At 39.0% G+C, this 144,179-nt stretch overlaps 3 protein-coding genes across 4 annotated transcripts; 1 reads left to right on the top strand and 2 right to left on the bottom strand.

Annotated features, from left to right (window-relative positions):
• Positions 1-47,999: 47,999 nt before the first annotated feature.
• kcnj3a (potassium inwardly rectifying channel subfamily J member 3a) lies at positions 48,000-72,234 on the bottom strand. The gene is made up of 3 exons (XM_068703663.1): positions 70,717-72,234; positions 69,558-69,774; positions 48,000-52,436 (listed from the first exon to the last, which is right to left on the bottom strand). The coding sequence occupies exons 1-3, from the start codon at positions 71,392-71,394 to the stop codon at positions 51,841-51,843; spliced, it is 1,491 nt and encodes a 496-aa protein (XP_068559764.1). The 5' UTR covers positions 71,395-72,234; the 3' UTR covers positions 48,000-51,840.
• A 7,848-nt stretch (positions 72,235-80,082) lies between these two features.
• galnt13 (polypeptide N-acetylgalactosaminyltransferase 13) lies at positions 80,083-116,287 on the bottom strand. 2 transcript variants are annotated; one of them, XM_068703651.1, is made up of 14 exons: positions 115,850-116,287; positions 111,115-111,401; positions 102,503-102,671; positions 100,224-100,390; positions 99,558-99,765; positions 97,526-97,696; positions 96,689-96,806; positions 95,270-95,450; positions 93,377-93,516; positions 91,201-91,299; positions 90,351-90,485; positions 90,021-90,050; positions 87,445-87,645; positions 82,710-82,783 (listed from the first exon to the last, which is right to left on the bottom strand). In XM_068703651.1, exons 2-13 carry the CDS (start codon positions 111,254-111,256, stop codon positions 87,460-87,462), a joined length of 1,746 nt encoding a protein of 581 aa, XP_068559752.1. In that variant the 5' UTR covers positions 111,257-111,401; positions 115,850-116,287; the 3' UTR covers positions 82,710-82,783; positions 87,445-87,459. The 2 variants fall into 2 exon arrangements, with proteins under 2 accessions (XP_068559743.1, XP_068559752.1); XM_068703642.1 differs by lacking the exons at positions 87,445-87,645; positions 90,021-90,050 and having other exon boundaries at positions 80,083-82,783.
• A 1,886-nt stretch (positions 116,288-118,173) lies between these two features.
• rprma (reprimo, TP53 dependent G2 arrest mediator candidate a) lies at positions 118,174-118,482 on the top strand. The gene has a single exon (XM_068734047.1). It carries the CDS (start codon positions 118,174-118,176, stop codon positions 118,480-118,482), a length of 309 nt encoding a protein of 102 aa, XP_068590148.1.
• Positions 118,483-144,179: the final 25,697 nt, after the last annotated feature.

Genomic DNA, 144,179 nt, shown 5'->3' with positions numbered 1-144,179 from the left:
TATCACAATTCACTGGTGCAGACACAGCCTATTTTTGCTCACTATGCAAGTATTGCATTAGAGGGAAACGTGGAAATTGGATGCTGAAATTGAAAAGTCTTTTTTGAAGAGCTAGCTCCACAGAAGAATGAACCATTTCTCTTGTTCTCTTTCAACAGTCCAAAAACAAAAACTGATTTATTGATTATCTTATGGGGTGGTTAATCATTTGTCAAGAAGTTTGTAGAAAAACTCAGGAGAAAACAATGTACGTTTCTCGTAAGTGTTTAATTTGAATATTTCAGTTCTGAAAGCAAGCCTGAATGCTTTGAGCTGAGAGGTCATCAATTTAGAGTTGTACTTGACTGCAGTTATTAAGCTGAAAAAGGAATTACAAAAAAAACAGTTTTAACCATTTTAACTTCAGGCACATGTCATGATTTCAGCAGAAATCTCTGAGAGTGTGTAGAGATATAGACAGATACTGTAGACAGAGAAAGGTGACACATAGACAGACAGGCAGATACATAGACAGTATATATGTAATTCATATCTCCACTGCAACACCTCGTTTATTATTTTGTTTTTAACCAGTGAGACATGGGATACTCTACCTCTGCATAACCTCTGACCAAACCTCTTTGGTGTCACAACTGAATGCATGAGTGATCAGGGTAATGTTCACACTCTGCATTGGATACACATTGCATGTACCATGAAAGTGACTATGGGCTTCTTTCCAGATTGTGCCCAATTTCATGGTGCTATACACACACAGCATCAGTTGATCAGTTGTGGATAGTAACAGCAGCAATATAATGGAGCATTTTGCATTTTAAGTTATGCAGTGAGTTCCGTAAGTAGGACTTGTGCACCAATATTTTTAAATAAAGACAGTAAAGCATCACAGATATCTTCTGTGTTTTAAAGATGGGACGGTCTATGTACACATCTATTGGGAACCTGAGAACCTACTGAGATCATCTCTCTCTGTGATGCAGAAAAAAAAATGGATATTCTCTCTCTCGCTCTCCTGCTCTTGGCCTTTGTGGCGAGAATAATAAACTGAATGCAAGTGATGTGTGTGGTTGTGGTTTGATTAACCTCTGCTCCAAGCTGTTGCTCCACACAACATCATTGCCTATTGACCCGCAGGTGCTCAGAGGTAGGGCTGGTGTAAAGGTCTGGAGATGTGGGACTAGCAGTGGTAACAGGCCCCGGCCTAATTGTCTATTCTTTGGAAGCTGAAGTTATTGGCAGCTGCCACTGTCTCAACCGTCTTAGCTCTAGCAAAACGAACCAGGGCCTGCTAATTGCAATGGCCTTTTCATCATCTCAAATCAAACACTTTCATAGAAGCCAGGAGAGGCAGCATCCTCTCAGACCATTAGTGAAGTACTGTAAGTATAGCGCTGAGCTGGACAGGCGCATCACCTACACCACTCCCAGGATGTTACGCACTTTCCCTCACCAGCTGTGGGAGTATTTAGCACACAGACCCATTGACCTCCTCTCTCTCTCTCCTTACCTGAAAGCCATAACCCGATTTTACCAGTCATTTAAAAGGGTGGTTGGCAGGAGGGCGGATAGCAGCTCGGATGGCGGGTGTAAGTGAGGGGTGTGGTGGCGGTGTTCAGCAGTGCTGGATTGTAAGGGAGGGCAACTGGTCCTCCTGACAAGAGATCAATACTGTCCTCAGAGTGGCTGGAGTCAAGCTGCTGGGTCTGACAGGGGGCCGTGTGGCGTAATTGGATCAGGGGGCGCAGCAAGTCGCCGGCCCACCCCCCCTTCAGTACTGTCACAGCTGTCACATGTCATCCCCCTGCACTGCTGTCACCCCAGGAGGCTAGTGGTTCTCTCCCTCTCCCCTTCCCCTCGCACCCATGCAAATGTCCACTTAGCAGATGAATGCCGCCAATATTAGGCACATTCTTCATGCTTTTATGCAAAAGTAAAATCTATGTCATTTGAGAATTTCATGGAAATAAAGTCACCATTTATTCAGAGCCGAAAGGGTGAATCCGCCTGTAAAAAGTGAAAATGGCTTGGTTCAGCTTATTAATAATGGAAAGAAAATAAGGCTTTGGAAAAACAAACAATGAGGGAGTTGAGGATTAGAGGGGGGAAAAAAAAGAAAAGCGAAAGAAAAAACTTTATAGACAGTATACAGTAATGAAAAATCACTCACCTGTAAATTACCTCATATAACTCACCAGTAACACTTAATCCAAAACTATTGATTGACTGATGTGTAAACCCAGCCGAATGTCTGTAAATTGAACCGTGCATTGTGAGGTGTTGGTTGTTTTCCAATAAATATTGTAGCACCATTGTCAGATAGGACTTAAGTCGATAGATCCTCAAACAGAAATGTACAAAAAAAAATGTCCAGTATCTTAATTATCTTTATAAAAAAAATGAACTGCATGATCACTTTAATCTGTCATTTTTTTCTGCACAGCACAAGGGAGATGATGATCGATTTCAATTGGGAAGACTGTGTTCTGTAAAAAGACAATAATGGAGATAATGATTGTCTGCTGTTAATCTAGCCAGTGTGGATGTCCAAAGTCCTTTAAAAGCAGTGCTCTATTAAATTCCTGAAGGATACTGAGCATGTTTTGTCCACCATGACTAAAACAGTTCTTAAATCTGTTTGAAAGCTTCAATAATTGTTACCATTTCATCAAAAGCAGCCTGAGCGTATTTGGGATAATCACGCATCATGTGACAGACGCTGATATTTCCGACTGCAGACATCACAGAGCTAGGTGGATTAAAGACTAGTTAAACATTAAACAGGAATCCATATGTAAATTTACAGCACTAATTAGGAGATGCTGTCTGTGATGTTATCCTCCAAGAGACTCTCTGCCCTCAATTTTCACACACTTAATCAAATTAAAAGCTTAGGAGCAGCATGATTATCGGATTATCACTGATACATGTACATTTCCTTTTAGTTTGGGCAAATAATGGGAGGATTCTCGCACAATCTATCCGGTGGCTTAACTCATTGTTTGTTTTAGATGTCTATATGGTTTGTGTCCTACTGAATTCATCCCATTTTACATCCTATTTTCTAGAAACAAATCTAGCTTTTCTTTTTAAACATATATTTACACAGTGGCTTGATTTTGACAACAGATGCTCTAAATGTACAGTTAAGTCCCATTTTTGTACATTTCTGTCTCTCATGAGGGGATTTGATGTATACATTGGTTATGGTACAGTTCAGATGGCACTGCTTTGATCATGAGGCCTGAAGACTTATGGACCTAAAGGCTGGAGAGGCTTTTCACACAGGCAGAACACATTTCATACATGTACACGCACACGCTGTGAGGTTAATACACTAAAGGAACATGCACAAGTGAACTCACATAAACACACGGGCGAAGCTGAATCACTGTTTCACTGATCTATGACAGCAAAGCCTCCTTCTGGGACTGCACGTTCACCTTGGCAGTCTCACCGGTTCAGCGGCCCCAAGGATGTGGTTAACAAATAGGGAGAACGATTTCCAACTTCAGGGCGGTCGCGGACTTGTGCTAAGTGATCTGTATTCCCTGTGAATCTGCTGTTCCTTAACCCTGTGAAATTAAGAACACTTCCTGAAACTCGCCCCCAGACCTCTCACATAATACAAAATTCAAAAAGCACTATGCATCAGTGTCCTTGTGTAATGTAATATGGAAAAAAATGGCCAGAGCAGAGCAAGGAATTTTCTTACCAAACATTTCTTATGACTATCTACATTATATATGCAGTAACACCCTCTTACTGTGCCACAATATGCCAAATAAGATGGCGGTTTAATTTATGTTTTTTTATTCTTCTGTCTCTCAATTTTGGAGGCTTTTTTCACCACAGTAGGAATTCCACAAGGCTATACCCAAGTTTTGTCAAAGTGTTTTGTAGATATAATTTACCAGATACCACCTGCTGTAAGACAGTTAACAGTAAAAAGAACAAGGCTCTCAGAGTATCGAGGAAAGTAAAGATTGGCAGGTGAAAGTGAGGCTTACAGGCTGACCTACACACAAGACCTCTTCATCCGTGACTCATAATCACTACTCTGGGGGAGTCACATGGTCTGCTAAAAGGCAGCCAAAGCCATTATGGGGGTGCTTAAAACTCCACTTAAAGATCACTTTATAGCCTATTACTTTAACTGTGGTTAGGTATTTACATGACACCTCCAGCAGCTTTTTGGTTTGGTAATACATTTGCTTGTGGGTAGAGCATCTTATGTGACTGTCTGCTGTGACAAAAGTAGTCAACATCTAGGCAACAGCTATATAAAGGTGCAGTGTATTTCTGATCGTCTGCTGAAGATCCCAATGCTGTATTAAAGGATAAGATGATAAAAGGCCAACGATTCACAGATGCGTGGGACAAATATATTTCAATTTCATTTCATATATTCTTAGAAACAAAACATTTTTTTATAACGCACTATCACCAAAGCCTGAAATGCTCCATATTTCTTAATTTCTTAGAGGACGTTTGTATGGTGGCATGAAACGGTGCTGCTGTTACACTGTGTATTACATGACCTGGGCCTGGTCCCCCAGCAGGGTAAGCTTGGATCAGTGGAGACAGCCCCTACCCTGGGGTCAGCTGCGACCGCACGACTACACCACTGCGACATGACGTGGAGCCGGGGCGATGGTGTGTAAATAAAGGGAGAGAATTGCGAATCATGGCTGCAGCGAGCGGAGCAGCTCAAGCAAAGATGGTTGCCCGCAAACCTGACTGGGAGGTGGTTTGTATGTCTGTGTGGAGGTGGCTGGCTTTCCGGATGGGGAGGAGAATGACTACCATCACCACGTCCCTCTCACAGCTTCCCTCTGGCCTGACAGCTCAGGCACAATTCACCCGGCTGCTCACTGCTGACATGTGGCTTAATCAACCACATGTGCATTAATGAATGTCCATATGAAAACAATTAAAGCTATCAGACTGGCCATGGCAGGTATTCAGCTGTTAACGATTCAAGTTTTTTCTCAGCTGTTTAAACATATCTGAGAAAGTATGATTTCATATACTTACAGTAGTTGACTCTGGACACTTCCAATTACAACTTTCATTTTTCCCTGCCATTTTAAATGTATGGTAGATAATCACGCTAATTAGAAGGCCATTATCAACCATTTTCTGACAATTAAGCTACAGATGGATCAAAATTATTATTTTACTTCAATATTTCAATGGCCTGCTCTGTTTGAACCCCATGCATTCTGCAAATGTCTCCTCAACAAAGGATTACAATCAATTAAACATTTATGGAAATGGCATCGCTTCCTGTAATGCCGGGCTATTTCCCTTGACATTTTGCACCTATTATATTTTCAGACATTTGATGATGTTCCTGACTCATACTTGGACTTTTTGATAAACACTGACATGTACAAGACTGAGACAAGGTAACTGAGTGTATGTCTCTATTTGAGACAATATCTCGATTTCTCCACAGTTGGAGGATTACAATGAGCCAATCCTGAAGTTTGTCAGAATCTGTGAGAAATGTCAATAATTAACAAATCATGGGCTACTCAGAGAATAATTACAATCATTACCTATTTAAGTTTCTTTAGAAAGGTGAGCATTGTTTATTACTTTGAAGCTTTGTGTCAAAAGTGGAATGGAAGCAAAGAGAAATACTATATACTACTACTGTCTTTTGCTTTAAAATGCTTAGGTAGGATTATTAGTGGGGTTTTTTTTCTTACATTTCCATTCTTTTGTGAGCCATTCTTTCAACCTGCAGCTTGAAATATGCAAACAGTCTAAAGAAGAAATTTGAATTTGTGTAGGGAAAGAGCTCATGGGTTGAACTGGCAAACACCTTTATGACTGAAAAGATTCATATCCTCTGTTTATCATTCATATCTGCGTTTATGCATAATACCACTTCACATTATATGACTCAGTTTAATCAACAGGACTTATGTGAAGCAGACTCCTTTTCTGACAGAGTTTGTCTAATATGAGTGAGGCCATGGGGAGAGGTTGTCAATGTTTGCCAGTGGGTTTGCTCATGGATGAGAATGTGATGAACATCTCACCTCTCTATATGCAGCTGTTTTAATTCCCAGTAAAAAGCAACTCACTTTGCCACTCAAAACATATTTTTCACAAAAAGTTGTTTTTGATGGATTTAACATACAATATTAGTAAGCTTTCAAACTCTAAATTTGAATAGCATTTGAATAGCATATCATCTTTTTGCTTATGATCTAGCAGCGGCCGTATCCTATCTTAAAGAGAGATGATCAAACAGTGCTGAATACCTTCTACATCTCCCTTCAGTAATGCATTATTTCAAGAGTAAGTCTTGAAGTCTTGCTTGCCTTTGTGCATGTACATTGACAAAATGTTTATAATTCATGCCATTACTCAGAAAAAAGAAGATTTTGGATAAACAGCATGGTTCATTCAATCATAATTCTTTATTGAACTGGCATATCATGGAAATTTCAACAGTCATAGCAGATTAACCTTGTGTGTGCTTTCTAAGGGCCCCTCTTTGATACATTTACATGCATCCTGATCAGAACCCTATTTGGTGAATTATTTCATTTCCATTTTTTTCTCACCAGCTTGACCTTCCTCTTGCAAAAATAATCACAACTGTAATTTTGGAATATTTAGTCATAGTAATTATATAAATAATGAATCCCCTGAGGTTGGAATATTGTGGAATATAGTGGACCATGTGCACAGAGCATGTCCTAGCCACCTCTCTAGTAACACAGTGTATGTATAGTGCAGGCTTCATATCCAGAGTGTTTAGAAGAATCACAACTGGAAGGTCATATTAGGTAACATGAAATAAGGAAAATGGGTTTTTTCACCTCCCACTGTAATGGAACGTGAAATGTTTGTTGCACTGGTGTGGTTCGAAAATGTCACAACTTCAGTTCAGGTGAAGCTCACAAGTCCACCTTAAAATAAAATGGATGTGTTGTACAGATTGTTGAACTGGATTACATTTAAAAGTCATGGTAACAAATAATAGTTACGATAATACACTGTAAGTCATATGTTATGTTTTACAGCTTAGTCTATTCAGCCAGTAAACTGGACAGCATACAGATGATTAATGTCTACAGATAATGTTTAATCTGATAATCTACAGAGAAATCATACGAGTGAATAAGAGGAACATATAGAAAAATATTTGATCAATAATCAGATTTTTCCAGAAAAGCAGAACATTCACAAAACAAATAACATTTGGAGAAATGTAATTGCAATTTTGACTTCTATATGACTCTGCAAGTTTTATTATTTAAGAAGAGATAATCTGTTTGTATTTCCTTTTCAGTTTGAGATGAGTAATAATGACATGTACTGTATGTCTTTGAGGTTTGTTATACTGTTGAATATGCAGTTGGGCCATTTCTCTTTTGCTTCCCTTACAAAGAGCTATGATATCCTCTATGTATCCCTGACGGTAACAGTAGTAGTAGTAGTAGTAGTAGTAGTACCACTTTACATGACGTGGTTTGTCCTCTAAAGGGAAGTTACTGACATTGTTGAGGGATAAGTGAACACATAACAGAGCAGTGCTTGTGATACTGCTTCACATTGGACTCTGTTCACACCACTTAAAAAATTTGGAATGGTATCTCCAGGTGTAGCGCACAATATACAACTGTGTGATTACAATATCCATATGCACTGTGGTAACCACGGTATGTAGAGGAAGATAGGAATCCTCCATACAAATATGAAAATCAACAGTGTTCCCCTATTCCACATATAATCAGTCAGCCCACTGCTGGAAGAGATATCAGCCTAGCTTTCCATTTGCTGATAGTGGCATGCAGCGGCATTAAGAAATCACCCTGAATGTGCCGGGGTAGATAACTGAACATGTTGGGTGTCTACAGCAGATATATTTACACAAAACAGGGAGCAGACAGGGTAGATCTAATTGACTAGGTAGCAGTTTGCTGAGGTTGGTACGGCAGGTCTCGGAGTTGAGTGGATGAGGGGCTTACAGAGAGGCCGTCAGAGAGCAAAAGATTAGTGCTGACGTCTCTGCCACATCAATTACAACCCGCTGCTTGGCTGGGGAAAATCCCCACCACTGTCTCTTCAAGGCCAACATGCACAAACTGGGTGTGTCAGAGGTCATCCAAGGGAGGAAGCGCAAGGCCTCGGCCCTCCCAGTGGGAGTCACTCCTGTGGGCTGGTGGTTCAGAGTCCCCTGTGGAGGCAGGTGCCACAGAGAGTTTCACAGCAAACACCAGACCTGTCATTCACCACAGCAACACAGTACAGCACAGTAGGAGGGGAGTGGCAAGGATGAAGAATATAGCTCGGGCACCGCTCTACTCATTCTGTTTTCATGGTGTTGCATAGACGTGTGACAATGGCATTATATCATCATACTTTGCTTTTGTATTCACTTGTAGCTAACTCATCCTTGTTATGTTTTCGCTAATTTAATAGTTCTAAAAAATGTTGTCAGTCCAAAATAGTCACTTCAGCTGTACACCTGGTATACGGTTAATACAAATAGTAGAAAGATCATGAAAGTTCAGTTGCTCAATATGCAAAATACTATTAAATTCATGGGGCAGAAAATTGAGTTATGTAAAAAGCGGATGAGAGATTTTAAAAGTTTTTCCAAAACACCCCCCCTTCTTAAGAACAATGCAAATAGCATAGAAAGTCCTCTGTCATTGCCAGGCCACACAATTGTAGTAAAATGTTTAAGCTATGGTGCTGTTAAACCCAAACAACCTCTAATTCCAAACACTGCTGACTCCAAAACATATACGAGTGTCAGCTAACACAAACACAATGTGTTGGTGTGCTGGCCACCAGGCCAGAACTGCATGAGGCCATCACACAGAGTTAGCCTGCCTTCTCTGTCTGCCTTTTGTTGTTGTTGGACCAGTCAGAACCCCCACCCCAATACATCTAGATCTGCATCTCTGTCAGTGGGGGGCTGACACCAGGCATTACCCAGCGGGGCCTCTGATAGCACCAACACTTCACCTTCGGCTCGAACCCCTACCAACCTTCACCAACAAGCGCAGAAGCACTACGACTGGGGTGGCCCAAATCTTTACAGACCACTAAACTCTGTTTCTTGATATCAGCGTTATTTTAGCTGCGGTGTCAAGAGAGGATTATTCTTACTAGAAATAAATAAACTCTTAAAAACAGACCAATATGCCACTGCTCTGCTATTTACTACTGTGGTATTACATCAATTTAATTTTCTGCCGTAACCAGTCTCAGAGTCAAGGGAATTATCTAATTCTATTATATGTAGGCCTACAAATACTGTCATTCAGTAATATATATATATATAATCAAGCATATAAGCAAGACATAGTGATGAGGCACTAAGAACAACAATCCTTTAGTTCCCTAAAACAACTATATAACAGGACTTCAGAGGCTCAGAGAATGGGATCATAATCCCATTAACTTTAATTAGATCTATGTGATGCTCACCTTTCTTCTGTGACAACAAATTAATGATAAGCCAAAGAGAATTAAAACAGTGGTAAGTGAAACCCTTTTCTTCCCCCCAAGGCTCTCTACTGGGTCCCAGCCTCACCTAAAAGCTCATGAGAATTTAGATCAAACCCCTCCTGCGTAGAGCTGAGTGAGACCAGCCATAAATTGCTAATAGACTAAATGAAACGAGGTAGGAGGCTCCTGCTCTTCAGCAATTACCCCTTAGATGTAGTCATTCATATCCCTGCATGTCTCGTTTCATCAGGATAGCGCCAGCATTTTGTCAGGCTGTCTTTGTTGCACAGCTCTGGGTTGGTTAGAGGGCTGACCATGGTACCGATATGCAGGGGAGCATTTGAAACAACAAAGTGCCGTTTGACTGGCTGGTCGCTCACAAGAATGGCACCTCTTCCTGCCTTTCATGTAGGATGGGTTCATATAATCAATTATTAATCAAAGTCAGGTTTTGAAACTTAAACTCAAAGTCACGTCTGCCAGACTTAAGTATCTCCATGTGTTTTTTATTTGCTTGAGCACCTTTTCATGTCTTTATTTATGATGCTCTTACAGTATGTGTGTTTGATGAGCTGCTATTAAGGTACATCTTCATGCAGCGGTGGGTTCATTTTTTTCGGGGGGAGATTTATACTAGACAAAGGACACATATTATGACCATGAATTACTACAGCTTAAATCAATCGGTACAGCACATCCAATCAGATTATTTGATTACAAATGAAGGGTTGTTCTTTTTATTAATCAAGCTATGTCTGCAGTATACCATACAATGTTACATTGTCTATTTGGTCAGAAATATTTACCTCTGCAAATGGAAAATACCGTCACTTTAGCTCATTTTTTTAAACTCTATGCTTGATCATTGCAATTATAAATATACATAAAATCTAAATACTCTAAATTTAAAAGAATATAAAAGAGATTTTTTTAGAGAATTTTTTTTAATTTACGTACAGCAAAAAAAAACTCAAATAAGTTTAAAGAATCAATTAATTATACAACATCTTAAATTAAACAATATAATAAGATTAAAGACTATGAACTGCTTTTCAGAACTGCTTTTAATGTGTGACGAATGTTGTGTGTTCTATGTTTTTAGTGAATAGATTTTTATGATGATTTCAATGTTTGTAAAGTGTCTTTGAGTATTTTGAAAAGCGCTCTATAAATAAAATGTATTATTATTATTATTATTATTATTATCATTATTATTATTATGAAAAAAAGACAAGCAAATGCTAGAGTATACAATGTATTGCTCCATCAATTACATTGTATTAATGTAGAGCTGCCGCCTCTGCACTGTGCGTTGCTGGCCTTCACATTGTGTCTTTACAAAGATTATAACAGGATTAACCCAACTTTATTTAGTGCCTCTATCTTTTATTGCTCCAAGTGTAAAGATATACTAAGCTCACCTTGTACAAACAGTGATAATACGGAAAATCTGACATGTAAATCATGATTTATTTATCTTGTTTACTCACAACTAGCACAGGATAAGGAACATCTAGCTCCTATAAACCTCTACACTTGTTGTATCGTTCACTTTTCAATAGAATATCTCTGGATAAAGACCTATGAATAAATAGTGTGCCACTTGCAACTCAATTCAACCATTTGATAAAAAATTCATCCATTGTTTGGGAAACTCCAACTTTTCTGTCCACCTTTTATTGTCAGACAAATTGAAGTGTGCACTGGGAGGAAGACCAGCAGTAAACACAGAGAATCTATTTAGCCATCCCATTCCAGGGCTGAGAGGAGAGCTGGGCCCTTCAAAGGCGGAGGCAACAATGTGAGTGACATCAGGTCATCCTGCCCCCTCACAGTCACCTGGCTGATAGAATTGTTCTGGGGGGAGATAGGAGGGACCTGTGAAGCACAGCTTTTTTGTCATTGCCATATCTTGTGATTGATGGCTCCATGGCCGCAGTGAATCTGCCCTTTTTAAATAATTTATGTTGCCCATCGCTATGGACAAGTAGCTTATAACCGGGTTATTTTTCCATTGACTGGAGAGATCAATACTTTAAAGACATGACATAGCCACTAATGAACTACTTAAATGGCTCTCTGGAGTGCAAAACAATTGCAGTGTTTACTCAAAGCAAAGAGTGAAAACTGTTTTTTTAAGCTGCATTGTGCTACTTTCATGGATACAGTGTGAGCAAAAAGAAAGGTGCAGGCTAGAATTGAGTCCAATCACTTTGAATTCAACATGTAAGTAGATACTGCAATCCAAATAAAAACAATAGCCCCTCCATTGCCACATTCTCAATCATTTTAAACAAAACATTATAATATAATATTTGGTATTGAATCGTGATAGGAATCCACATCTTGATGGGACAAAACGGTATGATTAATTGCAAGGCATCTCTGGTATATTGAATTAGACCGTTGTACCCAATAAACTGATAACTCAGTTTATATTCCAAGAATTAGGCCGTGTAATTCCCTAAAAAATTGTTCAGTAGAGTTATGTGTTGTAAATCAAGAGGCCCTTGTTCATTCTCCCTCTAACAAAGTGACAAATTAGCCAAACAATAGTGTTTGAATTCTTATTAAAGTTGATTAATTCATATCATTAGTTGATCACACAACAGCTCATAAAATATACTAAATTAATTTCTTTACTGTGATTAATACATGAAACACTTGAATTAACATCAATAAATCAATGTGTGAATCAATTACATTATCATGTTTAAATACAGAGCTAATAGTGTACATTAACTAGCGGTGTAGAAGTGATCATATATCATTTGGCATTCCAAAGAGGAAGAGCAGAGGAGCATCCTTAAATGATCAACGATGAAAGAGATCCAACTCTGACCTCAATAGGTCCCCATACATTTTGCATGCTGTTGTAACTCTGAAACAAGGGTAAGTTATCTACCACCAGGATTCAATGCACACCATGCTTCCTTTAATCCAAGATTTATAACATAGGACCGATTACACTGTTGCTATCAAATAAGTAGCAATGAGCTGCTGGAATATGGAAAAGATGTGAAAATGACATACATTAAATGCAAATACTGCAAGTACGGCAGGACTTTGTAGGATGGCTCAAAGTTCATTCCCTAATTTGCGCATAACCAGTTTTCCTATATACTACATTACACTGTAAGTTTAACTTTCTTTTTTTTTTTACATATATGGTAAGTGTACTGAAAGTAAAGTAGAGACCCTTCAGACAAGAGTCGTCATCCAATTTAGCACTTGGAAAGTGCCTTGTATAAGTGACTGTCTGCTGCAAAATGAACAAGCCAGCTATGAAAAGCATGTCAAGGCCTCTTTGTGGTTGCACTGCGGAGAGCTACAGACATCGCTGCTCCATTACAGGACTGCTGCAGATGTGAGAGGTCCTCTCAACCAGGTGTTGTGTGGATCAGTCAACAGAGTTAACGTGACACACTTTGTAGAGAATTACACCTCTACCACAGCGAGCTTTGGGCCTATATGGTCTTGCTAATAAACCTGGACCTTGTAATGGCTGTCTGATCACTCAAACGTAGGAGCAGCAGCAACGGGAGGACAAGGAAATGTCAGCCAACACGGATGGAAAATGTACCTCCACCTTTGTTTAAGGTTCATGTGGGCTGAGTTTGATTGCTCTCTGTGTTTGTGCCAAGGATTGGCTTGTTACACGTTATATGGGCACAAGACTTGACTGTTTTTTGTAACCACTCAGCCTGCTTAGGAACCTGGCTCTCCAATATTGAGTTTATGAATGAAGCTATACTATATCTTGAAGCAGCCCAGCACCTGAGCTGAGGGAAGGAATAGTGCATGGAGTTGTATATAACTAATCATAATGACTGAAAAGCAATAGCTGGCAAGAACATTGCTCTTTTGCAAAAAATGCAGACAAGGACAAGACAAGTTTAACCTAAAGGATAAGGCTGGCAATGTTCTATATTTTGGTTATTGTCAACAAATCTCATGAAAGACCAATAGTGTGTTAGTCCATCTCCAGTGTTTCCCACACATAGACTTTACTTAAGCAGGCAGCCCAGGTATATTAATGGGAAGCAAAGTATATTTTTGGCGACCCATTTTAGCATTTTTTATTATTTATCCTTCCAAGTGAACAATGCTATCAGAGATCGATTAACTAGTGGACAATCTCCCCTCGCTCAACCTCTCCTGCGCTGAATTCCTGAATCGAATAAATTCAAAGTTCACAAATGGTTAGTAGCCTATCATGAACACCTCTGCACAAATAAACCTAGTCCAAAACTGATGCATTCAAGTTAACTCTGATTTACGTTATCTATGTTCTTAACACAAGGCTGTCAATCTCACAGACCCAACTTATAAGCAAGCATGTAAAGAGTCTAGCTCGTAAGGATAGCTCTAAGTAAATGTTAAAATAAACTCTCCAACTTCCAAAGCCATGAATTCTGAAAAAAAAAAATCAACAAACGTTAAAACAGATGGGCACTGTAGTTTACTTAAAATGGATTGAAATGTGCATTTTTTGGGGGGGAATATTTTCAACTTTGGACAACAATGAGTCTATTGCAGACACTATATCCGGCTTTGGCTACACAGTCAATAATTTTTTATTACGGTCAATATATTGTTGGTTTGGGCCTTTTCATAGGATTTGTTTGACAATAAGAAAATTATTGAATATCACCAGATTTAACCTTTAAATGTCCTCATGGATAGTCTGTGGTTATCTATTGTGACATGATATCATGTGGCATGACATCTATCTTTGACATTGAGAGGCACCATGATGACATATGATCAATAATATAACAGTCTATTATTTGCATATTACTAGAATAAGTTCCCTGTGTCGATTCATTTTAATTTGAGGCATTGATGTGTCTAAATGTTCCTTTTTGTGAAGGCGGACTCTTAAGATCATCTGATAAAAGGCATCTTAAAATCTCCAGGGCCAATTCAAACGCCACTTGACAAAAGAACCGTCTTTGCTACGGATGTAACAGCCAGTGGTCTCTTCTAATCTTCTTCCATAGCTGCTCCCATTGACTCAACTGATGCAGTCTATCTTTTGATATCATAAAAGACATACTTACAAATGCATAACTGAATCCAAATGCTTACCAACTTGAAACAATCCATTATTATAGAGGGGATGGCATTAATTCCTTCTCTTGCTCTGAGAATTGCTTGATGCCTCAAGATAATTTGCCATGTAATTCTTTTCACCTACACAGATGCACTGACATACAGTACATGCTTTTTTTAAAACCCTGATAACAGCCGTTAATTCATCAAGAGTAAATAAAATGTTTAGTTGGGAAGGGACATTAATTATCACATTCATCTGCTTGCTGCTTCCAAACTGGGTTATAATGAAATGTGCTGTAATAGAGATTGCTCTTGGGGAGGCAAGCCGTTTATGAATCGCTAGAGGTGCAGCAGCTGCCTTCCCCCTTGAGAGATAGAAATTTATGCCGTACACCCTGCTGATTGTTGAGAAGGTAAAGAACCAATAGCAGCATGTTCAGAGGTTTAATTTAAAGTGTGTTTCTCACTAGGCTGCTCACAACACTTAATTAAACTCTGCTGTTTTGGCAATGACAAATGCTGTGGTGCAGGAGGAAGCTGGGCTGCTGTGACTGAGAGGCTTTTGTAATTTCTTTCATGTGCAGCGATGGCCAGATCCAGGTCAGAAACTGTAGAATTAGAGAACTAAACAAGATTTAGACATGGGGAATGGGAGGGCAAGGGGGTGGGTGGTTACAGTCATTTCTTTCTCAGGAATACATCTATTTTTCTCTCTCTTTTTTTGTGTCCTCTTACTCATTTTTGGAAAGTTTTGTCATAGATTTATGAGGGTTGAGCTTCTGAGCCTGGTTTTCTGCGCTTATTGCCTTTCACACTGATGTTTCCTAAGGCATGTGTCTGCTTGATGGAGACTTCAACATTTTACTGAAAGGTATGATGAATAAAATGAATAGTAGGTTCCTGCACAGCATATTGTTCCTTTTGTTTCATAACAGTCTGATCTTTCTATTAAGTCTCTTGGCATGATTTTTGATTTGCCAAACCATATTTTCACCAAAGGAAGCATTACGTTTAAAATAAGCAAGTGTGAAATTTAACTTCAGAGGTCTTGCACACAAAAACATCAAACTGGAAGCAGTCAACAAACTGACAGGGAGTGACTAATAGCTTTCTTTCTGGGTAGAAATCCAATTCATGCCAAACAAAAACCTTATTTTGTTTCTGTAATGGTATGACTGTATTACTGTGCATTTCATGAGATCCATTTAAAAGGTGGAGCCAGTCTAGCACATAGAGACTGCAAAGCCTTGCCTGCTGCTGTGTTATGAAGTCGAGGAACTCTGGCTACACTACCAGGAAATAACCACATAGATGCCTGCGAGGCACAAACAGGAGCTGAAGCATTTCATTCAATAATGTAATCCATACTTTTAAGTAAAAGACCTCAATCCTTATGTCCTTTTTTATTACTTGAGCGAATGGTACCACACATTATGTTTTCTGTCACATGCCAATCTTTTTGCACACCACTTTATCACAACAGTATAAATAAGTCGTGGTTTTACAGGCTGTGTAATCGAGAAAATACAAAGTTGCAATTATTCAGCTTGAAAATGTATTCCCAACAACACAATCATTGACAACATTCAAACATATCAGAAAGTTTAGATTTGATTTTATGTCATCTTTTGTCACATTTAAACATACTCTTGGTATAACATAATAAATACAACTAACATTAAACGTTCATAAGCTACACTTCATCAAATCTGTTTCTTATTAACAAATCTACTCCCTGTCATAGGATTGTGCTATTTATAAAAAAAAATTGTATTATTATTATTATTATTATTATTAATAAAGGGAGCACAATTGGTCATTTACATTGTACTAAACAAAATTGTGAACACTGACTAGTGCAATACATTAATATACATGGACAGGCAATTATAACGGTCTTCATTATCATGTAAAAAAATACATCTATCAGTTCACTTTGAAATGAAGTAATTTCACTAAAGGTGAAAATGTGTGCTAATCCAGAGCATTAAATAATGAAAATAACAGCATATGCATATAGGAAAAAAAAACATTGTATTTACCATGTTTTATATAGGGGATGCAAACAGCTCCATATGTATTTTGGTGTTCTGTAAATGCCAGGGAGACACAGCAGCATCCGTTGGAGTTAACGGTGCAGCACTTTTGTGTTCAGTAGCACAAATCATTAATCATGAGGCCGGCCATATTCTTGTAGTGCCTGTGCTTTCATTACTGGGCCTAATTAAACAGTTCTGTGAACTGGAATCTCAGATTCCTCTGTTACAGATTATCATTAATTATGGTGAAAGTGCTCAGAGATGTTGGACTCAATTATATTCTGCTCAACCCTGGCAGCGGGGTGATTCATTGTTCTGAGCACTCCACAGCCGTACTGTCTCTGCTTATCACCAACCTCCACTTTTGTAAATTGGGCTCTGCCAGCCAACAAACTAAGAATTATGTGCTGCTTTTTTCATTACAAACATGTTGGAGGAGCACAGACCAATTAAGGGTGGGATATTTTGTGTGGAGTGATGAGGCAGGCATTGGTGCAGGGAGATGGGGGTTGGAAGGGGGGGTACTATGGGAATGAGCTCACCATGCTGAAGTTGTGGCTTTATTACCATGCGTGGTGCAGCCCTCCACCAAGTGTATTGACTGATTATGCTCAGCATACTACCTCAATATCTCAAAGCTCTCCGTACTGTAACGGTAAAATTAGAATTTGGACTGAATATTACATTGATATTTCTATGCAAGTGCTGTACACACAGATTTCCATTGTCCTGTAGGAGGGTTTAAATGGAGATTTCTATTATACTGGCAGCTATGAGTGCCTATAGCTTGGAGGAGAGCGTTAGCTTTTCATAACATCTGTGTATGACATGCAACTTTTTTTTGCAGCTGAACAATGTCAATATTACTTCTATGGTCTTATGTAGGGTACGTAGAGTCTGTGTGTGAATGAGATTATTGGCCACCTCTTTTTAGGGTCAGAGAATTGAGAGGGAAATCTGAATTAAAGAGAAGCAGAAGTTCCAATGGTAAGCTTAGGCTTTAGCGGTTTGCACAATTTCATATGCCACAGTAGGTAGTGATTTTAATATATATGAAAATCAGCCGGAGCAGTGTGCATGTGTTTCTTATAAATCACCGGTCGGAGATGTTCACATGCTATACAAAGCAGGACTGTATTTGTTTCCCCTTACTACAGTGTAGTCTCAGTATGGCTCACAATAAAAGATTCGTCTCAGTTCCATTGCTTTCATGAATTGAGAAAATAATGTTAAATTTAACAGTATTTTTGTTTAGTTTTTTAAACTATGGTTGGTCTAATCCCATAATTCCCCTGGCAGAGGAGCAAGACATGGGATTGTTTCTTCTAGTGACATAGCTGCAGCTCATTGAAAATGTAATACACTACTTCCAAGTCACAGGTCAGCTGGCAATCTGAATTTTAAAAGGACTGTGAATAATATTCTATTTTATTTTGAAAATGAACTTTGTGGCCTCCATCATGAATCCAATATATGTCTTAATCTTCTGGGCTCTTGAAGCTTGAAGCTCTGGAAGAAGGCCTTTGACATCTGAACCTAATAAGGAAATCACTTGTTTTCTCATCCATCTTCACATTTTTACAGGGGCTGACACGTAACAGTCCTTTATTTTAAAAGTAACTGATGAAGCATAAAATATGTTAAATATTTAGGCTTTTCCTCACCTTTTCTACATACGTGAAACGATTGTGTTATGCAAGAGGTATGAAAAATGAATACAACAGAAATATACACAAAAATCATTATTATTATTAATATCATTATTTCTATGCAGTTGTACAGTACAGGCTAGTGTGCACAGTGTATCCTTAAAATGAAAAGATTAACATCCGAGCTTCTATTGTTATTCTGAACTGAACATGGCTGGCAGTGGCAGTGAATTTAAGCGTTAATTACACACTAACCTTTTCAGAATGGATATTTAGACACGCTGTGTCCTGCAACTCTGAATGTTCAGGAAATGAAAACATCCAACGACCAATCAGTATCTACTCACATTAGCATAGCCTTTTAAAGCCCCAATGCCCCAAAACATGCCACAGAAATCCTCTCCTATTTATCTTAAAATAGCCACTTAACTTTGACTGACACTAATTCTTACTACATGCAACTGTAGAAACCCCTTCATTTCCCCCTTCTGTCTCTGTCAGAAAATTACAAAAGACAGAGTTTGTGATGTCCCCAGTGTGAAAATCCCTTTATTCTGTCAGATTACAGCATTTGATATGACGTAGTGCGGCATTCTGGCATCACATGCCTGCCAGAGAGAAGGGACCTGTCAGCAGCAGAGGAGAGCAGTGCAGATCATCACTCTGACTGATCCAAAGGCCCAGAGACTGTCATCTCCTCCGACTGTACAAGTCAACACAAATAAAAGTGAGGAAGCAAAAGCCATAATGGCTGGGAGAGATCCAGGCTCATTGTGGCCATTACTTTTATTCAAACCTTACAGATGACATGATGTGAAAAATGAGCCTATGTCTAGTCGGGTGCCCATTAGTGAGTGAGCACATTATCTCCCCTTTTTCACATTGAATCTCCTCCCTGCATGCAGTGGCAGATGCTCCAGAGGAGTCACTCACTTTTATGGGCTTTTGACTGCCGTACTCTTTTAAATACAGGGGCCTGCACCAGGCAGAGATGACGTATGGCTGTCAGCGCTCTTTACCTCACTGACATATGCCTTCAGTGGATCCCTCCTTAAACCTTCTGTCTAAAACTAAGGGGGACAGCTAACCTCTTCCCTCACAGAGCAGACAAGCATGCATCAAATTGATTATTACAGCAAAAGGACGGGATTTCTCAAATTCTCTATTACTAGATAATTATAGTGCAATTTACTTAAGTACAGTCTAAAGGCAATCATGAAATACAATTCCCCAAAGCCTTTAAGAGTTACACTACACAGGGACACTTCAGAAGTACTGAACTTATGATGATTTTTGGGGACAATAATTGTAGATTTGATAGAGTTGACAAATATACATACTGCAGTAAACATTATATAACATTTTTTTTTTTTAAAGTTTTAATGTTAACAAACTCCTTTTCCTCACACCTCTAATAGTCGTTAAAACACCTCCCCCAGCTGATGAAGGAAAATCAATTACTTTGTCAAATCACTGTGTTCCTGTCACATTATTGTGGCTGTAATTGACATGACGAACAAGTGCTTCATCTGTGCTTCGTCCATCTACACTGTGAGAACTTCACATCACATAAAAATAAAAAAAATCAACTTGCAGAGACATTTGAACTAATATTTTAACACCCAGACTTAAGTCTTTGACTCAATCAAATTAAGCTAAACAAATGTGCAACCACTTTAGTTTAAGTTTGTCGTCATAAAGTGAGACTTCCATTTACTCCATTGCCACCGACATAAAGCTGATCCTTACACTGCTCGTTGGGACCATGGTTTAAAATCCCCAAGCAGACTAATTGGGAATGTGTGAAGTAATACAAATATGGAAAAACATGTATGTAAAGCCTTTTCTCCATTCTGAATGGCCAGAAATGCACCAGTGTACAGTGTGCCACAGTCAACAAATATTCAACAGCATGGAAACCCCCCCAGGAAGGTTGAACCTATTTGAAAATAACTGTATTTTATTCTACAACGGCAAATAAATCTGGATGCAGTAATACAGAACAAAGCTCAGAGGTTGTGGTCAGTGACAGAGAATCCTGGCTTCTCTCAGGCATGAGTATGAACCAGACCCACTTGGTTCAATCTAATCTCTGACAAGAAACAACAAACCTTTGGGACACCCCCGCGGTCCACCTCTATACCGCACAACATCATAAGCAGCTCGACGCAGGGGGTTAGATCTACTGTAGCTGTCAGGGGAGAAATATGTTTCCATTTTACAACTTCAGTGGCAGAGAAGACCATACAAATGCTCCTCTATTTCCCTCACTATTGCTCACTCGTTTGAATCTCTCTCCTCTCTCTTCTGCTCCTGTCAGTTTTCCCTCAGTACACACACTCAAGGGGTTCCCTGGTGACTGCGTCCTATTACTATCCTGAGAATGCTGCACAACAGAGCTGCACCGCCAATGTCCCCAGTGATACCACTCAAATTCCCACATTGCCAAGTCAAGCACTGTGCAGGGCAAACTGGATTTGTTAGCCACCACAGTTTTAACTCATCACTTCTGTCATATTAAACTTCAAGATGTAAAAGGGATATGTGTGCACCATAAGTGACTGACTACTGGAAGATTTGACTCTATTTCAGATCACAAATTAGAAAAGCTATTTCAGCAACCAGGTTCAACACTGGTCCCAGGCAAACATAAAGACACTAATTCAATTAGAAATTATTTTTATTCTTTAGTGATGCAAATTACTGGGTGCAAAACATCCTCAAAATTTTGATTAGAAAAGTAACATAACAGTCAAATTTCATTTCAGCAGTTATTTCGGAGTAATCTTGAAGAGCAAAGCTTACTGAAATGCTAAGTCAGTTTTTTTCATAAACCCAACTCACAGGTTTGATATATTAAGCTAAATTATTTGCTTCTAGCATTGCGTTTGAGCATTTTTTGTTTTTCTCAGTTCATCATACCTGAAAATATAGGCCTGTTTAAATTCAGATGACGATAAAAAATGACATCACAGATAGATACATGTTGGCCAATAAGATATTGTAGTACAAAAATGACAAATTCATATTTGAGGGAATTAACAAACAGTATCCCCATTATATAGTTTGCACACCAGAGAGCAATAAAATGTTTATTTGTAACTGTTACAAAGGGCACACATGTCTTATCTTGGTCACATTTCTTTAGAAAATCAAAGTTAATTATTTAATACCTTTACTGTTGGTATCATCAAGGCCATGCTTGGCAATGCCCAGTTAAGTGCTGTAAAATGGTTTTAAGGAGTTTTAGATACAGATACAGCAGAAGATCGTTCACATGGTTCCAGCTATCGGTACAATCTGTGTTTATCCAAGTTACTATGATTCCACGAGGATCTCAGGCATGATTGTGCTAATCACCTGACACACCTGATTTCCCGATTCATTTTCTCCATTCATCTTGAGCAAATGTAGCGACAGCTTGCAAACTGTTTGTTTTGAGTTGTCAAAAAGGAACCAAAGGCATGTATCAACATGGAATAAATGCTACTGCAAGATGTCACCAGCTGCACATGATATGATGAATTACAATCATATGTTAATCAGCCGGAGTAGCAGTAATGGGTTGTTTACACGGCGCTCCATCACAAACCTTCTTGGACTGTTTTCTCATATACAGATATGGATGCTTGAAGAGACAGGAGGACACTACCGCTTTGCAATACTAATGTACAGATTTAAGTTGTATTGTTTGTTTTCCAGCAGCATAGGAACAACTAAAAATGCATTTATGAAATAAAATGTCTTTAATTCAAAATTAACTGAGTTTGTTGATGCGTTTATAATTACTTTGTTTAAATCCGCCTGCCTGTTTTTGTTGTTGTTACACAATATATAAGACATTTGCAGCCAAGACAAAAAAAAATGTCACCCTTCATCACTCACTGTATTTCTCTCTGACATGCATGCAAAGCCATTTAATGCATGTGTGGGTGGGGGTTTGTTGTGGACGGTTGGCCACAGAGCAAACAGCAGTAGGTCCAGCAACAAGGTCAATACTAGCGTAAATACCTTTGTATTTCCCCAGCCACCAACAGTGTTGGATCCTGCAGTTTGTCCAGCAAACTTACTAATGACTGGAATAGCCTCACTGCTTCACTATTGTTTTCCTTAGTTGGGTGAATGAAGACGATATAGCAGGTATATCAACAGTTATTATTGATGCTGTTATTAAAATACATACATGATCTGGAGCCTATTCAGTAAGATAATCTTTGTTTAAAGAGTCTTAGAAACAGGAATATCTTCCTATTCCAGGCCTGGTCTTCTACATAAATGTAAATAGATGTCTGTTAATTCTATTTATCGCCAAAATAGGTAACACAATAGTGATTGAGCCTATAGCCCAATGATGAAAGTATTGCTATATTTATACATTTGCGATTTTTCAAACTGGGTGTCTGTAGCAACATTCACTCAAATAGATATTCTAAATCAACCAGGAATGAAATCTTACCACTTTAAATTATTTAAATACAAAAAAATTATCAGATATTGATATTAATAGATATTACAATATGCCGTCTTCTGTGTTTTTTTGTTTATTTTACAGTCACAGTTCTACAGTTTGTCAGAAGTCAGTCTGGACAACAGAATTTAGTAAAAGAGTACCATGATGTGATCAAACCATCATGACATATTTCCAGTGATACAATAATAGAGCAACGGCAAATGTCTTTGTAACCTAAACAAAAAGCATTATCCATCTGTTCATATCCCAGTTAGCAGTGAAGTGGATTCAGAGTTGTCCACAGAAGAAACAACTCATCACCTGACACTTTTGGTGGTGCTATCTAACCTGCATCTTCTCTGACTGGTACAACATCTCAAGTATAAATTGCATTGAACATGAAGTTTAATGGTAAAGGCACATGACGTTTGCGAGTCTTAGCTGACCTCAGGACATTTAAGATTTCATCAGTGCTTCTTAATAAAAATCGACATATTCTCTTAGGAATGTATTAAATAAGTGAAATTGCAAACAAAGTCATATTTTCAGGAAATTAGAAAACAACACTATAACTAAAGTAATCATTGCAATTTATGAAAGATGTAGAGGGAAGCTCATGCTACTGTGTGTAAATAAATGAGAATGAAGAGTAAATAGAAACATCACAAGCACAGACAACCTTATAAACTATACTACAACTAAATTGCTTCCACACTCCATGGACTCAATATGCGATTTAAAAGAGCCTGGCGGTGGCAATATTCCTCTGATATGGTGTTTAGTTTTAATAGGAACCCTCAGCTCAAATATGAGCTGACAAACACAGCAAGACAAACACAGTCTCTCTCCGGCAATGAAATATACACTATCAAATAGACCTGTACCTTTTTGAATCCGCTGTGTGGGTGAAACTAAAGCGCAGAACAAACAGCATTCTGATATGGCTTTGAGGGTGATAACAGCGTCTGACAGGGTGGAGAGAGCAGGCTTTGGGCTCGGTGCGAAAACACAACCTGTGATTGACATGATTCCCTGGCCTTAGAGAAGTTTACCTTTTAATAAGAGCTCAGAGAGGCCCTCTCAACAACCTGGACCAGGCGCTCACCGACAGCAGGCGACGGCTTGGGAGGTGTACGTGCATGTATTTATGTGCGTGTGGGGGTTGCTTTTGTGCGTGCATGCATGCACATGTGTGTGTATCGACGCACACATGTGTCTGTGCCCACTTGTAGCAGATTTCAATCAAGGATTTCAGCCATGCCCAAATATCCCTTCTCTTTTGGGCCAAGTTGTTTGAAGAAAATGAGTGGATTCAGGATCAAGAGCCTTTCTGGAGGAATTTAAGTCTGTTTGAGGATTATGACTTCTTCATCCTGTACAAAGCCTGCAGAGAGAGCTATATGCTAGCCCTTGGAGGCCAGGCTTACCAATGCATTCCAGACGGTGATATAGAAGTGATAAAATCCAGGACAGATATCACAGTTTTGGGCACAGATCTTCAAAATAAATAGGGGAGTTGGAAACTTTCCAGTTTAACTCTATAAGAGTTATACAGTGCAAGACTATGCATGATGAAAACGTGGCCCTTAAACATAATTGCAAGTCAGCGTACTGCCTTTGTGAAATTATGGGGACATATCTCTGTACTTCTAACTTTAAGTTTCTTGTTTCTCTGAATTCAACAAACTGCAGCAAAAGCCACACCTCTTTCATCTGACTTATGAATTATAATTGGCAAACTAAGACATTCCCTGTAAACCTTGATGTTCAGGTTTCCGTTGGACTTTCTGAGGCATCGACAATGATGTCACCACTGACCTGTCCTTCAACGAAAAGCTGAAATGACTGTAGGATTGACACTCTACAGAAGCTTCATTAGTTATACAGCTGATGAGTGAAATATGGTATGTCGGCAGCACAGCCAGCTGGGTGTGGATCATCTCTGAAGGGAGCTCTGATCAAATCTGTCATTATTTACCCTGTTTACAGCGTAACCTCAAAGCAAAACAAGAAATCAATAGAAAATGGGGACAAATTACTGTAAGTGTCAATATTTAAGACAGCTGAGATAAAGGGCTCTCAGCCTGTAATAGATTCTTTCCATTTACCTTAAGCTTATCGAGCAGAGGGTTCGTCAATTGCTGATAAGACCATTAGTTAGTTGTTGATAAAACAATTTGGAATCATTATAATGTTAAATATAATAAATGGAGGTTGTTCAAAGGATTAAATCAACACCTACACTGCCTGTTCTTTTACAGTGTATTCATTTTCCTTTGCTTTAACATAAACTTATTATAATTTCTGTAGCCTCCGAAAGATTTAAGCATAGATATGTATGATATACAGCAACGTCCACCGTGTAATGTAAGTGGGTCTAAAAGTGTATTGAAATAAACAATAAACCTTCAGACACCAAGTTACCTTTCTTGGCATAATAGACTAGCCCACGTCTTTGTGAAAAGGGACAGCCAGCACAGCGGAATGGGTGGGACATTTTGATGATGTGTTATTATCACCAACAACATTATTATATTGTTAAGCCCATGAAAGTTTAAATGACCAAATGCCTGGAAATATTCTGGGCTTAAAGGTTGTTATGCAACATGCTACACAACTCACATACTTACTTAATTCAACACTTTTAAACAAAGATGAAGACACACTCATCTCAGCTATCTCCCAACAGTACGGGTCTCAAGAGAGTCGGCTTTGTTGAGAAGGTTACAGGACTTTGTTTGACCCCAGAGCAGTGTGACTCTTGGAACTGTGGCTCTGCTGTACTTCACACTTATATCTTTTGTTCTTGATCAATTGCACCCACCCCCATACAAAATACAGCCAAACAGACCCGAGTGAGGTGATCATCCCGGGCAAAGGAAGCCATGAACAGGCGGGAGAGAGGAAGTAGCATCTCCTACAGACAGTCGCAGCAGGGGATGGACTAACTATAGCCACATCAATGACTAACTCTCACAGCAAGGACACCTCCCTTCACTTTGAAAATAAAATAAATTAAACAACAAAGGGGGACACTGACATTCACTGCCTTTCAGTTTATTGCACCAAATAACTGCTCGTCGTACGTCCAGCACAGGATCATCGTCGAGTTCAGCTGCCAGTAAGACAGCAATGAAATGAAAAAAAGCATTTCCTTCCCAGCAGGACTGATGATTTTTATATGGATTGTAGATGAGGCAGAAAAAGTTCCTTCACCTACTGGCCTAATATGGTCATTCCAACACAGGAGGAGACCCATCTTTGTACTTCTTCAAGCATCACATACACAATCAATAATGGAAAAATATACACTGCGAAAGGCCTTAGTCGCACTGCCTACAAGCAGCATTGATAAATGATTTTGTGCCAGTTATGACAGCAAGGTGCATGCAGTGAAGAGAGTAGAAGGCCTTTTTAATAGTGCAAGGAGAGAATTAAATCAAACCCAGGAGGGCCTCCACTGGAAAGGAGAGATGCTGCATCTCTCTGCTCTAAATCACAGCTCTACTTAAGCTCAGCCCTCTCTTTCCCCATTTTTCTACATTATCAGAGGAAACCTGTCACTGCTGTCTATTGGAAAGTTTACAAATCATGATTTATCAGAGAGAGGATCTCTAAACACCTGTGTGAGAAAATAAGCATCCCATGCATTATTATTTATTGGCCAAAAAGTTTTTTTAGTCTTTCTTTAAGTTAAGAAAGTATATAAGAAATATTGTAGATATATTTTTTACAATATTTTAAATTTGTACCCAGTGCTTAGAAGAGCTGTATTTAACATTCTGAAAATCAAATCAGCAGCAAACAACTATTAACTATGTAAAGATATAGTGGAGTAGTGTCTAACTGAGCAGAGCGTGAAGTTACTCTCCCTCTTGGTGTGTTGTTATCCGAGTTTCTACACAGCAGTTGCAACTGATAATGCTGTCCCGACCGACAGCGTCACTGCAAAAGTGTAGCACCAGCCCTCCGGTTCCCTGTCATGTAAAAAGTTAGCTCTGTCAGCACTTGCACCGTAGTTTGCACTGTTATTGCTGTTAGCATCATTAGGTGCTACATGTTGAGAGGCAATCAAAATGCTCCCAATCTCAGATCTTGCCCCTTTAAACGTTTGATGAATACCTTAAAATATAAAAATATAGAAAAAAAGCTGATGATATACAATACAATTGTCATTTTCACTACGGCCTCTGAGTACCTGTAATTTCATGTACAAACAATGTGCTCCTTTAAAGTCCTCAGTGTAAAACCCTGTAGATCACAGCTCCTTATTATCCCAGGTTGGGAAAAATAAAAACGGGGGCTTAAGAAGGAGTGAAAAGTTTCCAAAGGTCAAAAATTAATCAAACTCATTACCTGTGGAAGAGAAGGATCCTGGTAGCTGCTAACTCGTTTAGCAGATTTTAACCTCTATTTTCTTTTCAAAAGGGTGGAGATTCCCAAAGGAGCAGACGTCCATGACTTCTCATTTACGACAGCATCATAATGATCCTCCGAGGCCTGATTTTGGAGACACAAACATGACAGTTTTTGAAAACAGAAGCAAAAAAAACAAGCATACAGCAAAGTCTATATATATATATATATATATATATATATATATAAATAATAATGCCATATTTAACCGAGTACTGTATGATGTATGGACAAATGTCATTATATCATACAGTACTCGGTTAAATACGGCATTATTATTTTTAAACCTGAAACTTTATGCATTGACAACCTAAACTACATCCCAGTTTTAGGCCACTTTGTGCAATGCAAAACAGGCAAAGCTACACCAGCTGGGGAGAGAAAATCCTCCTTACTGGCCACCAAGGCCAGTTGCTACTGCAGAAGAAAGCCACCAAGCACAAGCCGTATAAGGGAAAGAAGTGAACCTAGGGTATTGGGCACTCAGTCCACTGTCTTGTCTCTTTTCCTAATGCAGAACTTTCTCTACGCAGGGCTTCTGTTTGAGGAAACACATTGATGACAGACAGATGAAATTGGTTGGATATCTAAGCCTGAATAAGCACTAAGCTTTCTATGTGTAGGAAATATATTAGAAAATGACTACTGCAAATGTCTAAAAAATACTAGCTGTCAAAGGTATGTAAAGTATGTAAATATATGTTGCTAAGATGGCCCTTGACAAATAATTAAAAACAAGTATATAATTAATATTACATATTAAGTGTGAAAATATAAAATGGTAATGAAAAAGTGTACACTGTATGTGTATATTGAATATTAACATTTTACATGTTAACATAATTTGCAGGAAAAGGCTCAATATCAATATATTTTTATTATTTTTACCCTTAACATTTCAGTTCAACACTTTACAATTATATACAAAACTTATCTGAAATAGGAAGTTGAAATTAATCTATTCTAAAATCAAGATCATTGCAAATTGTTTTCTCACAGGGAAAAATATACGTGACCCCATTTAGAGTAATTTCTCACGCATGAATAGCTATGAGCTTAATTTGAGCTGATTTGGGTTGCCAGGTTTATGGGCTAAACATGCCGAATGTTTGACGGTAAAATTTTGACTGGCCACAGAAAAGTAAAGATACCATTCAGTTGGTAAAAGCCCCCATATGGTAACACTGTGAACTGGTCTTTAAAACCTGGTTAAACCTACATACACAATTAACCTCTTACCCCATCCCCTTACTATTTAGAAGAGGGAGTTTAATTTGAATATTATTATTCAACAATTAAAAACAACCTATTGTGCAAAACAAGCACAGTAAACTGCCTTTTATGTAATGTCTTGTAGGCCATTACATTAAAAACAAAATTATAATTTGTATTAATTTTAGTAGTATTAAAAAAAATAGTTAAACTTGAGTCTTATTTTCTCCACAAGAAAAAGAAAATCATAAAAAAACAGGAAAACCATTAATGCTCTAAGGGAAGTCCAGGCTGTAAATGTGCACAATATTCCACATTATATACATGTCATTTCAGAGTGCACTCCAAGAGACGCAGTGTCAAATCTGTGTGACAGATTTAGGTGAACGCTGGTGAAAGGAGCCCTGCGTGGGGAGAGCGGCTTAGGGCTGACTCAAGCAGCCAGTACAAGATCTCCAGCAGGCAGAAAGGAGCCCTGCTTACCGCAGAGCCACGTCCAGCCCACCGCCACTGACAGCCAAGCAATAACCTGACACCATTGCCATCTTCTGACTGCAGTCACGCATGACTCTTTGTGTCAGAATCACACCCTTGAACTTTATACTAAGTTTGGAGGCATTGCATTTGCTAAAAGATTGACAAAAACACAAAGCAAAGGCAATAATCATTTTAGAATTCGACAATGGCCATGGTCAGCAAAATAAAACAAATTATATAAACATATCTAATTATATGCAGACTGATTTGGTCTATAAACTAAATGGAATACAGAACTTGGAGTGAGAATTGAGCCACTGCATGAGACATATTAAGTATGTGGAGGTTTCATATGTGGCGCTAATGTTTTTCTTTATTTCTAGTGGAATGTCTCCCTCTTTTGGGGACTGCTGCAGAAAGAAAGCAGAAGACAGCAATTCCTGCAATTAACAATCATCTTCACCTCGACAGGACTCAAAATAGGAAGATCATAACGGCTTTTTAATTGCGTTTTAATTGAAATCCCTAGATTTGAGTTTTTGTAACCGAGTTGTCGACTGTATGTTTTTATGCTGTAGGTGTAAGCAGTAAAGACTGAATTTAAATATTCTTTTGCTATCTAAAATCACTGGGGTATGTTGGATATTTTTATTTAAGATGTGGTGAGATGTCATAGTTTTCGTTAGTTTGAGCATAGTTGATTAGACTAGTTAATTAAAGGTATGATGTCACTGAGCACTGGATGAGGTACATTCATTTTCAAATCTGGGAGCTCCCTGACATCTAGTGGACAAAATCTAGACCTTCTCTGCTGCAGCAAAGGCCAGCTGCACCTCAAGTGCAAAGTTTTGAAAAAGGCCATATATACACTACATGCATGGCTCAAACATTCCCAAATATACCACTTATAGTAAGTGGATTATACAGTGCAATGACTTAAAGTATCCAAAAAGTTTCATTCATCTTCCAAGATTATGGATCTATGAATTAATACAGCTCTAGATTTTGCAGGATTAGGGGTTCTTATGAAAAAAAAAAGAACAATTTATTATATTGTCATATACATTTACACATACACAAAATGTAGCTTCTGCTTTTAACCCACCGGACTAGAGCCAGTGTTGCTAACTTGTGCTTGCAGAGCTACACTCATAGGCCTACTTGTTTGTTTAGGTTCTGTGGTACCAGGAACTGACAAAGTTACCATTGCACATAATAATTCTAATATTAATTTACTGTGTTCGTTTGTTGGTATTACAATGTCGCCCAGTCACCTGCACTCCTACATCTTTGCTATGTTTATATTAACAACCACAGGAAATAAGTCCTGACTTTGTGTGGCATCCCTGAGATTTTCTAGTTGTAATGCCCAATAAAGCAACCTAATAGATATTACAATTTCACACTACAGGCTTTACACTGGTAGTACTCACTGCAGAGATATTTATCTGAATTGGATCATATTTATATTGTTATGCATATGTTCACATAATTAGCTGATGTAATCAACTTAAGAAGTAATACTTAACTTAAAGACAGGGGCAGAAAGTTTTCCAATTACTCTAGCACTATTCTCAGCTGACAATATTGAACACAACACTTAAGCTAGTACACAAAGAACTGAATGCTTGCTATGATCAATACTCAGACGCAGTTATATGGGGTGAAATTCAAGATTAGAAATTGTGAAAGTAATTGAGGCCAAGAAGTTGATAAATAGAGGTTAGTTTATACAGTATAGGCCAATATTTGTTAATTAACAAGACATCCTGGTCATAGGCAAATATCCTGAGAAAAGGGAGCAGAGCCGTTTGCTGCCGAGCAATTAAAACATATTTATAAAAAGCTCAAGGGCACAGTATCAAGGCAGCAGGTGAAGGTCTTGGATACAGTACAGAGTCTGAGTATAGAGTCTTGTAGGCAGTGGAATTAAAGTGTCATATTTACCTAACCAGTTCAAGTTCTCAATATTTCGGTAAAAGGCTTTTTTATTCAACATGGAAATGTGGATGGATTGTAAATGTTGTCTGCAATTTATGACTTAACATTACAAAGCATGCATGGGCTACTGCCACATAAAAGTGGCAAATAATGTGTCAATTATTAGTTTTTTCTTAAAAGGATAGGATCTATTTTAACACATTACTCACATTCCCATATGAACATTGAAAGAGTTATTGATCGTCATTACTCTTGTTCATACAAGATGTAAATGGAGAAATATTGACTCATAAAGCTGGACTGGATATTGGTGACAATGGGGCCAATCTAATCTATTCAATTCTATGTTTCTATAAAACATTATATACTGGAATTTTAATTTGTTGATCTTTAAACCAATTTGTTGCTGCATTAAAAAGTTTTACAATTGAATTGTAAACCTTTTATTAGATTTATTATCAAATTGCTGGTGTATGAGCTATTGTTATTATAATAAGTAACAATTAAGGAAATTTACATCTATGTGTTCTTTTGATACATTTTGTTTTACAAAGTTAATTAAGAAGGTAATGTAAACGTCATGCCTTGTGTTGCCTTACACATAAAAGATTGGTCCCGTTCACTTCTACACAGTGAAACAGCTTATTTATAAAACACTGATCGGTACTTGGTATCGGCTCATACCCAAAGTCCAGGTATCTGTATAGGTATCTGGACTGAAGAAGCTGGATCTGTGCATCCAGATGTAAAGAGGTGCTTTAGAGTGACTCAAGTGTAAGAAACAGGGTAACAAAATGCACAGGCCATGTAACTTAGAGAACATACCCACTTGATCCAGGAACATCTTCAGGTGCAGTATGGGAAGGAGGAATGATTACAGCAGGATTACAGTGACAACATCTGTTTCAATACATAGCCCATGTGCATGTGAGTATTGTGTCTAACTTGAAAACATCTGAACCTATCCTTTCATGATAAAGGAGGACAAAATATTGTTCTTAGAATATCTTGACAAAGGACTACAGCGTAAAATTATCCGTCTGGCTAACACTGGTACATTTAAAGAAATGTACCAAATGTATGTTCTGTCATTATAAAAAATAAAGATGATTATTGATCTGCCAAGAAAGATTTTGTATAATGACTGAAGGCTCCACAAGATCTACTATGAGGACCTTGTGGTGGGATTATTAAAATAATGTTTTCAATTTCAAGGAAGTAATATTAATCTCAGTATGTCTCGGTGAATCTGGAGAAATTTTGCCATTTGTTCTTAGCTCCTTACTGTAAAATAGTCCTTTAAATTGTACCAGTGTAGCATAGCATTTCTCCATGGTGGTTGCCATACCAGGAATTATATTTCAACCTTATCATGAGGGCTGTGTATTGCCAAGCACCCTCAAGATACGATACACGAGCCACAATACACCGCGATATATTGTGATACAATACGATGCATATTGCAATATACTATTATTTTTTTAATGAAACTGTAAAAATAAAGCTGAAAATACAAATTGCTGTGTACCACCTGGATAGTCAAATTAACCACTCTTAACTTACATGTAGATAGCATGAACATAAAGTGCATTAATTAAGTAACGTTGTCTGTCACTATGGCTGGGTCCTTCCCATGTATGTCCCATTCCTCCTGGTTCAGTTTTCAGTACCTCCGCAATGTTACTTCCTGTACGGCTCTCGTGCTGTGGTGTCGTGATGTGGTGTGATGTAATCGTAACATTCCACTTGGTGGTCTAGTCGTCCAACATCGCACGTCAGGGCTACTCTCTCTGCAGAGCGGAGCGATGTTTTGACACGTTTCATCACCTCTTCGTAAATCCTGGGCACTAAACTGCTACATCCATCCTGTGTCGGCAGCAATGATTCGGGATCACACAGCGCCACTCTACAGTATACGGCCGCTTGCTTGTGAGATGCCATGTTGTGATTTTGGCCGGATCATGTGACAGGTCGGGAGGTCACCGGCCTTAGCTTAGAAGGAAACAGGCAGCAACGTCTAGCGTTAGGGGCGGAGCAGGAGGTTGTTTGACACACACACAGGGATCTGAGGCAATATAAAGGACGTTTTAAAACAGGAGTATTTATTTTTTTAATTTTTCGATAGTAGTCGCGGACATACACTATTACATACACTATTGTTTAAAAAATCAGCGCTATAAGCTATATCGATATTTTTGTACAGCCCTATTTATCATTAGTTAGTTTAAACTGCCAACATTTTTCACATTGAAGTAAATAAAATACAATCCTTGCTGATAGACATTTTTTAGCCTATGTGATCAAACAAGGTCAGTAAGCCACCACACTTTACTTTAGATTGGACGCCCATGCACAGAGACAATTGTCAAGAGAGACGCCATTCAGTCGGGTCACAGCAGACGACAAATGAAAGACGCACATACTAACACATATTCCAAGAGGACATTGGTTTAGCTCAGGGGCACACACAGCCACTTTTATTTAATTAATGAACTAGGCCTAGTTGTTTCAGAAATGCTTTAAAGCAAAATGTAAATAAATGTCTGGTTCCAGCTTTTTGGTGAAATAGGCCTACAGTATGACAACACATTGAGTATTAATAGGATTTCGACTATTGGTCAGACGAAACAAGTGAACTGATTTTGCTAACTTTGAAGACAGCTGAAGCCTCACATTATTTTCAGCTGAACTTTTTGGAATGTGGATTTTGCATCCTCATTACTCCTCCTTGATTTCAATTGACAAAAGAAACATCTTCAGGGGCAGTATGGACAGGAGGAATGATTGCAGTGACTAAAATATGTCTCAATACATGTGGGTATTGTCTGGTTCCAGCTTTTCAGATTTTCAGATTTGGTCATAAAGGATAACTCTGTGACTATAAATTGAGTATATTCATGGATTTGAACTGTTGGTCGGACAAACAAGAAAATTTAAAGCATCTGTGGTATTAAAGCCATTGTTTAATCCTTGTGTCACTATACATTTAGGTAAATAGACTAAACTATGGATCTCCTCTATCAGAGACATTTTTAGTCGATTAACACTCATACGATTTTGTTGACTAATCAATTAGTTGATTTTATCCACCCATCTGTAAACTCTCAACAAAGAATCACACAAAAGCACTATTTTAATCTTGTGTTTACCAGAGATACGCTCATTTGTTTCTTGAAAATGAGTCATTCAGCATGAAAAAGCATCAAAATGACAAATCAATTAAAGAAATATTAGCCAACTAAAACCAAAATGACTGACTAATAGACTAATCGACTAAGAGGGGTCATCAATTAATCATGACTGCATGATTAATTGAGAAAAAAGCGAGAAAAACTTTTTTTGCAGTCTTACACTCAAAGACTTTGAACGAGGTTCAAATGTAAGTACAGTATAGTTTGAACCCTCCACTTTAGTTCCTTTCACCAAAACCTTTTTGATACCTACTAAGGAGTCAAACCAAGTCTTCTGTTATAAGTTAGACGTTAATTATAAGCTATTGCATTACTCACCCCAACACACAACGTTATAAAACAAGGCACACAGCCACAAAACTCACATAGAAAACATTAAAAAGCTTCCGACTGACCTGAAAGGACTAAGCCTAAGTTTCCTGAGGAAAACTGTAACAGCTACCGTTACCACAAAACCACGTCATTAATATTTAAAAACCAGTTCAATATGATTCAGATTCACAGAAAAATCCTAAATGAGGCCTATCTACAATGGAATATAAATAAATAAATCCTTTAAACCTTGTAAAAAGTTGGTCTCCACAGTTAGGCCTTCCAGTTATACCTCGCTTGGTGTCATGGCGGCATCCATCGACTTCGCCATCAAGTTAACACTTACATTTAAGCTAACTTAAATTACCTAAATGTACTGCTTCAAGAGACAGCATTAGATACAAAAAAAATGACCTGCAAAGTTTACCAGACCTCAGCACCTCATGCAGGTCCTGTCTATGTTATGATATTATAGCCTTTATCCATCTTGGTTTTACTTATTTTTATTATTTTATGTATCGTTATCATCTTGGTTTGCTTGTCTGTCTGCTTTGCTTTGCCTCAGCCACGTCATACCTTTGTGGTGAAACACTTGTTGTTTTTACAATTGAACAAGTTTGCATAATGCAATCCCCTAATGCTTCACAACTAGCATCTCACTTGTAAAGTAAACTACCTCACCTCTGGAGTCTCCTTTTCTCCCCACAGGCGGAGGTTTGAGTCCTGCCATAACTGTTCTTGCATGTTTCTCTCCTACAGTACTTGCTCGGCTCAATTTTATACTAAAAACTGAAGTTGTTGTGAAAATTTAACACAACATAATTTCCAGCTGGCTGACTCCCATGGTAACAAACCAGTTCCTGTGGTGCCAAAACCTTCTGGACAAGGTATTGTATCAGACACTACAGTGTAGTGATGTAAGGTCCTTACTTACGACAGCAGGACAGAGGCAGAGAGAGAGGTGACCAAAGGGACAGTTAATACCTTTTACCCAAACAAGGACAGGGGCGTGGCAAACACATGATCTGTGAAAACAGGAAATATAGGTCCAAAGTAAAACAAGATATAAGAGGATGTGCCTAAAATGTATTGACTTAATTTATTGAAATGATTATGCTGTAACACGTGGCTGATGTGTGCGGTGTGAGGCTTCTTTATTTTAGAAAGGTAATACTTTCTTAAATATTCAACAAGATAAGAATTTGAAGATTAAGTCATGATCATACCTGCTGCCTGTGTCTTTAATCTTTGCTAATGTTTAGTATCCTGTAATGTAATGTCTACTGTATCTGAGGTTCTGTACTTCTCTATACAGAGAACCTGGCGACCTTTATGTGGACAGGAGAGTGCCGTCAGTCATAATACCTGTCTGGATAGATGGAGGCAGATATAGAACAGTGACACATGGTTTGAAGTAAACACATCCAGGAGACTACACCAGCCTGCTTCTTCTTCAACATGAAAGTGCCTGGGGAGAGTGAGATTTGAGGAGATTCTCTGGAGAACTGCAGGGGACATTGGTCTGAGGGGGCCAGCTGAGTATCTTCAACTGAAGTGGTAATTCTGCAGAGAGCAGAAGATACCACCTGCTTACTTTCACCCATCGACTGCACCACTTTGTAGGCTTTTGTTTGTTGTAGAGAAAGACAACAAAAGATGAACTGCTGCTGCCAGAAATGTTTCTTATCATTAATGCTTCTTGGATGAAAATGAAAAGAATAATATTACAACACAGTTCTTTAGTTGGAATTTACGGACATGTTGTCAGTTCTCCCTCTGTGCACTAGATGGCCCTATTGTCCTTATAATATGATTGTTAAATCCACTATCAAATCTGAATGTTCTCAAATCAGCATTACTGAAACAAGCACTCCGCATATCTGATATAAACAAGTTAAAGATGGTTTCTATTTTGATTCCATTTACGTAGGTTTTTATGATTATTCTGGTATTAATAGTTCCAGGTTTGGTGTCATTAATGCAAGTTTCAGTAGCAATGGATGATGAAATAATGACTCGAATGCAGAGCAAGAGAGAAAGGCTGTCGACACCATAATGAACCATTGAACACAGCTGGTTTGGAACATGGTTGTCACAGATTGTTGCAGCAAATTATCATATGGATATTTCTATAATTAAAACAGTGACACCTCCTGAGAAGATTACGAAAACCGATATCAGTAGATTACATTTTTCATGTTTGTAATTTACTCAAATACAGAACCAATCAAGGCAACAAACAACATACTGTATAGAATTTGACGTCTTATACAGCACATGTACTTCTTTTCTTGTGATACCTCCTGACACTGTCAAAGTGGTTTGCTTCATGTACCTGGAGTTAATATCGCGTGTTGTCATTTTAAATGAAGATGCATGGTGCTAACAGGCATTCATCCTGCAGCCACTTTGCCTTCATATGTTCTTGTCTTGCTGAAGGATTACCTTGCATTCTCTTGCATTATCAGACATGCTATAGGTTCTCAGTCTTATGCAGAACAACAATTGTAAACATGCACAGTGCTTGATTGTGCTTGTGAATTATTTGGTATTATCTGATCACAGAGGAATAGATTTTCAAAAGACAGAACATGGTAATCCAATCTGTTTAGAAATATTTGTGAAAAAGTGATTGAAAGTGTCAAGACAACCTCATTATAAACGATTCAGAAAGCAGTAGATGTATTTTGTACAGAGTGCCATAGCAATATGGTGTACAACACACACACACACACACACACACACACACACACACACACACACACACACACACACACACACACAAGCACATAGAAACATTGACTACTGAGAGTTTGCTTCTGTTGCTTGGCTGCTTTTTAAGGGCTAGGAAGGCCCTCGTTACCTAGACTCTCATTTGCATTTAAAAAGTGATTGTATTCTATGCAATAAGTAACGTTTTTGACCCAACGCTACATGAAGTCTATGCCAGACACATTGCATTAGGTGTATACAGCATGTCCAAAATGACAAAAACACATGTTGTTTATAAAGAATGTATAATTGCAGTGCCTTCCCTGCTAAGGTTTTTTCTACAAGATGGATTTCCTCTTGGCCCAATGTAATCTGAATTATTTCTCCACAAATTTGATATCAGTCTAGGTGTATAGTGTGAACAGCATGGGGCAATGTGCAGGAGGGAGAGAAACACTTTCTCACTACCTCTACGGAGCAAGGTGGTCCGTGCTCCACATCAAAATGGAAAATCTTCTACATCTGACAGAACACGTCTGACAGTAGAACTCATTATACTGTAGGCAACTCATTATCTGCTCTACCTGGTGTGTGTGTGTGTGTGTGTGTGTGTGTGTGTGTGTGTGTGTGTGTGTGTGTGTGTCTGTGTGTGTCTGTGTGTGTGAGTGTGTTTGCCTCTGCCTTAGCATGTGTGTGAAATGACATTCTCCCTTTGAGCATACATGACAAGGCATTGCGAAGGCATCGTGTTTTATCCAGACACAATGCGACCATCGAAGGACAGGCAAGTTTTATAAATTGCCCACAGCGACAACAGGGAGAATGGAGCTCAGTGTTCTACTAAATGTGACAATTCTCTGACCTTTACAGCATGTCCGTTGTTGTAACTCACACACATCCTCACATTTTCACTAAATTGTGACAACCTCTCTCTTTCTCTGTGCTTGAACTTTCCCCCTCTGTATGTTCACAGGCATAACTCCATCAGCTCTTGCTGTGACTCTGACACCTGCTCCCAGTTTTCTGATTTAAATAGGTGGCATGGGTATGCTAGCAATATACCACGTTTTGCATTGGAGTGGATGTAAGGATGATATTAATTAGCATAATTGCAATGACCATGTGGACTGAGATTATTGTGTGGTTGCTCGGCTGTCTGTTCTATTGTAGCCCCTCTTAGAGCCTGTGGATTGCTCATTGACTCACCCAGCAGTAGCGTTTCCTAGCAACGCCTCTTGAATGTACTGTACAGTACTTCCCCATCTCATGGGCGCCTTCAATAATCTGCTTTGCTATTTCCATGTAAGCTTTGTTAAAAGATGTACGGTGCATTTCAAACCGTGCTTTTTTTCTGCTGTTTGTTCAGTGTGTGGCAGTTTCACAGTGTGTATTCATCTGATAATATGTAGTTGTACTGTAATATGTACAGCAGGGCTTTTTAATGCGTGTTTTTCTACGACAAGATAATTAAAATGATGCAAGAATGTAATATTCTGTACAATGAGGAGAAAAAATGCTGACCAGCATTCAAAGCGTTGAATGAATTGCCCCAGAATGATATCAGTGTTCTCTTAAACAAGGGCTTTGACCTAGGCAATATGATTTACTGTACCGCACTCTTGATAGACAGTTTTAATAAGTGAGGATAATTTCACTGAGCGACCTCGTTGTCATGACGAAGCTGGCTGAATGCATACATCATGGTGTTACACAATTCAGTGTGCTGGCCTCAATCAGGTAGAGAAATGCTGCACATCTCAGCTAATGATTAAATGCAATAGTCTGGGATCGCAGGTTCACAATAGCAGTCTGTATAAAGCAGGAGTGCATTAGAACGCTGTGAACTGAGGGCAGTGGGAATCGAGAAAGGTTATCTGTTTGCAAGTGATGAATCATGACATAACATGTATTGTTTTTGCCTGGCCATGAAATTTATGGCCCATATAAAGGCTCCTCATCATGTGGCTGACAGACAGTATATATTCTCCAGGACAGGAGATCATGACTTCTGTTGCCTCGTGAAATTGCGACTGAGATCTCTCTGAATCACCATGCAGGGAATCTGTCTGCATGTGGGTTGGTGTGTAAACCTCAAAGAGCAGTTCTTGGCATGGAATTGCAATTTATTTACCTGTTTCCGAACCCTCACCTAAATCACCTTACCTTAATCCTGGGTGATATGTTTGGATTCCCACTTCAGTTACTCAAAATAACCTGACCAATCCCTCTGTACACAGTCTGCAGGGTTTTGCCACATCAGCTGCTACAATCTCGAACTAATTCGACATGTATACACATTAGGGTCTACAGCATCTCAGCATGCAGCAGGAAGCCTCCCGGGAGTGCAACATGTTTCCTTGCATCACGTTGACCTTCCTCGTCGACCTCTTCCATTGTTTTATTCATGTCTCATATTGAACTTCCTCTCCCATCATCCAGAGCTAACCAAGACCCACGATTGCTGCTTGACTGCAGCATCCAACATCCTTGTGTCAGACCCAGAGTAAGCTCTTCTAATTCTGTTTAAATTCTTGCTGTTTCTCTCTCTCTCTCTCTCTCTCTCTCTCTCTCTCTCTCTCTCTCTCTCTCTCTCTCTCTCTCTCTCTCTCTCTATCTCTCTCTCTCTTTCTCTCTCTTTTATTCACCTGTTTCTGCCAGTGCTTTTCCCTGAGGTGAAGAAGATGTTGTCTCCCATCTGGCTGACTTCACAGCAGACTGACAGTCTGTTGCAGTCCTCTTGTGACTCCCAGGTGCATAGTGTTCAGCCCACTGCCAGAAGCCCCACTGAATTAATCCAGCCTATATTTCTTTTATTGCAACCACTGACACGACACCTTGTAGAATTTGGAAAAAAAAAACACTACTTTGCTGTATTAGAAAAAAAAGATCCACTTCTTTATCCTGGTATAACACAGCACATTGCTCGCTGACTGTATCCGAATAGACCATTTATTAAGTGTCTGGGATAACAAAAGATGTTAACTGAGTGTGCAGTGCAGTTTTTCCCCTTTGAATCGACAGTCATCTTGCAGGCTTAATCGCTCTTTAGCGTCAGTGACAGCGGGGAAGAAATGTGACACTGATATTACCCCACTGAGATAAGATTCTCTTCAAATCTGTGCCTATATTTAATTTGATTGCCCCCCTTTAACATAACATTTGGAGCCACAGTTTTACAAGGGTTCCTAAAATCCTGTGACTAATGGCTGAGCATATGGCTTCCAGCGTTAGTAAATGTTGTCCCTCATATATTCTCAAAACCCATTTTTTTTTAATACACGTTTATGGTGCTGAAAACTAGATGTTGTGTGTTGTGTTGTTGCCATGCTCTGATTAAGAGAATTGTAAAATTAGATATGTTTAGTTTGAGCGTAGATTATGTCATATATCAACAATTTCAGGTCAAAATATTACAGTAGATGTGCTGGATAATTCTTTGCAGTGTAACCCTGCAGTATGTCTTTATAAAGCCAGTAGGAGGCACATTTCCTGGACCCGGATGCCTGGTGTTAATGAGCCACCTCAGCTGTCCACTGTGGTTACTTTCAAGGCCATGTGGCTCTCTTTGGGCGAGGATAAAATGAAATGAGGAAGCATGAGTCAGCAGTGAGAATTCGCAGAGAGGTGATTAAAGGTAGTATTGAAGGCACTTTCTGGGGGCAAAAGATTAAGACGATGCTACTCTCTCATCTTCCTCAAAGCCAGAGCCATTTGATGTGGCCCCTACAGGCTGCTTGTCCACTGCCAGCTTTTCTCGGCAGCAGATCACAAATGAAAACACACATATTCAAACTTGTTTTGATGAGAGTGGCTATCATTAGACGATAAATTGAAAGATTGGCTTGGCACATCACAGAGTGCATTTGAAATTCCTCCTGCTGAGGATCTGGCGACAGAGAAGATTTTATGTGTCCGGAGCCAAACATTTGCAAATATATAAACTATCATAGTTCTTCTGACATATCAGCCATTACTATAAACTGTGCATGTCCAATAACAGTGAAATGAGAAATGATGAGTTGATACAACAATCAGTAGATATACATACAATCACTAGGCAACAATTTTGAAAATAATTTAAGTCAAGTAAGTGAACCTTTTTCTGTTTTAAAGAATTGTCAGATTGTCATAAAGATGATTCCTACATCCCTAAGACATGGCCACTCTCTAACCATTAACATACAGCAATGTTAAATTGCTAAAAACTTACTTTTCATTGAATTTATCCTAGAATTGACTCGAACTATTACGCAAATTGACTCTGCAATTAAATGGAATGCCTCTTAACCACTTGGCCAATGGGACGTTTTCTGTTTTATATCATTGTAAATAGAATATCTTTGTTTTGGCCCTTTATTTGGCTCTTCCCTCTTTGCTTGGTTTCTCCTTAAAACAATGCTATGTATGTGACAATTGAAATAAAGTTTAAAAGTTTTTTTTCTTGCATGACAGGCCTTAAGGACATTATCAAAATGTCTGTACAAAAGCCTTTTCCTTAAATAGTGATACTTTGTACCTTATCAGAGGAAGGTCAGAGCCTGTTAAGAAACTTACACAAGCTGCTTCTTGAGACAGCTTGTTTGTGAAATGCTGTTCCATGTTGGACGTGTGATCATAAAATGTGAACATGTACATTGTGTGGACAGTACAGTATATGCGTGGGTGTATGTGTTGATGTGCATGTTTTATACTGAATGAGTGTATGTATGAGCAAAAGTGCCTTAAAGGCCTATTACATATTCCACTTCTATACGTCTCAGGGGGATAATCATATTAGAGTGAGTCACACTTGACCTCCATTGCAGAGGATTTAAATAAATCATAAATATTGCTGCAGTGTGGTCAAATTACTGATATGTTGATAACATGTATGTTTGATAATATGCCATTTGGACGGCAAAGTGTTCGTAATGGCCTTTCATTTATGTAATATAATGTAGAAGGACAATTATTCATGGTCATTGTTAAAGTTTAAAGCTATAGAGCAAAATCATTTTATCATATAAAAGGTTGTTTTGAAGGCATTCATACAGCTACGGTTGCTTTAACTGATTTCCTGATGTAGAGATGGCTATTGTACTGTACGTAGATGATGCCACTAGCACAGATACATTAAACATGAGCCATGAGCCGGCACTGGAATAAAGTGGAACAGATGGTAAGCATATTTTGAGCTGAGCCAGAATGAATAATTCCCCCAACTGATGACACAGCAACGCCAGCAACAGCTTTGAAAACTCCAAACTTGTTGTGAGCAAAGTTTAGGTTGTATACTCAAGTCATCTTTTTTTGTCTTTATGTCACAGACCTTGGAATAACACATCTTAAGACAAGTTCTTTGACAGCTCCAAAAATCAAAAACATGAAAAACTGTGAATATTATAAAAGTAAACACTGTAAAAGGAAAACACAACATCCACAAACTTGTCTTTAACTGTGATCCCTTTAGTCTGCACTCCCCTCGCTGTGATGATCTTTGGTTTACCTTTGTAAACAAGCTGTTGCTGTGTGTGACATTCTGCTTTTACAGCAGCTTAGCTTTCCAGGTTCAGATGCTGGATGTTTGTCCTTGAGGGGACAGCTGCCCTCAGACCTACCTGTCAGTTTAAATAAGAGGTGGCAGAGCATTTTTCTGTACATTTCCTGGAAGCACTCGGGGAATAATCCATTTCAAAAAGGTAATATGCCTTAACAGAATCTTTTTTGCAAAGTGACGTTAATGTTTCCATCAAATTATCAGGTTAAAGCCTTTTTTATTTTTAACTAATGCTTTGACGAATGACTTTTTCATGGAGTCAGCAAAGAGTGACATGTCAAGCATGATATTATATTATCTGCTCCCATGTTCAGGAAAGGCCACGTTTTTACTGCACTGGTCACTGACAAATACGGTTGTGACGTTGTACTTTCAACCAGTTGCTGTCCATAAATTACGCTCAACATTAACTCCAGCTAACAGCCTTTTCATGTCTTATTTTGTTGACGTTTAGCTCAGTCTTTGTTGTTCTTTCCCAATGACGATGGGCTTTGACATTTGATGCTAAGGAACCCCACCAAACCACAATGGTCATTATTTCTCCAGTGTGGGAATATATTTTGCACCAAAGTTTTGTTTGACTGCATTATGCATTACAGTTGCTGAATGATTTATTCCGTCTGACAAGTAGCCCATAATTGAATGTAGCTTTCAAACGCAATGCTGTGAAAGCTATCACACTCACCCACGTTCAACTTCATTGCCTCCAGGAAGCCTATTGCCCATTCTACCCCAATTAAGATTGTTTCTCTGTGTTATTACTTTCAGCATAACTCTCTCATAATGGAATATGGGGAACAGGAAGGGTCAAATGCAAATTTGAGCAAACCAATTAGGCAGTGTTTTTACACAGCAACACTTCTCATAAGAGTTCTGTTTTTAATAGATGGCCATGCCAGTCATTCAGTTATCTGGACTTAAACAGATGGAGTGTTTGTTCCAGTTCTGTGTGTATGGAGAGGCTCTACTCATTCTGACTGTGGAATAGAAACAATTCCGCTATTCATATTCCTAATCTCTTATTTAATCAAGAAACTATTGATGTGTTAAAGTGATACAGATTAAAACACTTTGGTGAATTATCTGAGGCAATTTTCCTTTTGATACTCATCATACGTACAGGAACCTTGTGTCAAAAGTGACCTTACTTCCCTCCGCTTATCTCCATCTTCATTGTCCTCGGCCCTGTCACCTATTGATCTCACCAGTCCTTCAAAATAACAGCAGGGGGAGGATATTAAGCTCCTCTGTGCTTATGTGACCCCGACGGAAAAGTAAGACAGAGAGGGAAGGAAAACACTGCTTCATTCTGCAACATTTAGTCCAATCAGCTCCCTCAGGCTGAACGCCGACGGGAGGCTGGGCTCCTGTGGTGAAGGAAAGTGGAGGCTGCAAGGCTGCTCTATTTTTCTATAGAATCAAAAATGCATGTGGGTGAAGTATGAATTACATACAGGACTATGTCTAACAAATCCATATAACCTATAAGCACATGGCTGTTCAGCATCACAGGTTACTGACTAACTGGTATATTCATCGTGAAGCATCCAGCGTGGAAGATTAATGGTCTGTTCAAAAATGTAATCGAGAAGACACACAATTCTCACTTTTATTGTTGATGCCTGACAACAATTTATGACCAAATAGTACAGATTATTTAATGGTGATTTTACAGTGTTTGTGATTCCTATATCTGAGATTCACATGTTTTAGCATTGTGAATATTAACTCAGTAAAAAAATGTTGTCGTGTTGTAAGTGCATAGTAGCTTACAGCCAAGTGTTTGTGAACAGTGAACAGCGTCTTTTGGCAGCATGTTAACACCTGACTACTGTACCTGGGGAAGAGAACGACACTGTTTACAACCAATGGAACGAATGGAACACAATGTAGACTCCTGAAATATTCATCCCACTGCCACAGCAGGCACTCAAATGGCAGCGAAAAGACAATGATGAAGTGAATGACCAACAGCGGGACGGAGGCTTTGTCCAGCCAAGTGAAACCACCTTTGAAAACTGTGGTTTTACTCCTGCTGTTAAAAATATAGAGAGTAGTTATGAATCAGAAAAACCTCACTCCTATAGCAAACCTACAGTGCACAAACTAAATCTACATTTAAATTAAAACATGTTAAGTCCTCGCATCATGCGGATGCAACGTATTCTGGTTGCAGTTGCTAGGTAACAAGTGCTTCGGGGGGAAACCCTCATTATGAAGTATTTAAAACGCGTCATTGATTGCTAATTTGCAGATAGAAGTATTTGAATACTTATCTTAAATACTAATACCCACATCAGTAACAGCTTGTGTGCATTTAATTAGATTTCTTCACATAATTCTGATCTTTTTCTAAAGCAAAGCATTGCTCTGGAATTGCCTCTGAACATTTGATTTGTTTCTACATGTAGGAGAATGCGTATGAATTGTAGATGAAAAGCTTGTGTACTGTATGTCACGCTTGCAGAGGAAGAGAGGCACACAGTTACGTACTATCTCTTTCTCATAGCTTCACTCTTATCAAACAGTTGCCTCCACAGCCAGAGCTGGGGATGCAGCCGAGAATCCGCCACCCTCGTCTGAACAGGCTTATTTTTAGCAGGCATGGATTGTGAGAGAGCACTTGTTTTATTTCAGTCCTACTGGCTCTGCCTGAAGCACCACAATTATTTGGTGCCCTTCGAGTATGCAGAGTCATTTTCCTGGTGGTAGGAGTTATGAAGGTTCACTGCAGCTCACAGAAACATTCCTCGTGGCCACGGATGAGCCTGGTTTTTGCTCATTCTTTAATGTCACATCAGTGAGTTAATGATGGGGAAATGTGTTATCACTAGAGTTGAATTATTTCACAAATGTCCATACATTTATCTTTAAAACAAAATGTGTTTAAATGCACAAAGAAGCAATAGGTACAAAATGATTACACACGCACAAGAAACAAGATCAAACCATACATTGTTTTGCTGTGTATCACATTCTTAACTGGATGACATGCAGTGGCTCTCTATGGCTGGACAAATACAAAGATCGCCCGTGCTCTCAAATAAATATTTACTGGCAAAGGAGGGCGACAGTTGCATCTTAATGCAAACACTAAATGGAAGGGAGCAGATAAAGCGAGATCATCAGGCAGGCAGGCTCAGTTCTACTGAGAGAGTGGGCTCCTCCTCAGCTCCTGTTCCCTGCGCTGTTGGCGACTAAAGCAGAGATAGAATTTGACTCAGGTGCAAACTGAGCTGTTTTGTTGACTCCCACACCAGCCCGTTATCTTACAAACACAATACACCAGAGACAAGGCATCTGTTGTGGCTGTGTGTGTGTGTGTGTGTGTGTGTGTGTGTGTGTAGGGATATGTTTTATTGTCTGTAATTCTACGTGGATGTTTAAAACAACAGAAGACAAACAGATGACGGATTTTTAGCATCCCTGTCTGTTACCAAATATGATGGAAACTTCTAACAATACACTGTAAATAATACATATTATATATAACATCAAAAGCACTGCAGCGTGCTATCTTGATGGCCGTTGCATTATGCTGTGGCAGCTGTTTCCACACTGAATTGTCCAGCCTAGAGGGAAAGGTGTAAATGTGAAACAAGTCATGACAGTATGTGACAAGAGACAGGAATGTCCTCTCTTCCCCTACGGTATTCTCTTTTACACTCTCTCAGCCATTTTAATCTCCCCCTTAATACCATCCCTTCCAGACTCAACTTTGATCACTGTCATTTTGCAAACTTACAGGATTGGAAGGATTGAGACAAATGCATTATTCATCTCACACACCAATTTGGGTCTCCTCTGTCTGTAATGCACTTCTCTCATCTCCCTGTCACTTTTGTCTTTGGCTCAGTTTGCTCTGTTGGAGGACGGCACTGATCTTTGGGGATCTGTAATGGACTGCAAAGTTTAAACCAAAGGAAACTATAACTGAATCACTCTAGTTAAAAGAATATGAATAAACATTACAATTCTAATTAATATTATATATAATATTGTATTTAAATGTATCAGCTAGTTGATCTTACAGAACACAGTGGTTGCATATTACTAAAGTAAATCCTTAATTCACCAAATATATTGCTGAATATTGCCCCACTAGTTATGTGGCTTCAGTTTATGTTGAAACAACAAACAGCAATACCACCCTTGTATTTGTTTCATGGTGCAGATATTGTCTAACCATGCACCATCATGATCACCTTGAGCTGGAATGAGCGCTAAGCTTTCCAAGCCAACCTTCACTTCAGTAAATCACACCCAGAGCTCATGAGTCTGGAGCTGTTGCAATAAAAATGAATTGGAAATCACTGCAGAGGCCTTGAAAAGTTGATTTGCTCACCAGTCAGATGGACTAAAGACTAATTTAAAGTATGTGGCAGTGACAAATTCAGTCCGTCCAACAAGGTTACACTTGTACCCAAACAGCAGGGCTCATATTGACAGATGACTGAATGATATAGATCTTCTGGATTTCCAATATGTATGATAAAAACATAAAAGAATGACTGTTGCTGTTGAGGTTTTTGTTCTGACATGGCATGTAGTTAATAATGATAATGGAAGCAGATTTACCTCTCGAACTCTCAGTCATTTTTCAAACAAAGGGACCTTTATTTCAGAAGGAGGTAGACAAAAGAAGGCTTTCTATTTCTAGCAAGCAACTATCGATTTTGTTAGCAGAAATGTTGCCAGCAGAAGAAGGTAAATAAGATAACATCAAGCTAACATAAAGCTTTTTAATGTTGCCTATCCTGATTCTTTTTAAAACAAGAACATTGTACCAGGGTGTTAAATATGCTCTTAATGGCTAATAGCATATATTGTGCTAAAAGACTGAGGTTAAAGGGGCAAGTATAGGGAAACAGAAGGGCTTGTCAGCTGGTCGAAGAGCGCCTGAACCTAGAGGAATAAGAGAGGCTGCAATCCAAAATTTCTGTGACATGTCAATCCGATACACACACACACACACACACTTCATACAGTGCTGGGCGGAGGTGAGAAAGTTAGATTTTTTTGACGTTTCTACTTTTCATGTGTGAAACTATGTGCAATACAAACGCCTTCCAGGAAAAACTGTCCGAAAGTGTGAATGGTTATCCCCATATTAAAAGGAGTATTGCATGCATCTCCCACGGCCGACTTTTCTTTACAAGTGAGACAGTTTGAAAAACACTTTGGCTTTCCAACATGTTGGACGTCGTCCTAACCAGCTCTTTTTGAGAGTAAACCAACATTAAAGAATTTTATGCCTCAGAAGTCAGTATCCTTACCACTTGATGATCCATATGGAAGACATAGAAATAAGAAGTAACTGTTCTTGTTTTGCAGAGAGTCTTAGTATTACAGTACATACATACACGCATACAGTACCAACCCACACAGACATACAGTACATTCTGTATATTGTCATTTTATTCTGACATAAGCCTTGTTGTCTGACTCCTTAGGACTTTGACAAGAAATAGCGATGACAAATTTATGCTTTACTGTTTGTATTTTTGATATGTTTCACTTTTAACATTACAGGAGACAAGCCTTTTAGGATAAGTTGCAGAGGGCCGAGTGTGAACTTCCAGGACAGAGCTGCAAACGTCAGTTGGTTATAGAGAGGACAAACAAAGATAAACACCATCCAAAGCTTAATAGGCATCCAGTACCTCATTATGCTCACTGTTGATTGATGATTGGAAAATCACTGTTCATGCGGAGGGGCTCAGCAAACTGTCAATTGGATGGTTAAAAACTAAAAAAACTTTTAATAAACATGGGCTAATACATATAACATTTTTCCTTTTTTTAAATGATATGATGACAGACATGTTGCATCTGAAATGGTCAACCAGGCTGCAAGGGAAATATAGCAAACCATTGTAACTATGGGAAGCAATTTGTCTTGTTTTGCAGTGTGTTGTACAGTGCAAAGTCACCAACAGTTCAGTCTTATGTTGCACCATTCTTCATATGCGATGCGTCATAACCATCTTGACGCTGACACATAGTGATGTGGTGAGAGAAGTGTTCAAACAGCCAGTCAACATGCCATATGTAATTTTGAATGTTCAATGAAGTTTCTCTCTTATTGTCCTTTATAACAACAAAGTAGAGTTTTATTTAGATAAAATGTCTACCTTGGAAAACTTTTTCCAAAGTAAATAGATTTGATTGTGTGAATCAATTGGATTCCGTAGAAGTTGTGAAGGGAAATAGAAAATGCTGATCTTTCAGTGTAAATTGTGTTTCATTTGTCCTGTAATCTGCAAGCAACACCAGCTGTTTCTTTGCTGCAGGCTGAGTCTGTGTCAGATAATATTTGTCAAGAAACCTGATTATGGAAATTATCAAGATATCCCTCAAAGAATTAAATTTTTTTATGGAATTTTAACAAGATTTTAAACTCTGAATAACCCTTTTCTTGCCTCCTACTACAATCCTCCCACATTTTCAAATACACTTCAGTTAATAATTTTAGTATTTAAATGCTATTTCTGTGGAGAGGCATTAATGGCCCTGCTGAAGAGACCTCACATCACAGAGGACAAAAACAGAACAACAAAAAAACTAAACAAAGTGACATCTAGAGCAAAGCTCTCCTTAGTGGTAAAGGGCAAGGGTTTTCTGGCAGAGCAAGTGCTGATTTAACGTGGCTTTAAGAGATTTGCACCCAATCTCCAAGGAGTCAGAGGATAATGCCATCAGCAGTTTTGCTATTTTGATCCATGGAGTTTATTTGAGAGATTCAGAAGAAGAGGTTTTCTTAAGATAAAAACAGCATTAACCCATCTGCCCGTGATACCTACAGTCATGGCACTGACTTATCTCCACAAGTCCTTTAAGGTACCTCCTGAACCACAGTTTATTATTTACATTGCGTATTTGACAGCAACAAAGGGTGTACTGTGAAATATGACCAGCAGCAGTGATTACACAGGCACAATAATAAAAGACTTCTCGCAGTGACACTGGCTCTGTTTCGATGTGGAATCCTTTATCTGGCACAGTTTTGCTCCAGATTTAGAAATAGATCACATCAATTTGCAGTCCTGCATGTGTTGTCAATAAGGCAAGATAAACGTACAAAAATAGCAAGAGCAATCCATTATTAATGTTGTATCTTTTGTGTTTTTGAAAAAAGGTCTGCAGACTTTACCACTGATTCTAAAAAGATACAATCGCCTGCATCTCTGCTCCTGAGATTTTTGATAGGGTTTTGGTCCAGTTATCTACTAGAACACATGTTCAGTATCAGTCGGCATAGAAAGTCATCATCCATTGTATATCATTTTTTACTGGGGCTTTTTGTCTCATCTTACTAAATGCATATAATACATGCACATGTCCTCGGAGACATTTACAAAGAAAACATTTACTAAAAAAATAATAGATGCTATTGAAATTATGGTGTGGATTAATGCCTTGTTGCTTTCCAAGAAATAATTGAAAACATTTTGAAATTAGAAGGAGATTGATACCACTCTCACATCTGTACAATAAAATTTAAGCTACAGCCAGCAGCCGGTTAGCTTAGCTTAGCATAACCACAGGGGAAACCGCTAGTTTGACTCCGTCCAAAGGTTACAAAATCTGCCTATCAGCATCTCTAAAGCTCACTGATTAACATGTTATATCAAGAAAAATTACAACAACAAAAAAAACCAATAGTAAACAATTTGCCATTTCACAAGGAGTTATGTGTTGTTTTAAAACTTTAGTTTTTGTACAGATTAAAATACATGAATTGAACATGACATCTTAAACAAACAAGATGTAACATGTCAAAAAGTGGGCTGTAGAGTGAATGGTAGATGGACTTTTTTCACCCTTGGATAGAGCCAAGCTAGCTGATGTAAAGTCTGTAGTCTAGGTTAAGCTTTAAATCAAAGTTGTTATGTGCATAGTGATTTGAATATGCGTAGGTTTTGGCTAATATCAGATTTATGTATCAGGTAGATTCACTCGCACTGCCAATGCCGGATCTTTACAGTGAGGTAAGCATGTTGTTGGTCTGTCATCATTTTGACCGCCCCCTGTAATAAGTAATACATTTTACGGGTAAAGCATGCACTACATCTAGTCAAAGTAGCAAGATGCTAAACAGTTAGGTTAGATCTTTATTCCTGAAGAGATTGGGTATCATACAATGTATATGATGCACTTAGAGAAAACCAGATTTTATGGCATGGATTCAGTAAACAGAATGAATATGGGGCTGTGGTAGACCCTGTGGCTATATAAAGATTATAGTCATTATAATATTATTGCTTTCATCACAAAGGAGGCAGATTATGGGCCCTTAAGACAAAGGTTATGATTTCCTCACAGGGCCCACCTCTAAATCTAACAAGTAACACCTAAGTTGAAATTCTAATTGAGTGTCTTTTATGAATGACCACACAGCCCTACTATATATTTAGGTTGATTTTGTTATATGATGAAACAAATAAATTGCACACAGAACTACTGTCCTAAGCAGTTGATTTATGAGAAAAATGCCCATAAATGCTGTCTAATATCACAGGGTGTTATATAATGATTGCTTTGTGCTTATCAAGTAAAAGTATTGACTCTTTCAACTTAAGTGTTACTTTAATAAGCAAGTGAAAATTTTGTGGGATTGTGCCCACTTCAGACAGGTCATATGATGCCAATAATACATTTTCAAATGCAAAATGCATCATCCAGCAACATATTCTGTATTTGATCAACTCATAAAGTCATAAAATTGCACATGATAAAATAGTCTATATTATGAAATACCAAAAATCCAGCTGTGAACAAACATGAAAATGGAAACAAGGTAATATAATTAAGGCTAAACATCTTTGTCTATTACCTTTGTATAGCTAAGTCAATAAGAGGAGCATGCAATCAACGTAACATTGCCACAATTTTACATTAAACAACAAAAGCAATCAACTCAAAACAAATGTATGTGCCTTTCGTCACCACAAATTAGAACCATGTAATGTAAGTTTTCCACGTTGTAAATCATATGGCTTTGTGCAATTTTTCACTGTCTGTAAAATCACAGATGGAATTGTTTTTGTAAAATGATATATCAATAAATGTCATGCCAAAAATTATTGAGATTCTGCTCTACATGCGCTGTTTCTTACATGCCAGATTGTGCTAATTGTACATCATCCTAAAAAAAATATCAGAGGTCTTTCATAGCATGTACACTTACATCCAGGGAAAAATGTGCTCAATTCCATCACCCTACTTTATATAAGGTATATGTGCACATTTTCTACATTTCTTTTCATATAAGAATATTGTCCATTAATAAATTAGGGATAGTACAAGGACTTCAGGTAGGGAAACAAAGGTGGATGGCATAAGTTAAAATATGTTGCCTGCTCTATGTAAAGCGATCTGAATTCATCTTTCTGAGTTTGGGCGGCAGGTGTCCGTCCATCCTGCCCCCTCCTCCCCCAGCCAGTCGCTGCAGTTTGGGAGGTAAGTCCGCCACGGACTTACTCATGGGCTCCGTGTTGATCTTGGAGCTCTTACCCATCAGCTTATCATCAGAGACGCCTGGAACAGAGCTGATTCGCTGCAGCTTCATGGGCAGGTCTCCAAAGCTGTAAGTCATCTCCGAGGTGGTGGAACTCATCCTTAGTAGCTTCTTGGGCAGGCCTTCCCGCCCTGTGATCTTCTGGAGCTTGGTGGGCAGCTTGGTGGTGCTGTCATTGTCCTCCAGGGTCTCCAGGCAGTCCAGAGAGCTGTTCTTCTCCCCGCTGTTGCACAGGGAAGGAGCCATGAGGGGCGAGGAGAGGAGCAGAGCCTCTTCCTGCTCCTTCACACTGTATGGAGGGGTGGGCACCTCGAATGTAGCGTGGAACTGAGAGTAGTCCACCTTGAAGAAGCCTTCCTCCAAGGAGATAACCGGGAAGAAGCGGTGTCCCCACAGAACCTCATCCTCGGTGTAAGACGTCCTCGCTTGGCAGGTCATCCCTGTTAAAAAGAAGAAAGAAAAAAACATAAAAAAGACCATTAAGTGGATGAATTGTCAGATTTATTTCTACAAGTTCATTTTGAGGCCTCAAAAACGATGGCAAATTATGTGTCACTCTTGGCACAGATCAACCCAATAAAGACGAAGAAGAAATGTTTCATGACTCTAGTCAACAACAGAGGCCTGATTTAATTATATGATTGGCATTGTTCCATAAGAATCAACAAAACGCTATTTACCAGGATTCTTGCCATTTCACATCACAAAGCAAACAATATTGCAAACGAAAGTGCCTCAATGAATAAGTACTTAATGCATTACAGAGCCAGCTGCCTAAATAAAGCTTAATGGATTATTTTTTTAAAATAATTTCCTGCCTAACTTGAAAGATAATTAAAAATGATTTGTTGTATGTGTTTTATAAGAATGCCTATTTATTCATTCATAAAAGACCCAATTCATTCTGAAATTACCGTTCATAAGGAACTGGCAATGCAATTAAAAATGTGATATTAACATATTCCTTCTGTTTTGTTTACCTGAGCTTCCACATTAGTGCATAAAAAGACAACCCTGAACACAAACACACACCTGGGCTTTGTGTATCGGCTGACACCGTGTTTCATTTATAACTTAACTGTGTAGAAGAGACTGAGATCATTCTCACGTGTAAGGCAACATCAGGCATGACTTTAACAATGCTTTCCTAACTTTGTAAAACAAAACGTAACAAATAAATACATAGATACAATTTTACTGAATTGTTATTTCTTACTAAAAGAATAAATCATATATTAGCAATTTGTTAAAGAAATCTTCAGACTTAACAGGAATTACATTTACAGTGTAAACAGCTTTAATGTAGCAACAAGTGGGTCAAGTTGGACTAATATAATGTATATAAAAATGTAATTGAATTGAATAGATCGACCCCGTCATTCATGATATCCGATCCAGCTATTTGAGTCGGTATATCTTTAACTGACCGACCCACTGACAAAGTGATGCTACAGTTCAAAACTGCTTCACCACATCACCTCTTATATTACTTAACAGTTCAGTCCACACCTTTAGCTTGGCTGGTAACCACAAAAGATAGAGGATTAAGATAATCAAACTGCAAGAGTAACAGCTGCAGGCAAAGGCTTCAGGAGGTCTAGCTCATACTAAATTTTCTTTTGAGCTTTCTGACACAAGAAAGGAAACCCAATTAAATCCAAAACATAAAAAAGCTACATGAAGTATCTGTTACATAACATTGTTCAGCTGGAGAAAAGCCAAAGTGAGTCTTACAATTTAGTAAAAGCGTTAATTTCTCTCATTTGCCGACTACAAATTAAAACGAGATATCGTATTAAGCATTTTCTGGGTTTGTGTGTATACCCGTTAAGTATGCTTTGAAAATTCGGCACAAGATAGAAGAGATTGATACACTTCAAGCAAATGTTCCCTCACACAAGACTCTGAATTAAATCCCTTCTTAAAAACTCCCCTCATGTCTTTGGAAGCAAATTAATGCAATTAGCAAAATCATGAATGATTAACAAAAAAAGTTATTGGATGCTTATTAGTGATTACTCATCACCACTATTCATTAGCTGCTAGCTGCCTGTGCATTATATCATGCTACATTGCTCACAGCAAAGCCCCATTCCTCTTGGCATAGTTAATATTCTGATGAAAACACAACTTTCTTACCGAAAGTGAGCAAAGAAAAATCTATAATTAGGTTCACATCTTAAACAAAACCCTAAATTGGTTATATCAGTCCCAAAAGCCCTTATTTTAGCAAAGAGGAATGGCTGGGGGCACTCATGTTAAGACTTGTTGAAATCCATTAGGAAATCAATGACGGCAGCTTATTATCAAATGTTTTAATTACCAGCTTAATATTGTTCTGGCAGCGACAGTTGGGTCAAAACGGGGATGAAGCGCTCGCTCACAGTCAGACACCGCTGATGATTGTGAGGATGTCATCATCGAAACTGGAGGCATCTGTGATTCCACCCTATTCCCAAGGTCATAAAATAATTCACTGATAACAGCTCGGCACACAATCGCAGATGTGCAAGAGACTGAACATCAAGTGCGTTCTGGGTATTCACAGTATTACTTCTGCACTATTGCTTTGCAGTCCCGGAGCCTTTAGGCATATGGAAGTGTGTTGCAGCGAATAAAGCGGGCAAAGCTAATGAGAGCTTTAGGGCCAAAGTGCTTTGAGAGTTAAGTGTGAATGGAAATCTTATTGCATTGTGAGCCTTTTTAAACGGCCTCCTGCCGAAACATAGTCACCTTTGATCATCAACAGGTTACATTTAGTGATTCTGGTGTAAAGTGCTCTCTGTTTTGGTTTTAAAACAGCTACTTAACCACCACCAGAAGTCAGCTGTACCTGCTTTATTGAATAGTACAGTCGATGCTGCAATATTAACTGGACATCCGTACAGTAAACACAAGGCTAGAATGTCAATAGTTATACTTTGATGGTGCATGATAAGGAAAAACGTTGGAACAAGTGAAATGAAATTGTGCCTGAGGCAAAAGGTTGCTACAGTAATACACAAGACCCAAATAGATTCATCTTACATCTATTAATAATGCTCTATTGTTCCTGCAGATGGTGTAGGAGTTACTGTAAGACGTCAGTCTCTGGAAAGACATGAACCCTGCTGGCCTGGGGCTCAATCCCCCTTCTCCAGAGCCACTCAACCCCACAAAAAAGAGGAAGAAATCTCACTGATGTGGATGGTCTAATTAACTGTACCCTTCTTCAAAAACTAACAATGGCACTAGACTTAATCATGGTCGTTAATATGCATTTACTTTCAATACATTATTCAAGAGCTGATGCCTGAGCCGTTGCATAATTGCAGACATAGTTGCATCACATATGTACAATTGTGTTGATAAAGACCAGCTGCTCTGCTAACACCCACATTCATATGGCACGCAGTATAACAGACACAGCAACAACAGTGAACAGCGTGCCTCCACTTTCAGGCCATGACACAGTTTGAAACGTGATGGAAATGTACTCATTATGTGGAGAAACATGATCGACAAAGACCTTGAGATCAAATAGAGTACAATTTACCAGCTAAAAATAGCACAAAACATTAAAACCAGTTATATTTTCTCCAGTTGCTGAATGTAATTCCTAAAATAGGAATCCAGTCAAAAGAGAATACCCATATCGGTGTGTATTTCGTATTACTGGCAAAGGCTTATGTAACTCAAAAATACACGCCTGCCCAGGACTCAGTGTTTCTATGGAAACAAAACTGTAGGAATGTGTGCATGCGACAGCCATAAACCTCTTCACTGCTGAGTTTGGTCAAAAGTAACAGTGGCAACACAAAACAAAAGTCTCTCTCTCAGATCACGACATCCAAACTCAACTCAAAATGGATTTTCCATTCAGGGAAGGGTGAACTCATCCTTATGGCTCCAGAGTCAGATCAAAATGTTTTTACTGTCTCTGAAACGTGACCTTTTATGACACAAGAGGTAAATCACAGACTGACTTCTCATCAGTGAAGCACAAAACGATTTTCTCCCTTGTCATCTATCATATTGTTTTACATCTGTGTCATCTTCATGGCACCACATTCGATATCATGTGAGCCATGCGTCATAAACAACATTCCTGTCCTATCTCTGCTGCTGTTTGCTGCTGGCAACATGTAACTGAAGGACATTACACCAGTGAAGTAGAAGTACCTTAGATGTGTGGTGTGCAGTGTTTTCACAGCCAGTTAGAGGTGTTGGTAACATCAGTTAACATACAGTATGTCAAAAATGTAAAAACCAAACAAGCACACACAGCTTCAGTTATTTTTTATACACACTTTTTATACTCTGGAGGTACACTTGGCTATATATATATATTTAGATCTTTTATAATGTTTTTGCCTTTCCCAAATCGTACAAGGAGCGCTGCGGTAACAATGTATTCAACCACTCGACCATCAGGACACTCCACACTTGGCTATATTCAGTATAATAGCAAATTAGAATATTAATATACTGGCCTGAAATTACATCATTACATTCATCAAGTTCTAAAGAAAAACAGTTCAAAAACAAGAAGCTTTTTTCCAAAATTACAAAATTAATCAGCAATAATTTTGACAATCAGATGATCTATGATTTTGTAACCAAAATGCAAAACAAATGCCAGTTTCAGCTGGATATTCTGCTTCTATTTTCTTATATTATATTAAGTTATATTTTGGGGTATTGCTTGTTGGAGACAAAACAATTTGAAGGTGTTAACTTGGATGTTTGTTGTGGGATTTAAAAAAAAAATATTCTGATGATATTTTACAAACCAAAAAAAATTATATGAATCTGGAGGTAATTGTACACAATTATTAAGATACATTTTTGCTGCAGCTCTAACCAGAATCAAAAAACAAGCAAAAAACAATCAACACACATGGAGATTGATTAATTTTTCTACTCATTAACAACAACAACAACAACAACAACAAATACTCCACAAGCTCTATTCAGGCCAAGAGAAATGCTGAAGAAACCAGGAGGGAATAACATCATTGGAATCGATGAAGAGGCAATTCCTCATTCAACCCATTAGGACAGAAATGTGAAAGTCTGTGGATCCAGTACACTTCTCAGTAAATGGTTATCTGTTCCCCTTTGTGATAAGCCAATACCAATACATTTCAAATCGATGGAGTGGTCCTTCTCAATAAAGTGATGCACAATAAGAGATTCTGTACCACCTTGAGTAAACAGTAATGTTTTGGTTGTGGTTTACCAAACACATATGTTCCAGGGTCAAACAAACACATTTGTGAGTTAAAAGAAATCCTTGTGCAGATAATGATTCCGTAAGAGACAGATTACCACACAGTCTTTCCTGCTAGAAGTTTTATCAATATGTGAGGGTATTTGAAGGCTCGGTTGTGTGTTACACAATAATCAAATTACATAAGTAGTAGAAAAAGTCCCAGAAAAAGAAAAAATGATTATAGTACTTTCAGGTGAAAATCCTGCATTCAAAAATTACTTCAAAGTGCACTAATCAATAATTGTACATTAAAAGTTCATAAAAATGTGTAATGTGAAAGGGGTCACTTGTTGTATCAAACCACAGAAAAAGTGTTTTTTCAGTATCTTTACTGTTTTGATTCATTCTCATCTTTCTCAGTCATTTCCAGCAGCACCAGCAGGAGTGAAACAGCTCTGAGAACCCTCTGTACTGTACACTACCTGCACCAAACAGCTGACAGACACAGTTAGCGACTAGCTAGGGAACATATTGGAGCATTTAGCAGCTAAAGGGCCATATAGATTTCTCTGTCTCCTCAAGAGTTGCTGGAGACCTTTAGACCTTAACAGACTTAAAGGAAAGTAAATAGTGGACTTCCTTTTCCCAGGTGGCCAGAATCACAACTATGATAGAATGCTAATGTTGCTCTAAGCCTGCTGTAGATACAATTAGCCACCTGTTTGCTCACATATTTACTATAACAACGTTGTAAGGAGTAGATATGTCAATGTTGTGATTACAGCTTGCAAGCAAAGCTCAAAAACATAAATCAATACCGCCATAAGTAACAGAAACAAATATTAGAGTAAAATGTACTTAAATAAAAAAACATTTATAAATGGATCGCTTAAACATCTGTAATGGTCAACCTGTCACATACTGCAGTTCTTATTTTTACATTTTACTGTTGAGATTAAACGTGTATTGTTGCTGTTAGGTAAAAACCGTGTCTCTCCAATTTGGGGCTTTTCCAACTTTCAGATGGATTAGTGTTTCTCTCATGATCATTTATTATTTTTTTCACATCTACTACAAAATAACAAAAACCTAAAAGGGAAGTAAGAATTACAATCAAATTATGAACAAATAACTTTTTCGATATGTTGTCCAATTTTTTTTTTATAAAGCACAAAAAGAAAAAAAGAAAATAATACAAAACATCTCGTAGATCAAAAATTAATAAAGTAGAAAGGATATGTAACGGCAACACAATTAGATAATAAATACTGAAAATGAAAATTGCAAAATTGCTAATAATGTGATATATCCAGAGCTGCTCCATGAATTCTCCGTCCATTTTTTTTCATAAAACTATATCTTCAGTATAATGGATGGGATGATCTGACTGACTAGCCAATGCAAATCTTAATCCTACACAAGTGTGAAATCCCATCAGAAGTCCCTCATCGCTGAAGTTCACCAGGCAGTTTACTGCTTTCATACTGTATGCAATAACCATGTGACAGCATGAGCGGCATTAGAATAATCCTCTGCTGAATCCACGAATTCAAGACAGATGTAAAAAAAAAAAGAAAAAGAAGCATCTCATTGAAGGTAACTTCAGAGAGGAAATAGCAAAATAATAAAATATATAAAAAATAAAAAATCATAGAATAAACATGTTCTGTATCAATGTGTGACATTTTTCTGCCATCTTACTTACAATCATGTTTTTAAATGAGGCATAACTCAAACTCAAATGTTGTTGTTTTTTTTAAGTGAATGAAGTGGACTTTGGGAATGACTACACAGCACTGAGATGGGATGTCTGTCTGGAGATTACAGGTGCTCTATCTGCACTGTACAGTGTTATGCAATATTTCACAGACTCCGATCTGATTCCATTATAGACTGAAAAAAAAAGCCAAAGAGGCAGGAAGTGTCAAGAATAAAACTTTGAGATTAAGATGCCCAGAAGCCATCTCAGCTTGAGACTCTAAATAAATGCACTTTCCTTTGATAACACAGAGCTGTTTGCTTCTCAGGTCCAACAAAGTGAAGCAGCCGTGCAGTCAGGAGAGTGACAGCGGAGATAAAATGGGTTCTTTGGGGGTTGGAAAAGCACTGTAAACTCTAAGGCAGCCTGCCAGTGTTTCTTGATAGTAGCTAAAAAAAAACTATAGCCTAAGTGGTATTCACTGACTCTTGTCTAAAAGAAGCTCATCCAGGTTGTAGAAGGATCATATCCGTTTGGTGCCTGGCTCAATCAAATTCTCAGCTGCAGATCTGTACTTGACACAGTGAGAACAGAGAAAAGTCAGAGGCCAGACCTGAGAGCAGAGATCTATTTATTTCTGCTCTGTCACACCATCTAGGCAGAGTCTCAAGCTAGATGTTCTTTTCCTTGTTTTTCTTAAATTGGTGCTATTATATGATTCAACTGCTGAAGGCACCAAGCAAGTGATGCTCAAAATTGACGGTGAAAATTAAGGGTTAGTCAAATGACTTCTCTAGATGAACTCCTAAAAAGAGAATCACTGAAAAAGGAAGGTGGGCATCAAAGCGTTCTTTGCAACCTCTTATTTTGTGACATAATCACAAATAACCTCCATCTTTCTGTCTTTCTGTCTGCCTCTTATTCTTTCACCAATCACCCAAATGGTCACACACACACACACACACACACACACACACACACACGCACACACACGCACTCATCATTGCAGTGCTGTCAGCAAAGTCCCCTGACTGTCTATCACACTGTGGAATCAGCTGAAGTGTTGTGTGTGAGAAAAATGCGTGCAAAAATAAGCATGTAAATCTGGATACAGAGCACCGCCACACACCACCGTCCAAGATTCATCCAGCTCTCATTGTCGGGCACTCGCTGCGGCCAAGGGTGTCCACAAAATGCCTTTGCTGCATCGCTGGATTGTGAGGCGCAGCAATTAATTCCAGGCAATTATCCTGTTCTTCACATTGCAAAACAGGAAGCAGAATTCCCCTTTGTCTTGTTTCGGGATCTGCGTAACAACATATTAAGCTGCTGCGCTGAATGCGGTACTGTAAAGCTGAAGGAGAGTTGAATACGAGGATGCTGGATGGTGCGTTTAAGCTTACTGAAGAGAGGAACGTTCAATTCACAGGTCTGAATAACGTGCTTCTTAGTAGTTTGGCTTTTTACAACTGACTCGTTACTCTGTTCAATGTAATGTTACAAAGGATAATACAATACCTACGTATAATAATGTAAAACAAAATAATTTTCATACAGATACTGTTATTGTGGCCACAATCCTGTCTGATCATCTGTTTCTATGGTGACCAGTGGTAAAGTGTAGAGAAATCCACAAGCCTTCAGTGACCTGTTTTTCACAGTTTTACTTTTTCAAAGATGGAAATAAGTCCCCTCCCTCTGTTAAATACTGTATTCCAATGTGATCCATTTGCAGCTCTGGTGTTTATTCCACATACAGCACTGGCTGAGCAATGAGAGCAAGGAGGAAGCTGATGGAGGGAAAAGGCAGGGGAAGTGCACTGCTGTGGGGGAGGGGAGAGCCTGGATGCTGAAGCAATTGCTTGAGTGTGGAGGCTGTTGGAAAGGGAAGGGAATCGGAGCAGGGGCTGCCAACCATCTCCACACAAGGTGGGATGTCAGGCGGGCTAGAGGAACATATGGCAGTAGGCCATTAACTCAGCCAGGAGAGCACATATTACCAAGTGAAGGCAATCTCAATACTGCTGTAAAGGGAACCAGTTGAGCATAAAAGCACTTGATGGATTTCCTTTAGGCCAAACGACCACTATTGGTCATACAGGAAAAAAACCATGATATCCAAACCAAATGGAGCTATGACTGACTTTCTCCTCATTTTGTATTGAGTGCAGAAATGATCAGAAAAACATTTTCTCTCCATAAAACAGGCTGAGTGAGTGAGAGCTCTAATCTCATATTGATCTTGAGTATTAAATCTACTTAAGTCATGAAGAGGAGTTACAGCTGAAAGCGGGGACACAAAAGAGGGAATTTTTAAGCCTTAAGAGATCTCAGACTTAGGTGGTGCTAAAGAGAAGTAACTCGCTGATAAGAAAGCATCCCTCTTGTTTTATCAAGTTTGTCACTTGAGTGTGAGAGCAGATTATTCTAGTAAATTCCAGCATGTCTGAGTGACAAAAACAGAAAGAGAGGAGTCCCTAAGGAGGGACTTGCTAGAAGAAAGGTCTTAAGAATAACGTGTTCATGTGGCTCTGTGTTTAGGCCGCAGGATTGATTCACCCGCACTTAAGAGACGGTCGCAGCCCAACCAATCAATGCTGCCATTGACCAACACTGCAAGTGCATCACCTTCCTCATGACCTCTTAGGCAAGTGGAGCCACAATTTTATCTCAATTATGGCCATGTAACACTTTGCCCTAAGTGTCCATCCTCCATGTAGACAGGGGTTAATAGCGAGGTCTACAGTTTGTGTTATTAATTACCAAAAACAGCACGGGGCACACGTCTTCTAAGATAAAGACAACCAGAACCTAGTCAATTATTTCTAACTCTTCTCAGCGTGACATGAAGACTGAGGCGTTATTGGTGTATGCATTTCTGGTGTTTTGGTCACAACAGTTCATCCCAGGTCTGCCACCACACCTCACCTCTGCCGGTGATTTATTGCCATCCAACACTGACTTGACAAATCCCTAAAGACACAATTACCTTGCTCCCCCTTGGGAAGCCAGCACAGTTCATCTAAAAGGGATAATGAATCCAGGATGTCATCGCCGGTTCGTTGTAATGCCCATTTTGTGGAGTTCATCCCCAGTGCAATTATTGTATGTACAGTAGACATAATAGGTAAATCTCACAGATGCGTTCCTAGAATACCCCTGTTTGTTTATCTAAAATTAGTAAAGTTAATTTCAGCCTTACTCAAAGCAGCATGCAAGCTCCAGCAAACAGGGCTGCCCTTGCGTAATGAGTGTAATGAGTTGTTCAGCAGATGCCAGTATACAGTGGGTGGACAAAATATCATGAACACTTTCATAATGTAATCATATCCAACAGTTTTGCAACAAATCTTTTGTGAAGCTAAGGTTCAGTTAATTTGGAGACTTTATGAGGTGTTGACTCGTCTCTGTGGTGATTTTGAGAGTGTATTTTTTCTGGTTGTTGCAATGAACTGAATTACATTGTAAATATAGCTATATATAATAGTATATATATATATATATATATATATATATATATAAAATAATATATAATATACAGTATATGTAGTATACGGTCTACTACAATCCAGTATAGCAACACTATAATAAAGACTCATAAAATGGAACATACTATTCTTTTTAGGACTATTATAATATATTTAATTTGATTATATAGATTTTCATAATTTGATATCCATTCCATAATAATATAATGTACTATAGCATTTTAAATATATTACTTAAGCAAACCTCTGAAATCATTTCAAATGTCATTTCAAAGTAAAGGAAAGTGTATTAGTATATCATTGCATTCAAGTCCAACGATGAAAAATGTGTTGTTGATTAAGTCAAATGAACCAAACGTACGAAACACATTTTAAGTGAGCTGTAAGGTATCCAACATGGGGCTTAACGCTAGACAGGTGGAGCTCAACTGGGACAGACACTCTCTTCTGAGTTCTCACCCTGAGCACATTAGATTTAATTGGAAACTCATGCTCTCACCTGATCTGCAGCCTAAGCTTCCCCACTGAACCCTCTTTAACTCTTTGACCCTCATGGCTGCAACAGGGACAGCCGCACCAGGAAGGGAGGACACACTCACGGTGTAATGACTCAGAATGAATTACGCTCAGTTTCTCCAGAGGACGGCACGGTCTTGGCTCATATCCGGGGTTCACTTGCACCACTGTTTACTTAAGCTCTGGAGCTCCTGATGTCAGGCGACCCCAGACCTCCGGGGTTAGGACCTCTTACTGATATGATTGAAACTATTAGGCCTCCGGCACAATAGAAAGTTCTCCATTTTCATTTCAATTACTGCTACTGATGATAAAACACAGATCGGGCCATGACATAGACTGCTCTGCTAATCAGTGGCAATAGGCGTTTCAAATGAATTATGCTGACTGGCTGGACGGAGCAATTATTATTCTTAATAACATCTAAATATACACGTTATGTGTATTTGTTGCACAACAGTTACTTAATTGAAGCTGTGATGATTATCATATAACAACATTATAATTAGGTCAGGTAATTACTTTTTTATTTACCTAAACTGAGTGACAAGAATCTCTTTAATGCCTTTTTTAAATAAAGAATTAATATATTTGATCGTATATTATTCTAGATCTTAGATCTAAATATTTTAAGCTTTTTTTCCCCTAACACTTTAATACTACACAGGTCTCAGGTCTAAACACAGATTTCATTTAAAAGATAGAGTGGCACAGTTTCAAATACTAAGCATACAGGTAGGCGATTCATTATTCAGATACTGCATTTATGCACACATGAATAAACATTACCAGTTGATCCAGTCTATATGCAACTAACCCCCTGCCACCCACACTCATTTGAAAATGAGCAGATAGCTGGGATATTCTATTTTTTATTCCATAACACTGCCTTGTAGCAGTATGAAAAAGAGTGGGCTGACAGAAATCTTTCAAAATAATCAAAATCAACGCGAGACGTTATCGAACAGAAGATACTTTTTTTATCGTCTTTCCATAATTTGCCTCATAACCAAATCATGAGATGAAGTGGGACGCTGTGTTTCGTGTACATCACACATTCAGCAGAAAATCATTTAGAAACATGGGGATTATTAGTTAGTTCGGTAAGCAGTGAATGTTTGCCTGCGGTACAAATGTGCTGTGTCACCAAAAGAGTGAAATAAAGTCTATCTGAAAATTCTCTGAGCAAACTAATTCAAACGTTTAAATAAACGACAAGACAGCAGACTTTATCATGAAGTTCACTTCCTAAAAAACCTTGTAAAAAAACATGTCTAAATATGACTTATTTGCAGCGTTTTATGCATTTCACGGCAAGTGTAATGATCACACTGCACACATTTGCATGAAAGTCACATCTCTCTGAAAAGAAAAGAGGTTTGTGTTGATGATAGAGTTTATCCTCATGAATTATTGCTTTTCGAAGCTGATGAGTAAATTTAAAAACACTTTGCAGAGCTGGTGAAGATCTGCGACTATGTGAGACCCCAAACACTATACAAAATTTCAGGGATAGACTGATGTGCTGACAAACCTCTTTCTGTTGAATGAGTGAGTGAGTTCCTCGCAAAATAAATCATCAGCTTGTTTATGCTTGTTGGTTATTATTTCCTGGTCTTAAATTATATAATACACATTAGATTAGATCTTCAGCATACGGGATCTGCAGCGTTCAGATAGGAGTGTTGTGGTGTAACTGCATCATGTACAAATCCGACACTGAAAATCATTACACTGATTAGTTTCATGGATGGAGGAACCTAAACGTCTGTTGCTGGCAGCTACAGTTTATTTTGGGTTCCCAAGAATCAGCTCCACTAATGAACAGATTGCCTCTGGCTTGGTTTTTAAGCCTTTGCAGAGTTGAACAGCATTACTGGTGTTAATGGGACACTTGTCTAAACTTCTGATGTATTTTAAGTTGGTAGTAGTTCAGAATCAGCTGGTGAGTCAAAGTCAGGTCAAGCTCTGTAGTGGTGCATTGTAAAAGACCCTATATGTCTATCAATATGTTACCATATCAAAATGTGTTCATGATAAACTTGATATATTTAGAAGAGGCCCTTTGGTTGGTAGAAACAATTCAATAAATGATATCTGGATTACTTTTAGCTGCTCCTGGTATTGTGCATGCTGGCTCACTGTGACATTAAGTGCATTTCATTCCACCTGCTTTTATGCACATTTTAAAAAAACTAAAAGTGTAACCCTCCCCCAACAAAAGAATTCTAAATATTACTCTTGGCTGACTGGGATAAGTTGGAGTATCGATAAAAAAAGGATAGCTCCAAAGTATAATTGGAAACAGACTTAGCATAAATAAATGATATATGAGTATATGGAACAAACATAAATACCATATTTCCATCATGTTTTCTACATTGTTAACCACCGTTTGAGGTTTGACTGGCGTTCTTTTTATTACGTCACCCTCTTCTTCTGCAATGGTCTGTTAGCAACAGGCTGGAGAATTAACGCCACAAGCTGATTCTCTTCATGCACTGACTCCTAATATTTGCACAACAGTGATGGATGGAAACACAAATTAATTTTCTTTTGCAGATTTCCTGAAAATTTCCTGAAAAATGCATTTGCTGTGAGTTCCAATACCCATACTATTTAGTATGCCAGAAAAATTTGCAGTAAAAAGAAAAAGTATGCTATTCGTAATGCAGAGTCAGATGGGAACTTAGCTACTGTCACGGCTTCCTGAGACGCTATAGAACTGAGTCATGGTTAATGTCATTAGCTGACCCAGTATGCGGTGCGGGAAGAGCCGCCCCTACTCTGCCTTTGATTGGCTACAGGCTACTAAACATTACTGTTAGCCTAACCGTGATGCTAACCGACCCTTCGAAGAACTAGACAGGCCACGGGAACTCACGTTTTGTTCCATTAGTCCGTTAGGCTACCCGGTTACCAGCAAACAATGGTAATATTTCTTTATTATTTACAATTTCCATATATTATTTCATGAATAAATTCACTTCTGATCATTGTTGAGGTGAGAAATAAACTTTGTAGATTTTGAATATTGTCAGTTTTAATAAAATGTAAAATTGATATTATTGATAATATGAATTTATTATTATTATGGTAGTCTCTGATAAGCCCCACTGTGCTCTGCTCCTCAACAATAGAACCACACAGCAGGGTCTGTGGGCCTGACAATAGGACATTTTAAAAAAGCATACAATAATTGTAAAAATTAATAAAATAAAACACTTCATTCAGACAAAGTCAACCTTCGAACTACAGGAACAATAACGTGTGCTGCTGTAGCAGAGTTAGGACAAAGTTAGCAGCTAGTAGTCAATCAGAGGTAGAGTGGGGGCAGGTCTTCCAGCAAAGCACACCGAGTAGAACGGAACATACGCAGAACAGATCAAGCAGCTGAGACGGATCGGATACTGACACTGACCTGTTCTTTTGATTCTCCAAAGAAAAAACAGTCTGTGAAAAAAAAAAGCCTGTGAGCACTTATTACAGAGTTACACAGTGTTTTTCTATGGTATGAGTGATACATTTATGTAATGTTACTGGGGTGATAAGCGTGGATTGTGAACGTACAATGCGCAGGACTTTGACACTATAGGCCAGATTGTTGATTTTGCTGACACGCTCAGAGTGAACATTTGTGATTTTCCAATTTTTCATTATGTTGATAAAAAGCATAGTTTGGTTGCTGTTGCAAGTAAGCAGAATATTAACAGAATTTATTGTGCACAATATCATGTTATAAAAAAAAAGAATATTGCATTTGTTCAGCAGACTCCACCATACTACAAGTGAGCAGAAGTTACTGCACTGCGGACTCTGTGAGAATGTAGAAGCGTATTGTCCAACCATAAAATCTAGTAGCTATTTATTTTTGTCACAAAATTTTAATTTATTTTATTAATTGTATTGATCATCATTTTTTACCAGGCTGCAGTCATTACTTGTTATTCACTCTGGCCGTGTTCAATTCCTCTTTTGTTATCCAACCAAAAATCAATGCCTGCAATGCACAAATAATGCAGGAGTAACTGAGCTTGGTGTTATTGTGCTGAGATTCACATTAACAAAGCAACAAGGGGATGACGCGCTCACACATAGAGCCTTACATGTATATTTGCTCTGTAGCCAATGACACTGTAGTAACTCTATACTTGTTGGGGAGTGATGTGGTTTGTGTTGCTTTTATTGATTGTTATTGTGTCAGACATTATCCCTGTTATTGCTGTTAACTCAATCAAAACGTGTTACTACAGGCTTCTTGTTTGTGCTTTTCTTTCTTACAGCTATCGTGTTTCGCAGGGCAAGCATTCAGATGGCATGTACAGTACAGAGCAGTACAGTACATTAATTGCAACGTGATGTAAAGCCAATTCATCCACAGCAGCTCAACGATACCACAAAGCCACAACTGGCATTAGTCCAGAAGAAAATCTGCTGCTACCAGACATACATGTCTCATTTGGATGGTGTGTCTTACTCAGGTGGTGATCAAAAACACATCGGGCTCCTCTTCAAAAGGAATAAGAAATAGCTCATGTCTTTTTATACAATGTAGAGGCCACAGCAAAATGGACCCATTCTATATCTGCGCTGTTCCAAGATACACACATTTTTCTCTTTTCTTGTGTATAAAGAAAACTTCAGTCAGTCCAAAATATTAGATATAATAAATGCAGAACAAAAGGTTACTGTGTCAAAAAGGGTACACTGTTGTTTGTTATTATCTAGTAGGAAGGACACCGAGACAATGATTGTGTAGCTTTAATCTGTAGTGGAAAGTACTTTAACTTGTGTTCCAGACAACGGTTTTCCACACATAACAAAAACAACAACAACCTAGATCTGGGGAGTTGGGCAGGTTCTTCACTAGTAAACACCAAGCCTCATAAATATTTCATCTTATTCTTTCTCTGCTGTAACACCTGTTCTGGCAAGCACTTCTTGGTACAGTAACGCCTCCGTGTGCTTTTCATATTTCAGAAGAGATCCTCCTTAATACCGCGCCATGTTGTCAACAAAGAAATTTCATTTATTGTTTGGCATTGCATGTTTGCCTGTTTTATTACTGAAATTGTGTTATGATTCCTATACTATAGGAATAAATACAACCTAAGTTTAGGTGCAGTGCTGCAATCCTGAATACTCAAGGAGAGGTTGCCATGGAAACAGAGTTACATTGGCCAGGAATGAAAGCGTCTGAGGATTTAGACTTTCACTGTACATACATTTTTAACCATAGATTGTATTTACATCAGCCTTTTCCACCGATTTCACATAACCACAACTGCTCCGCCGTGCAGACATTTCTGTGACGTAAAAACGTGAGCAGAACATTCCCAAAGCAACCAGTTCAATCAAAACTGAGATTGTGACTATAATAATTGATACGAGGACACGTGCTTCTGTGGCAGTCACTGTCGTACTAAAAATATACTAATATACCAACAATAATTCAGTCACATCGCCACAATGAATATTTCCATGCCTTAAAACCAAAGCAACCTGTACACAACAGCAATTTTACAATTACTCTCATCAAAAAAACTACAGGAAACTACATGTTTACTGGTAATTAATTGGATTAATAGATAATCAACTGAGAGAAAGAAGAAACAAAGAAAGAAACATCAGGTGTTTAAACAGCAGATCAATTTATGTTGGACATATCCAACACTTAACCCAAACTCATACTCCACATTGTAATACATTAACATCTATATGCACCATGCTTGAGAATATGTCAAATCTCATCAAATTGACATAAATGCTTCAGTAATAGACTGAAGAATCTTTACCTGAATTACATCTCAACTGCAGAATTACTTAAATGAAAGTGCATTAAATGATTAAAACTATCTATTAGGAACTGAAGATCTTTGCTAATTGCTGTCTGCTGTGTCAGTCTTCCTGTCACATCTCCACATGCTGTTTTCTCTGAACCAACCTATTACAACTGCTCCTCTGTTCACTCCGTAATCCTAAAGGAGCTCTCCCTACACTATTTCAGCTGTGTCAAATAAACGGTTGAATTCAAAATGACCACAGTGGAGAATTTTACTCGGGGCATTACTCATCTTGTGGAAATGGAATTCCCTAATTCCAAAGGGACCTTAGAAAGCAAATTATTATCCCCTCAGAGAAAAGCAGCCACGAGGTAAGTGCTGCACGGCCACAAAGGCGGAGGAATGGAATTTGTTTCAGATGAGAAAAAGAAAATGTATATAGCCTAACATTGACCCTGCTGAAGTTTGAAATAGTTCCACAGCTCTCATGTGGCTAAAATCTTGGCTCAACTTCCCCCAAAACCCAGAAGGTGTTTTAATGTATGGATTAAAAACTGGTTCACTCAATGCCTGCAACACAAAATGGATCATCTACGATGTATAATGTTCACCACTGCTATTACTTGCGTCTATGTGTGCCGCATAAGCAAAAATCAATAAAATGCAATAAAAGGGTCAATAGTGTGTCCATTTGGATGTGTTAACACCTATGATAGAGGTCAAATTTATCCATGAGATTTGTTGCAGAAATCGATATTGCAGCACCTCAAAACATTGTAAAGACAACACATCGTCAGCTAGCCTGCAGCCACAACATGCAGCAAAACAAGCTCTCAATGTTTAACAGCAGGCCTATATAATGCATGTTTGCTTTTACTCACCTGTGGTCTCTACTATTCCTTCCAGTATCACCACAATTTCAAACTGCTCTGTTTGCATGGACCTCTGGGAGAGGTCGTAGAAGGGGCTTTTGGTGTCAATCACATGGCAGATCGTGAGTGGTGAGACGAGGAAGAGCTGGTCTGCCCCAGTACTGAAACCCACGTCCAGCTCCAACTGATCCAGCGGAAGAAACTCGCCCTCGGGTGTCTGGCGAGACTAAGGAAGCGTACAGGATGAGACAGAGACAGAGATGTTGAGTGGGGGAAGGAAGGGGGAAGACAGACTCATCTACAGCATATCAGAGCCTTTGTTGGAGCTTTTCACATGTATATGTAATCAGAGCAACCAATCAGCATATCAGAAAAAAATTATATAATTTTCTTAATTGACATTGTCAAGAATATCCAAATTAGAATGTGATTTGATGTACCACTGGGACTTAAAATGTGTCATATTTGACAGAACTGAATCAAATCCACTGCTTTAAATGTATTGTTTTCTCTGGATTTGTCTGCCTTATAAATTACCTGCTGTGTCAGCACATGGAAATTAGAATTTACAAAACTGTTTTAATAATTTAGATGGAGATGTTACAGTGGGCATTGGCGGAAACTGAGTTTATACTTACCTTAAACTTTTTGGAAGCCTGCATTTAATTCCCTACATTATTACTCTATTCCTATACATTACATAATAATTGGTGCATATTTGTATTGTAGAGCATTTCAAAGTTTGTATACATTTACTAAGGACTTTTGTGAAGCCAGGAGGTGGACAGCAAGGCAATCCATAGATGATGTTCTCCTAATAAGGGACAACAGCACATTTATAGAAGTTGTAACACATTACCATTTTAAAACAGTTGGCATATGAACAACGTGTTCTTCTCGAGTTCTGATGTAGGGACAGGAAAACCTCTTGGCAAACTTGACAGATTTCCCCCATCAGTTTTGGAAAATATGTCTTGGTGACTTATGGTCTATTTGTATTTATTTGCAACATTGTAGTCATGGCTTAGTGTTAAGAGTGGGCTTGAATGTCAGTGTGTAGGCCTTTCAGCATCCTAAAAAAAAAAAGAGGCATGGACTGAGCCATGATAAACAAAGGGAATAGAACTAAAACAGTCAATGCATCCCGACTAAAAGTAGCATCACTTACTTTCAGCAATTTGCAGCGGATCTGTGCAGAGACCATATGGCTGTTACGCAGGTTGCCGACCCTGAACATGAGAGTTAGTTTTCCATCTCGCATAGAAATCACCGCGTGTTCACTGAACATTAACGTCTCGGCCCTTTTCTTGGGCTGAGACATCTTGATGAACATGCAGCCGATCAAGAAGGCATCGACAATTGATCCGAGGATCGACTGGAAAAGAAAGAGAATGATCCCCTCGGGACATTTGTCTGTGATGTATCTGTAACCATATCCTATAGTGGCCTCGGTCTCTATGAAGAAGAGAAAGGCTGAGGGAAAGTTATAGACATTGGCCACACATGGAGTGTACTTGTCATTGTGGGCTCTGTTGAGGTCTCCTCTGATGTATGCGATGCACCACCACATAGAGGCCATGAAGAGCCAAGCGACTGTGTAGGTGAGGATGAAAATAAATAGATTCCAGCGCCATTTCAAATCTACTAGTGTTGTGAATAAGTCTGAGAGGTATCTACTGGTTTCACCACCCAGGTTCCCATGCTGGACGTTACATCGCCCGTTCTTGTCCACGAACCGCTGCCTCTTCCTCTTTTTCTCTGGGGGAGGCTGGTTGAATCCAGACCCGCTAGATGAGGTGGTCACTACCTGATAATCGTCCCCAAATTTCTTTCGAAGTGCAGACATACTACGATGGCAGCAGCGAAAGAAATAACAAAGGATTCAGTGAAATAAAAAAAAGTCTGGGTTGTAGTTGCTGCAGTCGTTAATGCCCGTGCGCAATGTCTCCTCTTTGGAAATAAGGCAATAAAAGTGTACTGTCTTCGCCCCAGTTAGTCTTGCACCGTCCTCTTTCGCCACACGCTACTGTTGCTACACTCTACAGCCATGAAATGTCAATAATGGAAGAGTAGATTACAAACCCCGAAGATGGAAGCCATATGAAATAAATAAGCGACCCACAGGATAAGGTATCCAAACGCGCCAGTCACAGTCCAGGTTTATCAGTTGCTGCGTCGTGGATTACTCATCGCCCCCGAAGGTTGGGGCTATATCGACCTGTTCAGAACTGTACTCACAGAGTAAGTTTTCATACGAAAGTTAAAAATCCTTCCACGGTCCAAAAAACACCAATATCTCCGCGTAATTAGTCGCTGGAAACTGTTTCCAGGATGAAACGTCTCTGTGCGCACTTGCGTCTGTGTTGGATATGATTCGGTTTCCAGCCCTTCCTTTGTAATCTGTATACATATGAGATGAGTTGCATCCAAGCATCTGAATGTAAAAAAATGACGAGATGGAGGAAGAAAATCACTGTCCCACTGTCGTCATTTTTGGCTGCGCGCATCGACGCTGATTAACAGGCTCTTTTCGGGCACCTATTCCCTTCTCTTAGAGAAATGTCGACTGGATTCTCATGGTTCAGCGGTAGAGATCTACCAGACGCTCTTTTGGCCGCTTAGATCCCCTTTTCCCGTCGATTTCCCTGCGCGGCTCCTGCGCACTTGAACAGCTCCAGTGATGCACTCACTGTTGCCTAGTGGTACTACAAAGACAGACAATTTGGAGGAGGAGGGAAGAGGGTTCGCCTGATTTGACAGTTTTTTTTTTTCCAGTGATCAAATATGTGTAACTGCAGCCAAGATGTCATGATGACTTTCAAATAATCCCACTAAACGCCACGTTTAGCCTTTACCAAGATAATAAACAGAATGCTGGCTCTTTATAGCATTACCAAATTGGTTTATATGATTATAAAAATGTGGAAAATAAAATAGCAGTATTTCACAGCTTCATCTCTATATTGCAAAGACACTGCCACGAAGCATCCTGGTGTACAAATATTTCCAGTGTTCACCTAACTTCCTCTCCAATATATATTAGTTCAAGGTAATGTAATGAAAAAAATGTCCTGCATCTGTAGTGGACATTTACAAATGCGCCTTGTTTACCGGTTGTTCTTCTGGGTCACCCGTGACCCCTCTTCTATCCCATGGGTGACTGCACCCACTTTATCCAGTGAATGCTATACACAAGGGATCTCAACAGAGTGACACGTTTTGCAGGAAAGCTGCTGACACTCACAGCAAACTGTATTAGATCTCAGGGGGGACAAAGAGCTGCAACCAACCTGGATGCGCTGCTCAGAATTCACTCATCGTATTACCAAGATCATGGCCACAGAGGAATACACCCACACCATAGTTACCCAGGTTTACACGCTGTCTCTCAAACACACATGAGGCAGGACAAACAACATACCAGCACCTCTCTCACACACAGTTTAGCACCCTCAGCCCCTCTACCTTTCTGTTTCCCTTTCCACTTGATATTGTGCTGTTGTGTGGTGCACTAAATCAGCATGTTCTGGCAAAATTTCTCCCTGTTAAAAGCACAATTACCTCTTAATTAAAGAGTCACTGATGACTGCAGCTTTGAAATTTACATGTACATTTTATTTATCAATTGATTTTAATGCAGACAGTTTTAGCTAGAGACAAGGAGACAGCAGCGAAGCAGTTTGGGGATCAATTTTGGTCATTTTCACTTGAAAGAGTAAATCTCAGTAGATAAATAAATGAAAAACTCTTTCAATTAAACCTCCTTACTTCTGAATCAAGCGCATAAGTCATCCACTAGATACGGTTACTTGCACCACACAAAACTCCATGTGAATATCAAGCATAGCTCTTTTTTATACTCTGTTGTCATGTCATGCAACATCCGCTGATCTTTTATATGTCAAGATATACTGTATATTTCTACAGCAGCTCGTTTCCTTTAATCTGTAACCATTTTAGGATCCAGTTTTTCAGCTCACAGGAATCAATATGCTGTAAAGTCAGTCTGGTTCCAAGCAAAATCTACCTCTCCTATTATCCTGCAACTTCCTGTGGTTTACCGCATGATATTCCACGTTCAGTCTGAGCTCAGAGTGCCCTACTGTACAAATGGTAGCTTCTAAAAACAGCACTAAGGCCTGACATAACCGTTTCCAAATGACCGATTGCATGGCAGCGCAGTGCAACGTTGATGTGCCTCCAAGTGTTGTCTGCTAGGCTCTGTGACTCAGCCCCCTTTGAGGGAGACAGACAGGAAAAGATTTCCCCGTCAGTCACCAGGCCGTCAGATTTGCCAGGTGAACATTAGCTACAGCTTTTGCAGGACTTTTATAATGAGTGCAGGGGGACACAGGTCATCCACCATGCATTCTGGCTCTCATTAGGAGGAAAAGGCTACTCACATATTTGTGGAGCAAAAACAAGGCTATTAGTTTAGACTGGCCAACAGTCAGCTCGTCATCACCAGCTCAAATTTTTTTAATTGCTGTTTTTCACAGATATACTCATTGAAACAAAAGTTTCCTCCACAACTCTTTGCAAAGTATCTGTCCTGCATGCACATTTAGATAAAGCAATTCATTTCAGGATACAGTGGGTGTTAAGACACAACATATCTGCATTACAGTCTTGTCTTAATGAGTTTTAAAGCCCCTGAAAACTTCACATCAAAACATTTCTCTGTAAATATGCATGACTTAATATGCAACAATCAAAGTTTAAAACAAACATCTATGGGTCTTATTTATTAAGACTTAAATTTAGCACCTCAACTTAAACTTAAAAATCATAGGTCATTTGCTTATTTGCTTCATCAGGACTGTATGTGATGACAGCGACCAAACAATCCACCAATTCAGATTCAAATGTTGCTAAATCCAGAGTGACCACGTATCGACCACGCATGAAAAGAAGTTGATTCAGAAAACATTTTTTCAGGGCTTTTAAGTTATACTACAGTAAAGTGTTTGTTACAGACATGGATTATCATCACGCACAATTTTTTTTCTTTTCAAACCAAGCTATTTTTATGTTTCAAAATCCTAAGATTCCATTTCTATGTTGACCAGTGATAGCCACAGAGACTATTACACACTATACCATGTCTGTATGATCAGCACAAGGGGGTGTATAGAAACCCTTATTTTAACAATGATTCAAACACTCCCAACCCCACAGAAACACTTTTCTAATTGTGCTCAACACATAGGCTTTGTCACTGACAGCTAAATACAAGAAAGAGGTTAAGGTCCGGGCTTGTTCCTGTCACACACCAGGAGGCAGCTGATGTGTAACACTGTGCACTAAATTGGAATATGCAGATTAGTTCTTATCTAATAGCGGTTGGATTTGGAAGAGCTGTACATTTTGCTTCTACAAAGAAAAACGTTTTTTTAGCATCATTCTCAGAAAACGACTGCTTTTTTCACAACGAAACACCATCTTCCATCAAAACTATTGACCAGTGTAGTGGACGTTGTTGGCCCCTCTTGCACCAGCACATGACAAACTTCCGTTAGTTAATGATGAGAAATACTTTGATGATCCTCTGTAACCCATTTCATAAAAATAGCCCGGGCAAAACCTGATGGGCGGGTGGGGATGGGATTGATTTATTAATCTAATCAGACCAATGTAGGACACCAGATGCATTTGTCCTCCTCTCCGAATCAGCTCAGATAGCACTTGAGGTCATCCTTCGAAAAGATCAGCCAATCACTTCAGACAATCTTCTGTAATTTTCCATCTTCCTTTATAATCTCCACAATCAGAGGCAGAGCAGGGAAACCGCCTCAGCTTTGACGATGCTTTGATGGATCTGTCCCCCCCCACACACACACAAATGCACAACTTCCTCCCTAAAATTTCTCTTGCCACTACAATATTGATTTTTGAATTTTAAGCAAACAATCTCCTTCCCATTGAAGACATGCACTACAATTTTCTCCCCGCAAAGATTATGTTGTAACAGGAGGATGCTGAAGCACTAACAGACTCTCCTCCATGCTTGGCATGTAATGTGAAGCCATGCGGTGGATAAGAAGAGCAGCATCTCTAAACCAGTGATTCCACGGGGTACAGCAATTGGGTCAAAATATGGAGCCTCCAAGGGACATATGAGATTGTCAGCATCTTGTGGTAATCAAAGGACATTACAGCTGTTTAACCACAGACTGAAGTCTCACTGGAGACAAAGTAGCATCTTGCAATGACAATGATACAGCCACACATAGTCATGTCAGATGAGGAATTATTCTAGACACAATCCTTAATAGGTACACTTAAAAAGTTTTGTTCTGGTGTGGGCTGTTGGTTTTTCTTTCCACAGCTGAAGCGAAGACCTTATTAGTTGTCGCTGTGGTCAAAAATAGCATCCAAACAGGAGCGTTTTGTGGAACAGCTCCTGGAGATCGATGATTGATTACTACACAATTACTGCTGAAAGCAGCAGGGCCCCTCCTCCTAATCACTGCTTTCGTCGCTAAAAGGAGATTATCACATAGAAGAAGCTTGTTAAAGGCACTTTCTCCCCTGCGAATCAATAAAAATTACACAAGAAATTGCAAGCATACATCAGAAATTTCTTGGTTGAATCCCTAGGCTGGTGCTGCATATTTAAAAACGAAACGAAAAAGTGTGTGGGTGTGTGCCTCTTGTGGCAGTAGATCTGACCCCCACTGAGATGCTGGCCTCAAACTATGTCTAATTAAAGCTGCTATTCAATGCCGGCGCTCTGGAACTTCATGTCCCCTGAACAATTAAGGGCAGGATTTCTTCTCTGGTCTCAAGTGAGAAGAAAAAGCAAATCCAGAGGGTTGATCATCCCCCCCCCCCCAGTCTGCCTCTGCCTATTATTGGATTCACTTAGTTGATGAAACCTCATATGTCGAGCATCGGGGGGCATGCAGACCAGAGACACTTGGAGAAATAGGATGGAAAATGTACAGCATTGGATTTGAAGTCAAGGCACGAAAGTGTTCTTGTCATGATGGTCTAATGGAAACAGGTTAGAGAGACAATCACGTAACCAAAAAGGCCCTTGAAAGTTGCCCTGGATAAGAGCATTAGCAAAATAGGTATAAGTGTGAGTTTTTGTTTAAGGTGTATAACAGCAGGGTGTTTTCACATTATCTAGATTCAACCTAAAATGCATGTTTCCCAAACATTCACATTATACTTACAGATACCCATAGGCTACTGTTTCTACTAAATTACTGGCATTTACCAAACACAAATTAGACTGCACAAATCACAGTCATTGTCTTGTGGTCATGACAACATGGCTGTATGCCTGCAGTGGTCCACTTTGCAAATGGCCTTTGAGGTGGCTTTGCTGTACTCATACCTCAATTCTGCTTTTGAATGATCCGACTGATCGAAAATATTATTCTCATCATCGGCTATACTTTCAGATTCCCTAGAGCTGTGGACAGGCTGCAGAGATCATAAGGCAGACACACACACACCCCTCCCCCAGAGTGCAATAATGGACTCTGTGCAACGATGGTTGTTTTTTACTGTTTTTTATTGTTTTACTTTTTTACTATATGTCATAATCATATATTGAGTATGGGTGAGATTATTTTATATGCTGCTAAACAGAACAGACTGTTTAAACAAAGTTTCGTTGTATAACATGTAATGACAAATAAAGAAATCTCATGTAATTTAATCTAATCTAAGTTTATCTACATTTTCAGTATTTCTGTCAGAGGCTCTGCTGCTTGAACCAGACACACATTGCAGTCAATGGTGGAGAGTGACTAAGAACATTTTACTAAAGTACTGTACAATTTTGAGGTTCTTGTACTTGAGTATTTCAATTGTATGCTACTTCATACTTCTACTCCACTTTCAGAGGGAAATATTTCACTTTTCACCGCAGTACATTTATCTGACTGGTGCAGTAACTATATCAATTTTCAAAGTAAAACTAAACATTAAAAACATAAATACAGTAGAAAACCCCCTTTTTTAAGTAGCGAGTACTTGGGATACAGATGTCTGTGAGTTGTCCAACAAAGGGTGATTTCCCCTCAACATTTTAAAATGCTTTTACTTAAATTAGGGTTTTGAGTATTTCTTCCACCACAGGTTGGAAACTTTCATAGCCTTTGGTATTCATTGATTTACTCTCAGTGATGCAGAATGTGGCCTCATAGGAAAATAATATTACTTGCAATTCCTAAACCTGCATGAGGTGAAAAGAAACGACTGTATGACTCTCTTACCTCAGGTGTCCCAATACCCTGTGAATGTTTTGGGGAGAACAACAGAAACACTATAAAATTGATAAAACAAATAGTTTGAGGAATAACTTAAAGGCTTTACTGAAAAATTAATGGAGGAATTATACAGCATGTCATATGGTTCTTAATATCTGGAGACCCGAGGTATTTGTTGAAAGATTAAAGACATAACCAGAATTATACTTTTCTTGAGCCCATGCTTTATATTTTTCTGTATCACTATACCACCTCTGTGGTGAGAAGCTCTGATTGTGTACTACTGTCGAGAGTCACAGTGAGCCACAGATACCCACAGATAAGGCCTCCATTAGGGCTGGTATTTTAAAGAATCTTACCCCTTAATGGACTCCCCTGGCCCAGCCACAGACCCACTATCTTATCCTCACAGGCCCAGTTAACCAGCCTGGGTTTGGCTTGCTACAGGTGTGAGACTGTCTGAAACCACAGTTGGTCCTCACAGGGCCCCTGCTGAGAGTGTGGTGAGGCGCTGATGTGTTGTCAGCTCCACAACAACAACTATTAATACCTCTGTAATGGCTACCTTGGAGAGGTTTACAAATATATATTTAAAGCCTAAGTGAAGGAAAAGAATAGAAGCAATATATATGCAGTGAGTTAAGAGTTATTAAAAAGGGAATACTTACAGTCCTGTACACTGCAAACTAATTTTCTGCATTTAGTAATCATTACCATAAACAAAACAACTTTTACAATATCTTAAAATAACCGCCATGATAATTTTAAAATATTGTAGTGTTAAAATGATTAAATGTCAAATTAGTTTGACACTTTAGGAAAGATTTTGAAGCTGATTAGCTTAGCTCAACATAAAGACTAGAATGTGTTGTTTTCACACTTTCACACTAAATGTGTTAATTAGTGATCTTTAGAGGTGCTAATATAATAAAATGTGTTACCTTACAACAGACTAGCTGTTAGCCCTCGTTTCCTGTCTTTATGCTAAGCTAAGTTAACCAGTCATGGCTTGTAGCTTCAGATGTGCAAGTGGTATGATCTTTTACTTAACTCTCTGCAAGAAAATGTAATTCCCCTCATGTCAAACAGGTTTTTTTTATCAATTAGACCATCGAGAGAAATTATTCAGGAAGTTTGGTCATTTTTCAAGCTAAAACATCAAACATTTGCTGTTTCCATGCTCTCAAAGGGAGATTTTATCACTGTAAACTGAATATCTTTGGGTTTTAGAGCGGGAGGATCAGAGGATCAGCGGTTCGCTCCCTGGCTCCTGCTCCGCTAGTCTCATGTCAATGTGTCCTTGAGCAATGTGTCCCCAAAAATTCCTCCCGTAGCTGTGCCTACGGTAGATAGATACTGAATTGTAAGTCACTTTGGATAAAAGCGTCTGCTAAATGACCGTAATGTAATGTAATCTCCACCTCCTCCTGCCCACATGTTATGTCTTTGGTTAAGACACTGAAGCCCATGTTCTTCCCGATGGTCAGGCCATCACCTTGCATGGAAGCTCCCTTCCATTGGTGTGTGTGGTCTGCAAAAACCTTGTAAAACAACATTTTATAGAATAAATCATTAATCAATTGATCAAAATAGTGAAGAATCCATCAATAATAAGTGTCATTTGAATCTTCCCTGTTCCCCACAACTGACCCAATAGCTCTCCTGTTTATGTGTCCCATTAAGGAAAAGGAATTCTGCCTCTCAGATTTGAACAAAGCCAGAGTCTCCTCGCTTACATGTACAGAACAACGCGCTGTGTGAAGAAGTACCTTAATCAGCTGACAATGGGCGGGCGCCTTTGCGGATACTGGACAAAGAGGAAGGAGGCACCCATTTCAATGTAGTTCTTCACACTGCTGTACTGAGGCTGCAGTTTCCCACCTTCAAAAGCCCACACACTGAAGCCTGGTAATGAGATGTACAGGGGTCTTAAAAGCTTCAAGAACAAGGTTTATTAAACAACTGATGCGTTAGTGTGATGTGTTTGCAGTCAAAGTTTGTTTTTTTTCTACAAAAAAGGTACAAACAGGTAACATCACTTTGCAACCAGTACATTGAAATATTACATTCCTATTTCAACACCATGCACTTTAGGATAATGAAAAACAATAACTGTGTGTGCGTAATATGAAAGAGTTGATTGAATTTGAGTCTGAATGCCAAGTAGGATTCAGTATTCAAGCAGCATTGATAGTATTTCCCCTATAGTTGCTCCCTCATGTACGCTCGCCTGAGGTCCTTAAGATGGTCGGAGAATTGGTTTCATGGGGCCGCTGATGATTTCCAAAACACACCGCAATTTCAAAATCCAAGGTAAGCACTGGTTTTTATTACCACGACTCCAAATAAAACAATGCATTACCTTGTGATCTTTTTACCATTCAGGAGTGTTCAAGTTTTACAGCATCTTAGAAAAATAATTGGTTCTGTATGTACAACAACAACAACAACAACGGTGATAGAAACATGTTAACAGCATTATGTACAATAACAGTGGTTGCCTGATCAACAATGTAGTGAAAAGTCACATTTGCATGTGTGATGGGTGAGTGTTGATATACTGACTTTACACTAACTAAATGTTTGATCAAGCATTAATATGACAGCGACATATTCATGAGATATCACGATTATTGAATATCAATATGCAGTTTTAGTTGTTTTTTTAAACTCAAAATGAAAAAAAAATTTAACATTCTTCTTTTTCAACACCAAAATAAATCAAACATTTTCTAAAAACCAATGAACCAAATACAAAACAACTTTCTAAAGGCACACGTAACTATTCTGTTCCAAGACATCGGGATTTCTCAAGATATCGGTAGCAGGAATCAGATACTTTAGTAATGATAACACAGTGCAGTTTAAGTATTTCAGAACACAGTTGTTATCATTTCGGGGAAAACTCTTACATTCATTCAAAATGAATTGTATCTACTCATAGAAGAGTCTTGATTAGTTGCTCCTTCCTTTCCTTTCCCACAGCCGCTTCTTTCATTCCACAAAAAAAACCTGTTTTTAAAAAACTTCCAAAGAGCTTTCTCAATTTTACATACTGCAATTCCTGTTCCTCTAATCTGGTTGGATTTTATAGCTGCACTCTTCTAATGTGTTTTAGATGATGGCTTGAAATCTTCAGGTTCATATTTTTTTTCTAACATTTTAAGAAATCCACCTTAACTAAAGCCCGACCAATAAATCGTCCGATATCAGCTTATCACAGATATCGTATTATCTGCCTATATGTAAGATGCGGTACAGAAGCGCCAAAGATATGTTTGAGGTATTTTAGAAACTAGTGCAGTGGTTGTTTAGAGCGGGATGATTGCTCGGTGCTGCTCGCTGCTCGCAGCGTTTTCAAGAAAGCTCATTGCTCGTTGACTCCAGTGAATACGATTTCAGTTCAGAGTAAATCCAGCGTTCAGCAGCAAATGTGAACCGCAGTCAATGAGCTGCGGGCTGTAAACCACTTGTTTATTCAAAGCTTATTAATATTGAACTTGTCGCGTGTCCAAATTGTACCAACTTCAACTCTGCACGTCTCTGGGTCCAGCAAAACACCCGCCAAGTTTGAAGTAGACCGGATGGATGGTTCTCGAGATATGCAGCAGCGGACACGGACACGGACACACACACACACACACACACACACACACACACACACACACACACACACACAGCCACAACAGATGCCACAAGTAGATTCAGACAGAGACTCCTTACTGTATAGTTAGATTGTGTGTCATTTACATAGTTTGTCTCACAGAGCACTTATAAGTAAACCTTGTAACTGCTTTGTTTATGTTCTTTAATAACCGAATTTGTCTTGACTTCTCTACTTATTTGGATTCTAAAAAACAAAAAAATGGGTCTTACAGGCGGCTTGAATCAGGTTGATAGTCAACATTATGTGAGCTTGTTAAAAAAAAAAATAACGAGTATGAAGTTCCTCAGTAAGCAGCGCATCATAGACATTGACGGCGCCTCACCGCCCCTAACATGTCAGTTGCCAGCTGCTATGGAAAACTCCCACCCAGAGCCTCCAAGCTTAGACACTGTTACTACAAATATGTCTGCAAAGTGTTCAATCCTCTTTTTAAAAAATGGAAAAATATACAGAATGTCATGAAATATCTAAATAGTTTCCTTGCACCAAAATTGAGAGCATTAAATTCCACTTTCACTTTAAAACCAATTATCAGTGCACATACGGTATGGTTATCAGAAACTTCTAACGCTCAAATATCAACATCGGTATCAGCCTCACAAATCCAGTATTAGTCGGGCTCTATTAATTAACAACATCACTTCCTGTTATGTGAAGGTAACTCAGACACTGATACGGAGAGAGGATGGGCGGTCTTAGAGATTGTACCGATAGCAGACACCAGTGCGCTGCAGGTACGCAGCACAATGAAGGTCATTTACAGTGCAGACCGTCGCAGAGATGTGCCTGGCAATATTCTTGTTATAGATGCACTTCTGTTTAATTGTTTGACAAGCAGCTAAGCGGCAGTCTGAGCAGCGCAGTGGATGCGCGGCCAGCAGAGTGCTTTGATTTCAATGTTCACCATGCACACGGACCTCGCACATTGTTCTCCCTGCTCGGACACGACGAGGTCCCCAAAGCCCCGGCTTGTCATGTCGCCTGAACAGCAGGTGCAGCTTCTGCTGAAGCCTGAGGCGAGCTGAAAAAGGAGTCGCCTCCATAATGGAAGATAAGCGGCTGCTGCCCAGATCTTTGTATTCACTGGCCAGGCTGTTACAGGAAGAGGTGTGCTGTGGGAAGAGCCACCTGGCGAGGTTGTGGAGAGCCAGGGCTGATTAGCATGAGGACAGAGCGGTGGGGGAGAGAGGTGAGGCCAGGGATCAGACGCTCAGGGTCATGTTACGGAGCAGCCACTGCTGAGCGCGGCTGCCGTTACAGTCTCTCAGGGTAGGGACCATCTTGTCCTCCTCGGACGGCATGTCCAAACACTGGTTGCTGTTCACATGCAGCAGGGTGAGCCGCTGGAGAGGGAAGGACGAAGACGCAGGCAATTAGATGTAAACACGGCACATCCTGACGTACAAACACAAATACTTACAATGTATTGTCTGTTTTGAGACTTATTTATTGTTGAAGCTTTTCAGTTATAATTCCCCTCTACCTGCCTCATTGACTGTACTTCTGGAGAAAGCTGAATCCACCTGGATGACTGAGATGAACCTTAACAGATGCACTTCCAAATATTGATCTCCCACATTTCACAAAAATACCTTTCGACCCAAGTAAATGGCCAGAGCTTGTAACTGGAGCTGGAGCAAGAAAAAAACAATAAGCACATCAAGGAAGCAGGATGTTCAAGTCGAGAAAAAGCTTGAGTCGTGCCCCTTATAGAACACGACGTGCGCCGAGGTTGCTCGGAAAACTGAGGCTATTGTTGGCGGGGAGACTGTTGTCATGGCCACTTTACAGGAATGTTTTTCTCTGTAAACGATTGCTGAGCACCAAAAGCATCACAATGTTTTAAAAATCAGACTAGCTGCACTATATTTTGGTCATTTTGGATACATAAAATGGGTTGATGTAACAAAAAAGGTTTGCTTGCAGCGCTGATACAACTGATAAGTGACACCTTAGTCTGCAGCTTGTGGTAGTTTTCTGTTGCTTCCGGCTCAGTGTTTTAGTTTGGAGTTTTAGTTAAGTGTTGGCAGCTTAATCCGGGGATAAAATGCCAGCAAACATTGTACACAGAGGTGCAGTCAGGTGGTGGGACAGTAGGAGGAGGCCAAATGTCCAAACAGCTTAAAAAGTTAACCACCTCTTGAAAAGCCTGACCAGAGATATCAGACCAATATGCTAATACACCTAATTATTAGCAAAACAGAAATTATGGGAAGTCACTGCTTCTCGCATTGTTAATAATGTTCACTTCACCGAAACAAAAGGTTAAAAGAAGATAACAATCAGGCATACTGTAGCATGTACCATGTCTTACTGGGACACTTTAACAGAACACAGCCATTATTTATGTTATGAGTATCACCTTCAGCTGATTGTCACACCAATTCTTCCTCCAACTGTTTCATCAATATAATTGATAGTTAATAAATAAGGGAATAACTGTCTCTGGTAATGGCAGTCATTTTCTTAAAGGTGGATTGAGATTTTAATGCTTCTGACCTCAAACAGTCCCGTTATTTTTTAGAGTTTCCTCTGATGTGTACCACCACGTCCTCTCAAATGGATCTGCTGCACCACTCCACACACTGTCCCGTCTCCCTAGTCAGTTGTCTGCCTGTTTATTCTTCTTCCAAACAAACCAGAAAAGTCAGAAGACAGAGCTTTGTTTAAAATGTCCAGACTGAAAAGACACACCTGTTGTGATGAACTCAAGCACCACATGAGCAAGTACCACAAAAATCTATGGCTATCTGCCACAAAGGCTCCAGAGATAGCACTCCCTGCTAACAACTGGAAGAGAGCGCTCAATGGCCTTGATTAACCGTTTATGTTCATTGTCTCAGAAGTAACGCATCCGCAATTTTGCTGCTCACTTCAGTTGCTTCTCTCGTCCTAATGATCCTAATGAAGTAGAGAAGTAGAGAAGCTGAAGTTGGTTGTTAAGGAGAAGCAGAAACACTGCTTAAGAAAACAATGGCAAGAAATAAACAGAGAATTATGTTAAAAATAAAATTGTAGATGCTATTAAGATTATGACTATCATTTTTTTAACATTCAAAGCTTCTATTGAGGGTTTTAAATTAAACTTTGAATGGCTCTCATAATATTCTATCACATCACTCAAATCAATGATCTTTGATCATAATCCTCAATTTAAATAAAGCAATGAATCAGTACAGTTCTTTTTTTTTTTAAATAAGTCGTCAGTGCGTTCCTCTCTTTGTGTGAGACAAGCGGGAGAGCAAACAGGTTTGGACAGCAGTGAAAATGTTGTTTTTGAAAGGTTAAAAAAACAACAAATATTTTGTTAGATAAAAACATGTTGGGAATTTTTGGAAGTAATAACATCTACCTGTTTTAAAAAACATTTAGTCTATTGGACTTTACAGCGCTCTGGAGGAAATGTTTGGATCACACATGTCGGAAACCCCACACAGCCACCACTGGAATCTCATAATACATAGCATAATACTAATAATAGTAATGTAGCCTGATCTTTCTCTGTAATTGTGCAGAAATACCATGTTTAAACAGAATGAATATACATGCAACAAAAAAAAAGTAACTGCATGACTAGAATTTGGATTTTAACGTTATGAATGAAGCTTTGAAATATTCAGTACAGCCCTAACAAAGAAACCTTTATGCATTGTAATGTTTCAAAAGTAAACTTGCAACATAAAGTATCACAAAAGAAGAGATAACCTTAGTTTCACCTGTCTGCACCATGTTATCTTGGGAGTCATTTAAACAGCAGTGCACATATAAAGGAACATCTATAAACACAGTATGCATGCAACATTAAAACATGAGCATTATTTATCTTGCGGTTGAGAAATAATTCTTCATTAAAACAAGATTGTGCTTTGACTGTTCACAGAGGATATTCAGACTAATGAGCACACAGAAACGCTCAGGCCATGTTTGATCTTAAGTTATAAAACACAAGGGCCTGACATTCCCTGCCTGGCTACGAAGAAGTGGGTGCACAAACACACACACACACACACACACACACACACACATCTTTCCTGAAGTACACACTGCGGACCGCCCTACAGGGCACATTTGTTCAAACAGAACAAGAACAAAGAGAGCTTGTGACGTTCGACCTTACACACCTGCCAAAAAACTAAAGAAAAAAAACAATAAGCTAGCTCAAGACTACAGAGACTTTACTGTTCTTGCTTTGTTAAAAAAATATATTTAAATTTTTAACAGCAGCTTGTTTTGTTTTTTATAGAAATGGCAAATGAGAAGTAATATAATCAGCAAGTATAAAGGCGTATTCGCACATGGAGCCTCTCCTAACTGGAGGTAGATCTAAACTGTCAATCATTAGAACCTGGCTTAGGCAATAATGAGAATAGTATTTTTCATTTCATTTCGTTCAAAGATCCAAACCTACTCTATTGGCAGAGATGACAGAAGAGGAGTATAATGGTGGAGGGTGGAAAAACCATTCCACATTTAATAAAAAATACTAGAAATGGTGAGGTCTTGTCCTTTGCTCGTAATTATTTCATGCCTCCTTTGGGGCAGAGAAAACTCCCGTCTCAGCCTCCGAGCAAACCAACTAGCATCTCCGGAGCAAGTCGCTGAGTGTGTGCACAGCTGAGACCGGCTAATTAAATGAGGACGGTTTCTAACCGCAAGTCCCGGTTGAGGAGCATTATCCTTTTGTCACCAAGAAGCGCAGTGAACTTGCTGAAAGGCACAAGAGTTCCTGTTTGGCGTGGTCTTGTGCTGACTCTGGTGATCTAGAAGGCTGGGCTGTTTTTTTTTTTTTTTTTTTGTGGGAAATACAAAAAGCAGCAGATTCCTTTTTTCTCAAGGCAGAGTCAGGCAACAGCCTCATTTGCTCTAATGGTGCTCTGCTCTTGTGTACTTGCTCTCCTCTGGTGCTGGCTATACCACGAGGACCTCTGAGTGTGAACAGCAAATCAGGCCATCTAACAGCAGGTCACTCTGCTGCCGCAACTCTGACACACACCAGCAGCCATGGGAGCTCCTTACCCAATTTACGATGCTTGCACACAAAAACTGTGGCATGCTACAGTGAAATTGCTCTTTAGTTTTTTGAGAGACACAACGGTACAGGACTCTGAGGTGCAAACAGCATATAACTCAGCAGAACGGAATGGGCTCTGGAGAAATTGACGGAGTGGAAAAAGCAGAAAAGCAACAACACTGAAATGGACAGAAATGCTGAGCCCAAAAAAAACCGTTCCTTACAAAAGTATGTAAATAAGCTGCAGGCCGAGTGGTGAAAAGCACTGATAATTGGGATTCATTGGATTTACAATATGTACGCGGCACACAGTGCACACAGCTGCTTCAGGCCAATAGGAGAGTGGCCTGAGAGGCCAGGGCCATGAAAGGCAGGTTCACAATGAAGGATCACTTCAAAAGAACTTGCAAACAATGGTAAGCCCATTTCAATTAGTCCTGCATGTAGATAATCAGCTAAAAATAACACGTCCTTCTGCATCTCGGGCATCATTCACCAGACGCTGGACAGCCGGTGGATTTTCACATCAAAATAAAATATTTATGCTGGAAAATAAATGTCAAATGAGATCTAATTTAGCATGAAGACTGGCTAAAGGTCTTGCAGATAGCATCTTATACACAGAACCATCTTGATGGGACATTTGTCATTGCTCCATGTGCCTCTGTCCCTGTCTTCATACGTTCCCCTCGAAAGGTCACCAGTAAAAGCTACTTAGTGCTTCCTAAAACAATTTGCATGCACATTCTGACTGATACCTGAAAGATCAACATCATAACAACAAGCTCTGCATTCATCAGCCCTCACTGACAAAAACAAGAAAATAAAAATAAAAAACAAGAGCTAAAAACAGCTACAAAAGGTGCCTACTGAAGGCCGAACAGGTCAAACTAATCTACTTCTAACAATGCTTATGACAAACTACATCACTACTGAGCAGCTAAAATGACCACCACCTTCTGCTCTCAGCCTAATTTGTGCTAACCTGCTCACCTCAGGCCCCACAGCTCACAGAAAATAATCAGTGGGGCTGAAGTAAAGGTGTCTAGCCACTTCCAGACGCGTGTAGTTGTGGAGGATCCAGGCCTGTATGGGACTTTTGTTACAGGGCTCGACTGTGGGGCCGTAGGAGCCGTCTTCCAGACGGCTGATGGTCAGACATGATTGGGTGATGATGTGGAGGAAGGTGTGCTTCTGCGGCGGGCCGGGATTGAAAGGGACAGATGGTAGTGAAGGTAAGTCCAAGAGTCATTAGTTATTGTTAAATAATCTGTTCTTCACAGCCAGGTTTTTACAGTTTAATAAGAGGTGATTTTTTTTCTTTTCAATGACAGTTCTACCTAAGTTGGACCTAATTTTTGCACACAGTCAGCGTTTATGAAAGACAAAGTTTTTAGTTAGACTTTAAATTCACAATATAAAACAACATATCTTAACACTGAGCCACATTTCACCATGGACAACTACCACATCAATAATTGATAGAAACACATTTAAACAATGTATTTATATATCTGTACAATACAGATAATAATAATTAAAACATATTTTTTCATATACTAAAAAGGATTAGATAGGCAATGCACAGCATTTTGTTTAGCATTGGTTAGTGGTTTTGGATTCACACCCTTTTTGAACTTTTTTTTTGAAGATATCACCTATTTTTGTAGAATTAAAATTACATTTATTTTTGTATTGAATGAATTTCGACAATTTTTGATTTGACTAAATCTATTTTCTTCCTCTTTTGATTGGTTGATACAAACTGTGGCTTTGGTTCTTACCACATCAGAGCTATTGTAATAACGAGTTTCCAATTTGTAAATGGCATAAAGACAACCCAAATGTAATGAAAATGGTGTTATATCATCAATGCACAGAATGCTTGCAAGGTGTTAACATGAGAATCTTACTCATCTCTACATATTTTACATGAAGCCGATATTAGTATAGAGTTGTTGTTGTTTCATATATTGTCTCTAATAAACTCAGTGCTGTCAGAGTGCTGGTGTTCAAAGTCTTACATTTTGGCAGCTGACTTATTTTGTGGATGACACAAACTGACAGCTCTCATTTGGTTAAAAAATACAGTAATGAAAACGCAAAACTTCACATGTACCAAAGTAAAAAGCAGAGTGGGATAAAATAACTTAAACTCTCTGTGTGAGTAAGAGCCCCTACTCAATCCTTTTGACTACCTCTAACTGGTATATTCACCTGTGATTGTTGGACAAAGCAGAGTGAACACATTATTATTTTTGAGCTGAAACAGTAGAGCAGGTGAAGAAGAGGGAAGGCTGTCTGTCACGGTTGTGAACGACTACATCAGGAATATGGAGAAGTTCAGGTATTCCTGTGAAAGTGAAACTGATGAGCAGATGAAAAGTTAATGGTACTGTAGTCACCCAGGTTTCGGTCCCTGTCCATCACACTTGGGCTTAAAATAAACTTGGCCACTGTCAGCTGTGAAACCCCGAATGTTTCTTACAACAGAGACCAGTCCTCTTAGTTTATGAATTATTCAGCTTTTTTCCCATATTAAGAATGCACCCAGAGAACAAAGTGTAATGAAAGGATTTCTCCTAGGGTTTGTTCGCTGCTTGATGGAAAGGCCTCCCGGCTTCCTCTCCTTGTCATATCTACAGTCAGCGATAGGACATCTCAATCACTGAGAGATAACACTGTATTCAGAGTAGTTTTTTCTAACCGTCTCCCAGCGGTTTAAAAGAAAACACATAAATTGTTAATATAAAAGATCCTTTTTGTGTTGTATAATCCATAATGTGCTTTCAGTTCTGAGTCAGCAGGCCTTGAGGAGAATATTTTTGTTGTCCTAGAGGATTCAAAATGTCTCTATGCGACATCTGTTTCTGTGTTTCAATGAATAATGTCATTGTAAGAATATTAAAGCTTGCATAACCAGGAATATTAAGTAAAATTAACCTATTCAGTTTTTTGGCTTTGTCGGTCATATCATCTTTGTTTTCATTTTGGTGCTACTATAAATAAACAATGAGTCACTCACACATTGATATGTTGCGTAAATACAGTGGTGTCTTGCCAGAGTGCATCTTCCAGGCCATAAGGTCTGTAATGTCCCACACGACATTGCAGAATGCATTGGGATTAGGTTTTTTTTTCAAACTGGCAGGTTGTTTCTAAAATGTTGTACACCCAAGTTATTTCAATTATATGGTAGATTAAATAGCAGAAACAGCACCACAAAATACACCCTCCAGAATGACCATACAGTTGAATCAACACGTCTTATATTATTTTTACAGAAATGTTGTGTTAGACTGCATTTGTTTTAGATAAATGTACTGCGGTGCATTTTCTTTGCTGACCTTTTTGGTAATGAATAAATAAATAGAATTAATTTTAAATAAAACATCCGGCTCAAAATCCATTTTAAAGATTCAACTTCAATCCTCTGTCCAAAAATGAATAAACCATAAATCATCTACTCTACTGACACTTACACAGAGATCTGGGGTAAATCACAACACTGGAATCACAGGACTCAAACTATGGAGCAATATTCAGGGGCAATGACTTGAACAGCTTACCTCAAAATCATATTGCCACTTGCCAACATACTAAGTGAAAGGAGAGAACATGAGAGGAGAGACACAGATGCCGGGGTGAAGAAAGCAACTTCTGTGCAGCTAAAATAAACTGATACACAGCACCATCTGGTGGCAGCAAACCGGTACTGCTTTTCCCACTTAGTGCGTGCTACCCAAATCCTCCCCAATGGCACAAACAGCAAACCAATCAATCAGCATTTCAACAAAGTCATTTTTCAAAACATCAGGCATCAGGAAGCAGAGAATGTCCATCTGCAATAGCAGCCTGGTTATGGATTATTTGGCTGCTACGGGGAATATGAATCCTACCTCGGCGTCGTACTCGAACATCTGATTGCCCTTCATGTGGTGACACTTGAGCATGACGACGGGTCCGTTGAGGCGGGAGACGTCCAGACAGAGGTCGTCTGTCCTAATTTCTTTATCCGCCGTGTAAGAGAACACCTGGAAAACCAGATGTCTCTCTCAGAAGATGAAACATCAACATCATCGCTAGAAGTGTGTATAATCAATGTGCTGTAAAGTGTCTTTGATGAGAGGATATGGGAATGAGTTGCACATACTTATTTGTGATTATATTTAGATTTACAGCCCTCGTGGTTTTTGTGGTGCCAAGCCCAATTTAGATTTTATGTACTGTCTAAAATGAGTAGAGTTTTAGTGCCATCTACTCCCTTTACCATGTTTTTCTGTTATCTCAGGGTTACATTGAGATTGTGTCTCATGTAGTGCAGCTACACACAATGATCCATAACAATCATTAGACCAAAGTACAATCAAATTCTTGGCACTTCACAATGACCCACAGCATGGAGCCAAATCAACAAAGGACTTTTGAGACGACAAAGAAAAACTTGGCAAAAACCCCAACTTGAATTTAAATTGAAAATCTGTGGATTGACTTAAAAACTTGGCAATTCACACACACTTTGCATCCAACCTGATTGAGCTCAAGCTTTCGAGCGAAGACAAAATCCTAAAGCTCATGTATCCAGGATAAAGATGTATAAAAGGCTCGGCTTGTTTAATGTTAATCTAAAAGAGATTTATTCTACATTCCACTGACAAGAAAATGCTTCTAAAAGCATGAGTTCGTAGCACATTGTGTGCACATAGTTTAAAAGCAGAATCCAGACAACAAACAATACATAATCATCACCTGGTTTCCACCCATGCCGTGACAGTTGAAAAAGCCAACTTTCTCGTTCTCCTTTCTTCCCATGTTGTCCACACACTGGTTGGTCTCAACATTTCTGATCTACAGGCAGAAAATTAGAAGGAAAAATAATTATTCTAAGTTACTTTAACTTGAAATTAACTTCCGGTCTCTAGATGGGCTAATTTCATACTCATTAGCAACTGTAACCAAACAGAAGCCAGTCAGATCCTGCTCTATCTTTCTCATTAAAAGTTAATCATCTCTTTTACAACCCCCTTTCTCTGCTAGTTTTCATGAATGTCCTCTTTTTTATTGCTACTATTTCCGTTTTGGTATAATATGATCTTTTGATGATAGACTCAGATAATAAAGCAAGGTGGAAAGCTTTGGAAACTTACTTTCCACACATTTACAGTGGCCACCAAAGCCAATGTAAGCCCAAAATAATCAAACTAGTACTATGTATTTTCAAACTGCAATCATGAAAAACGCATGTTTGTCACCATGTTTTTCCGCCAGGATCCACTATCTGATTCCATAATCAGATAGAAGATTTTTTCTAAATCTTTAAAGCTACAGCAATTGGCCAAATAAACAAATAGTCGTTCGACAGAATGTTAATCTGTAACTATTTTGATGATGGTATTGATCATTTTAGAAGCAAAATACCAAACATTTGCTGGTTCCAGTTTCTTAAATGTGAGGAATTGAGGCTTTACTTTCTCATATTTCATTGTAACCTGATTATACGATGATGCCTCCTTGGCCTCTGGGAAATTGCAGGCATTTCTTTAGTATTTTTTAGACATTTCAGAAACAAAATGATTAATCAACAAAAAACTGATTAATAATTATGATTATAATCATAATTATTTGAAGCCCTAGAAATCCTCTATACAACATTCATTGTGTCACCAAATTATGTTAATTAAAATTCTACCCATAATCTATCTAAGATGAATGGATGAAAAGGGATCTGACTGCTCAGCCTGAGTAACCCCTATCACTGACTTCACAGTCAACTCAGCTTTCTAAATGAACTTATACATTCACAGAGCTAAAACTGAGCTTGCTCTATACGTCGCCTGAGCAACTTATTATGCCTATCACGCAGGAACAGAACGGCGTTCATAATTAAGTGATATAAAACCTAATGGTTTCAGCTGTTTAAGAAATGCTGACTGTGTGTTATGGAGGATGATAATCAGTTGGGAGAGGTCTGCTTAAGGGGAAGATGGGAGCTGAGGTGCTGCAGTGACTACAAAAAGAGAGAGAGAGAGAGAGAGAGAGAGAGAGAGAGAGAGAGAGAATCAGCTTGTACTGCAGTACAGCAGAGCAGCACAGATTAAAATCCTCTCATCCTCAGCTGCATGAATGTTGGAGGATTACAGGCTCATTTCACCATGAGTTCTTCAGCTGACATTATGGCTATCGTACAGACAGCACACTGCATGTCAGTGCTGACTTTACGCCATGCTGTCGACATGGCGCCATGGGCATCAGGAGGCAAATTCAGGTCACTCACAAACTTTTCTGTGTGCAGGGAAACTAACTAATAAAAGGAACTCAAACTGATATTATCTTGAAAACAATTAGGCATGAGTTCTCACGGTTTAGCTGCAAATTATCGCACAATTCCCACAATCCCCTTTCTAATTTCTAAAGAAACTACTCTGTATGTTCCATCTCTGCTTATTAAAGCGATCATCTGGTGAAAAATGTCCTCTGTGGGGGAAGACATATTTTCATAACAAACTGCACAACTTGCTGGGTAACAATTTACAACTCTGTTTGAGTGAGACTCTGACTTATATTTGCACTTTCTTGTCTTTAATAATTCATTTTTGAACAACACAAATCTTGAGACTGAGAGTGCGTAGAATGTATACATGAGCCTTATCTCAGCTACCCAGCATTCATAGCAGAACTGTGTAAACATCAATACTGACATCCCCTTGTTTGTTTATTCTACTCGTTCAATACGAACAGCTGGGAATGTTTGTTTTTATCTCGTTTCGCCCAGCTTTTGCTGGATTCTGAGATTCATCTCGCAGCGATATTATCTTTCTGAAAACACAGCCCAGAAGCCACAAGAACATATCGGACTGAATGCAGAGGAAGGCAGCCTGCATCTATCATTTAGCTGCATTATGGGAGAGTACAAGAAAGCTCATACTTCACCAAGTGAGTAGTATCTTCTTGGGATCTGGGAGTCTGGGTAGATGTTCTCTAGATACCAGGAAAACGGTTTGCACTTCAAGGCCTCACGGAGGTCTTTACGAGAAGAAACGTCTCCGTAGTCCACCCGCATCACGCCTGCAGATGAAATGTCAACACAAGGCTTTAGATATATATTCATCAGTGAATATCATCAGTCAGTGTTTATCTTGTTATTTACATGTTTTAATTCAGAAAATAGAAGAACAGGTGCGATGTCCTGCACCACCAAGACTAAACACCAGAGGGACCCTTTATAAAAAAACAACACTTTGCCACCTTACCTGAAAATATAGCCTGCGTGGGTGGTCAGAGAAGGACCTTCTATACATAAACACACAGAAATCACCTAATTTCTGCAAACAAGGGCATGTGAGGAAACTAAGTCAAATCTAATTTAAATAAGACAGCTCCTTCTGAAATGCACAAATGCAACAATTGTGGCAAACTGTGTGCAATGATGCATGTTATTTTAGCCAACGTGGAGACTGCATAATGTATCAGCCTTGATGCAACTGAAGACTGAGGAAGGATTAGACAGCGACCGGGCACAGACACTTACAAATACATTAGGCAGATGGTTTCTCCCCAGAATGCCTCTTAAGGACTCATAGCTTGCATGTAGATAGATCCAGGGTGATAATTTATCATGAAAGAGTGTGATTGCAATGAGGGAAAATACAATACAAACACGTAAGCATGGTGTATTCATCCATCAAACAGGAGCCAGACAGTGCAAACAGCACCTTCGGTAACACCTACAAGGTTTTACACTTTAAACTGGGAAATATAAATTTCAAGTTGGCAGATAAAAGCTAAGTGCTGAAGGCCACTCTTCCTCCACTGGTTCTTTCCTTCTATCTTTCCCTCTCTCTGTTGATTCTGAGCATCCCATGTAGCAAACGATGAATAACCTCTTTGATCTTCAAATCACCAGTGCATATGAGGGACGAGGAGGGAGATGCACTTTTAATAGGATCACTAGATGCCACTCCCAAACTCAGCCTGAGCAACACACTGTGTTCCTCTGTGCCAATAAGTGAGGTCTGGCAGCAGCGTGGCCCAGATCATTCTCCCTAATGTCCTGGAGGAACAGACGGTCATTGCGGGGCCACAATACGCAGAAAGACTCATCCATCACGACCGCGGCTCCGTCTGCACACCTGCCTGTGGGAGAATCCTGCACAACTGTGTGGAGGAGAAGGTCTCAATTTTAGCCATGAGATCGGCAGATTACAGATGATCCCTCATAGGTTAGCTGGCATCTAAAACACTTAACCAGAGATTTCCGGGACACTGCTGTCTGCTAAAGGGTAATCACAATTCTAAGTCGACAGATGGAGAGGTACTCATCTCTCAATCTGCACTGTCCTATTGTGTTTGTCCGTGTCTGTGTGTTTGAGCTTTGTCTAAGAGAAGTCCGTGTTGGAGAGGAAACCATCTTTGACAATGTTTTTTAACTCAGATTTTCAGAGGAGCAGTTAAAAATGTGTCTGAAAGAAGAAATTAATTAATCCGTTTGGAAAAATGACAAATGCAGCATATAACTCCAATGTGAGGCGGCGTAAAAGGAGAAATATAAATTCTTAAATGAGCAAGATAAAAGTCCCATGTCAGACAATAAAAGAATCAAAGAGAGCAGACAAGTCTTTCCTTTTCACACCAATTTGCTAAATCAGCGAGCCCATGAGTAGCAAAGAGGGGCAAACGTCTATTAAATCCCTGACTGAACTATATTCCCTGAAACTTTAAAAAAACATGCAGAATTCATGTTAGAACTGTTGTCCATGTGTGACACTACTATACCAGAGGCAGAAAGATGCAGCCAGACAGTGGCTCCACAGCTCTGTACCTGGTGATATGATATAGAAGAAATCTTTGAAATCATCCATCCAGACTTCGGCCAGGCGCCTGTTGTTTTTGTTGATGACTTGGCCCGTTCCTCCGGGGAAACTGTACGGGGTGGCCTTCCGGAAAACATGGCCCACGTGTGAACATGTTACTATTTCCAACGAGCCACCGCACTGCCAGATCTGCAGACACACACACACACACACAATGGAGCTTTATACAGCGTGAGGCATGAAAGCAGACAAATACTGTACATTCGATGCAAACTGAACAGTTCCCCTATTTGATCGTGCCTCTCTCCTTGATCCTCAGGTAACACAGACACATTACAATGCTCCTAATCTGCAAGCAAAGAGGCTTAAGCAAAGAAACAAGGAACCATATTCTTCCCAAATACCTATATTTCATGTGTTTTCTTATTCAAAATCTAGTCATGATAAGAGTGGATGTGTATCAACTGTAGACCCGATTAAGAAGGAAAGCATCAAACATTGTTTATGCTCGTCTTCTGTTTCATTATTCATAAAGAGGTTCCTTTTGATAATCTCTAATTTCCCTTTTAACCTCCATTTTATAGTCCAGGAGACAGAGGGGGTCTTAAGCCTGGACTTTATTTAGTAAGTTGTCACTACTGCCTGTTGTCTTTTAGCAATAAACATGGTTTATTCTCTATTGTGTCCTTTCCATTCAGTCACACGTGAAGCTGCAAATCAATTACTGTATCATTAGATGTAAGCTAATAATAACATACTGGCATGGGACAATAATACATTTTCAAGTCACAATTATCCTGGGAAAAATAATTGTGATTCATGATATTATCCAGATAATCATCGAACTATGCTTAAACTATGGCACTAAAACATACTGTAATTGCATTTACTTAAGAAACAAATACATTTACTACAGATAGGACACACTGTGAAAAACAAGCAAAAAATCTTAAAGAAGGTAATCATAAGGACCACCTGCATACATAAAGGATAAATGCATTTTAAAATAGCAGCATTGTATGAGTCTGTTCTTTCTTACATGATCATTTTTTTAAATCAGGTTCTACTTTACACTTCTCTATCATAATAGTGAACTCTTTCTGAAGTCACTCCTGTTTTCCTTTTTCCCCTCAAAACATGAAAGGACATTCTAAGCAAAACTAAATAATGATGTATTTTTTCTTTTGAGAGGTAAGGACATCTCATTTCACTAAATATGTATTTCTATGATTCATCTTTCATTGCATTTGTCCCTTGAATCCCTCAGTTGAATCTTAAGTGGAAGTGACTATGATTCAAGCAAAAGATGCAAGTGAGGTAAACATGGCTGCAATAAAGGGAGATGGCATGTACCCGTTGACATCAACCAACTCTGGGGACATGATAACATCAAGATGCTGTAGCATCCTCCCCGGTCTGTCACTCACTCGAAAAGACATTTCCAGGTTTTCTCCGCCCCAAATATCCATCCCTGGATCGTAGCTTCCTATTTCTTCAAAGTACGATTTGTCGATAGAGAATAATCCTCCTGCCATGGTGGGAGTCCTGCAAGAAAAGAAAAACAATCCTTTTGTAATATTACTTCTCTTTTTGCTCTATTTATTAGTACTTTACTGTAACTCAAAGGAACGTTCAGAATATAATAAAAGACCAATTTGTTTGACAATTTGAAACAAAGTCTCAGAGGGGCGATTACTTTCATCTTTTAATTCATTCTATGTTAAAGTCGGCCCTTAATTAAGCATTTTGTTTGTTGCTGGGAGTGATTTGCATACAGATGACAAAGTGTGCTTGGCTTTGTGTAGCCCAAAAAAAGGCAACTGTCAGTAGAGTTTCTGCTTTTCTATTTTTAAAATAAATGAGCTCATATACACTTGGGCTTCAACAGAGCACGATCACAACTATCAGGATGCTATTTAGGCAGTTGTTTTTCATCAGCGGGATACACAGAGGAAAAAAGATCTATTTATATCAGCAAGATAAAAAGGGCACTTTTCATGAGAGGAGTTGGGTGGAGAAATCTAACTATCCACGTCTCCACTGTAGCTGGCTGCCATCACAGATAAACCCTCTCTTAGTTTAGATGAGAAACAGAACTAACATCAGTTTGAACTTACAAATACGTATCTTCAACTTTTTTTTGTATTCGACCTCCTCTTTCTTAATTCTTAATCAAAATACATTACATAAGTGCACAGTTAGTCACGCATTCCTCTGAAAAGGATCTAGATTTAGCTTTAGAAGAGGACGTTTTATTTGTGTACTTGACAGGCAGAGTTCTGTCCCCCTTGCGTCGATCCATCTCCCGCTGGGGAACTGGGTACCAGCGGAAATTCAGCTTCCAGTTGAATCCACCATAGGTCATGTCTGAGCCTGCCATGTATTCAAACGTCTCGTCGCTGATGACATCGATGATAGGGCACACCACTGCTGACCTGAAAGACACAAGACAAGAAGACACAAGAGAAATACAGTGTAAGATTCAATGCTTATTTAAAAAATACAACACACATAAGAAAGGGAAATCAAATCAGTTAATGGTTCATATTTTAAAAGGTAATAGAAGCCAAGTGTTGATCTCAACAGGGCTGCAACAAATGACTATTTCTATTATGGATTATTCTGTAGATTTTGTATTTATCATAATGAACAGAATAGATGGAGGATTTTCAATCAGCTGGATGTTTTCTTCAATCACTTGTCGATTAATCGCTGAAATAAAACAATGACAATGAAAAGTCAAAGTGGAGCAGAGAATAAATGGTAAAATGAACTAGCATTCATACAGCACCTATGCAGTCTTCTGACCACTCAAAGCGCTGTACACTACATGTCAACATTCACACACTGATGGCACAGCCTTGGAAAGCAATTCTGGGTTCAGTATCTTGCCCAAGGACACTTTGACATGCGGACTGAAGGAGCTGGGGATCGAACCGCCAATCTTTTCACTAGTGGATGACCCGCTCTACCTGAGCAACAGCCAACATCGTTCTGAAAGGCATCTTCAAATCTCTCAAATTACAACAATGTTAAACAGAGAAAAGCAGCAAATCCTCACATTCAAATAGCTGGAACCTGCGAATATCAATCAATATTGCTAGTTTAGTTTGTAAGCATTATTTTAGCTATAGGTTGGCTACTGTCAGAGGGGTATCTTAACCAAAAAGGGCCAGCCCGCTAGTATATAAAAGTAAATTGCAAAGTCTATTCAAAGTCCTTCAAAAAAGGTCTAATGAGCACTTTTACTCACCTTTGCATTAGGGACATATTTCAATATTATTGTAAATTTCAAGTGTAATTGTATCATGATAATATAAGAATATATTGCACGTTGTATTTACAACCAAGCAAAATGTACTTTTTTTTTTCAAACATAATCCATTGCATTTTGAATACATTGGCCATGAGGTCCTAGTGTTATCTCAAAAGTGGAAAAAATGTTACAAACCCGATGTTAACCAGCCCTTTCAGCCCTTCTTTAGGTCTACCAAAACAACCTGTATCATCAATCATGCGAACTTGCAGTCAACACACGGTGTACTTTCTTTCTGCGCCATCTCTTCAGTCTGTACCCATACTTATAGACATCAATACATCTGCAGCAGCGTTCAGTATAAGTGTAATGGCTCCATGATATAATAGTCTCAGTCATATGATACTGATTTCTTCCTGAGGGAAAATGAATGTGTCTGACCTCAGATATGAGATAGATCATTATCCATCCATGTCACTCTCACAAATACACACCGCAGATACACCTTGTGTAAAAGGGAAGTAAAAATAAATCCTGAAATAATAGCTCAATGCTCTGATGAATAACTCCTTCTCACTTTAAATGAAGAAAAAAATCCCATTTGTCTCTAAAAATGTCCTTATCCACTTTAATCTTGACTTAACCAGCGTCTACTAGCTCAGGTTTTAGCACAAAAATGAAGCTAGAGTAATTGGAGCTTTTCCTCTGAGGCAGCAGCAGAAGCAGACGATGCAGAATGATTATCTTCTCCTATCAGCAGCGTCAGGCTCCAACAGTGTATTCATAACTGATAGTTTGCTGTCCCATCAATATTCAGACAGAGCTTTGGCTCAAGCACTCGATGATGCAACTTAAGTGAAATGTGATAATGCCAGTGTTATTAAAGCATGTTTCATGACTGAACGGGCAAAAGATTAAAGTGATTGAAAATGAGAAGATCATAAGCGCCCAGAGAGTAGAATTCAGTCCTAGATTCGTATCGGTTCTTAAATGTCATCATTAAATTTGAAACATTCAGTGTGGTCTATTTCAGCTCCTACCTGTCCTCTTTGATGCGCGCCAGCAGGGGCTCCAGCCAGCCGACAGTACACTCGCAGTGAGCGTCCAGGAAGGTGATGACCTGCCCTTTGGTGGCGGCAGCCCCCCTCAACCTGGCTCTGATTAGACCCGAACGCTGCTCCATCCTCAAGATCCTCACTGGCACCTCCAGAGTCCGCACATAGTTCTCCAGCTTCTTCTTCAGGAAGTCTGAAACAAAACAACAGACACTTCAGCAAAGGTGCAATTCTAGAGCAATGAAATTCAACAGAGCTGAAAGAATTTGTCAATTTATCTATTAGTCAATCAACTGAAACACGACTTAAATGATTCATTTTTGAGAATTGTTGTAATTTTCTAACTACTACAAAAATCTTTGGGTTTAAACTGTTGGTCGGGCAAAACAAGAAATCTAAATATGTCAACTTGGGCTCTGTGAAAGTATTATTACCATTACTACTATCACTATTTTCTGATATATGTAAACCAAATGATTAATGTATTGATCGAGAATATAATCAGCTGATTACTCGATAACATACAAAAATTGTATTGTTATTTTTCTTATATTCCAAGCTCAGAGTTTTGTCTCCCATATCGTTCACATTGATCATCGGCCTACTCTAGCTCAAAATGTACGTTAAAGCTGTGAAAGTAGACGTTCTAACCTCGCTCGCTGGCATCGTCCACCAGCACAATCTCCACTAGCAAATGTCTGGGAGAGCGGTTGATGACACTGTGAACTGTCCGCAGCAAGGTGCTCCACGCCTCATTGTGAAACACGATGACAATGCTGGTGTTTGGCAGCTCATCCGGATACAGCTTGGTCTTACACCTGATGGAGCAACAGTAAAAACAAGATGAAATCAGTAAAGTAGAATTGAACAGTAGTATTGCTGAGCTACAAGTATGAGGAAAGTTAATATAAAGCCCCGTCTATTCATGACTTCTCACGAAAAATCGCATTTCTATTGTTTAAGTTTTAAGTCGATGAGCAATTCCAACAGTTACTCATATGTAGTCATCTAACCAGCTCTTACATTCTTGTCAGGTCCTCTTGGAACCACTGATTTAGAGTGCTAACTAACAGATTGTTATAATTATAATTAACTATAACTATAACCCTATTTCAAGTAAAAGAAACTAATAAAATGTAACATTCTTGGTCCTTTAATCACGTACATTCCCACACATTTGCTGCTTGTAGCTTCTTTGAATATGAATGTTTTGAATTTACATTTTATAGGACTATATAATTCATTCACTCTACTAAATAAAAAATAATTTGTAGCAGCTAAACTAAACTAAACCAAACCATGACTGATGTAATACCTGAACATAATCACTTGTATCGTTAGACCTTAACCTAAAACATACCCGGTCTAAATATATTGGTCTAGGTCGACAGTGGTTCTCTATGCCCACAGCTCATTATACTATATGAAAAGTGAGAAGAGAGTGTGTCTCACTGCTATCAAATGATGCTGTCAGAGCAGAAACATTGTCATACGAGATTCACTGACAAATATCTCCAAAGAAAGTAAAAAAAGTCAAACCGGTGTTGACAGCTATGTCAGCACGTCCGCTTGACGGCTGTCTGTCAAAGACAGAGAGTGAAGGTGAGAATGTGGCAAACTTGGGGCGGCGTCGTCGTGGATGATGTGGAATAAAGAATGAGCTGCATTACAGAAGTGGAGGAGGTGGACGGCCAGGGCAGGAGGAGGAGTGGTGGGAGGTGACGGAGGGTGAAAGAAGCCATCGGAGCAGACAGCATTGCTAGTTCAGTCCTGTCTATTCAAAGTGGCAGCACTGACTGACACAACTAGGCCAGGAGGTTGCCTTCAAGACAAAATGTTACTGCCGTTCACAGGCAACGACTGGCCATTCTGCATGGCTCTGGATAATTTCACGACACAGCAGGATGCATTTTTGCAAAGCTAAGCTGTGTTCTGTAATAAAACTGCTGTAATATTTATATTGAGAGAAGGATGTAGCCATAATGGACAAATTTATCTTTATATTTGCAACGCCACGCTGCCGAAAGTCTTAAGAGTTGGCGTTTTCTTGGTATAGGCAAGATTTGCATAAAAATCTGCGTAATGTAGGTGTGAAAAAAGACATTCTTGTGGCCTATTTCTCATTGTGTATCTGACTGGCAGAGCCTTTGGCATATACTTAATGAAAGTGCTGTGGAGAACTCGTGTTCAGTTGGAATATTTAAACATGAATCACTTGGATAATGTCTCCGCAAGAGGCGAAAGCCGGTGCATATCAGCCGCCCGAGACGAAACTCGTGCTCGTGTTTCACACAAATTGCTCCTCGGATTTTCATTAAGTGCTCGAGTAGATCTTGAGTGACAGTAAACAAAACCTCAGTCCCATTCTAATGTCAGGCCTAATGTACACACTTGAGGGATCTGATGGATTCTGCATTGAAACGGTGCCCATAATTAGAGATGTCTTTTCACATTAGATAAAGTTATTAAGACCAATAAAATCTAATGGACTCAACAAACAGTCTAGAAATGACTTTAATCATTTGAATAACATTGCTTTGACAGTTTAGAGCATTTTATCTGCCACACTCTTCAACCCTGTTGAGACTCTTTTGACAAGAGAACGAATCCCTGCTGCCTTGCTGAGGCAACCAGCACATGAATACTGGAGCAGTTTCTAGTGAACCTGGCGCACAAGTCTGCATACGTTAAGTGAAATCCTTAGAAATAAAGACGAAAGAAGGAGAAAGCATCAGCCTTTTGATATAGAAACATCAGCGCCTTGCAATGTGTGATTGTTATGAAAGGTACTAAAGTTTGCAGGCAGCGGAGGAGCAGGGCGAGGACTATGTAATGCTGCTGTGTTGAGAAGCAGATGTGTGCGTGTGAAGTGTGTTAAAAGAGTCAGTAGTGTGATTCACAGCATGCATCTGGAAGACACTCAAGCTTACCCATCCAACCTCACATCTGGCAGACTCCTGTTGAGAGCGATCATGTCGCTGGCCATCAGATTGAACTGGTTAATCTTAAATAACTCCTTCATTTTCTCCTGGTTGTCCTTGGGGATGTTTACTGCCTTGCCCATCTCCCCCGGACCCTCATGGCTCCGAGATATCACCGCTGTAATATAGCAGAGGCAAAACAAAAGGATGTCTGATGAGAAATCAACCCCCTTTTTTTGTATTATTCTCACTAAAGGAGGTAAGAAGTAATGTCAAACTGCAATGTACAATAAATCCCTTTGTATATACAGTCTTCTTATTCTTGATAAGGAAACCAATGGAGAGAAGAACTACTTTGTTGTAAAAGCCCACTAAATTACAAATGCTCCACATCTCCTCTCTAAATGAGAGTACTGACTGACCTCACTGAACCCAGTCTGTTGGCTGTGCGCCCTGTTCTAACCATTGAAGAGAGAAAAAAAAACAGTCATGGTGGTTTTTCAAGAACTCAAAGAAGTAAGAGTGCAAAAGTTGAATAAAAAAAACATGATAAATATAGTGCTGTTTTGACTATAAATTATGCCACAATAAGGGAAAATGATCCACATTATAGATATATCTTAGAAATATACTTCTTTATCATTCATATCATATATAATCTGCTGTTCTGAGACAAAAAGTGTGTCTCTTATCTTTTTTTTTAAATTCTAAATTGGTCCATGACAAAGGGAATGAACTAGACATAAATTCTGAAAGATCCCTTTTTTATTGAAAGCATTGTGCAGGGTTTATTAGCCGACTCTTCAGGCGGAGGAGAGTGCAGCAAAGCATGCTAGTTCTATCTCGTTACACTCTGTAAAGTGTAATTGTCTATACTGGTAAGAAGCCAGCGCATATAGACAGAAATTTCCACATCAATGTGCAAGTACCAAACGTGTGTGTTTTAAGATACAAATGAATGTACTGGCAGCATGTACTGTATATAGGAAGGATGTGCAGATATGAAAAGTATGTTGTGCTCCCTTCAATAACACATACAGACAATGTGAGTGCATTCTCACAAAAGGTTCCTCACACATCAGTGTGGAAAAAACAGTGTAAGACACTTAATACATACTTCTGCTCCAGCTCTCACCTGGTTTCTGCTCTGGCTAACTGGATATTAAGCACTGCACAATCTGTGAGCTACATATCATTTTAATCTATTAGGAGATCTTGAATTCTGAGATTTGGGAGAACATGAAGCAAAATCCTTTCCAGGAGCTACTAATAGTCTTCTTTGCTATACGCTGCTACAGCGTGATGCCTGCAAAACATCAGCATTGCTGCTGCTGCACAGAGTCAGCTCCCTTCACCAATGGTAAATAACCTCCCACAGATTTATGACTGTGCTCTCTTTTAATAATCTCTCAGAGCAGAGCCAGTGATTTCCATGAAAGGAGGACACACAGCTCACATTAGCTGCACGGTCACAGGTTAAGAGGATTCCCTACGACCCCTCGTGGAGATCTGCTGGATTGTTTACCTCGACTGATCTTGCTCTTTTGTTTACGGTGCTGCTGACACTCTCCATTTGGAAACAGGCTTAAATCTGAAGAGCAGAGCTGGATGATTGAACAAAGTGTCTATCAAACACATGCCATCAGTCTATAGGTACGGATAAACACAGGATATAATTTTTCAAGAAAAATCTTACTCGGTAAACCATCAACACCAATCTGAGTCACCTTTGTTTTGTTTGCCTTCACCACAACATAAACAACAGATCCTATAGACTAGTTTAAAAGTGTGAAATGATATAGAAAGTATTTCAATCTGACTATGAAAGTGGATTACTGAAAAATGTGTGTAATATCAGATGTAAACAAGAACTGCAAAGAGCAGAATACTTTGTGTTTTTTGTGTCTTCTGGCCTTGAAATAACAAGGCCAACTTTACCACTGAACTCTTTTTTCACAACTTGAATGTTGTCGGACTGATTCATAATTTTCAAGCATGGATAAACCCCCCCCTGCTGTGTCATCTTGTATTTGTTGTGAATTCACCTGTCCCTCCGCAGATGGATCATTAGTTCAACATGGGACACTTTATAACAACGATCAGTCATTTATGTAAAATAAATCATAATATAATCACAAACAAGTCATTTGTTTATTCATTATAGATCACTGTGATCTGGGGAATAACATTAAATAGCACTGGGAACTGGCTAATGGCATGTTTTTTAGAAGGAACGGGACAGGATGAAACAAAAACATATGATTGATTGACGCGTCATTGGAGCGCGGAAAAATGTTAAGCTCAACTTTGATTTATAGCGCGCCACGTCCGTCACACAGCGACAAGTGTGGAGCGTGAGTTTGTAGCTTCACATCTCGGGCTTCCATTGAAAATGACTTGTAGCCTGTTCTTCCTAATTCTGTGAACACAGCATTAGTAAGATCAGAGATTTATGCTATTCAGGGAAGATAAGTGAGGAGAAGTCTGCGTAGTATACCTTTAAACATTGACAAAGCACATTATTTGATTGTTTCTATTGATATATATATTGTACACTGACACATTTGAGTTTTTGTAGCCACTAAACTTAAAAGTGAAAACTATTCAGTGTAAACAAAGTCTCTTCAAATTGAAATTGCTCGAGAACTAACATGATCCGTGTTACTCACCTTTTATAAAATGTCATTTACAAACATTTCTGCATCCTCCTAATCTAAAGTGTAAACTATTTCACCATGTACAAATACAATGTTTACTACTCATCACCTGTTACACATGAACTGCAGTGTTTCATTGCATCATTTATTAGTTATGTGAAAACCATTTTGTAGACCCTTTAAAAAAGTAATTTCATGAAACCTGGCTTAGTTTAGTGTAATTGATAAAAGACGGATCACACAATATATGAATCACTTCATTGGTGTGGCACTTTCAATGTAATTTCTAGCAACATAATAGTCAAATGTAACTGACTTTGTCAGGATAATAAGGGTCCCATTAATTCAAAATTGACATGTTTTCCATGTGTGCCAAAGTGCATCTGTCAAAACTACTGACTACTGGAGCTTTTAACAACAAATTGTCTTTCATTTATATTGTCTACGTCTTTCACTCTTTATCTACGCTAGCTGCATGGCTCCAAAAATTGTTTGTCAACCGGCAATCAGGAACTGTTTCATGGATTGCCATGCAATTTTGTACAGACATTCATTGTCCCCTGAGGATGAAGCCTATTGACTTAGAGGATCCTCTGACTTTTTCTCTCGCGCCACCATGATACCAACACGACGGCAACTATTGGCGTCACGTTGGCTATTTTCCCCTCAGGGTGAATCGTTCTAACTTTTCATCTAATGAGGCCATCATGAGGTCAAAATGTGTGTTTTGATTTGATTTATGACTAAACACCCATATCAGCCTCAGCAAGACTTTGTGTTTAAAGCTAATTAGCATGCTACCCCACTGAAAGTAAACTGCAATATTGAACATGATAAACTAGGTATCAGCATGTTAGCATCGTCATTGGGATCATGCTAGCAGGCTGACTTTTAGCTCAAAGCACTGCTGTGCCTTAGTATAGCCAGAGCCGTTAGCACAGCTGTAGACTCTCAGCCTTGTTTTAACTAAAGTATGTATTATTTGTGGCTTTCAGTGTGTATTTCATGTCATAGATGAAACAATTCAGTGAGGGGATACATCAAGGATCTCCTACCTGCAAGGTGTTTTCAAGCCTTTAACTTCATTTCTTACTATTATTTTACAAAGTATTCGTATACCAAATGTTAGCATATTTATGCTGCATTAGGCAGCCAGTTATATTATTTGTAAAAGCTAATTGATGACTTAACTCCCTCATTATTACTGTAAACCATTCAGATAAGTCAGAGCGAATACATAAAATCTAGAAATAGTCACATGAATCTGCTTTTCTTAGGAACACACATATCAGAGGAGCCTTAGGAAACAAACTCTCTGTGGTATTTTCAAGCCGGACACAATCTCAGCCTGACACGGAGCATTCGCTATAAAAGATGGCCGCGGTCATCTGGGAAGAAAACAGTGCGTCCTCGGGTCAATCAATGTAATTCAATGTCCCTGCCTGCAGCTTTATCCCAAGCAATTACAGTGAAAAGGTTCCCCTCACGCTTGCAAGTAATGAGTCTTCTGAGAAACGATCACTCATATTTCAGTGCTGAACAAAAATATAGTGCCACATGTTTCTCTGTCAACATGTCCATTATGTGATTCATTAGCTCGTAATTCTGACAAATAAGCCATGCGTGTGCAACTCTAGACTCTCCAAACAACGTTTGTCACGTATGGTACATGTTAGCCTTCTCTATATAATGTTACATTATTGAAATGTCTTGTGAGAGCTCAGCTGGATTCTTTGATCCCAGATTTCTCTTGTCAAGGTGCACTCAGGACATGAATCTGCATGCAGATTGTCCTCTAGCTCTTTTCATTCTCATTTACCTTGCAGGAAAAGGTCTGTGGTGCACAGTTGGAGGCTCCATCACAAGCATCACTCTCTTTCCTTCATACTCTTCCCTCTGCTGCACCGCTCCGCTTTCTTCCTGCGAGTCTGACCCAGCTGGCATTACATTATCAGAAAAGCTCCCGTTGAACACAAAACCACAGCAGGCCATGAAGAAAACGCCCTGCAGAGTACGGCCTCGCTGTCCTGATTTGCAAGGATGCACCGATATCGATAATGACTCAATTAGCTGCGTCAGATATCGGTGACAATGGGGCCAATCTATTCAATTCAATTGTTCAATGTTTAACTACTTCATTATATAGTGGAATTGTATTTACTGTGTGAGTTTGGACCAAATTCTAGCTACATTTAAATCATTTATGCTCCTTTTAAGTTGCTGGTGAATTATCACACACTTTAGGCATACAACTTATGAATTAAACACTTGGATCGAGTCGGTATATCTGCAGATACCCAAAGCCCAGGTATCACTATCAGGACTGAATAAGTCGGATCGGTGGCTCCCTACTGATGCGCACCTTCACTATAACTACAACATACTGTCTTTGTACACAACTCCAAGTGAGGGGATGCTCACATAAAGGATTCAACGCTAGGATCAGAAGATTTGTATGACTTGCAAGTGTAATATCTGCAAAAGTATGAGTGCCCAGAGGGGAGGAAATTCGAAAGAATAATTTACAGTTAGAATTATATTTTCGTCTAAAAAAAGCTAAAAGTAGCATTCTGCTACCCTGTGGTGTCTTCTCACAGGGTGATACAAAAAAATAAAACTGAGTTCTATCTATTTCTGTGCCTTGCTTGATTCTGCCGTTGAATCTGGATTTCTGTATTTGCAGAACCGCCAATGGGAACGCCCTCTCTCTGGCATAACCTGTGACTGACCAAAGTCTCCAATCACCGGCTAGATTCTCTAAAGCCTTAAAACAGAGCCAAGAGGAGGTGCAGAAGTCTCTCTCTCAGACCACTTGAATTACAATATGGTCATTATGGAATTTTTGCCCAAGGATGCTAAAAATATACTGCCTACGCTAGCTTTGGAAATCAAAACCGAAGGACCAACTAAAAAGTTTAGTGGGTGAATTTCTCTAAAGCTGTGTCTAAATTAAAAGATCAACTCCACCGATAACTTCTGTATTTTAGCTTTTTTTTTTGCTCTGTAGAGAGTGTCCTTAAGTGTGAGAAAATAACAACCATTATGTACCTCAGATTGGGATTTAGAAAAGAAACAGAAAGCTTATTACATGAACTGTCGACGTGGAGTATTCTTTTCTTTAATCTGTGTCCCCCAGGTCCACCCATTGTATGGAAGGGCAGTACTAAATTAGCTACAGTGTGGTGCAAAAAAGAACGGAAGACTTCACATAAACCTGCTGCTGACAAGAACCTGTGGTGACATATGTCTATGCAGCATTCTTTCCTTTACATATACATTATATTACTTTACCTTAGTTTGTCAAACAAAACGTAAAACCTTACATAAACAAAATGTGCAGGGCGACCAGTCATAAAGTTAATTATTGTCAAACTGAAAAACACTGATCTCAGGAGTGCATGCACTAAACAGGAACTTAATGCAGACATTCTTTAAAAGGTTATTACCAGCCTGGTAATGACCCGTGTGGGATCACTGCCCTCCTTGTCTAAAATGGATGCAATGGAGTAGAAGCTGACTGCAAACCATGACGTCACACTATAGGTTTGTACATCTCATATTACAGTAAGTACATTTTTAGCCTCTTGTAGCTCATTGTATTGGTTTAACGGCACCATATATACTGTATGGTACAGTCAGAGCCACCAATAATCAACAAATTGGCAAACGTTTCCAGTAAGAAAGCTAAGCAAAGGACAGACGGACAAAGTTATGTTACTGACTACAGATACGTTCCTCATGAGTTGGTGAAGACCAAAAAACAAAGTCAGGTGGCCTGAAAGATTATTTAAATGAAAGCTGACTACAACCAGCTCTGCATGTGCAGATAGGAAACTGTTTGCAAACAAGTACGCCATCACTGTCCATCACTTTGTTTTAATATTTATTTTTCTCCCCAGTGGCCAAATATTTATTAATGCACCTTAAGGAATCCATTCTCTTTGACTAAACAACCATTAAAAGGTGCTATATACAAGATTGGGAGCATTTTGGCGACGGCTGAGCCGGGGGCTCACAGCTAACAGGGCAAACAACGGCACTAGTGCTGTCAGAGCTAACCATTGTCCATTGTCGACCATTGTCGACCAGTGATCCGTACAGATCCCCCCCTCACAGTCCGGCACACATGTAATCTCGTAAAATGTAGCTTTGGCGAGAATACATCCAGTTGTTTGAAGGAGATGTTTTCACAGCAACATAAACATGTATTAGAGATGAATTATGAACTGTTTATAATACATCATTTAAACTCCTAATGACAAGATTTGTTTTAATCACTTAAAATATAATCTTTTATTTCCTAATAATTTGCATTGTGTGTTTTTATAAAGTAAAGGAACAATATAGATCACTGTAACAAAGTAAAAGGATGCACGTTTCACTGACTTTAGAGCGGTTGAAATGATTTTTTGGGACAAATGGAGCCGTATAGGCCAGCTGCTAAAACCAACCAACAAAAGGATCTGTATCTGCCAATATGGATCATCAATGATCGGCGATTAGTATCAGCAGCAAAAAAACGTGACCAGGGATCTCTGAAAGTTATAATTGCTCCCTTTTTTATTTTGTGCTGATCCGATATTTGATCCGATCCGTGACTCTGATCCGTGACATCACTCCACTATATTTACATAGCAAATAGATGTTTGCTGCTATATTAATGTATAAAATGTAGTACCTTTAACTGAATGGTAATCAGAGTAACCTAACAGAAAAGCTTCAGTAAGAATCAGTTTGGGGCAAATTGAAAATGTGAATCGGGCTCTTTAATTTGGGGCAGAACAAATAAGATGTAAACACCTGCACTGTTACAGAAAACCAGTGTCGCCTGAAAAAATGTCATCCCTCCACTCTTTTACTTAGCAAATCATCATATTTAAGCTGTTACATAAGCAAAGTAACTCCAATGTAACATTAGACTTTGGTATGGTAATCAGTCTCAGTAGCTGGCAGCTCTGCCTCATTCTAACCTTAAAAGCAGCTTAGCGAGCCTCTTAGAAACCTGCTTACTGCAGGGCATGTGAGGAAATGAACTCTGCTAAAGAGGTACTGTGGTTTAGGTTGATCTCTGAAACATACCCAAACTAACACACACGGAGATTGTTTCAAGGTTACAGTAATATACTAAAGGTAAAGTAACTGGATCTTTATCAGTCCCATGAGACGTAGAGATTCATTACATCACAAGACAAGCATACCGGTGCATTTGCATTTTTTACATGAATAACTGCAAATCATGTATTTGTGACATTATTGTCAACGATTAAAAATGACATATATTTTTCAGATTTTTATGTTTTTCTGACCTTTCAGGCAAAGTTATTCCCTCAATGAACTTTATCATGTTAATAGGATTTGTGACAGTTGATGAAGATGATGAAGATAAGCATCCTGGTGGAATAAAAACGTTTTAAGTCTACAGCTTATTATCCACAAAGTTGTTTGACTCATTGCCAAACAAAAGTCTGTTTCCACAAGATCTAAAATGCACGGTGCAAAAAACAAAAAAGGGAACTATCTTCTGCAAGGTCTAAAAGCACTTTTCTTAAGATGCCTCAAAAGCAAACTTACTGTGTGCTCCCTGATTAACCTGATTATTTTGTGATAAGAGTCTTGAAACCTATTCTAAATTCTAAATAAACACTAATGTAGTTGAGATTGTCTGAACACTAGAAGAGACATCTTAATGTGATTTTCATTTGATTTAATTGGAGAAATTACTCAAAAAAAAGTTATTACATATTTAAAAATCTATCATTACTCAAAGCAGTTTTTGACTAACTCCCTTCAATATATCCCAAAAGGAACAGGACTTGATTTTATCCCTTCAGTCTTTTAACTTAAACATCTGCTAAAGCCAAGAATTAACATTTACATTTGCTCTTAGACATCTTCAAATCCACTCACTGTAACCCCCTTTTGTTTCCTTATCACTCTTTTCATAAAGGGAAACAGAATACTCACCTCGCAGGGCCGGGAGCAGCGAGCGGTCTTTCCTATCGTCACATTTGTTGCACTCGCTGAAGTAGAGCAGCAAGAACACATCCACCAGCACCCACACTAAAGAGGTGGTCAGCACCACCTTACAGTAGACAAACCGTCGCATCACCTCCCCGGGACGTCAGCCAGGAAAGGGAGGGTCACAGCGAGTGCTCAGGAGCGCTCAGCCTGCTGATGAGGCGTTTCAACTCTGGAGACTGGGTGAGGAAACAGGGAGGAGACAGGAGCAGGTGTGACCAAGAGGCGTCATCCTAAAGGAGAGAGAAAATACTGGGTGAGGGTGGAATCCTAAATCTAATGACAGGAATCGTGATCATTACTTTAGTCTTCCTAATGTCATTTGGGATGAAAGTCAATAATTAAGGCCAGGATGACCTCAAACTATCAAAGTAGAAATAAACATAATTTCAGCAAAATCTGTGAGGAACCACATTTAAGGTGGATCAACATTCGCCTCTTGTAAAAGTGATTAGTTTTCACCTTTTCCCAGACTTCACCTTTATGCATTTCATAGCTCTACACAATCAGTGATTACAGCATTTTCCCATTCATGTATTTAACTTTTTAAACAGTTAGTGGAATGTCATATTACACAAAAGGTAGAATAAATTTGAGGTTATGAGTTAGATTTGGTACAGATGAGCAGTTGAGTATGTTAGAGAACTATGTATTGTACTTGTATACATATGAGGAGGGAGAAGGAAATAGTAAGAGTAAACTGGTTCAACAGTGTCATCATAAAATTCAGCAATTCCACTATCAGTTACATTCATTAAGTCATGGCGGTTTGTTGTGCCACAGCAACCCCTGGCATCATGTTACTGAACCTCACATACAAATAATCCCAGTAGGTTCCACTGCAGGGAGGTAAGCAGCTTTGACATTTAGGGAAAAAAAAGAGAGAACTGGTCTCAAATCAGAAATCAATATCGGCAGATACCCTGAGTTAAGGTGAGGTGAAAAGGTTGGCTTGGTGCGTCCTATTTGACCAAGATATGTCCAAAGTGAGACAGTTTACGGTTTAGTGTGTGTGTGTGTGTGAGAGAGAGAGAGATAGAGAGAGAGAGAGAGAGAGAGAGAGAGAGAGAGAGAGAGAGAGAGAGAGAGAGAGAGAGAGAGAGAGAAAATATATGAAAATACATTATTAGGCCACACAAACCTCATATAAGTGGTGCAAACAAAGTTGGCAAGGAGAATTGTGGCTCTGGGAAAAACAAGGCACATTGTGGATCATAATGGTAACACACTCTAAATTTAAAAAGAATCAACTCATATTATCACACAGTTTACACAGTGTAGAACAGCACACTCAACACAATTTAGCCTCTGTATTTAACCCCTATTTGTATTAGGAGCAGCTCCTATACTGCTGCCCGGGTAGCAGTTTGGGGGCCTTGTGCCATGCTTAAAGGCACCTTGCCTGTGCTCAGGGACCACACTGGCACCTGTCCAGCTACTAGTCCACACTCCTTACTTGGTCTGTGCTGGGACTTGAACCGGTCAGGTCCCTCTGTATTTGTCACTTGTATCACTGTATCTGAATTACTGTGTGGAGGTGTAAGGGTAACACCTAGACAAACACATTGCACGCATTATGCGTACTACAAAAAACAACCATCAGGATAATAAACGATGTAAGATATTGAGAACACAACATACAAAAATATGTTCTCAGACAGAGAGGGAGGTTATGACCTAGTGGAAAAATGTTATTTAAAAAAAGATTGTGTCCATACTACTAGGAAGAGCATGTGTTCATCAATTTGTGGGGTGAATTCATGGAATGGGTCAAATTAATAAATCAAACAAAGTACAAATATAAATCAATCTAAGAAAATGTAATTGAAATTTGTTTTTGAGAGGCACAGGTATGAGGATGGCTGATGGTGTTGTTATTGTTTATCATATTAATGATTCTTTATGCGTACATATGTGTTGAATATAAAGTTAATTATTTATTAGCATTATTTAAGTTATAGAAATGTATAGAATTTATTTCTGCCTACTCCTTTTCACACATTTATTCATTTGCACTACATGTACTGTGTTTATATTTTAATGGTAGCTCTTGTTTTGTTTTATTACTATTCTTTTTATTATGTTCGAAATCAATCTACCAAATATTGGACGATATACTGGTCCAAAAGCTCTAAAATACCTATATGTTTATATAATAATAACAATGCCAACATAAGTTTGTAAAGGTTGGTACCAGAAGACGGTGACTGGCAGGAGTGAGGTCCACCTCAGAATTTATTTCTCCTTTTTTTATTTAATAGAGTTTTTCTTATCTTTGCTTTGGGTTATGAGTGTCATTGCCTTTGGTCGCACACAGACCTTAAGGATGACGGTCCATTGGAGGTCACACCAACTTCCTACATTGGACTGTCCCCAAAGCCTCCACATTTTTCTGTTTCAAAGCATAAGTGAATGCTCATTTCCCCTTTACAGACGTCTCCCACTTCATCAGTAGTGCTGCTCAGACCATCTGGGAAGCTTTCACACCAGAGGCAATTTGTGGAGGTTAGATATCTCATTGGCATGGAATGTATGCCTCACAACATTTCTGATGAAAAACAACATAATTTTCTGTCAAATAGGATTTCTCCTTGACTGAAATTATAGGTTTTTGTTGACTGAAAGGCTTATGAAAGTATAATCAGAATGGAAGTGGGATGATGGGGAAAAAAAATGCTCAGCCATCAATCAAACACAAAAATACCCTTAGCCCTTTATGCATTCAGAAATATATCCGCTACAATATACATCACACAGTGCAGTACATTCTAGTTTACCATAGATATACTTGTATACCTTAGTGTGCATTTAACTGCAAATGCATATATGTAAAACAACTTACCCCACCTTTGACTTGTCTGACTTGTGGAAAATGCCTGCAGCATCCCCTGTGGGGAATCTGACAGTTTCCCTTATCTTTCACTTGCAGCATGGTAATGATTTTTGCACTCCACACACACACACACACACACACACACACACACACACACACACACACACACACACACACATTGTCCTCTCCGCTCCCTGTCTAAATGTCCATCACAGGGTCTGACATGGCTGCCCTGGGCTAACTCTTATCTCATTCAAAAACAAGGCAGCCTCCGTCCAGCTGCATCAAGAGCTTCAGACTCAGATCACAGCACGGCGGATGATTTCAGAAAGACAGAATTCACACAACTTTCACTGACATCTAACCAGAGTAGATGGACATCATCTAGACTTCTAGATGATGAGTCTAATCAAGACCAAAGTCTCAGTAAAGTAGCATATCACCTCAGCTCACATATTGTAAACAGATCTATGATGATTAAGTCTGATGATGTCTATTTGCATTGCTAACCATCTGCTTTGGTGCGTCAGTGGCAGCGACATGTTTGGGTTTGGTACCACCAACCGCGCTGCCGGCAGCTTGCTGGAGTCACGTCCGAAGAAGTCTGAGTCAATTAGTCAAACCATCTGCAAAGAGGAATATTTCCTCACTGCTGTGCACGGCACTAAAAACAAGTCCCTTCAGTCTTTACACGCCACTTTTTCCAGTATTGTCAAGACAAGTGTAAACCACCAGCAGGCATTATTAATTGCTTCATGGTGTGACAGTTAATTGTTCTGTTAGCAACTCCCTTTGTTGTGAAATGGCTGGTGCAGTGCTATGAGCCAAATTAAGTATTCCTCATGTATTCAATAGGAGTAACTGTATGCAATTTGCTAGACTGTTAACTAATTGCTGTCCACAGCAATACAACTGGACTTGACATTGAACCATGTGAGTAATGTGAGCGGCAAACATTTGATGACAAAACTGAAATAAAAGTGAACCGATCCTGCTCCTTAATCACAAATTCACTCGTGTGTGACCAAGGCAAGGCAGTTTTTCTGACATGGACAATTGAGGGATTGACTTACAATGTTAGTGCCTCGCTCTTGGGCACTTTAGAGGGAACATTGATATGCTCAGACCTGTCAGGGTTAGGGATCTGAACCAGCAACCTTCCAGTCTCCTGCTATCTCTGCTGTGACAAGCAGAAAGTGTAGCTCAATACTTTTTGAGTGCAGAACAAATTGTGTCCGTGCCATTAAGAGTTGGAAAGTGTTGAAAGTTGTTTTGTATAAAGCACGTTGACCAAACAAATGTAGAAAAAATAACTAAAATACTGAAAAAGAAAATAAATTTGGATTGCATCTTTGCTTGGTACTAAAAACTCATATATAGGTATCACGTTAGCATTGGCACCAGTATTGAACAATGCCAATCTGCCATTGCAGGAACAGCAGGTGATTATAGAGCTGATCCCAATAAGCCCATTAGGCCAATGACTTCAGCTTCTATCTAACCCAAACACAAAACGATTACATTTACCACTTCTAAAAGGTGCAATACAGTCAGCTGTACTGTACACACACACACACACACACACACACACACTCATTCATGTGCATGTGTAGATTAGATAGTGATTATACTATTAATTGTGCGATGTGACAAGAGGTGGAAACAAACATTGTAATAAAAGCAGTGAAGAGCCAATGAACACAGATACTAAACACAAGGTTACCTTGAATGGAGTATAAAAGTATCCACTGAATCTACTGACATGTTGTGTACAGCAGTTAAACAGCGATATTATTTGCCTTATGGAGGGTGTGCACGCGACAGAAGATGAGGATACTCTCTGCTTACCTAAATTATGGATGGAGTGAACCAGTGACCTGTTCCAGCTTCCTCTCGGGCAACGTGTTGAACGCAGACAACATGACCCGATATACAGTACAATTAGCGGCTGAATCAAACTGGGCGAATAGCTCCTGCGAACGCACAACGTCTCGGATCGACACCTAAGTTGCAGTCCATCTCAATACAGAGTAGTCCACAATGCAGTGTGATACTGTCCGTCCAGTAAAGCCTCCCGTGGTACCTGTTTGGACTCCTTGATATGATCTGCGCCTAGTTGAGGCGCAGTAAACCGGCGAACGCGACCATGTCTCCATTAATTTTTCCCCAATTCGCTTTAACGCAGATGCAACGTATAGTCTGTGCACGCACCTGCTCTCCGACTGAATATGTTAACGGTAGAAGAACAGGGCGAGATAATTTTCTGCACAATCTAACCTCAGCTCAGACCGACCTTCAAAAATGTCTCGCTTCTGCTCTCTGATTGGCTGAAAGCGACGTCGCTCATGAAATCCTCTCGCAGTGGACCAGCACGAGCATCTCGTAAATGTAGGCGCGTACACCGTCCATCGCAGGCAGAATACAGTTATTAGCGCAGCAATTTTAGTGTAAAACATGCACACAGTTTACATTTTAAATGTATTTCTGTCTAGAAGGGGAAGGGAAACCTAACCGTATTATACGCCTATGATTAAGTTGCAGGTATATGTTGCTTTTCATTTAGCGTAGGTCAACTAACATCATAGTCTGACCCAACGTAAAGAGTTCTTTATTCATACAGTTAGCTAGAATAATGAATGTTCATGTTTGTTAAAATACTCTACATTACTTCCTGTTTCACCTGATGCATATAAGAAATCCCCCTGGGAGTCTTAACGCTGTTGATGTTTGTTTTCACATGTATATAAGAACAGGGAGACAGTAGGTTGAAATACACTGTAAAGTAATTTACAGTAAATTCACACTTAAATCGACAACATAGATTGCATAGGCCTTAGTGTGTGTGTGTGTGTGTGTGTGTGTGTGTGTGTGTGTGTGTGTGTGTGTGTGTGTGTGTGTGTGTGTGTGTGTGTGTGTCATGGACCAATTAATTTAAATTGTGAGATTGACACTGTTGTCTACATAGCAGCTGTTTTAAGGCAGGCCTTTCCATAATCATGTTGAACAATGCTGCCATCTGCTGCTATAGATGAGAGACATTCAGGGGTGCATTGGTCTCTGGGCAATGTAGTAGCCTAGATCAAATGTAAGCCGATAGCATTTAATTAACATTCAGCAGTTCATAACTCTGATGTACTTTCAATTAAGTAAATTATCTTTTTATTTTAAAGCTGGGACTGTCATTAAATTTAAATCAACTATAATTCAACAGCTGACTAATACACTGTGGTAGATGCACTTTGAGATAAGGCTAACGAACATTCACGATTGCATAGATAAACAAACCTTGTGTCCACAACAGACTCAAAGCATCCACTAGATGTCCTAGTTCCTCTTTGATCCAGAGAGGGAGTAAAGCCTCACGGCTTTGTGCAGATGAGTAATTACAATTGATGTCTAATTATAATATGTTAACCACCAATATCTAAAGCACGTCTTTAACCTCTCATTGTTGTTGGTTAGCTTGTATTGTTCTGTATGGAACACAGTAGTTGTTGGCACATGTGTAGGAAAAGCACAGGTGTATATAATAAAATGAATGATGGCTGAATTCTATTTAGTTGCTTCAGTTTCAGGGTCCTGAATCACTGTCACAATCGCAGGAACCATTGTTTGAGTGTGTGCGTGTCTTAGATAGATAGATAGATAGATAGATAGATAGATAGATAGATAGATAGATAGATAGATAGATAGATAGATAGATATACTTTATATACTTAAAGCACTGGTACTCAATGTACACATAGCAGGCTGTGCAAACACACAAACAGAACATGATGTACTTCATGGTGTACTTCATACGTGCCTTGGTGGACACTCGTGACACGTGTGCAGTCTGGTCGGATGGCGGCGCTCTTGCTGTGTCGCAGTGCCACTTGTAGCCAGCTGTCTGTCTATTTAACCGGGGGTTGGTGGATTCATTCTGCTCTGAAACTGGCCACAGACCACATGAAATCTTCAGTGATGCGATGCCAAAGCAGCTTGTTCAACTCCAGAAGAGCGCTGTCTGACCCGAAGGAACTTCTTCAATTCAGCTTCTTGTCGTCATCTCTACTGTTCACTTGATGACACATTTCACAGGGATTGTTCCAAGCGCGTCTTTCCCTCTCTGCCTCTCACGTCTCTCGCACTGAAAGTTTGATTTTGGAAAAAAAAAAAAAAAAAAAGTGGAAATGAACAACACCGGGTTCAACCAAACGGAGGGCGGACTGCTCAACAAGACCGAGGAGTTCTTCTGCTGCAACTTTTCCTCCGTGGTGACTGATAACGGCTTTGTGGCCGCCGCTCCGGACGAGAGGAGCCTCTTCGTCACGAGGGTGGTCCAGATAGCCGTCATGTGCGTTTTGTCCCTCACGGTGGTTTTTGGCATATTTTTCTTGGGTTGCAACCTTCTCATAAAGTCAGAGGGAATGATCAACTTTTTAGTAACGGACAGGAGACCGTCTAAAGAAGCGGAGGCAGTTATTGTTGGAGCCTACTGACTGCCGAGGACCTTTAGTGATTTGAATCAGATCTGAGGTCGGCGATGCGATGATAAACTGCAGAAACAAGCCCCCTGTTCTCATATTGGTAATTAGAAAAAAACCTCATTGGTAACCAAACCGTGCTGGTGGCTGCGGCTCACAGGGTTTCACCTCATTCCTTGTGGCTTTTTATTGCCGGCAAAGACTCATTCATCTCCAATTACAATAGTGCGTTTAAGCCTCTTTGACTATAAAGTATTTGATCAAGCACTGTTGTACTTTCAGTAGTTGGAGCACCGTTTGTCAAGCAGCATCCTTTGTCATAGAGTGGCAAAGTCTCCATATGCTGTTTGAAAATACACTCTCATATTGCTAATGCAATGGGGAAATTAATGTTTAAACATGTGCTGTATGTTGTATGTGTTTTTGCATACAATATGCAATGTATTAATCGGTGTATTTCTCTGGATTTCCTGCTGAAGACTGTATGAGTGTCTGCGTGGGTGGTGGAGAAAAGCCCAGCATGCCGTGTATCTTGTTAATTGGAGTAAATTCGTTCTGTAATTAAAGTTTTCCTCTTAATTAAAGTCTATTTTTCTTCCATGAATAGTGCCCTCGCCCTCGCTCTGCCAAAGTGGTTTAGATTGCAGAAAGAGCTATTTGATGCTGATACATTTACGAGTCATGCTGCTAAGACAGAATGTGTTATTAGTGCTATTAAAACCAACAGGGAAGTGGGTGTCTTATGAGCATTTATTTATTCAAATGGCATCAAATGCACTTACTTGGGTATACATGTGAGGAGCAGTGATTTTAGAGTGGAGAAGAAATGGCTTCGGACAATTTTCCTCTATTTTTTTCCCCCACAAATAGTCACAATCTAAATGTTAATCATTGTATCTTTATTTGTAAAAGGTAGTCCAAAAATGAAATCCCTCCCATTATCTGATTGTGAACTGTGTAAACTTCTATTTTCTGCCCGGGTCAGATTTTGATCAATGCAGTGATTTACGTCCGTCCTTCCTCTCAAAGCATCTGTTGTGCTCTGCTCTCGGCTCACCTGGACGCCACTCTCCCCAGGGGGAAACCGGCAGCTTTAGAAATGACTTGTCTTGTCAACCCGGGGAAGATGAAGCCACCGGGCAATGCTGCTGTCTGATTGCCCACCTGTGCTCCACACGCAGAGTTAAATAGTTTGAATCTTGCTTTTTCTAAAAAAAAAAAAAAAAAAATGTCCTTCACCTCAGTCTCTCCATCCTCATGTTCCGCTTGTCAAGGCTTTATTTGGTCTGATGATGGATGGCTGCAGCTTTTCAAGTAACTCTGAATACTGTCTCAGGCCACACACTTGAAGTCCTCATGCTGTATTTAAAGAAATTGATTCAATCGTCTCAAAAAAGTATTGATTAAGGGTTACTACACAGCACTCTGTATAAGAAGGCAATGTTCAGTTTCCTGAGGCCGTAGTTCATAGATTTGCACTGGATTACAATTTTGTTTGTGTGTGTGTGTGTGTGGGGGGGGGGGGGGGCTCTTAAACTTTATATTACTCAATATAGCAAACACAACACAGTATGTATTACTGTACTGGATTGTATTATATTTTGACGATGTTTTTATCGTGTCCACCTTATGGACTTTCAGTCAGGACATTATAAACTGTACATTTCTTAAATTATCTTTATCCCCTTATTGTCTTGCTTTAACCTCCAAGAAGAAAAAGGGTGAAATGACGCATGATATACGTTTAAACCAGTCATGTCAGAGCAAATTAAAAGTGCCAAGTTAAATTGATTTTAAACTATTTTAAAATCACAGTGAATATGCACTCATATCAAGCTCTCACCTCGACCTAAACTAGCAGATACATTTAGTTTATGTATGATAAACTCATAAGTGTAAAATCATTTGTTTACCTCAGGTAAGATTCTGCATAATTTAGAAGATTAGATAAAGATTATCTAAAATGAAGACTTTTAAAATGAAAAAATAAAAATTAATCCAAACCTAATATAAATCAGACTAACATTTCTGTCTTTGCTAAAATCTATTAATTATTAACCTGCTTACATAATTTATGTTGCCGTGAGTATAGAAGCGTATAGGAACAACTTCAACACAATGTCAAATGGATATTCCTCTCTATGTCACACCATGTGTTTCTCTTTGCTCTGTGTGACTGCTTTCATTAGAAAGGGCTGGGAATTGCTCCCACAAAAATGTATAGTGGCAGCAGGAACAATCTCCGGTCTGCAGTTGAACCATTGTTAGTTCATCCCGCGGTGTCTCATACACATTTATTCACACTGGATTCTGATTGATATCAGAGAGCCTGTAAGAAGTGGATGTAAAGTTGGAGGTTAAAGTAAAAACATTTCTGCAGGAGTAAGAGTCAGTTTCTTGATGGCGAGTTGGTACTGTAAACTCAAAGATTGCACACACCTGTCTCACACCAATGCTCAGAGAGATTTGGGAGATTTTAGCAGCAAATAGTCATTTTTTACCCTGGTACTCTTTCTGTCAACAAAATGATAGTCCTCTACAGGGCTTAAGAGAAACACCTCAGATATTTAGGAATGTGTCGGGAGTTCAGGTAATAAAAAAACATGGTTCAGTTCACAATGTTTGTCTGGTTTTACAATGTGTGCTCACATGTCTTCCCTAATAGGCAGAAATTGTTGTAGGTCAAACAAGAAAAACGACACAATCCCTTCTCACATTTTACCTGCAATCAAGTTAGAGAAACATATATCAAAAACAACGTCAACATATCCAACGACTACTATGTGTATGTGAGCTGTGTCCAACTGTCACAGCATCTGCAGGGTGTTGATTGTGAGCTAAAAGAGGCTTCAGTTCCTGGCTTGCTCTCGTGTGATTGGCTGTCCAGTCGAGGTCCAGTCGATGAACTGGATGGTGACTAAAAGCTCCAAATAGCAGCAAGGCAGACACAATCATCTCCCCTGTTTACTCCTACTCTCCCACAGCTCCTCATCCATGCTTCCTCTGCTATGTTCTTATGTTACTTCTGCTATTTTGTGGTGGTAGATACACATCTCTTAATGTGGTATATTGTTTATGTCTGTAAATTGTTTCTTTATCTTTATGGTTTATTGTAAATTGTGATTAGTTTAAATCATTATATTTTCCTCCACTGTATCTCTTTTCATGAAAATAATATTTGATGCCCACCACATTGATTTTCTATAGTGACTCTTTAAAAGCCAATTCTGGCCTTAGTAAGATCTTTGACCCCAGTGGGAACTACACTTTTGAATGAGACTCAATAGATTTTTTTTCTTTCTATTGACCACAGGCTGTGAAATGCTGACATTTCCATCAGCAGCAATGCCTATTCAGTCTGAACCAAGCTGTTGCCGACATCATGTGGCATCGAGGTTCTGAGACAGCAGCAGTAATTGTGGAAGTCAAGCTGTGATAAATCCATGCGGACTGGTTTTGAAGAATGATTCCATTAGTTGACATGTTTGATTCCAGTTTTGGGATGAGTCATGGCTCTGTTGATTCTTTCACATTCAAACCTCACAGCGATTTAACATCTGAACAATCCTGCCACTCACACTTACTCATACTGTAATCCATTGTGTGTGTGTGTGTGTGTGTGTGTGTGTGTGTGTGTGTGTGTGTGTGTGTGTGTGGGGGGGGGGGGTTAAAGCCACAGCTCATTGTTTAACGGCCTGTAAATGTACCTATTTTTCATGAGAGCTAATCTGTACTGCCAAGTAAGAAATTTCTTAAATTTGAATCTCTAGTTTGAAACTAGTAGCACAAGTAGTACACAAACTTAGTAATGGATTTAGGAAGAGTAGCTGGTACCACCTAATTCAGATATTTCCCTCAAGAGTTGTAAATATAGTTATAGAGTTAAAAAGAGAATATTGGACTTACATTTGTTAGCTGGTCAGAAACCCGAATCCAAATTAATGTTGCCTCATCTCCATGTTGTGACTTTTAGCTTGTTGTAGAGTTCTGCCCCACGGTGGTCAACAATAACTGACTGATGCAGGTTTAAGGTTTAGATTAGTGTAAGGGTGGGGTTATGCATCCAGTGGTTGTAGAAAAAGTTAGGGCAAGACTCCAGGAATTGAATGTCAGTGAAACAAGTCTGTCATTGGCTCAAGAAACAAATGAACTCTTGTAATGAGAGGCTTTAACAGATTGCCTAAACATAAATAATATCCTATTTGAATAATATTTGCTTTTCTTTACACAAGTGACACAATGCCACATCATTATAGATGATCAGCAGGTACTTATTCACTGCAAATGTGTAATGAGTGTTGCTTGCTTTAGAAATAATAGCTGTGATGATTTGATATTGACCCTGAAATCCATTTCAATTCTTGCCTGAGCGTGTTTCAGGCTATATTGACCTTCTAATCATGCAATTCTCTGGCAGCTACATGCATCAGCTTCAGCACAGCCTTGTCTCTGAAAGCAAACTATTACTTTTGCTTTCAGCGGAAGGTTTCTCCACAAACCATCACCACAAAGGTAATAACGTTTTCAAGACAAAACTCAAACACACAAATAGAGTTTCAAGAGGGTGTTTTTTTTTTGCTAGTGAGAAAAACTTTCAAGGGAGCATTCAAACTCACTGGTGAAGATTGTGTGTACTTAACTACTATTTCTCAGTGATATAAATAACATAGTATATATACAGGTACACTATTTCCCATGAGGACAGTAAACAGTACTTTCATGATCATTTTTATCTCAGTGAAATCCTTATCACCTGAAGTATTACGCAGCCACCATGTTCTAAAGAGCTTAAGATGACCATTTTGTATAGCACACTCTGCAAACATACTCTGCCAACTCAGCTTATTGCCCTTGAGCCGAGCCTAAGTAAAGACGCCATTAGCTGTCATTTTCTAAATCCACTTTGACATTGCAAACCACAATTTTGAATGCCTGTTAGCTTGGGGATAGCTATCAATAATGTATGGCAGGTGTGAGGAGCAAAGCTTCCTAATCATTCAGCAAGATGTTTAATAGAAAGATGCATTATTTAGCCAACAGCTTGTCTTGGCACACGTGACCCGTGGGCGTGTCTGTCTGCTGTTTTTATACCGCAGGTCATGCATACTGTTCTCACTTTTCTGGCATCTGTTCAACAAAGTTAAGCTCATCCAAGCCTCTTGTGTTTTACAATATGCAAGAGTGGGTAACTAGACTGTACCTGTGACTTGTGTCACGAATCAAGCTAGATTTTAATTCTGTGACCAATTCATGAAACTGCCGTGAGACTGGATTGGTTGAAAAGGTCTTTGAGACAATTGTGTGCAGAGTTTTTTTTAGCTCTGACAGGTGGTTAGTGGCCATGACGATGTCTCAAGACCTCAGCTCTACACCTGGCTCACACTGACCTCTCAGATATTTACTCATCCTCGGGCCTTATGCCACCAACATCATCATCATCATCACCATCATAAGGGTAGCCCCTGAGACCTGGCTGCCGAGAAGCTGTTACTGACACACAAGTTTCACTACAGATGGAGAAAAACAGGATTGTGTTTAAAACAGAACAACATGGTAAAGAATATTGCAAATATCCATTATTATTAATGATACTTAAGTTTACAAATTCAAGATTTGTGCATTTTGCTTCTTACATACCACTAAATAAATAATTATGTAAATAAAATCTGTCTTTGAGTCCTTTCTGTACTCTTGGCTGAGCAAAGATACACTGATGAGAAGTGTTCTCTTCAGACCTGACTGTAGAAATCAGCGGTGACAGTTTGGACCTGCCTGCCAAGTAGCAGTGTCCTGCCTGCCTATGTGCCGCACTCCCGTGCTCCAGCTGTCATCTGCACTCAGTCACTGTACCAGTTGAACCACCTTTGGCTAAGCCATCCTTTACCACTACGTACAGTATGTCCTCCCTCGATCATCCTCTAATCACAGCATCGTTTCAACACTTAAGTCACTACAGGATTTATGCTTAATGACGTTTTTCTCCCAGGATAAATCTATTTTTTACATTGAAAATCATTCTTTGTAGGTGAAAGACAGTTTTACGATGTGTATATAAGAAACCTCCACACAGGGGCACCGGTTTCACAACCTATACTGTTGACACATAATATGAACGATAATCTGATTAGTCAACCGAGCAATGTCCTGTGTTTCAGGTCCGATGCTATACCTTAGGAATTCATGCCTGATGGTGCACCTCCTGGTTCTGTCACAGCACATGATAGTAAGCCAGAGTGCTGTATGATAAAACCTCTACAGGGTCATGACTTATTGAGCTTTCTCAAATTGCTTCTCACAGTGCTGCAAGCTCTTCTTCCCTCAGGCCTGGCTCCATTATCGCCTGGCTCTGCCTGCAGGTGCTCTTCGGTCACATCACTGACTTCCTCCATTTAAGCTATGCTGCAGCTTTGCTCCAGAGAAAACAACCATACGACATCCTGCTGACAATCTCAAAACAGTCAAATCAGCAATTCCACCAATGGAAATACAAACACTGTAACACAGAAATTATAACGAGAGTGATACAGTTGAATTGTGCCACTTGCAATGGCATAAAGTTAAGGCAAGTACATTAGAAACGATAGCAACTAACTGACCGCACTTTCTTAATGACAAGTCTGCCTTTGTGAAAGAGAGCAATTACTCCCATCTATCATATTTTATAAAAGACAGGCTCCTTAAAGGGGAGCCTTGGTGAACAAAGATAAGCAGTTGCATTGACAGAACTTTCTATCATAAAGCAGACGAGATACAGGAGGACAGGAAGAGAAAATGTGAAGATTGGAAGGAGAAGGGAGTAAAAGCAAATGAGTCAGAAAAGGAGGTGACTTATAAAAATGTTGCTCTGTGACAATGATGTTATCTGAGTGCAGAAAAAGAGCGTCAATCACTCAGTGTCAGAATCATCCACTTCACTTCACAAGCTGTGTGTAACTTCACAGCCACTGAACAGGATGACATTCGAAAAAAGTCGCTAATATAACACATCCGGTCCCAGTCCCAGTCAATGTATGGGCAGCAGCCAAACACCAAGTGTTATTTAGAGTACCCATACATGCTGAATCCGTTGTGTTATTTCACAGCTCTGCGTGTCGAAATAACAATGAATAATCCAGGAAATGGACTGTGTTAACAGCTACAACCACCCCGATAACATCTTCATTTTAGATTTATTTTATTATCTGGTGTGAGTCTGTGTGTGTGTGTGTGTGTGTGTGTGTGTGTGTGTGTGTGTGTGTGTGTGTGTGTGTGTGTGTGTGTGTGTGTGTGAAAGCTTTGTCTCCTGTGTTCATATATATATATATGCTATGAGGGTCAGCATCACAAGTGCAGGAGTGTTGCAGGAGTGTGACATCCCAGCCTAGCAGAGCCACACCTTTTACAACACAACGGCTGTCACAAGGGATCATTATCCAGACCGCCACAGTCCAGGAGCTGCTTTCTAAAAGACCTCTGCTGTTCTGTTGTCCTCATTGTTTATTCTTACAAATGAAAGGTCAGCTGCATCACATGACCAATAATGTCTGGCCTGTTTGAGTGTGTCAGTTTGCATCAGCTCATGTTAGCAGTCCCATAAAACAGATTTTTGTGGATCATTCAGGGTATATTTTTCTGTTAAAATGTGCTTAGTTTGACACCCACAAATGAATACCTTTGTATTGATGCCACAGATCACACCAGCTCCCCTTGAAAATCTTCTGAAATTTAACATAACATTTTAATCAGTAATCACAAACATGCCATTTAGCTTTTAAGTAGCTCTTATACAATGTCATAAATGAGCCACAGCTCCTCTAACCAATCAAGCATTTCAGATATGATTAGCCTATTCATGACTATCCTATGTGACCTCATTTCATTTACATTGGGACTGAGCTGTAGAAACACCCATTTAAAAAAACAAAAAAACAAAGCCTGGCTGTTATATTGTGGATTACCTACGCAGCTGCTTGAGTCACCACATAAAAGGTTGGATCTCAGGGCTTTGCATCAGGCTAGTGTGTAGATGCTTTGATCTATTTCTTTGCTTGTTTTCCCCTCTTTGTAACGATTAAACGGCTCTCTGGTCCCTGTGAGAGGAAATTGATTTGTGATTAAAAAAGGAGAGAGGAGGAGAGGCTTCTTTGTGTCCAAACAGATTCTCAGTTGTGTCGGTGGCTTTTACAGAATAGAGACTAGCCGTGGCTGTGACCGGGCGTTGACGTCAATTAATCCAGCTAAATCGAAAAGTGCAGTTTAAGTGTTCTCACTAGGATTTTGATTCCATGATGAAAAACAATATGCTACTTGTTGACCTGACAGACAGTAACTTCAGTGCCTCTTTACAGAGATGTTAATCACTAATTTATGAAAGCAAAGTCATCCGACAAAATAAAGGTTAAAGTGGAAATCCACATTTTTTCAAGTCGGACAGTTTAGCCCAAAATCAAAAATACATAAGACTTGTCTTACATGAGTGATCCTTCCAGATATCATGACCTGGTTACTCAAGATAATTCACAGACTTTGTTGAACAGTTTCATGTAGGAACTATTTTCTTCCTACCAAACTACACCCACCCACCGTATCATCGCGCATAAGAGAGAGTTCATCTATACTCGATACTGCTAGCTCACCTAGCAGCACCGAGCTAGCCAATGTTACAGCTCAGCCGAGGAGGGTGCCATTTATGTCTATGTCTCACGCTGTCACTAGCATGAGCCTCTCATCCATGAGTAAATGCACACTTCCTTCTGCGCTAACCAACAGCCAACCAATAACTTTACATGTGTTCAGACAGAACGCAAGGTGAATATTAGACATGGCAAGATTGCTTATAAAGTCAATGGAAAGATGTAAAAAGAAGCTAATTTACATGGTAAAGGCAAAAAAAAAGATGAGAAGAACACAAGTTCAGTGTTTTAAATTGAGCAAACATGTTTTACTTTGCCCAGGGTTTTATCTATGTACTCCATGTGAGGATAAGAAAAAGAAAATTGGAGGGAAATGATGATATTTATGTGTCTGGAGATCAGTCAAAGGCTGAGCTGAACATGGTAGGTGTGTACTTTGCTAGCTAGACTACAGCTAATATATGTGCTGTCAGCTGATTGTTTAGGGCAAATAAACACCAACCACAGAGACGGTCCAGTGGTCAAATTCACACAAATAAGGCCAGCCAACATTCGCTTTGCTTTCCGTCTGACCACACATTTATTGACATGTATGTTGTGTTAAGATGGTCCTGAAAAAATCGATCGAACAGAAAGTTGTCTTCTAACTTTACTGGCACCCGATCCCTGACATCATGCAGGCTTGTGTCCTCTTTTTCCAAAAGCTTTGTGTTCCCCATCCACAGTTTAATGACAATTTTAAAAACCTCCATTTTTTTAGGGAGCATAAGAGACAGCCAAAATGGGGAAAAATGTATGCTAATTCAAATTTAGATGGCTTTGTTTAATCAGGATTAGCATAAACTAGGCAGGTCTATGAATGTAAGGGAGCTCTAATGTTGACATACTCATTAAGTGTAGGTATAAAAGTGTTTAGAGTGCTAGCAGCATGCCACGCCATTGCTGCTGTGAGAGAGGTGCGAGAGCGCCATGGCTGTCATTAATCTGAGCCCTGTAGTCTCAGCCCATCTTGGCAGCTGCAGCTGGTGTGCACCATTTTAGTCTGACTTTCTGACTCTGAGTCTGACCTCCTCCCCTTCACCACTGGTAGACCTGATCACATCCCTTGACGACGCCTCAGGGCTTCACCTGACCGATGGTGCCTTTCACTACACCTCTCATCACACATTTACCTGTCAATGGGACTTTCTCTGGTGTCTGACACAGAGCATCTGTCCTGTCTGTGTCCTTTTCAAACCTGTAAAAGTTGTATCTGCTGAAGTTGTATGTGCTCGTTGATAACTTAAAACTACATGAAATTGCATTTCCATGGCACATTATTATTGTTTAATGTTGTTAAATTATGTCTGTGCAGTAGATATAGTTAGCGAAGCGAAAGCAACAAAATCTGCTCACCAATTATTTAGCTCAAGAGGGGCTGGTGGTTGGGTTTGGTTAGCTTCAGGCAGATCAAAGCTAGTTGTTTCCCCATGTTTCCAGTCTTAATGCTAAGCTAAGCTAATCAGCTGCTGGATATAGCTTCATTTTTACTGTACACACATGACAGTGTGATCAATCTTCTCGTCAAGGACGCTAATATGTGTTTTTTCCAAAACGTCAAAATTATTCCTTTAAGTAACAGCTTCCCCAATTAAAAATCCCATCAGTTCAGTTTCAAAGTCTAAACACTATAGAAATAATACAATTTTTGCATAGATTTTCTATGACAGGAAAATACCTAAATGTAAAGACACTGAATAATGGCACAAAATGATTGCTTGGCCAACTTAAGTATAAAACAAGTTAATATTAAACCTTTGAAAAAACATATCAGTTGAACTCTTGTGAGAGCAACATGTGAATTAAAAAGTGTTTATTTGACAAAAGAGGTTGTGTGGCTCAGGTTCTAGCTGTTTGGCGACACCTGGAAACTGCTTGACATCCTCCCGGATCCAAATTCCACATATATTATCTATAGTGCTATTTTATTATGTTGGTTAGTCTGTACACACACCATCTGCATGTCTGTCCAGGGAGAGGGATCACTCCTCAGTTGTTCTTACGAAGGTGTCTTACATTTTTCCCCATTAAAGGTTTTTCCTTATCCAAAGCAAGGGTTTAAAAACAGAGGGTGTTGAATGCTGTACAGACTGTAAACCACTTGGTCTTTTTTTTTTACAAAATTGTCCACTAATTTGAATCACGTCCAAAACAAATGTATTCCTGTCACCAACAAATAAAACAGAATTCAAACTCCAGTCACTGCCTGTTGTGATTGTTGGTTTCTGGGTTCAATTTTCAGTTCACACACTGCCCAAACAAATCCTCCTGTTGCTGCCATCCCTCACGTTGACCCCAGCGGTTTTCATTTATGAGAATTAAAATCAATGTGTATGAGTTCATGGGACTTTCCACTCTCATGCACATCAACCCACAGCCTGTCACATGGTTTGCTGAACTGAGAGCAGACTGGAACAGTTCAACACATTTTTTGTCCAATGTGGTAGATTAATAATAGCACAAACAAGTCTCCCTTATACACTGGCAAATACATTTACAAATCAGTAGCCAGCACAGCAAGCTTGCCATGTTAGACCAGTTCAACATAAACCCCTTCAGCTGCCAGCCAGTAAAGGCTGAGCAGGTCCCTGTTGGAGCGACCCCTGGGCAGCGCAAGAGGAAGCAGCGCTCTGCTGCCTCCCACTTTCATCACGCAATGCACATCAGAGTGTCCCAAAACAGGCAGCCTCTGAGGGGGGTCACTTCGTCATATGTCAGACGCATGGACATTACTTTGTCTGGGTATTTGAAAGATTATTGAAGAGGCGAATTGGTTTCCAAAGGTTTGCTCTAAAAATAAGTCGGCGTGGTGCCCTGCCATGTGAGGTTATTTTTACACAGCAGATGTGATGCACAGGGAGTGTCACGGCACAAAATGGGCTGACGATATTGCCACCTCCTTTAATCTCAAGATGATATCACAACAGTGGCCGTGGTGAAAGGACTAGAAAGAGATTCACTGTTCTTCTCAGGCATGACATTGCATATGTGTTTTTAGGATCAATGTCCTTTGAGAGCTAAGTGACAGCAGTCACCCCTGAAGCCCTGAAGCGATGGGCATATAGGGGTCAGTGAACTCCAAGCACTCTCAATACAAGCAACATATACAATACAAAAGTACATGCACACATACGCAAATAAACTGTTGGAAGAGGCGTTGGCTCTGACAAAGACTTCTGGAAGTGAAGACAAGCTGTCTCCGTTACGGTCTTTTTCTGCTGGTCAACTGCTGATAGATTGAAGCCCTAAAAACTACAGGTGACATTTAGAAAATTGTTCATTTCATGATGAAAATGTAATAACAGGATATGTCAGCTGCCGGATTTTGAAATGGAGCTTATTTAAGCAGGAAAATATGAGAACTTCATAATGAATAAAATCAGATCTGTCTCTCTCTTTCCCTGCGTCTGTGTCTGTCTTTTTGTCCCCCTGGTGTTCAATGGTCTTCTGTCCTCCCCTCTCTACCTTTTTCCATCTCGCTGTGACTGTCACTCTCTCTGGGGTCCTCTGAGTCCCTTTGCTTTCTTTCAGCCTGCATTGTGGTGACAGCAATGTCAAAACACATCAGCTGAATCCCGAGCAGAGCAGGTTTCAGTGCCACCAGGTTCTACCACCTGGCTCTGTGACTGCAAATGGAAAATCTCTCACGGGGGCTGACAGACACCCTCATCTTTCCCCAAAACAACGTCATTAAAGCTGCTCCCACACCCAACAATTTGAAAGCATTGTTTTTGTAATCAGTGCTTGACAGACTGCTCTAGGCTAAGAGGAACATAAATTGAACTCTAATAATATCCATAAACGGGATAATGTGTTTACTGAAGAATGATGGGTCTGTAGATAGCAATGTACATAGCAACAAGACACCTGGAGACAAGAGCAGGGAGAGATGTAAAAGACAGCAGAACTGCCATAGCAAACAGGTAATGTGATTACCTTTGAAATTAACATGCAGCACATTTTTTCTGGTGAACTGACTTGAGAAATGTGTTTCATTGGAGAACAATGCAACCCTGTTTTTCTTTTGCAAACATTTGGGAGTCTATCTGCAATCAATCATTCTTATTGTGGATGAATAGGACTGCTCAGCTCACGCCTCTGGTTGGAAATAATACAAGTGTGCACTGCTGTTGAGGTTTGCCTCATAATCCCCACTTTATTTTGTGGCATCCAATTTCAGAGGCTCTTCTCGAAATACTCCTTTGTGGGTACCTCCCTCATGAAGATCCATAAGAAGAGAGAGAGGACAACTGCAGCTTTAAGACATGTAAATTACATCACAGGGGTGAATATAGAAACTGCTAATTGTGTGTTGGTCTATAAAAAGCACCAGTGTTGAACTGTAAAAACAGATTCAGGTGCAGAGTTTGGGGGTGTAGACACTAGAGTAGGATGGAAAAGGTTGAATGAGTCACATTCAATGAATAAAAGCTAAACAGTACATTACATTATATTACAGTCATTTAGCAGACGCTTTTATCCAAAGTGACTTACAAGAAGTGTATTCAACATTGGTATTTAAGAGAACTACTAGTCACCAGAAGTCATAAGTGCATCTCCTTTTTTAAACAAGCATCTAAGAGCATAAACCAGAGCATAAACCAGTGCAAAAGTACAGTGCAGAAAACAAACCAATATGAATACAATAAGCAATTTTGTTCTAATAAAATTATTAATATTTATTTAGCATTTTTTAAGCATCTAAAATACTTTGAGTTTGATGAACATTGAGAATACAACACTTGTGAAAAAAATGTGACATTCAAACTAATAAAAAAATGTAATTAAACATTGAATGACAAAAACGGTGAACCAATTATGTTTGCATGGGCTGTTTTAGACACATTGAAGACAATCTTTCTCATTGTACATCCCCTCTACAATTCTGTATTCAATAATTGACAAACTCCACTAAAGCTTTGACAGCATCATTTCCTCTGATGACAGCTACACTCTGAATACCAAATCTGTATCAAATTGTATTAGCAGACAAATAGAACATCTCTGAGCAAAGACCATTTTGTTGCAGAGATGGACACTCCCGTTTCTTAACGAGGATACCATAAATAGCTGTGAGCAGCATACTGTGTTTTCCTAGAGGGATGTGGGGGGTGATGTGCTTCATGGGTTTGACAAACTGTCAAATTATATAAGCCTTTGAATGCAGGCTCTGATTACTGGCAGGTTGGACAGATTTGACAGAAGGCAACTGACACTTTGACATGAGCTTGGACACTAGAGTGGAATCTGATAGATGGTGGATAAATATTCAGCTGTGGCCTGTTTCTCTCTACAACCTAGTTTTTGTCTGGTCATGCAGAGACAACAAATTGCAGTTCAAAGGATTGTTCTTTCCTCTTCAGTCCTTTAATATTGAATTAATAACCCCAGATCCTGACCTTCACTTCCATGTTCAGGTCTAGAGATAAAAGCCATCACGTCCTTCAGAGATTCTTGTTATGGAAATGAGCATGTTAGTGGATTTATGTATGTGTGGGCTTGCAGATTTAATGAATGACGCTAACAAGGAGCAGCTGCCACTCAAACATTAACGCCACAATCACTGATAATGCATGAAGTTTCAATCAGTGCTTGAAACAGGTGTAAACCAGTCACTAACAGACTAGTGTTAAATGAATGCATTGTTCATTTCAGTTGATGTTGAGTTCATAAAGGTGATCACCTTAAATGCAACTGCCTATGAAATGAGAGCTGATATAGGAACCTCAAAAACCATTCAGACAGATGAAAAACTAAAGCAAAAAAACATTATTAAACAACTGGGAAAATGTAACAATTGGATCTGTACAAGTATACTGCGTAATACAATTACATAATTACAAATACACAAAGAGACCTTTGAGATAGATTCTTATTTTGACAGGAGCTTCAGAAACTCAACTGGCCAGCGTTTCAAGAGGAATGATGATTGAAGTGTTATCTTCATTAGTATCTGTGGGAAAGAAGTGAAATGAAAAGAAAGACAGAAGTGTGACCGTTCCACATATGATATATGATCAGACTGTGTCATCTAGAACACTGAAGGGTTGCAGTGTATAAACCCCTCATTAAGAGTAATGCATATTTAATAGTTCAGTGGAACAAAAACTACAGACACCAGTAAAAAATGTTTATGGTTCAAAGACTCATCCATCATCAACACAAGTGGGCAAATACACGTGTGGTGTGCAATAAAGGACTGTACGTTTGACCCACAAAAAGATTATGTTACTTTGAACCAATGTCATTATGTTAAAGTCAAATGTACGGCTAACTATATTGACCAAATGCATTATGTCCAGTATTTATATCAGTCTTCTTGTGTTTATTTATCATTTGTTGTTTGTGTAATCACCAGGAGTCGGTAATGGATGAGGGACCCTAGATAGAGAGTGTGACAGTGAAGTATCATATTAGTGCTGTGAACATCGTCAGAATCAGCACTGTGTTGTAATTACTAATCATGCTCAAACACACCAATCACAGACATGAAGTCAATGAAGCAGTCTTTATTTTCTGACAACTTCTCACTCATGTTGCAGCTGCTGCTACTTACGCGTTGTTGACTGATTTCTCCCGCTCCTCCTGTAATAGTTTCTTATTACCATACAAGCTGAAGGCATCTGATGCTATGTGCATGTGTCTGATATCTCAGTGAGATGTGTCAGCTGGGTACGGCTCTGTGTAGCACTGACTACTGCACGGTCCCAAACGAATCCAGCACAGCTGCTTATACTCTCTAGAGAACACACTCAGGAGCACAGCCTAGTCCACCAATCGTATGTGTTCTAAATTTTCCTATATCTTCTGACATAAATGTCCCTCACAGAGCCACATTGTGGAAATGGTTCCACTGTACTGAATGCAGCAAGATCAACATAAAATTCACTATAAAAAAGCAGAGAGGAATACATCACTTACTAGTTCTAAGGGATCATTTCTTCCATCGGGTTTGGACCCTCTGTTATTCCTGGGTGCAATAGAGAATGTGGTTTCCTGAAATGAAAACTCTTTTTATATTTTCTTTGAGAGCTTCCATGGCAAGTTTAGGATTCATGCAGTAGTTGATATGCTTTTCTGTGATTTTATGTCAGTGTAGGTTGCCTAGACAGCATTTTGTTTAAGTGTTTGTGAATATTATTTAAGATTTTACTGCATTTATGTTTCTGTATTTGTATACATGTTAGAGAAACAAAATATGCAGTGTAATTACAATAGTCGTGACTCATGACTGACATTGCTATTCATAAAACCATGCTAATTGCCGTTGTATTGTTACATTTTCACAGGTAGTTATACACAAATATCAAAGCAAAGAGGATTTCAACCACATTTTTAAAGTGTTGCTTAATGTCAGGAAGCAAAGAACTTTATATCATATCATATTTTCCTCTTCTGCTTGATGTTTACTGCATTTATTCATGATGACATAATCGTGCTATAGGGTCATTACTCTCTCTGGAAACTATGGTTAAGGTTGTGTTAGGTTAAGGCACACAAACAACTACTTTGTTAAGTTTAGGGGACCTTCTCGGCTGGCACCTTTGGTCTTTGGTTGACAACAAAGGTATGAAGTTTTGGAAGGGCATCCACCATTTCATCAGATTTGTGACCAAGCAATTGTTGACAGGCATTGATTTCAAAGTTGTATCATCGAATTACTCTTCTCAAACATCTGAAAAAGCTGGCTAGGATGTGTATCAAAGCAGACACCTGCCATACCTTCCACCAAGACACAAATATATCTACTGGGTCATCTTGATAGGTATTGTCAGATAATAATTTTATTTGATACAGTAATATCATCTTTTCTGTAGTGATGTCAGATCCTGCTGGCCAACAGGGTTAATCAAAATTTCAAACACATCATCACACAACTTTTTTGTTTTGTGTTTCAATATATTGAAATGCTAAATAGAATAGCAGAAGGGAACTTAAGAATATTAAGGTAACTCAGTTTTCAGCTCCATTTTGCCTGCTGTGCAACAAGCGTCATCTAGTTTGTGAATGAAACTATGTCTTCAAACCAAATACATGAACACTGGAGAAAACGGTACCACAGGAAGCATCTTATTGTTTTGTATTAATTGGCAGTTCATACAAGTAATGAAATGAAAATCCCCAATGTTTTTTCCTGGCAATCTCATTTAATTCCGTTTATTTCCACAAATCTCTGAAATATCCCCGAAATCTTGTGGCATACTTCCACCATAATTCACACCAGTGATCACAAGCAACTTTTAATCACCATAGATTGATTCAGAGGCCTTTCAAAAGAGGCTTAGAGGTTTAGCAATTTCTATCAAATGGATACACTGTAAAAAAGTCAGTAGTCAGTAGATTTTACAGTGAAAAACTATAAACAGTAAGAGACAGTGAATTGTAAATAAGTTATATTCAGTTTCTATGACAGTGAACCATCGCAAATATTATATATATATATATATATATATATATATATATATATATATATATATATATCAGCCCAAACAACAAATTGTGCATGTATTACTTGTAAAAATTACATTTTGTCACTGTTAATTGTACTTAACATTGTACTGATAATGGAAATGAACAACAATCAATACTGTAATTTTAGCATTTATTACTTTAAAAAAATAAATTGGGTCACTGTTAAATGTACGGACCATTGTGCTGACAACGAAAATATAAGACATTATAAATATAACAGCCAGCTCTGTAATTTTTGCATTTTATTATTTGTAAGAAATATAGTTTATCACTGTTAAATGTACTAACTATTATACCTAGGTTTATCAATTTCCAGCAAATATATGTCAAATTTTCAAAGTTGAAATACAAAACGTTAGTGTCTCAGTTATCTCTTGACCCAGTGAAGTGAGAGTGATATGGCTCATGGCAAGACAGTGACAAACAACTCAGCAATGCTCTGTTAATTAAATGCCTTTCTCAAGTCTGACAGGACAGACCTGTGGTATCTGAGCTGCTGGGAAACGGCACAAAAGGATTGCAGCAGTCTAAATGAGAGTCAGCGGAGAGATGGCTTCAGCCCAACTGTTTCCTAGAGATAAGGGGAAACAGAGCATTTGGGATAGAGCAAAATAAATAAGTCAAGCAAACAGAGAATGACAGTTAACATGATATCTAATTAGCAATCAAGGATTGCCAGATGCCAACACATTCAGAAATTTCCGAGTTGGCTAAAAGGTAGCACTGAGGAACTGTCAAATTCCCCACTTTAGCAGCTATTACTTATCACAGGAAGAAAAAACAACTCAATGTTTTCCTAAAAGCTTAAAAGTTTCAAATGTTTTGAGGGAATGTAATGGTCAATATAAATGAGTGTATGTAACTGCAGGTCCTAATGCAATTCTGTGCAAACAGCAAATAATGAGTTCAGCCAAAGGTAAATATAATAAATGCACAATTAGCAAAAGCAAAAACAGAATAAACACTTGAAATATTATTTAAAGAATATTTTAAAAACATATTCATATATATTTATAAAACAACAACCTCTAAGTGACTTATTTGATACACAGCTGTACTCAGTAAACAAATCAGACCCAGTGCTGAGAGTGTAATGTGATTCTAATGTGAAAATGTAGGACCCTCACTTGTTATTACTAAATTTTCATTACAAAATAATAATGACCTTTCACTACGTAGTGAGAAATTGCTTTGCAGGTTGGAATAATTATAAAGACAAACCTCTGAAGAGAGCAGAGAACAACATGAGATTGGTTCTTCACATTCCAGTGGCGGCTTAAGGCATATATTTAATGAAATATCAAATGTGTCAGCGAGTTAAAGTGGTGGGGGATTTTTAAATGGAGCCACCCCACCTGAGCTCCAGACATGAGGTCATTAATTTTTGCCTGGGCTCACAGTTTCCATCAGGTTTTGCCATTTGGTTTATGTGCAGCAAACTCTGCATGCTTATTACAGATTGGGAGCAGGTGCTTTCAACTAACTGAATATCAAAATGCTGTGTCAGTCACACCACATCTGGGGGTACAATGGGTCCGTCTACCTCATTGAGGGTCGCAGGAAGGCTTCAAAATAGAGCATTCAATTTAAGTCAGAAAAAAGACCTGCAAAAAAACCTCCTTAATGTAAATACATTTTAAAAGTTGAATTGTATGAAAGACATAAAATTGACGAAAAATTTAATATTTACCTTATAATGCACAGAAGTGAAAAGTGACTGGAAAATGAATTTTCAGTCCACTCTTATAATTGAAAAAGTATGTCTAAGAGAATGACATATCAATATATATGTGACATTTAAATTAAAATCACCATTGTTGACTGCCTATTTTAATGCTCCACCTAAGAGAGGCCACTCACACAAAGAAAGAATGAAATGAAAAACTGCTGTTTTTTTGGACGTCAGTTTATTTCTATTACACTTACAGTTTGATAATGTTGAAAAACATGGGGATGTTGTCCAACCTGGGGAAGATTCAGTCGGGATTAAAATATGTGGTTTAGAGCCAGTGTGCAGACGTTACTCTTTTCATTGATGCTGTTCTCCAAAAGCCTTGAACCTTCATGTGATGTACCAATTCTTCTACAATTTGATTGTGTAAACAACAAAACTATGGCCATGCTAGCGATTCGGTGAGGCTGATTTTAGAAAAATGCTAACATCAGCATTCTAATGTGCTGACAACAATAATGTTAACATGTTAATAGTAGGTATAATGTTTACCCCCACCCTATTTTAGAGGATTAGCATGCAAACATTTGCTATTTGCCAAAGTGTTGGACAAATACAATGTCAGGGGATCAAAAACGTTACTACAATGCATCCTCTGGAGACCTTAAATGTCTGTAACAAATTTCATGGCAATTCATCCAATAGTTGTCGGGGTATTTCACACAAAACCACAAATGTTAACCTCACAGTGGCGCTGGAAGAAACGTCTCACAGAAGTCACTAGGATACATTGTCTGGGGACCATGAATGTCTGTAACCCATTCACAATTATTGAAATATTTCCATCTGGGTCAATATGGTGGACCGACTTACAGATCAACATTTTCATCCCAATAGCCACGCCACTCAGGAAAACTATATACTCAAAGAAATTTAGTGAACTTCTCTCAACAAAACTTCAAACAAAATGTTCTGTTCTCTTGTGGCCCAAGTGGTCAATCGTGCACATCTAATTGGTATTGCCAGATGTTTAGAAGCATTCCAGTGTGTTACAGAATTAGTCGTCTTGCATAACAGATGTCCAATGGTTCCTCTGGATGAGCTTTTCTTTTTTTGAGGGGGGATATTTATCTTCAGTTTGTCAAGTACTGTGGGATTCAACAAAGTGTGGTGAACCTGCCATCGCTGCCCCATTTTACAGTACACTACACACAGCGGCCCCCCCTCTGGGATCTGTGTCTCATTCCACACCTGATGTTGGTTCCCCACCTGATCTCGTCAGTCTTTCAAAAACAACCACGCTCAGTTTCACAAACAGATGCCTCATCAGACTTAAAGACAGTGCAGATATTTTCCTCCTGATTGTTTGCACAGTGCCGAGACGTATCAAACGCATTTAGATTCCTAAAGTTTAGTGAGCATCATTATCTCCATGGAGGCACTCTGACTGATTGACAGGCAGGGTATTACACACAGACAAATGAGCACTGTAATAGCTAATTGACCGCTCATTCATGTCCTGAACACAATGTTCTGTGAAGAGGGGAGGGACTGTATAACAGCAATTACATTCAGCAGTGGAAGTCAATGTGCTTATCGATTCTGTGTATGTTTCACTTCCTTTGGGTAAGAAAGCCCTATGCTGTTCTTTGAAGATAGGACTAATATCAGATGGGTTTAAATGGGCTTCTCTCTTGAAAGCAGTCTATATTTCAAAGTATTCTTGCTAGAGCGGTGTGGTGAGTGTGGTTGAAAGCCATAGCTGATCCAGAGATTACATCGTAACCTACTTGCTCTTCGTCGCGATAAGCTGAAAAAAATCCAATGGCTAAAATATTCATCCTGCGTTTGAGCATAAGTACCCATGTCTATTAGTGTATCTGATGTTGCACTCACTTGGTGGAGAGCTCATATTTTAATTAAACCAGTGGTGTTTAGTACAAAGCTGTAATATGTGGCTGCATAATGCATACATTTAAGTAAAGTGCCTTTAATATGATGTTCTGTACAGAGTTGCTGAACTGATTTAAAAGACTGCACAGAATGAATAAAAATGAGCTTTATTCATGAATATGTTGTTGATTGTGTGATGGGGTACACAAGCAAGCAAGGAGACAGGCAAGCTATTGCCTATATATACATCATCATATAGACAGTTTCCAGAGGGTGCGTGATAACATTTCCTAAAGCCAAATGTAACTAGTGGACTTCTGCGTTGTGTCGGTAAGATGGGAAAGACAGAGTCAACGGGATCTCTTCATGGTTGGTCTCGGTTTATTCTGATAAACAGAAGCTCCATGTTAATTCTACTGCCCGCTCCAGCTTCTACACATACAACATGAACACAGTTTACAAAACCAAAGTTAGCTCAGTTTGCCATTTAAGCTAGCAGCTCTAACTCTTAAAACAACTATTTTCAAGCACCAGTTTGTTGAAACAAAGGTTGGGACAGACATTATAACATTGTAAGAAAAGAAAATATATCTTCTAGTGTATATCATTAAGAGTTTGTGGGGATACATTTTTGTTTTGCTGACTGCAGTCTTACTTTTGAGTTGTTGTTTTTTTGTCTTCAAGATACAAATATGGCATTTTAAAAAACATCACTAGCACAAAACAGGTGTCTACTTACCGGAAAACATTCAGGCCAAAAAAACAATCAAGAGAGCTCATTTGAATAGCACCAAATAAGCCATCACAAACTGGCCTGATATGAACACATTCATGTGAAAAACACCTGCAGCAAATGAAACTTCTAAAACATTTCCAATAGTGGCAGCCATAATATTCAGCTATAACACCATTTTCCATGTAAGCCAAGTTATTTTCCAGCAAAATCACAAAAACACATTGCAGAAACAGGTTATTCTTTAGAAAATTGGGAATGAAGGACATGGAGCATAAAGTCCCATTTCATAGACTGCTATTACACATAAATCCCCTGGCTCCTGCTGCTCCCTCCTTTTTCCCCAACCATTTCCTCTCACTATATGCCACAGACACAGTGAGTGCCCTCAGCTGGACATCAGTCCTCAAATTAAAACAACTCACCACCTTCATTCCTAATATCCATCAAAATACAAACTATTTTACGATACACTCAAAATGGAGGCAGAGGCATTGCAGGAAAGACTAAGTGTATGACATCTTTAGTAACTAAAGTTTCAATTTAAATAATTATGCCCATGCTGTGAATGCATTTCAGACAAGCAAGAACGAGGCTCACTACATTTCTGAAGCCAGTCATTTAAATCATACCTATGCTTTTGCTAATGCACTGACATAGCGGAGTGGTTTGGTCTGCTACATGAATAGTCACATGTGTGTCACTGCCAGGCTAGATATAAATCATCAGTCCTTCATCTCCCTTGCTACAAGTCATCTCTTCTCAGAAATAAAATTCAGAAAATTAAATAAACTCTTTGTTTTCACAAAATTGTGTCAATAGTTGATGGTGTAGTTTTGTGGGATTGAACTCTATACATACAAAATATCTTGTAACTCAGGGTCTAAAGGACTAGTTTGACATTTTGAGAAATTTGTTTTAAATGAGAAGATCAATACCAAAGTCATTTTTGTATCGATCTTCTCATCTAGCTCTCGTTGTGGAAGCAAATAGTGTATTTACGAAAATGTCAAAAATACCTTCTATTAGTGAGCTGCCCCACAATGCATTATATCTCTTCAGACTGTGCAGAGATGAGCCAGGCTAAGAGCCTGATGCTGTCTTTTTTTGTTGTTGTTAGGCAACCACCTAATGTTATCATTAGCTTAACACAAACCATGAACGGTACGCTACGTAATAATTAATAGTAAAGTTTGAATTATTGAAAACAACTTTCCCAAAATCTGATTTGCCTCCAGCTATTTTCTGTTCAGGCCATGGTAACTATGGTTGGTAAAGTCATACAGCTTCACGTACCCAACAAAAGTCACCCAGCAGCGTGCAAAACACATCACTCTGATTGAAAACAATTACCAACAGGAGCCAGAGGCTGCTAAAACACGATCTGTCTGATCAGGGATTAAAGCCTTTAATATGTCGCTTTATTGAGTTTTAATATTTTTCTGGGATCAGTTTATCCAATTAGCTTCCTGCAATGTTTTCGTAGATGTGAGGGCCGGGCTGGGCGTGAGCTGGGTGAGACCGGCCGTTAGTCATGTGGTACTTCTGCTTGAGCGTACTTTAGTGTGAACAGTGCGTTGATAAATCATTCATTCAGCAGGCAGTAAGCAGTGCATACTGATGTATGAGGCAGTATACAAATTTGATTTTGAACACAGCCTGCACGTGTGTGACACTCTCTTTATGTCCATCTCTCCTAAACACACGCAGCCTTTTCTGAGTGACAACCTGTCAGAAGCCTGACCAGCTCATTTTCTGACAGATGACAATGCATCTCACATCCTCTCAAAGTGCTCCCGTGTCCTCACAGGCCATGATAGAAGAACACATTCAGCAGAAGCTCAGCGTGTGCTGAGGTTTATCTGACAGGAGATATTCCTATATGAGCCAGGGGATCTTTCTGAGTCGCCACGTAGTTCAGAAGACTTTTTAAGAGATTTTCTATTTAAAGTGTGAAAAGAGTAAGACTGACTCAAAATATAGTGTCTGACATTTACAGTGACATTCAGCAGGCACGTCTTATTCATACTTTTTTTTTAGCTGTGCTCTGACATCATCTCAATCAGACAAAGCTGTAAAATGTGGTTCATGGTGTGTGTGTGTGTGTGTGTGTGTGTGTGTGTGTGTGTGTGTGTGTGTGTGTGGCATTGCAAAGACTAAGTACAGTAGAACCTTTGATCTAAAGCGACTGATATCCATAAAATCAACATTTCAGAACAAGAGGCTAGTACGCAATCACCAGCATTATGTGTTTGCGCGTGATAATTACAACCAAGGGAGGATTCTTACCAAAAATAGTTTCTCGACTCCTGATACAAATTTGCTGTGCAGAGCTTTTGTGAACATTTGTGATCCCGGGGTTTGATAGAAGCCAGTGCCATGTAAAGTCACAGATAAACCAGCCTGCAAGTAGCATGTAGTAAATGGAGAGTGTTAGATTTGTTTTGGCTCGGAGGTCATGCTTTCATTGATCATGCGGCACTAATCAATCAATCAATAATCATCCAGAGGACAAATATGCTTTTAGACAAAACATGTAACCCTAAAACAGCAAAAAATAAATTAAAAAAAGAGGTGGACAACTCATATCTTGGGTGTATACATACAAAGTGCATGATTTTAAAGATATACCACACAACACCACAAAATGCCCTCCTACTATCAGTGACCATATTAACCACTTGAATGTGGCTTAAGTTAGAGAGAGAAAATCATCAACACATGATGAAGGTTGTGTGAATCATCAAAAGACAACTGTTCCATTTCAACAACTTTCTCACACAAATGTTTGTTTTGTGAAAGCTCTCTAGTTGAAAAAAAAAGATCTTCACAGACTCATATGACCTAAATCAGATCTGTTCTGGCTCCTTTATTTTAAAACATGGGGATTGAAAAGCATGCCACAAATGTAATACTGTGTGCCATTGATAGTTAATGTGAATGTGGTTGACAGGAAGCCAATTGTTAGATGAGAGAAGTGTGCCTGTAAGGCAGGTCAGCCGCATGCTGGACTCAAAGCTCACTGGTTTAAAGGGCCAGAGGCAAACATTGACCACCTCATATATTGTGAATCAATAACACACACAACAGTGAGGCAGACACAACTATGTTAGGATCTATGAATAGAACACTAAAGCGAATAATTATACTGTGTGCATACATCTGTAGTGTATGGAAACGGATTGAGAAATGGTTTCAGTGTGTTTAACATGAATCATCTACAAGCAAATGGATGATAGATACAAGATAATAGTGATATAAATACAAGTATGAATCCAAAAAGTTGTGCCAAAGTGATATTTGATTTGTGTGAGATATCTTTTATTGATTCCTGTTGAGAAAATCTTTCTTCACTAGCACTCAGCAGTGATGTCCGGACATGTTGTCAGCTGGAGAACAGCTCCCCTGCTGGTAGCAGGGCCTTGGTGCATTGCTCAAGAATACTAAGGCAACACAATAGTAAGCAGTTTTACAATCAAAGATGTTTTTCTTTTATATCACATATTTATTTGTAATGAATTAAAAATGCAAGCTGTTCATATCAGAGGTATACAAAAATGTTTTCTTTTTGATTCCAGTTGGATATATAATTGTGTCTATATTTAAAATGTCCTTAATTAATATTTAAAAAATCTTCTAAATTCTTCATATAAAATTTGTACTGTTGAGTTCAGAACTGTAATTGTTTCCATTATAAAATTCTATCTTTTTTTTAAATTTTGATTTCACAAAGTCCAGATTCAATTTACATATAATACAAATAATACATTTTTGAATATAGCAACAATTTATTTTAATATGTATATGATTTGTCTGCTGTCAATAATTAGCATCTTAATTTTTGTAATAACATTTCTGGTATAAAGCTGATATTTTAATGAGTAAAAACTGAGTTTGTCACACTTACTGTAAAGATTAAAGGCTAAAACAGTTTAATATTTGTTGAGAGTACCAAGCTGAAGAATAGTCTCTCTAACTTCTGATACAATTTCAACTTTTTCTCTAGTAGGCCTAAATTTGATATTGTTTTTAAAATGATCTTTCTTTTGAATCATTCAGTCCAACCAAAAATATTTGCAGCTATTGTTGATTCATGGCTTGTTTTATGTTTGTTTGTTTCCCTGAAGAAGAAAAAGAAGTGATGCTCTGTGGTTGACTGACTCCCATCATTAGGTTGAAGCTCGATCCATCACTGCCCCTAACTGTCGCCTTGTTGTCTTTTTGGCTTGTTAAGAGAATGGATAGGGAATTCTCCTGCACTTGTCAGTAAATACATCAGAGCTTATTGCAG

The sequence above is a fragment of the Cebidichthys violaceus genome, unplaced genomic scaffold, assembly GCF_023349555.1.
Source record: "Cebidichthys violaceus isolate CVI_PGR_0920_01 unplaced genomic scaffold, fCebVio1.0.p SCAF_11, whole genome shotgun sequence".
NCBI classification, from domain to species: domain Eukaryota; kingdom Metazoa; phylum Chordata; class Actinopteri; order Perciformes; family Stichaeidae; genus Cebidichthys; species Cebidichthys violaceus.
This window is presented reverse-complemented; position numbering and strand designations above follow the sequence as displayed.

Excerpts from the sequence above, each read along its gene's own strand:
- kcnj3a (XM_068703663.1), bottom strand. The coding sequence starts at position 71,394 with ATGTCTGCACTTCGAAAGAAATTTGGGGACGATTATCAGGTAGTGACC. Across the intron at positions 69,775-70,716 it reads TCCGCTGCAAATTGCTGAAA|TCTCGCCAGACACCCGAGGG; the intron begins GTAAGTGATGCT and ends ACGCTTCCTTAG. Across the intron at positions 52,437-69,557 it reads AGGAATAGTAGAGACCACAG|GGATGACCTGCCAAGCGAGG; the intron begins GTGAGTAAAAGC and ends TCTTTTTAACAG.
- galnt13 (XM_068703651.1), bottom strand. The coding sequence starts at position 111,256 with ATGCGACGGTTTGTCTACTGTAAGGTGGTGCTGACCACCTCTTTAGTG. Across the intron at positions 100,391-102,502 it reads CCAGATGTGAGGTTGGATGG|GTGTAAGACCAAGCTGTATC; the intron begins GTAAGCTTGAGT and ends TTGCTCCATCAG. Across the intron at positions 96,807-97,525 it reads GACAGAACTCTGCCTGTCAA|GACTCCCACCATGGCAGGAG; the intron begins GTACACAAATAA and ends CTTTTCTTGCAG.
- rprma (XM_068734047.1), top strand. The coding sequence starts at position 118,174 with ATGAACAACACCGGGTTCAACCAAACGGAGGGCGGACTGCTCAACAAG.